A 144,179-nucleotide genomic window follows, 5' to 3' on the forward strand; every position below is an offset into this window, starting at 1 on the left:
GATTAATTTGCCACTTTTTTTTAATTTAACTTTTTTACATATACATCTTACCTACCATAAAACTCATGACTCCCTTATTAGTCCAAAAATTATAAAAAAAAACTCTTAAAATTCTAATAAATTTTAAAATATAACCAAAATATATTTATGTGTTAAAATCACTCAAGTACCCCTTAGCTTAAACCATATTTTTGGACTAAAAGGGGAGTCATGAGTTTCACAGAAGGTAGGACGTATATGTATAGAGTTTAAATTAAAAAAAAAATAAGGGCAAATTGGTCATAAAAGTGATAGTTTATCCTTAAATTGACATTTTCTATAGTACAAGTGAGGCAAATGCAAAGTCTCAATTTTTTTTGGACTAAAAATGACATAAATCAAATTTCAAGGGCAAATTGGTCAAAAAAATGATAATTTGACCTTAAATTGATTTTTTCTATAGTACAGGAGGCATATGCAAGTCTCAATTATTTTAGACTAAAAGTTACATAAACCAAATCTCGAGGGGTCATATGAAAATTACCCTTTTTTTTTTCATGTTGGCAGTTGTCAGTTATCACACATTCCAGAGATTTCGTTTGGCATGAATAAGAGGATCGTGAGCACTTCCGTTCTGTTTAAAGGATTATCTTGCAGGCTTGCAGCAACGTTTTCATCTATTTCAGGCTGATTTTAGGATTATTTGAATCGACTCAGTCCAATCCCAATCACGGATTCCTGGTTTTTAAAGATGTCATCAAAACAATGATGATGTTCTCATCATCTCTACAATTTGAAACAGGAAATTCACCTAGCACTGTAAACTGGTCCAAGAATCTGATACCCCACAATCTTAATACACATTATCACAAGCGAGATAACCCAAATGAGTCATTAAGCTCTGACTTCACTACGAGTTATATGAAACCATGGAAAACAAAGATAGCAGAGCACTCTCATACAGGCTACTCTTGAAAAAAACGACCCAAAGAGTGCTAAAGAAGGGTAAACTAGGTTGTGGAATTTGGGGTATTTTAAGTGAAACGAGTTACAAGATTCAGTTGTTCGTCTCATCACTCGTTGCCTCTGATTGTATGACATTGAAAACAAATTAGAAATGTTGGATTTCAGATATGGATTTAGGGTTTCCATAATTACTTTCAGTTGGGTAAAGCATACATCTAAAACTTTGAAAGCTTCCCCTTAGTTTCGCTGTTCATCAATGGAGGCATTTACAAAAATCCTGGAACGCATGTCACTAGAAGGCTCCTCTGTACCATCAGTTAGTCCGCAGCAAAGAATCCCTCAATGTGGACCTTTCGAGCTGCAAAATTTGCTATCCAGCACAAATTAAATTCGGAGAAAATCGCCAAGATCCTTTCAGAACTCTTCTAGTTTTTTCTCATCGGGAGGGTGCCGGTTAATAGCTGGTGTTCAACACTTGCACTGGTGGGAAATGAATTCTAACGGCCAGAGTCTAAGGAGGAAGAGGTCTGCACAGTGACTTGTGAGTTTTTTTTTTTTTTTTGGTGAAGAAACTAAATTTATTTAAAAGAAAAGCACAGTGACTTGTGAGTGAAGAGAAAAACAATGCAAGAGAAGTGACTTAGATCCTTAGAGGGGCAATAACGTAATTTCAATGGGTGAGGGGATTATTGTCATAAGACTTTAATGGAGGGTAGTAATGAAAATGTAGTAAAGAGTTGTAAGTATTTTAAGTAATTTAATAAAAAAAAATTTTAAATAAAATACTTAAATACGGAACATGAAAAAACACTCAAATATTTATTTTTTTTTAAATTTTTTTTGGTTGCTAACCCCAGTTTCCAAGACTTTGCCTTGACTAATCCGGTGTTCGACCTGGGTCGCACACCAGGCTGTGATAGGTGAGTCTCCTAGTGCGGATTTTTTGCATCCAGCGAAATTTTATCCTTTTCAATATAGGCATACACCCTCTTTCTTTTTTTTTTTTTTTTTACCAAAACCCTCTTTCTCTTTTAACCTCGATCTCCTTTAATAATTAATAATAAAGAATAGAGTTCTTTCTACTTTTTACGACCTTTTACGCACCCCAAACCAGTAGGCAACCCAACTACCAGTCTCTTAAGGTATTGCTGAACCACCTTTCTTCCCTACCCGTTGCTGGTTTATTCCTTCACACCTAAGGTTTGAGAATGATTTAAATTCTTTTCAGTATCTTCATTAATTATTTTACCTTATCTCAATCAAAGACATGAGAAAATAAGACTTCTTTGAATGGAATTTTAGTTTATTTAATGTATGACAAGTTGATCACTTTCAATTCTTCGACCGGCAATTTGACATATCTTTGGCTCTTTTTTGTATCAATTCTCATTATCTATTATGCCTGTTAATGACCAATATGGTAATTTTGTACCATTAGGTCTAGTTCATCAATACCCGGTCCGACCACTAGTCCAAAAGGAATTGGTTCGACCATCTAATATATGGACGAACCGACCACTACCTTAAGAATAACTGATCAGAGGTGAACTTCTACTATATATCAACTGTCTATTGAGAAGAGTCGGGTAAACAACTCTCATCAGAGTTATATTCCAAGTTAATCTCTAATACCTTACACTATATAAACGTCTTAGGTAAGTGTACCAAAGTATTCATATCCTTTGTGATCAATTACTTGAATTCTCTCTTGAGTAGTTGTGATCATATCTCATTGGTACTGACTTGCTCGTCGGAGACGTACCTCAACCACCCAAGGTCAAGCACGTGTTTTGCAGTAACGTGACGGGGAGGACAAGCAAGATTTCATATCAACAATGCCTATTTAAAAGAAATAAGTATAAGAATTCATTATTGGTCAATAATGAAAAATGGTTTGGTGAATTTTGTCAAAAATAAATTATGGAATGAAAAATAAGTTTGATATGTCAAAATAAAAAATTGTAAGAAAATTATTGTGAGCAAGTGTGAGAAAACAGAAAAGAAGGAAAAAAATATGGTTTTTTATAAAAGAAAATGTGTATTGACTATTTTACCCTCATCTTAACTATAAAGTTTTAAGTAAACTTTTGCATAAATGAAGAGAATGAAATTCTCACCATAATCCATAATAGACAAAAAGTCTATTATGGATTTTGAAGGTTTTTCTATCATTTTAAATAAAAACAAAACTGATAATAGATGCCAAACAATTTAAAATAATGAAAAATTCTCATAATTAAGAATGATAATTGATACAACAAAAAAAGCCTTTGTAATCTTATGTCTTGTACAACCTTATCAATATTCTAGAGAATAAAGGATATCACTATCTTGATCTCCACTCTACTATACATTTATGAGAGGGATCTAAATATTGACAAAGTGGATCCCTCTTGAATATATAATGGTGTGGTCAGAATATTGTTATCCTGAAATCAACTTTTTCCGTATATAATTTAAGCTCCCATAAGGATTAGATAAGGTACGTGTAAGGTGGTTTAGAGTTCAAACGCCTTAATTACCCAAAGAAAAAAATCATCATTGCTATGGATCTACAAATCAATAACTCCTAAAGAAGAGCAAAAAATAATGTCATCTCTAATGGCTTCAAGTTCAACTATAGTCTTGAAGAACTATGTCCACATTTGCTTTGAACTGCCACAAAACTGTCATTGTAATCCCACATGATGCGATCTCTACCTCATTTGTATGAAGTATTTCCCATGATCCATCTACAAGAATTTGAAAGAAAACAAGTTCATTGATAATGATATGACTTGACCTTGGATAACGTTCCTCACGAACTCATTGAGACTCCATTGAAGTTGTATATCTATACATGGATAAGAAAAGGTAGTCATTGTATGTATTATAGAAGCATGAACCCCTCTAGATAGAACTGCATTCCTAGTGTTCCATATGCACCAAGCTAAGGCCCTCCACATCTAATTCACTAAAGTTAAATTGTCACAACCATTGAACTTTATTTTTATATATTTCATCCAATCATATAAATTTGTCCCTAGGAAATCAGATGTATTACTATGGATAGGAGATAGTCTCTAACACTTCTTTGCACGAGAATAAAAAAACATACACATGACATATATTCTTCGAATCATGATCAGAAATTAGACAGAAATTGATAAGTGAAACATTTATTGAAAAGAGGGAGCTTCCAATTGCAATAGCCTCATATGAGGATCACCACAAAAAATGTTTAATTTTTTAGAGGGTAGGGATGTGCTGAATATATTTCCAATACTCAGATAAAGAGGAAGAAGAAACCACATTATCTTGATCAACAACCATAGTTAAACATTAATGATAAGCAAACTTCACAGTAAACTTACCATATTTTGCTTTGTCCCAAATCCGAGGGTCTAAAGTATCAGGAGACAATATAGGGATATTTAGAATAGCCTAAATTTTACCTGGAGAAAATAAAGATTGAGTAAAGATAATTTTCAAAGACAAGTATTCCAATCAATAAGCTCATGCACCCAAGTCAGGTTATGTCTCAAGTGGATACTACTAATGCAATGCAAAGGTAAGGGGGATCCATGGGTTTCTAAAATTATTCACATTAGCACAATTTCCTACTTTTTTTTCTTTGGTAAGAAAGGAATGCTTTATTGGAAAGAGAAACCTCTATTACAACCTACTCCTAACAAGTCAAACAATAAAAGCTAGTAAATAAGGGGGGGGGGGGAGTTTATAGTTAAGAATGCATCTTATGTTAAAGCGCTGTCCTTTGCTAGGGAATCCGCTACCATGTTAGCCTCACGAAGAACGTGTCTAAACGAGGCAAACTCAAAAGTCTCCTTCAGATGCAAAATATCTGCAACAATTGGATATACCTTCCATGGAGCCTGCATAATGGGATTTTGCAGAATGTTGATAATTGCTTGATTATCTGATTCTACTTTGATGTGGGACAAGTTGAAATCCCGTGCCCAGATCATTGCTTGTCTAATGGCTAATGCTTCGATTTTGAGGATGTCATGCACTTCCACACCTCGATCAAAACAAAATAGCATATGTCCTTGATGATCTCTTGCTATACCTCCATATCCTGCTACTTTTTTTATTATGGAATAATGAGCCATCCACATTTAACTTGATGTGAGGATGAATAGGAGGCTCCCTGTCACATCCACCCAGCCGGTATCCTATTTGGCATACCCGGGATGTGATCCACAGCCCGAAGATCAAGATCGAGCGGCCATGCCTCCCACATACACGATAACATAATCATGAACAATATAATCAATGTTTAAAGTAAGTAATAAACAGATCAAGTGAATAAGAAAAGATAATCAATCAGAGTGCAGAATTTATCAAGTATTAATTACATATAAAGTAATCTCAAAAGAGAAAGAGTGATCAGGAGTCACTCCTTCAAATATAGCGGAAAGTGGTTAATCAATCTCATTTACAGCCAAAATCAAGAATAAATCCATGAGAGTTAAAGACAATATATCCGGGTGTTTAACAGTAATCCAGGGAAATGGGGCACTATGCAAAGGTTTCTTCTATCCTAATGATTGTTTCTTCATAAGTGTGGATGAAGTGAACCCAGCGTGGCCGCTCCCTCACCATGGTGGGGCTAACCTTGGTACGAACCATAATCCTCCTCGGCACAGTAATCCTGACTCTCATCGTAGCCATCACCCGAAGGGTAGTATGCGGGATCATAGCTTGTGTCGTAGAGTGCGCCATCAGAGTCTTCTACACCTGCAGGATAATCTAACAAATTGCACGAAAGGAATGAGTTCAAAAGAACTCAGCAAGGCAAGTCGTTTCATAATACACAATTCATTTGATACAAGTCACGATATGATGCAAGATGATATGAGACAATGATAATATATGATTCTAACCCTAAGTATGCTAGTCTCTAAGGTAGAAATGTTTTAAGCCATAGCACCATACTTCTTTAGGTCATCTATCACTCCCCCTCAATCATACAAGATATGTCACATCCTCCCAGCCGGTACCCTAACTGGCATACCCGAGAGTGTGATCCACAGCCCCGAAGATCAAGTATCGAGGAAATCATCCTCCCACATATACAATAACATAATCATAAATAGGAAATAATCAAGGTTTAATATTATAAACAAAAGATTAAAGTCAAGAAATGAATAATCAATATAATCAGAGTGCAAAAAAATGATACCAGATGTAATCACATCAAAAGAAGTAGAGTGAGGCGGAAAGTCACTCCACAAAATACAGCGGAACGCAGTATGTAAGTCTAAAAGAAATAACAACTAAATCAAAGGAACTAAGAAAGATAAGTAAACATAAGAGTTTTCTATTCTATAGATGATGTCTTCAAAATAGTGGACTTCATCAATCCATTTGAGACGTTCCACCTCCACGTTGTCTTTAATCATAGTACACAACTTGATCAACTGAGGGATCATCAGAGTAATCTTGATTGTTGCCAACACCTTGTGTGTAGTATGCTTCATTGGCTTGCGCTTCATTGTACTGTTCGCCATAGTAATCAGTACTTGTAGAATAGTCTAACAAAACGATGTACAAAAGGAATGAGTTTCGAAGAAACTCAGTAAGGTAGTTAATCCATAACCACATAAATAACATGAAAGCAATCCATAAAAAGATGAAATGCAATATGAAACAAATAATGTATGTATGAATCTAAACTCTATGTATGCTGGTCTCTATGGCAGACATGCTTTAAGTCATAGCACCCTACTTCTTTGGGTAGGTCACGCATACGGCTCCTGTTGGTAGTGGGTCTGGCATCCCTCAAGACAAACCATGGCAGGGGGTTAAGTCAACACTCTCTCTCACAACCATTTGGCATAAGTACCGGCGCATGTCAGGGTAAAGCCTAGCCCAATGCAAGTCATCTACTCAGTTACATCAACTCAGGTCCAAATACTTCCATTCCTAGCCCCGGGCAATCCTTTTCGGTATCCTTTCCACTAGAGTCCTAATAGTCCTGGACTACGGACTCATCAACCCTATTGGTTATCCACATATGGTAAATGGGAAGCTCTCATGTCCCCTCACGGATCATTTCACCGGTCTTGAGCGCCCATGAGCCCAAGTCTAGCCATATGCAACCCTCCAATAAATGGCCCCCACAATGTGATTCCCGTCTTCTCACGGGTTGGTTACCGGTCTTGAGCGCCCGTGAATCCCCATTGTTGCCACAGGTCGTTTGATCTCAATACCCTTCCGATTTGGGTCTGATATAACGAGGATATCCTAGCCAAACACTGCTAGACAGCCCTAGGTATGACAATCAATAATTCGGGAAAGCATCGATGGACAACCCCGGAAACATCCCATACTATTTCCGATAATGTCCAAGGATAGAAGTGTCAAAAGGACACCTCTCAATCCCAAATCATACCTAATCAGATGCAATCTCAGATCAGTCATGACATACACAGTCAACAGTTCATCATATACCAAAGAGAATATAAAGTCATGATCTAATCATTAACAACATGATAATAACCAATTCATATAAGTATGAATAGTGAGAAGATAACCAAAACAAGTGCTACTGTTCTCACAGTAGTATATCAGAAGTAAAAGTATACAAACAGTAATTAAACTCATAGTTTCATAAAGATAGAAACCAGAGAGTATGTGATCTATGTAGTTAAGGAGATAACTGTCCTTACCTTCTAACTCGTAAATGAACTTAGAGAATCAAGTAAGACCTTGATTAAACCTGAGAAAAGAGTCTTAAACAAGTGTATACAATAAGTTAGGAAAGATACATAGAAGGAAAGATTACAATTCAATCAAAACAGACCAAGAATGGGGTTGTTGTACCCATTGGTCGACTGATTGGTCTACTGCCCTAGTAGACCAATAGAGACAGTAGCCTTCAAGAATCAGAATTTTTAGAATATGAATCCGAATTTGGTGGTTCAAAAGGGTACAAAATAAGGGGGAAACTTCAATGGAAGCATCCAAGTCTATAGAGGACATCAAACCATTAATCAATTCAAGTTTCCAGGTTACAACTTAGGAACCAAAAGGTTAACCTAATTAGGTTAAACATAGATCATGAAGGGAAAATAGTGTGGATCAAGGATAATGAACTAGAGGATGATAGGTTATGATTCTAGTAAAGAAAACACATTGATTGGATGTTAACAGGGTCAATAACATATATCCAAGAAATTAGGGTTTCACCCTTTTTGGCTCCCATGAAAAAGGTTGAGATCACAAGAGGGAGTGAATTAATGATAGGCCAATTACAACAAGAAGAATTATAGAATATTAAATTTAGATCAACCTAAATATTACTAATGAGGTTTCCCTCACATGGGAGGTTACCAAAGGTTCTCCTGATGACCACACAAGGTTAGGGTTTCCATGATTCAACTGGCTAGGGTTAAGATCATGATGATGTTCATAGATCTCAAAGAATCGAATGAGATCATGGAATAGATGGTTGCAAGGGTGCAGCATCATCTTCCTGATCTCAACCATGAACAGAATAAAGAAAAGAAAAATCAGAGATAGAGAGGAAAGAGATCATAAACATACCTTTGATGCATAAGGATGAAGATCACTTGAGTTCTTGCGAGATATCAACCAAAGATGCAAGGGAATTGATTAGAATAGGGTTCTAACTTGTTCCAGAGGCTTAGGAGGCAGATGAGGCGGAGTATTCCCGAGACTAAACTTAAATAGAGTAGCCACGACCTAATTTTCAAAAACAGAATCAATTGGTCAATTGATTGGTCGACTGGTCCAGTCGACCAATGAGTCGACCAATCAGAACAGCAACTTCAAAACAGGGAATTGAAGGCTCAGATCAAGTCCAAACATCAAGGGGTTTTGCACACACCTAAAGTGACATACCTAGTAGGTAGAAATGCCTTCGAACCAATACAAAGAGCACTCCAAGTCCATCAACTAATCCAATCTTCATTAGGGTGCAGTTTCCATAAATGGAACACGGACATCCACACTCAAGGATTCCAATCCAACCATCAAGTCTTCAACAGAAATGGCTCAAAGATGACTTCTTGCCTTACTTCGGTTTCTGGACCTACAAACAAGATATCTTGGGTCTGCCAGGGTAATTGGGTAAAGTCCTCATCAAAACCATGGCTGGGGGTTAAGTCACCACTCTCTCACATCACCATTGGTTTAAGTACTGGCGCATGTCACGGCGTACCTAGCCCAATGCAAGTCATCTACTCAGTCGTATCATGTCAGATCTGGATACTTTCCCTATGGCACGGACCAACTCGGTTCCGTATCCTTCACACTAGAATTAGCGTATCCTATGGCTCCCACCAACTCGAACTACGGACTCATCAACCCTATTGGTCATCCACAAATGTTAAACGGGAAGCTCTCACGTCCTCTCACGGGTTGGTTACCGGTCTTGAGCGCCCGTAAACCCAGGTCTATCCATTTGCAACACTACCAATAAATGGCCCCTTTCGGGTATCCGCAGTACGGTTTAAGTCCTCTCACGGAGTGGTTACCGGTCTTGAGCACCCATCAACCATACTCTACCATGGATCGTTCGGTCTCAATACCCTTCCGATTCAAGTCTGATACAACAAGGATAATCCTAACCATACACCTAGACAATCCTATGTATGTCATCCAATAACCTGGGAAAGTGTCGATGGACACCTTCAGAGAATATCCCATACTATTCCCTCCGATGTCCAAGGACAGAAGTGTCAGAAGGACACTTCTCAATCCCAAGTCATACGTAGTCATTCACAAGTTCAATCTCATCATATCATATCAAATCAATAATTCATCGTATAATTAAAAGCATGTCATAACATGATTAATCATATACATAATCATAAAGGATAATTAAGCATGATATTCCGAATGACATATAACATACAATTACTAATAAAAATGCATATAATAGTCATGCATGGTTAAGGAGTACACATAGGAAATATATCTACGGAGTTCTCAAAGTATAAGCATGTTTACATAATCAATGTACTTGAGTTAACGACCGTCCTTACCTTAATCGAGTCGTAAATAAAATCAATGATCGCCAAGAATAGTCCCAAAAGTCAGTGTTGGTACCCTAGACAACATACAAGTAACATCAGAGAAGAAAACAATCGAATCGGAGGTCAAACGAAGCAATTCGGCCAAGTACATGGATGTTAACATCTCTTGGTGGACTGGCTTGGTCGACTGAAGGCAGTCGACCAAAACTTGTTAACAATGGGCATAATTGAAGATTTGGCCCAAAACAGACCTTCCGATGCTCTGATCGACACGAAATTTGGAGGGTGTGATTATAACAATATGAGGACACTACACACTAAATTTCATGATGATCCAACGGTCCAATTATAAATACCCAAATCGAAGCCATATGTTCTATACGATAAATATCAAGAATCGAATTGGAATTGATTGAAATTGTAAAGAATGATGGGAAATCAATCAAGTGAATGTTAAGAATTAAGTTAGAATCATGAATTCATAATAATCTTGACCTAACATGCATCTACATATCAGTTTTGAATCAAGAATAAGTTGAAATGAAAGGAATCAAAGCAATGAAATGTCAGCAATCCTAATGGAGCATAACATAGCAAGAGTGGGGTGATAATCATGGAATTGAAAGGGGGAAACTCATGGTTAAGTGTTTGCAAGGTTGCAGCACTTCAACCATGGTCATAAGATAAATTGATAGAAAAATGAGTAGATTAGAAGAAGAATAGGAGGAATCATACCTTGAGTTGATGATTGAGGTGCAAGACTAATGATTGGAGTCAAGGATCTTCACAAACACCAAGAAAAGCCCAAGAGAGTGTCAAGCCTCATGCTCTAGAGTGCCAATGATTAGTTTAGGTCCTCATTCATGATTTCCAAAAAGGTAGGGTCAAAATGGGAAGTAATTTTGTAAATTTTCGAAATTCATTACTGCTGGTCGACTGTTAGTCGACCAAGCAGTCGACCAAGGCTTGACAGCAACTTAGAACAGGGAAATGGAGGGCCAGACAGATCCAAATTGAGATGGGTTTTCTCCTACAAGTCAATCAACAAGTTTAGTTTCAAGAAATACCTTCGGATTGAGCACGGGGGTTCAATAGGTACTTCAACTAATTCAATCTTCTTCGATGTGCAGATTTTCACTAAACACTGACAATGTGCTCAAGTAAGGGGCATCATTGTCAATGTCCATGGGCTCTGGATCAAGCATCGAATCTTCAATTACGAGGGCCTACAAGTCTTTTCTACCTCCACTTCGGGTCTTTGGACCTGTAATAGTATAAAATCCGGGTCGGGTCAGGGTTAGGATAAGGCCGGATTTTACACTCCCACTTAATGGTAATTGGATCACTTTGAGAAGTAAGTTCCTCAATAGAAGGACAATAAAATTGTAATCCTTTCCATATTTGAAAATAAACTTGTGTAGTAGATGAAGTGTCAGGTTTGTCTATCAAAGCTGTATATGCTTTCCAATATAACCAGAGTGCAGTGAAAAACCTGTCTGTGGAAGCTGAGTCATTTGTGGAAGACCTCTGTGCAATCAACTGAATAACGATGTGCTGAAGGTTCCCATTGGTGGTCATGGAAGAGTATTGAAAAGAATACCATACGTCCTGTGCAAATAAGCATTGTACGAAAATATGATCTGGAGTTGGATTGCTTTCTCTGCATCGAAGACATATGGGGGAGCAAGAGCATCCTCTTTGAAGTAAAAGAGAGGTTGTTGGAAGGCTTTTGTGCAAATGTTTCCAGATAAAGTGAGTAACTCTTGTATTTAGTAGCATTTTCCAGAGTTGGATCCAGGGAAGTGTCTGTGTTTGAGATTATGTTATATAATTGACTTTTGATTCCACCGAAAGTTTATATGAAGATTTGACTGAAAAACTCCCATTTGTATTACCATGCCAAATTAACCTATTTGAAAGTCCAAACACTGAGATGGGAAGTGTTAGAATTTGACTTATCTTTTCTGAAGGCCACCATTGGTGTAGAGCATTTCTGTCCCAAGAATGTGTGCAAGGATCAATGAAGTTTGCTACTTTGTAGGGGCCGTATGTGCAAAAGGAAAGCATCTTATGTCTTCATCTGTATTGGGAATCCAGTATTCTGCCCAAGGATGTATGTCATTTCCATTGCCAATTTGCCACATAAGACCTTTTTTGAGAAGATCCCGACCTAGTAGAAGAGATTTCCAGCCCCTAGAATCTTTTGCTTAAGGAGCTACATCTAGGAAAGAGGATTGTTGACAATATTTCTGTATCATCAACCTCCCCCACAGTGAATGGGGGGTTTTGGATAAGATCCCATGCCTTCTGAGACAGAAGGGCGAGGTTAAAATTACTAATAGATTTGAAGTTCAGGCCACCTAATGATTTAGGCAAGCAAATAGTGTCCCAGTCTATGGTGTGGACCTGCTATTTTTTGCCATTGGACTAGAAAAAATTCCTCATCTGCTTTTCAAGAATCTCCATTATAGCCGAAGGAAGGCAAAAGCAAGACATGAAGTGGGAAGGCATATTGGCAAGTGTGGATTGAATCAAAACTGCCTTTCTTGGAGAAGCCAAAAATCTGGCTTTCCATCCTTGAAGTCGAGCATTTACCCTATCAAACAGTGTACTACAATGCTTCTTTTTTAGCTTTCCTGGGAAAAGAGGAATGCCCAGATAAATATCTTCCGATGAAGTTGGGGAGATATGAAATTGTGAAGACAACTCTCTTTTGGTTGCTAATGTAGTGTTTGGATTGTAGTGAGCTCTTGTTTTGTTGATATTTAATTCTTGTCCTGATATCTCACAATATTGCTTAATGACCTGAACAAAGACTTTGGCTTCTTTTATTGTTGCCTGACCAAACAATATTAAATCATCAACCGATGCTAGATGTGATATTTTCTCCCCTCCTCTGCTTAACTGAATGCCTTTTAACTTCTTTTTTTGACTGTGCATTTCTAAATGGGAGGTCAGCAGCTCCGCACAAAGAACAAATAAGTAGGAAGATAAAGGATCCCCCTGTCTCAAACCTCTAGTTGGGGAGAATGAATTGGAAGGAGACCCATTAATCAATGGAGTATAAATGACAGTGGAGACACAGAACATGACCCATTGTATCCATTTCTCTGGTTATTAACCACTGGACGAGGGTTAGCATAGACCGGTCCAGTACCCTGACTACCTGCAACAGGACGCACTGGTGCACCACTATAACCATAGCTCGAAGCAAAGTTGAAATTGGAACTAGCTCCTCTAGGCTGAAACGAAGGGGCAGTATAAGGAGCAGGCCTAGAGAATCTCCGGTTACGGTCACCGATATGATTCTTGTTCGAGACAGAACGCTGGAGCAGATAATTCTCTCTCTCATTATCTTCTACCTTCTTTGCATTCTGTACCATCTCAGCATAATCAACAATAGGATGAATTGCCAGGTAAGCCTTCAGTGACGGCCTCAAACCTTTGAAGAACTTCTTTGCCTTCTCACGGTCACCTTTGAAAGCATCAGGGGCAAAGTAGAACAATTCTTCAAACTTCTTCTGGTATTCCGAACCAGTACTAGGTCCTTGCATGAGTGCCATGAACTCAGCTTCCTTAGCATCTCTCACAGACTCAGGAAAGTAATTCTTGCAAAATGCATCCTTGAAAACTTCCCAAGTAAGAACCGGGTGCGAAGCTTCCAAAATAGGTCTGGTAGCATTCCATCACGCATCAGCTTCTGCTGCAGTCTTTGCTCTGCACAAAGAATCTTCTGAGCTTCATTGCAACGGAGGTTGCAAAAAGCTTTCTCCATCTCTCGGATCCACTTGTTAGGGAACAATGCATCCGACGAAATACCAGTAAAAGCAGGGATCTGAAGCTTCAAGAAATGCTCCATCAACCTTGCATGCGGACCAGGGGCAAAACCGTCCACAAAAGTATCAGCTACAGAAGTACTAGCTCCATTAGGATTAAGAGTTACCTGGGCATTTTGCTGAGTAGTCGCAAAACCTTGCATCATAGTAGTAAACTGATTCTGCTGCTGATGCATCATATTTCCCAGAATGTTCATCACATTCTGAATAGAGACTACTTGAGGTGCCAGCGGAGGATTTCCACTAGTGGAAGGAATTTCAACTCGGGGAGGCTCAGTTCCAGTGTTTACTGTAGGTATCTCAACACGGTTCTAATTCCCACCACCTTCTTCTTCATCTTGACCATTAACAGCACAATTCCTTAATTGAACCATTCTGCGAAAGAATTCCAGAGATTAGCAACACTCAATGATCAAGTCCGGAAAAGATTTCACAAGTCAAAATAACTCCACAACATGGCCAACATTCACAAACAGAAGAAGCAACAAGCACAAATTCCAAAAATCAACAAAACAGAGCCAAAATCCAAAATTTCGGCAACAAGAATCGGACCGGTCGCTTGAGCCGGTCGCTCAAATCAATCGATCGCCGAGCGATCGCCCCAAAATACGCGCGACAGCAACGTTTTCAAATACGGTTTTTGGGTCTCATTTCATTTCTACTTTGTTCCAAACTCATTTTGGGCTCTGGGGATTTCGTGCAAAGGGTTAGGAAAGTATTTTGGAGACTCCGTTGGCTTCGGATCTACTTCCCACGCGACGCATACATGCTACACAGGTAATCTTCTCATGAAACCCTTCATTTCTATGGTTTGCATGATAGAACTACAATGTGTAACTATTTTTAGGTTTTCTTTTGTGCAAAAAAAGTTTCTTTTACTTCACATAACATGTCTAGGCATAGATCTACTGTTCACTATGCATTTTTACACATATAGGTAATTATTAGACATCTCATGGCTTCTCATTTTGCATCTTTTTCGCCTAAAAACAAATTTTCTCACTAGATGGCTGCCCGCGGAGGTAGGAGAGTACCCATTCGCGGCCGAGGTCGTGGTCGAGGTAGAGGTGACGCACATGACCCAGTCCATCCAGACTACTTTAGATCACTGGAGGCACAGGAGCTATACTTTGGCCACTTCAGTCATCGTACGATCGAGCATGGTCGACCAGTAGTGACTTCAGAGGTAGCACAGTTCCAGATCGAGAGTAGATTTGCGGCTGTGGGTTGGAGAAGTACCTTGTTTTTGAACGAGGATGCCTATCCCAAGCTAGTCAAGTTATTCTACAGCAACCTGACCTTCCACAGAGAGATGGATGGAGAGCACGACACTAGGCTAGTGATTGAGAGCCAGGTGAAGACTACAGACATACGCTTCACCACAGAGGAGCTGGCTCACATCCTAGACGTGCCATACATCCACGGCGACAGGAGATGGTTCAAGCCGGGGGTTGAGTCAGACGATGTCATTCACTGGGAGGAGAGAGCTCTCGTCTTCTCGAGCATTTGCCCACAGGAGTGCAGCGGGGTAGAGTCAGTGACCGAGCTGTATCCCTCATGCAGGATCATCTCCAGGATCATAGCACGGAACTTGTTGCCTAAGGCAGGTCATCAGAGTGAGATTTCACTCATGCAGGCTATGATGACCTTTTCAGTGTACACCCGTTACTAGATAGACTTGGCTTACATAATCCAAAATGCCATGATCTATCAAGTGACACATCCAGGGGGAGCAAACCTTGGATACGGGCGACTTCTGACACGGATCTTTGAGCACTTCGGGGTCGACTTCGAGGGAGAGGAGGCTGTCCCGGGGGGGGGGGGGGGGGGGGGGGGGGCCGGGGGGGCGGCCCGCCGCGCGCGCCCGGCGGGCCCCCCCCCCCCCCGGGGCGGCCGCCGGGGGCGGGGGGCGGGGGGGGGGGCGCCGCCCCCCCCCCCCCCCCCCCCCCCCCCCCCCCCCGCCGCCCCCGGGGGATCCACAGCCCGAAGATCGGGTATCGAGTGATCAACCTCCCACATAAACAATAACATAATCATGAACAATCATAACATGAGTGCGGAAGATAAATCATAGATCCAATAAAGAAAGAATGAATCATAAATGAATCGAATACTAAATATAATCGAGTATCAAACGGATAAGTAAAGCGAGGCAAAATCCCACTTTACAACCAGCGGAAAAGTAGCTCTAAAAGAATAAACTAGACAAAACCTAATCCCAGTAACAAGTACATTGGGTAACTAAATTGTTCTCCACTTTATAGACAACATCCTTGTAAGTGTAAATCTCATAAATAACACAAGGACGCTTCCACTCAATGGTCGGACTAAGCATCGTACGGAGCATAACCACTCGCGGAATCTTCGAGTAATTGTGGTAACCGCAATCACCTTCCCGGAGATATGCCTCTTCGCCTTGCGCTTCTTCATAGGGACCGTCATAGTACTCAGCACTGGCAGGATAGTCTAACAACATTGTACAATAAAGGAATGAGTTTCAAAGAAACTCAGAAGGCGCTTAAAAATCCATAATAACATAAATGGCGAATTCCGAACAAACATAAATGCAATATGATATGAGACAAGCAATGAATGAATGAATCTAACTCTATGTATGTTGGTCTCTATTGGCAAACATGCTTTAAGTCATAGCACCGTACTTCTTTAGGAAAGTCCACTCACATCCTCAACCATTTAAGATATCTTGGATTCTCTCACGGATCATTTCACCGGTCTTGAGCAGCCGATTGGTAATGGGTCCTTCATCCCTCGGGACAAACCATGGCAGGGGGTTAAGTCAACACACTCTCTCACAACCATTTGGTATAAGTACGGCGCATGTCGGGGTAAAACCTAGCCAAATGCAAGTCTTCTACTTAGTTACATCAAGTCGGATCCGGATACTTCCATTCCTCGTCCCCGACGATCCTTTCCGGTATCCTTCACACTAGAGTCAGCGTATCCTATGGCACCGACCAACTCGGACTACGGACTCATCAACCCTATTGATCATCCACATATGGTAAACGGGAAGCTCTCACGTCCTCTCACGGGTTGGTTACCGGTCTTAAGCGCCCGTGAGCCCAAGTCTAATCATATGCAACCCTACCAATAAATGGCCCCCACAATGTGATTCCCTGTCCTCTCACGGGTTGGTTACCGGTCTTGAGCGCCCATGAATCCCCATTGCTACCACGGGTCGTTCGGTCTCAATACCCCTTCGATTAGGGTCTGACATAACAGGACATCCTAGCCAAACACTACTAGACAATCCTAGATATGTCATCCAACAGTTTAGGAAGGTGTCCAGAGGGCATCTCCGGAAACATCCCATAATATTCCCGTAGTAGTCCAAGGACAGAAGTGTCGAAAGGACACCTCTCCTTTCCAAACCATACTTAAGCATACACATGCATCAATTCATATCATCACATATATGGTAACTTCATATATGGAAAGAAATCAATAAGTACAATCACTTGTATATAATTGGTAAGTAAATCATACATGAATCAATTCAACATGAATAAATAATGCTACTGTAATCAAAGTTATGCAACAGTAGTATATCATTGTAAGAATCTAATTTAGGAATCATATCAATGATATTCAAATATAGAAACTAGATTCATGCTATCTATGTAATTAAGGAAATAACCATCCTTACCTTTTATAACTCGCAAAGGAATCCTAAGAAATCAAGTAAGATCTTGGCAAACTTGAGAAGAAGGTCCTAAACAAGTATATACAACATATTAGGAAAGATCCCTACCGTAAAAGATATCAAAACATCCGAAACAGACCAAACTGGAGTTGCTGTACTCATTGGTTGAGTGGATTGGTCGAGTGGTCCAGTGACCGACCAATCAGTCGACCAATGCAGACAGTAGCCTATAAAATCAGAGTTTTAAGATATGAAATCCGAATTTGGTGGTTCAAAAGGGTACTAATCAAGGGGTAGACTACATCAGTAGTATTCTAACAAATAGGGGACCTCAAAACACTAATCCAATCAAGGTATCAAGATCCAAATTAGGAAACAAAAAGTTACCATAATTAAATCAACCATGGATCTTGATGAATTTGAAATAGAAAACAAAGACAAGAACAATAGGAGGATGGATCATTGCTTTCGGTAATGGTATCATGAAAACATACATAGATCTTCATGGAATAAGGCTTAGAAGTATAAATCTAGATAAGGAAATAAAACCTACCATATATGTAACTACCATGCATCATGAAGAACACATAGTATGGTAGAAGAGAACAACTAGAAATCTATAGATTATGGATCATGGAAAGAAAACACAGTAATTAACTACTAACATGATCAACATAGAAGATCCAAAGAGATCAGAATTCAGATTAGAAGTTTAACAGAGATTAGATCATGGTTTGATCATGATTCCTTCAAAAGCTTGCAATGATCATGGTTAAGATCATTGTTCTAGCCTCAAATCCTTAGGATGATCATGAGAACATGTTCAGAGATGTTTGCAACAGAGAATGCAGCATCTCTTCACGTCTCAACTCAAAAAGGAAAGAAAAACAAAGATGGAGGAGAAGAAGAGAGAGTAGACATACCTTTCGATGCAAAAAGAAGAGTTTCGACGAAGATCCGTCAAGAAAACACCAAGGATGCAAGAGAGATGACTTGCAGAGGTCTTTGGTTCGTTCCAGAGAGTTTGGAGGCAGCAAATACGAAGTGGACTCGAGATTGGACTTAAATAGAGCAAGAACAAACTAATTGCCAAAGACAGACTCATTGGTCGAGTGGATTGGTCGATGGCCCAGTCGACCAATCACGACCAATGCCGAAAAGAAGACCAAAACAGGGAATTGAAGGTCCAGATCAAATCCAATCTTAAAGGGGTTTTGCACACAAGTCAAGTGACTTACCTAATAGGTAGAAATGCCTTCAAACCAAGATAGAGAGCACTCCAAGTCCATCAACTAATTAGATCTTCATCGAGATTCAGTTTCCATAAATAGAACCCATCATCAACTTTCATGGATTCAAAGCCAGACACCAAGTCCTCTACTGGGATGGCCCAAAGCTGACTTCTTACTTTACTTCAGGTCATCGGACCTACAAATAACAAGGTTTCCGGGTCAAGGTTAGGGCTGGGTTTTACAGTTGATGAGGATCATGCAGACTCGCCACCACCTTCCCAGTTCGAGAGAGGAGGCACATCCGGGACTCAGGATACTTCGGAGGTATCACCACCTTGGGTTAGGGGTCTGTTCACTCGGATGGACCAGTTCGAGCAGGGGCAGGTAGAGATGAGGGGCCAGATAGCAGAGTGCCTTGACATACTTCGCCAGATGAGACTAGCTCCACCACCACCACCACAGTAGTAGATAGGTTTAGGTTTTGATTCACTTTGATTCAGTACTGACTTTAGGATTTAGATATGCTTATTGTAGTTTTTATTCAGCACATATTCATTTCCTAACATTTTGTAAAGCGTAGAGTACGCTCCAAGTTATGTAAAGCTTTATCTTATTAATGGAATACGGTTATGTTTATTGCACTTGTATTATTGTCTCTTATGCATTTTCTTGATAATTACAATGTGAGAATGTATTTCACTTGACTTATTGTAAGTTATTCAAAAGAAGATTCACTTACTTTCTCAGTTTGTTTCTAACGAAAGATGTTCTATTATTCACTCTAATTCTTTTGAGTCACTTCTTGATCTATGACTCAGATTGCTCATCTAACACTTGTATTAATTATTATTGACTTCATAAAATCATGGCTCTGATACCACTCTGTCACACCCCACCTGTCGGTCTCGGTTACCCGCCCGACAACCCGTGGGTGCGATCCATCACAAGATCCAAGGTTTTAGTCTATCAACAATAATTGAGACAAATACAGATAATCAAGAGCAAAGAATATTCAATAACTGAATTAAATGAATTATAGGAGTCCAAAATACTCCAATATCAAAGGAAAAAAATAAAGAATAAAGGAATAAAACAAAAATGAGGGCAGCGGAATAATTCAAAAGTGTTTAAATCAATTTCTTTCCAGTTTGCTTTTCTAAGTCAATGAACTTAGACTCAAGTTTAATAACGTGAGGGGTCCTCCAATTCTTCTCCAGTCTCTGTGCGAACTGCCTGACCACCTTTCGCCTCTGACCATCAACCGGTGCGATAAGCGCACTCCATGCACTCGCAGGAACTCCCGCACATGCTATTTCCATCTCCCACTGGCGGTGCCACATCTTCTTCATACGGGATGGTTCCTTCATAGGAAACCAGCCCATCTTCAGATATAAATCCTTCTTCTGTAGGCTAAAAACATACAAAGAATAAAGGAATGAGTTCTAAAGAACTCAGTAAGAAACAATCATAAATCTCATCCATCATCCAATAATGCCATGATACAAACGTAATATGAATGAATGCAAAATATGAATTATGCTATGATTTCTAACTATGCAAGTCTTTAACAGTTGACATGCTTTAAGAATAAACACCAGCCCTCCTCTGGGTAAGTCTCATCACTCTGATTCGGCAAGGACTGGTTACCTCTGTAGGGATCCCAGGAAAAAGGGAAAGTCCACACCTGGCTCACAAACCATGGTTAGGGGTTAAGTCCACACTCTCTCACCTCGACCATTGGTAATGAGTACTGGCGCATGTCAGGGTTTCTAATCCAATGCAAGGTCATAATGGTTACATGTCTACATGAAGTCAAGATACATCTCCTATGGCACCAACCAACTCGGTTCAGTATCCTTCGCAACCTAGGAGTAAGAATCATCATGGACTGGCTACCTCTGTTGGACTCCACTCCTTAACCCTATGGTCATCCACATATTATTGGGGCGGATGCTCTCATGATTCCTCACGACACCTGGTCCGGTCCTTGGACATCCATGAGCCCAACCCTAACATATGCAACCCTACCATTTATATGACTAACAGTGGACCACCAAGTCACATCACTGTCATCACGGGTCACTCGGTTTCAATCCCCCTACCGAAAGGGTAGTAGCATGTGGGGTACCTAGCCATACAATCTAGACTCATCCTAATAATGTCATCAATTAATCATGATAGTGCTGAAGATATCAGCAGGCATGTGTCCCATTCCACAGCCTTCTGATATCACCAGCCAAGATATCCCAAAAGGAACACCCCAACTATCATAACCATATACCAATTACCATAATCATATAACATTCACAATTCACCAGGTAATTATGAAATCAAGGCAAACAGCAGTAGTATATCAGAATTAAATACAACTACAACAGCATATAACAATAGAAATTAAGACTAACAACTATCAGATTAACATGTTCAAGTATATGTAGATAGATAAGATAGATTGTCCTTACTTGCATATAATTGAAATGTCCGCAAAATGGAATCTAGTAACTATTAGTAGACTTTTCTTTAAACAGTAAACACCTAAACACAGGGTTATTAGAATATATAAGTCACATGAATCAATTTGAATCAGAACCAAAATCCAATTGGTCACTGTTTACCAGCCGGTCGCTTGTGCCGGTCGCTTAGGTTGAGCGACCGCCACTAGTGACCGCCCCAAATTAGTGAGTTTCAATCCGAAACTCAGGCTTCTGATTACTCAATTTCAATCCGAATTTCGAGTAATCTTGACCTAAGTCTCGAATTAAACACTCCCTAAGCCAAAAGGGTGAGAGAAAATTAACCATTACCATCAATAGATTACCCATAACCCTCCCCTTGATTGGATTAACCATCTCACGGAAACAGGGTTTCATTTACGGTTATTCCATCTCAAGTAGATTAAAAAGAGAGTTAAAATATCCAAGGGGGTAATCACAAAGACGAGGGGAAAAGGGTAAAACTAATTTAACGGACAAAGAGAGTAAAGAACGAAGGGTTAATTCAATACCTCACGCCAAGAGAGTCAGAGAAGGAAAGAACTGATCTTCCAAGTCACTGTCAGTACTCCAGAGACTCTTTCGGATCTTCCCCGCAACCGTCTAACCTCCCAAATAAGCAACCACGAATAAAGTATTCGTTAATTAGACAGAGGTTGCCTTTTATAGAAGTCAGGGGGCAAAATAGGGCAAAATCCCCGAAAACTGTGAAACCCAGCCCTAACCTTGACCCGGAAACTTTGTTATTTGTAGGTCCAGTGACCCGAAGTAAAGCAAGAAGTCAGCTTTGGGCCATCCCAGTGGAGGACTTGGTGTCTGGCTTTGAATCCATGAGTGTTGATGATGAGGTTCTATTTATGGAAACTGAATCTTGATGAAGATCGGATTAGTTGATGGACTTGGAGTGCTCTCTATCATGGTTTGAAGGCATTTCTGCCTATTAGGTAAGTCACTTGGTATGTGTGCAAAACCCCTTTAGGGTTGGACTTGATATGGGCCTTCAATTCCCTGTTTAGAAGTTGTTGAACTGATTGGTCGACTGGACCAGTCGACCAATCCACTCAACCAATGGGTTCTGTCTTTGGTAATTAGGTCTTGCTTGCTCTATTTAAGTCCAATCTCGAGTCTACTTCGTATTTTCTGCCTCCAAACTCTTTGGAACGAACCAAAGACCTCTGCAAGTCATCTCCCTTGCGTCCTTGGTGTTTATCTTGAGGGATCTTCATCAAAACTCTTGTTCTTACACAAAAAGGTATGTTTACACTCTCTTCTTCTTCTTTATCCTTGTTTTCTTTCCTTTTTGAGTTGAGACAGTAGAGGAGATGCTGCATTCTCTGTTGCAAACATCTCTGAACTTGTCTCTCATGATCTTCCTAAGGATTAATGGCTAATGCGATGATCTTAACCATGATCATTGCAAGCTTTTGAAGGAATCATGATCAAATCATGATCTTGTCTTTGTTCATCTTTTGATTTAAATTCTGATCTTCTTAGATCTATTATATTGATCATATTAGTAGTCAATCGCTGTGTTTTCTTTACATAATCCATGATCTATCAATCTCTAGTTGTTTCTCTTCTACCATACCATGCTTTCTTCAAGAATCATGACTGATACATCTATGGTAGGTTTTGTTTCCTTATTTAGATTTATGTTCTTAGATCTATTTTGTTGAAGATCTAAGTATGCCTTCCATGATATCTTTATCAAAATCAATGATTCATTCTCCTATTGTTCTTGTCTATGATTTGTATCTTGAATTCTTCAAGAACCATGATTGATCTAATGATGGTAACTTTTTGTTTCCTAATTTGTAACTTGAAAACTTGATTCGATTAGTGTTTTGAGGTCCTCTATATGTTAGGATACTACCAATGTAGTTTACCCCTTGTTTAGTACCCTTTTGAACCACCAAATTCGGTTCTTTATTCTTAAAACTCTGATTTTGTAGGCCACTGTCTCCATTGGTCGACTGATTGGTCAATGGGACGATGAGACCAATCCAATCGACCAATGAGTACAACAACTCCAGATTTGGTCTGTTTTGGATGTTTTGATATCTTTTCTGTTAGGGATCTTTCCTAATATATTGTATACACTTGTTTAGGACCTTCTTCTCAAGTTTGTCAAGATCTTACTTGATTTCTTAAGATTCCTTTGCAAGTTATAAAAGGTAAGGATGGTTACTTCTATAATAGCATAGATTGTGTGATTTTAGTTTCTATATTAGAATCTTTCAGATTTGTTACCATAATTAGATTCTTTTATGAATATATTACTGCTGTATTTACTTCAATTACAATAGCATTATTTACTTGTTTTCTTTAGTTTATGAAAGTCTTTATTTGTCAACTATATATGAGATGAATCTTATTATGGTATATTTTCTATATACTGTAAATGTGTATGATATGATTGATTTGTGAATGTGATTGATTAAGTATGGTTCGGGAAGGAGAGGTGTCCTTTTGACACTTCTGTCCTAGGACTACTACGGGAATATTATGGGATGTTTCCGGAGATGCCCTCTGGACACCTTCCTAAACTGTTGGATGACATATTTAGGACTGTCTAGTAGTGTTTGGCTAGGATGTCCCGTTATGTCAGACCCTAATCCGAGGGGTATTGAGACCGAACGACCCGTGGTAGCAATGGGGATTCATGGGCGCTCAAGACCGGTAACCAACCCGTGAGAGGACAGGAATCACATTGTGGGGGCCATTTATCGGTAGGGTTGCATATGGATAGACTTGGGCTCACGGGCGCTCAAGACCGGTAACCAACCCGTGAGAGGACGTGAGAGCTTCCCGTTTACCATATGTGGATGACCAATAGGGTTGATGAGTCCGTAGTTAGGGACTATGAGGACTCTAGTGTGAAGGATACCGGAAAGGATCGCCGGGGCGAGGAATGGACGTATCTGGATCGACTTGATGTAACTAAGTAGAAGACTTGCATTTGGCTAGGTTTTACCCCGACATGCGCCGGTACTTAGACCAATGGTGATGTGAGAGAGTGGTGACCTATACCCCAGCCATGGAATATCCCGAGGGATGAAGGACCCATTACCAACCGATGATGAGTGAATGAGACTTTCCTAAAGAAGTACGGTGCTATGACTTAAAGCATGTCTCGCCATTAGAGACCAAGCATACATAGAGTTAGATTCATACATTCATTGTTTGTATCATACCATATTGCATTTATGTTTGTTTTGTAATCCTGCCATTTATGTTATTATGGATTTAACTGCTTTACTGAGTTTCTTTGAAACTCATTCCTTTTGTACAATGTTTGTTAGACTACTCTACAGGGTTCCGAGTATCATGACTGCTCGTATGAAGAAGCGCAAGGAGAAGAGGCATATCTCCAGGAAAGTGATTGCGGTTACGACAATTACACTGAAGATTCCGCGAGTGGTTATGCTCCGTACGATGCTTAGTCCGACCATAGAGTGGAAGCGCCCTTGTGCCATTTATGAGATTTATGTTTATAGGGATATTGTCTATAAGATTGAGAACAATTTAGTTACCTATTGTACCTGCTATTGGGATTAGATTCTATTCTGTTTCTTCTCTTTTAGAACTACATTTCCGCTGGTTGTAGAGTGGGATTTCGCCTCACTTTACTTATTTGATTTAGACACTCTGATTATAATTAGTACTCTGATTTATATATGATTCATTCTTTCCTTATTTGGATCTATGGTTTATCTTTCGCACATCGATTATTATTGTTCATGATTATGTTATTGTTTATGTGGGAGGTTGATTACTCGATACCTGATTTTCGGGCTGTGGATCACACTCTCGGGTATGCCAGTTAGGGTACCGGCTGGGAGGATGTGATAGATAGACCGGGCGGTCGCTTGGGCCGGTCGCTTAGGTTGAGTGACTGCCACTAGTAACCGCCCCCATGTAATTTGCCATACAAGGATGCTTTTACTAGGGGCTTGATACCCAAGGCCAACCTAGCCCTAAATAAGAGAAGGGGGAGATCTTACCTTCATTCCGGACATCTCTGAACAACACCTGACTTCCAGAATTCCAAGTTCCAGCCAAGGCAGGCTCTTCAGATAAAGGATCCAGATCCATGGGTCCTGGGTATGGATCATGGGCTTCAATCCGGATACTCCACAAGTTCACCCGACTAGACCTTTGGGTTCTCGGACCTGGAATATGGATCTCGGGTTAGAAATATGGGGGGTGTTACAAAAGTACCAAATATTAGATGCATCTTCACACGTGATATGAACACATCAAGAAGAAGACCAAATAACATCTACTTTGAGGGAATCCACCAACAAAAGATCAAACCTCCCGCTCTTCCCTCCGGCCGGGACAAACACATACTGACTACAACCCCATACAAAACACAATCTACGAATATCAACAGAGACTGATTTCACTTCGAAAAGAAAAACAAAGTTGGGTCTATGCTTGTTGAATAAGAGTTTCAGTTCTTTTTGTATAGAGGATCGACCCAATCCTCTACAGTTGAGAAATATAGCCTTCATTTCTCCCTTGATGGTTCTTCAAGGCTAACCATCAAAGCCTCAGAACAGAACAGGTTTGTTCCATATTGATCAAGTTTCAATTTCTTTTGTTGATTCGTTTCGAAAACTGTCGAGATATCCTAATTGACTTCTTGAATCACTAGCTTTCTTTTGCACGGAAGGATGTTAGAATTCTCATTGACGGGCGTCTTTCCTTTGTTGTTGGCATATGATAGTTGCTGGAGATTGGCTGTCTAGAAAGCTATAAGATCAAGATCAACATTTATCGAACTCGAAGGGATACTTGAGCTAACTGGGGTGTTTGGAGGAGCTGCTGGAGGAGAATATGTAGAAATGATATCCAGAGAGGAGTTCGGTGAGGTGTTGTGTACATATTCCAAGAGGGTGTTGGGTTGGGTCAAATGATGAATAACACAATGTATTTCTTCATCACGAACTCCTAAAGGTACAATTGTAGAAGAAGATAGGTGAGAGGCATATGCTACCTGTTGACTGGGATGTTGCTACATGAGAGGGGGCTGACATCATAGATGATTGCTAGTTTTGAGAAACTACTTTTGATCGCTTCCTCAAATGCTTGCAGAACAGGGCTTTCATAAATAGATCTATCATTTGAATTAATGGTGGGAATAGCTGCATCATAGAGCTCAATGATTCAATTCAAGTGGTTATTTCTCTTTGCTGGTATTGCTGCAAGTGGAAGACGATGCTGTACTTCTACCATCGAATTTGTAATGTTTGCTGTAGATGAACTCTGATGTCGATACCTACAATCAGTGCTCTTATGTCCTATCCTAAGCAAGAAGAACACATAATATTAGGTTGCATTTCGTAAGCAAATTTTACCAGGATTTCTTAATTTTCAGCCACTTGAACAAGAACTGACGGAACCAAGTCTTGGCAAAGAGGTATTACAACTCTAGCAACAGGAACGTAAGGGTGAGATCCATCTCCTTTCGGGACTTCGATCTCCAACACATAGCCTACTTTGCTGAAAATCATATTGAGGATATCGTGATCGTAGCATCTCTAGTGAAGCTTGATAATTTCCACCCACATGATTGCATATTGCATAGGTAAGATAGTAGCGGGGATATAGTGATCCCATGGCTGAAAAATAAGGAGATGATTCTTGTACGCCCATGGTTGAGCGAACAGAATCAGATTCCTTGTCTAACAATGTCTTGTCTCAAGATATCCATCATTGACAGAATACTTCCCCAATTCCATGAACAATTATTTGGGACATGACATTCAAAAAAATGAATATCCTTAATGTATTTTTCATGTATTAAATGGATCCATAATGAATTTGGATTGGTCAAGAGTTTCTAATTTTGTTTGGTAAAAGAGAGCTTTGTTGAAACAATGTACATTCCTAAACTCCATGCCTCCATCTCTTTTATCTTTGCACAAGGTTTTCCATTTAATCTAATGAATTTCTCTACGCTGGTCATTTTTCTACCAAAATTGTCGAATATTTTAATTCATTTGATTGCAGAGTTCATTGGGTATGAGAAAACATGTCATAACACAGATATGAAGAGTAAATGTCACTGCTTTGATTACAATCTTCTTCCTAGCTAGGAATAATAATTTTTTTTTCACCTAGATAATTTAGAATCTAAACGTTCTAGAACAAAAGAAAAGATCTGATATACGTAGCTCTACCTTGATAGGTAGAAGATCAGACTCACTAGTTCACCCCAACCTTGCTTCAGTCATACACATTTAATGCACAGGACGATCAAGTTATACATCTCGGTCCGTCAGATCGAGATCTTGTCAAGATTTTGATCTCGACCACTGAGATTTAACAGTCGGAGTCGAAATCTCAAACGAAATTTTGGATCTGACGGTCTGACTGTCATGCACATTTTTTTCTTCTTCAAATTAAGAACTTCTAATATACTAGGATGTGACTGAGAATACTAATGCCGCCGAATGGGTGTGAACCCCAGACCTCCTCGTGGAAGATTGAGCCTTTAACAGCTTTACTAACTCACATTGACAAAATGTCTTGCACATTTTTTTTTTAGTACTGATGTTTTTTTTATTACTGGAAATGTAATGCCGTGCAAAGGTCGAATCCAAGACCTTTCCATTGAAAAGTATGGATTTTTACCACTCCTCCAACCTTGCATTGGCAAGTCATGCACATTTTTACTTAAGCAATTTCGGTTCACCCCAGATTTAGAAGCCACGTGGACGTCTTGCTTCCTGTCAGCTGATCATATATAGCTGTAACCCTCGGGCTGGTAGCCAAATTCAGACACGCATAATTTGAAAGTCAGAAATGAAAAAAAGTCCTTACAGATTTAACTGGTCGCACGTGCTTACCTATAACTCCTTCAAAAACATTTTACTAAATTATAACCAACTCATCATCAACGGTCTCTCCCTCTGCCTCCCTCCCTATGTTCTGTGCTGTCTACTGTCTGACCTGAGTCACCTGACATACTCTCCTCGGCCCCTCAAAATTTCTGTCTCCCCCTTTCCTTAAAAAGAAATATTATTATTAATACCAATTCTCCATCTCCAATCCGGTTATGTGCAGGGCTACCTGCACTGCACTCCAGAGTACAAAGATCTTGGCGTCTTCGTTGTTTCCTCTTCTTCCTTTTTTTTCCTTTATCCTTTTCCAGTAATGGCGATTTGACGATGTAGAACGGAAAAGGAGAAAAGGAAAAAAAGGAAAAAAAATATCATCTATAGCTGAATTGTAGGGCGTTGTGATCCAAGAAATCTACCCTGACATAGTGAAGCTTTACAATGGCGGCATTTGGAGCTCTTGGTTCGTTTTTCTTAGCTGCTAGTAGGGCTTGTTGTAGTCCTCTTGCCGTTTTCATTCAGATCCAGGTTCGCGGGCGCTATTTGCTTTGCTTTATATTTTCCTTTGCGAATGAACGTAATTTTTGAAGATTTCTTTTCTTCCTCTAGTTGTTTTTGGATCTGAGGGTGGATGTACTGAGGGAGTGTTGTTGTCGTCGTTCAATTTCTGTTTGATTAGTTGGTTTTTCCGTTGTGAAGCTTACGCGGTGAAGTCTTGCATTTGAATGGAAGAAATTACGGCTCTTTTCTCCTCCCCGAAGATAAGAAATGGAATGCTCAAAAAACAATGAGTACTCCGAATATTCTTGGGTGGTGCCACACTGGTTGTTAAAACTGATTGTCACGATGATAATGTGATGGGTATTAACTTTGGTCAGCTCGCGTAACCAGTTTCTCCATCCTGTGTTGGAATATTATCCTCATCCCAACTGTTGATACTGCACATCAGAGAAAATCACTATTATTATTTAACGAGTTCCATGCCCCTTTCTTTTGTTTTTTTTGAAGTTAATCCATTTTCCAGTTAATAATTAAAGGAAAGATATCTTATTGATTGAGTCTGCTTGGTGATTGGTTAGGAAAATCATGTAATACATGTTATGTTGGTATTCTGAAGTCTATTCTTAGTTTTTGGATTTGGAAGAGTAAAGTTGAAGGAATCTTTTGTGCTTCTTTTCTTGGTTTGTCCTCTGATAGCAGCATTACATGGGGACCTGCCATTTTGCTATGAAACAAGATGTCAAAATGGTGTATGGATTCTTATCTAGAACTTGTGGATTCTTTTATTATTTTCCTTCCCTTTTTCTTAGGTGTAGGGGGTTGGTTCTCCTCATTATCTGTCCTTAAACCCAAAATTTTTAGTTGTCTACTGTGAAATAAATTTGCAGGTTGTGAGTATGTTGTATAATTATATCTTTGGATAGGGGTTGAACATCAGATTGATGTCCTGATCCTAGGAGAGTGTAACATGTAAGAATATTTGTATTTGCATTTTTAATTAATTTTCTTCAGTCTATAACTTGATAGTGACATTTTCTATTATATCATCTTTTTTGTTGTCCTTTATTATTGCATTTCAACCGAGTTCTTCATCTGTTTTATCTTTACCAGAAAGCCAAAATTAAGGTGTGGGGGAGTACATGTCCTTGGATGGTGGATACTGTAGTGAAGCATCTCTCTGTTTTTTTGGGGTAAAGCATGTCTTACACGACTAACCCTTTTTCCTCTCCCCTCCATCTATTTAGGGGTGTGCAATCTGCTTGATTCTTGCTGTTGGATGGGCTTTTGCTGCATATGTCAGGTATGCTATTCAAGAGTAAACCTAATATTGCACCAGTAGCAATTAACTGAGTTAGTGTTGTCACTTAAATTGGAAATCTCATGTTTAATAGTACTTTATGCAATGGATCTTATAATTCCCACAGGAACAGAGAGATCAGACGTATTGAGGATAGCAAAAAACGTGGCAATGACTTTGCATTTCTGTGCCAAGATATCAATGAACTTGAACACTCTAATCAGATCCACTTGCCAAGAGTGTCAGTTGTGATGCCTTTGAAGGGTTTTGGAGAACACAATCTACAAAACTGGAGAAGTCAGGTCAGGATGCAAGTTCTTTTAAACAAATTCTCTTTAGTAAAAATGGAAAAGAAAAATTTATTCTGATTCACTGGTTAATAGTAGTTTCCTGGACTACTCTTGTACATGATATTTTGGTTACTTTTTTCCTTTTTTCTAATAGATACATGTTTGTACTACTAATCTCTAAGGTAAAACAATCCAATGTTACACGAGTTCATCTTAAAAAGAAAAAAAAAAAAAAAAAGAAGGGGGGAAAAAAAAGAGAGGATGCTAATTCATTGGCATTAGTAATTTCTAGGGTCCTTTTTTTTTTGGGTGAATATTGGTTAGCTTCCTTGTTTTTCTAATTATATATTTTCGTATTACTGTCCTCTAGGTGTAAACAATTCCATATGTAAAGAGGATAATTAGATCTCGTCTCATGGCTTACTTTTATGTCTTTGTTATATTATTAATACATCTGGACCTGTAAATTATTTTTCTTAAAATATTCTTTGGGTTAAATCCTGATTCTTTTTGACAAGTTACAAATATGCTAATTGCTAATTAAATCATAGAAACAAGATTGATGAATTTGATGCAGATTACATCCCTTTATGGTGGTCCTCTGGAATTCATTTTTGTGGTGGAAAGTACAGAAGATCCTGCTTATCATGCTGTGTCTTTGTTGGTCTCTGAGTTTAAGGTAAAGATGTCATTTCCACTTCACTATTTTGATCATTTGCTATGTTTTGTAATATAGTTTAAGTATTTCATGGAAGTCAGGAACACCTTAAAGAAGAATAGGAAAAAACTTTCAATCCTAATGAACTATTTTTTGTGTTAATAGAGGCTCAAGATTGTTTTCGTGTCTCAGTTTCTTGGTATGACAGGATGTCAGGATGTTGATGGCATTGGTTTATCATTAGCACAGAGAATTAGCTTTAAGCTATTTGTTATTAACTTAATGTCTTGACCTTGATTTCAGAGGGTTCTGGTGATAGTTATTATACACTAACCAAGTTAAACATGGAAGTGAGTGCGGAGGAGATCTATGTTTTGTGTGGTCACTGTGGTGATGTCATTTGGTTAAGTCGGTTAGGCTAACGCTAATGCCTTGATTGATTTAGCCCAATAATATTGCAGTTTTGCATCTGATATCCTTTAAGTTGTAGGTATATGATCTACTGCCCTGTTTCCTTGGCTAGCTAAGAATAAAAGGTTGTAAACTGGATAATGTTTTGTTCCAGACTTCAAGTACAGCCTGGCTAAAGAATCAGTAATTGGTTTCCAAGAGAATGAAAAGTGCAGGTCACTGGAAAGAATTGCTTCTACCCTACTAAGGATGCCTTTATTATTTACCTCTTGAAGTCATGTGAGATATGTGTGAGAACATGTTCATATTATTTTTCCTGTCACATTGAAAGCTGACCTAGGTTTTCTAAAAATATCTTGATTTTCTTTTTCATTTGTACTATTGCTCCCGTTTGGTAAATCTTAATTTAGCCACATTCTGGATTTATTCTCTTTTAGATTTTTTCTTCTTCTTTTGGTTCTTGATATTTTTCTTGCAAATGGTTACAGGACAGCATTGAAGTGAAGATTGTCGTTGCTGGTTTGTCAACAACATGCAGCCAGAAAATTCATAATCAGTTAGTATGTTAAATTTTCAATTTTATTCCCTTCATTACACGTGAGAACTTATATTATTTACTCTATTAGATGTGCTCTGATTTTTATTCTGTGAATTTGTATCATTAAATTTCAACCGCTCACTGAAAAAAGCAGTCTATTTAAATTTCATGTTACTTCCAATGCTGTATGTGCTTGGGCCTTATACAGTTTCAGCACCAATAAACATTTATTTTTCTAAGGAACGATTGATGCAGATAAATCAAAGAAGTGAGCTTATTTAGTGGAAAGTAACCCTGGGCTGGTCCATTAAAAATTATAAAGAAAATTCTGTTTTGAGGGGGATGGGGTAATTAGAGATATTTTTTCCCACCACCAAGATCTTTCATGTAAATAGAAAGAAGAAACAGAGGGAGGTTCTCCAATTACTAATCCTTTATTTATAGAGTTCTTATAGGTGCTGTGTTCCAACTAGGAAACCCGAAAAATAAAACAGTGTAGTAAGTCATAAGTTGAGTCAGGGAGTAGTTTAGTCTATTAGAGAGTCTTTATTGTTTATGTTTTTAGTCCCACATCAGGTATCATCATATTTTCTCAATCATAACTATTATTATAAATAAAACCCTACTATGTCACATTGACATATGTCAGGATTCATCCAAGATTTCAACATGGTATTGGAGCCATGACCTAGGGCACCACCATCTCATTGCAAGTCATAGCAGCCATCAATCATCATCATCGCAGGCCTCAGAGAGACCAGAATAGCTTCCTACCATCACCATTCACCTTTGCTAGCACCATCACCAACCTCAACGGCCCTTAATCCTCCTCCTCCTCCTCCATTTCGTAACCCTACACAAGCATCCTAGACTTGATTGAAACAACACTGATGCAAAAACTGTAGAAAGAGCGGATGGAGAACTAGAACCGTCCAATAGGTAGAGCCCCTCCTTCTGTTTACCACGGCTAATCTTACGCCTAGGTCTTGAAAAACATTGCGAGATGGAAAGAATATTATTTTGCAATTCATATCACGGGTTAGGCTATTGATGAATAATAAATTAGCTGAAAATTTAGGAACATGCAAAATAGAGGAAAGGGAGAGGTTAGTGAACAGATAATAAAGCCCTTTCCAGAAATAGGGGGCAGGGATCCATCAGCTGTTCGAACATTCTAAGCAAGTGGAATAAAAGAATAAGTGTGGAATAAAGAAGATGAGTCTGTCATGTGGTCGGTTGCCCCAGAGTCAATTATTCAAAAGGGATAAATATAATTAATGCTGTGACAATCGAAGATACTTGTAGGAGGTTGGGAACTAGAGGTAAAGGCAACGATAAATGCAATACTCTTGCTGGGAGTTGACCCAGAAGAGGACCCATCATGTTTCAACATCCGCTAACGAAAGAAATTTTGGATTTCGTCTGCGAAAATAGTGCTAAAGTACTTTGGATGTCTGGAATAGCCTGATTTGTAAATGCAGGATTGTTAATTCCACTCTTTCCTCCTCCATAGGAACTGGCTGGACGTCCATGTAATTTCAACATTTATCATTTGTATGATGTTCCTTCCTACAATACTCGCACTTCACAGTAGGCCGGGAGTCACCAAAACTAGGCTTAGGATTACTAGAACTAGCAGCCAATGCAGACCTATCAGAAGTCTGTGTATGTACCATAGCTATCTATTGATTGTCCTTTGTATCCACTATGGCATATGCTTGTTCTAGAGAGGGAAAAAGGCTCATGGGAAAGGATTTGTGCACGAATCTGATCATACTCTATATTCAATCTTTACAGAAAGTCATAAACTCGAAGTTTGTACTCCCATTTTGGATAACAATGACATCTTCAGCATTCTTGGGTATAAATTTCCTAGAAATCAAAGTCTTGATAGTATCCTCGAAGTGTATTATAATATTGAGTGAGAGTAAGATCTTTCTGTTCTAATTGATGTATCTTCTGTCTAATTTAGCATTGTGCATAATTGTCTTGGCCACCTTCCTTTGTTAGTTTTGTTTAGACTATTTTTTGATTTGGTTAAAAGGTGTAACTTGAATGATTTTTGTTGTGATGCTTGTATTTTGGCCAAGTAAACAAGACATATTTATCCCATTTCAAATGATAGAAGTAAAGTTCCATTTTCCATTTTGATGTGTGGGGTCCTTCTCAAACCGTGTCTATATCTGGCTATTGTTCGTTTGTTACATTCATTGGTTGTTGCACCCGAACTACTTGGGTCTATCTCTTATATAAAAAAAGTGACGTGTTTTCCTGTTTCTGGAATTTCCACAATATGGTTTAGGCCCAATTCGGGGCTGTAATTAAAATCCTTAGGATAGACAATGAGACTAAATATTTAGGTGGTAGCTTTCCCTCTTACTATTTAGACCATGGGATTATCCATTAAACCAATTGAGTAGATATTCCTTCTCAAACTGGGGTCGTAGAGCAGAAGAATATGCATCTTTTGTAGATGGCACGGTCCCTTATATTTACTATGCATGTGCCACCTTGATTCTGGGGTGATGCGGTTCAAACCGCCACCTATCTCAATAATAGGATGCCTTTCCGTGCCTTAGACAAGCGTTGTCCTCTTCAAGTTCTCTTAGGTACAGTCAATTTTACTATACCCCCTAAGGTCTATGGATGTGTAGCATTTGTTCACAACCATTAAAGTCATAGTAAGCTTGATCCTACAGGGTTACAGTGTATATTCTTGGGGTATCCCCTTACACAAAAAGGTTATAAATGTTACCATCTGGATCTTGTAGATTTTTGTGTCTATGGATGTTGTTTTTCAGGAATAGGTTGCCTTTTTTTCTCCTTCTCTTCTTCAGTGGGAGAGTCTTAGTGAAGAAGCTCCGGTGTTCCTTAAGATTCCTCTTGAGGTTCGTATTGTTGAGTCTCCTTTAGCAGATTTTCCATTGGAAGATGGAGTGACTAGATAGGAACGACTGGTGGATGATGTGCAGGGGAGTCTAGACCTCCTCTGAAGTCCTACCAAAGGAAGCAGAAGGCCCCCTCTGAGCCATGACAATTGGAAGTATCACATCCTGGTCTTAAAGCAACCTAATGTAGGTGCCGTATTTGATTGAACAAAAACAGTAGCCAAATGAAGTAGATACCGAATTTGATAAATCAAAACAGTACCCAAATAGGACCTTTCATAGGGAGTCAATTTCAGATTTGATGGACTTAAGGTGAAACAGAGTTTAGATGGGAAAGAGGGCTGAAACTATATTGGTATTATAAGGATAATAACATATAACAAAACGGGCTGAATCGATCTTCAAAACAAGGGGCAGAATTACGATGAGAACTTGACAATAACAATGAACGTGTAACACTCGGGCTTCACACCGCAAGGTGGATTGATTGGATTGAACACCAACCTACCTTGATCAAACACAAGGAGTCTTAATTGCAAGATGGATCGATTGGATCAAACACAAGGAGTCTTCACACTCGGGCTTCACACCGCAGGGTGGATCGATTGGATCGAACACCAACCTTCCTTGATCAAACACAAGGAGTCTTCACACCGGGCTTCACACCGCAAGGTGGATCGGTTGGATCGAACACCAACCTACCTTGATCAAACACAAGGGTTCTCCAAAGAAGAGGAATGCTAGCAAGCAATTGGATTTCAATTCATCAATTCTTTTTCTCCCTTCTTACATTAGTCTCTTATATAGCACTCTAAAGAGATCAAAACAATAGTGGAAACATCCAACCACTACACTCCACCACTAACCAAAACACTAATGGAAACATCCACCTACTACACTCCACCACTAACCAAAACACTAATGGAAACATCCACTTACTACACAACATTACCTACTACAAGCATTAATGGAAACATCCACCTACCACACCACTAACCAACACCACCTACTAGTTCCCTTTGTTGACTTTTCAAAGCTAGATTTGGGATTAGTTCAAAATAGGTGGGCTGCTCTTCTTCCACTAAAGTGTTCCAAGCCCATGAAACCATGGGCTCATTTTAACCCACTCCAATAGTCCTAGCCCATGCAAGCCATGGGCTGTTTTGGGTCATGTCCTTAGGCTTTGATGGGCTTGAGCATTGGGCTTTTCTCTCTTTTGTATTTGCTGCTAATCTGCATCACAAACATTTTTCTTGGTGAGTCTATTTTTGATCTTGATTTACCCATTGCATTAAGAAAACAACCACGTACTTGCACCAAACACCTTATTTCTAACCATGTGTCATATTATTCCCTATCCCCATAATTTCAAAGCTTTATTTCCTCTTTTTCGTCACCTCTATCCCTAACTCATGGCAAGAGATAGTGTCTCACCCAGACTGGAAGAAAGCTATGGATGAGGAAATGTAAACCCTAGAAAAAAAAAAAAGACATGAGATCTGGTATCCTTGCCTGCAGGGAAGAAGATTGTTAGATGCAAATGGATGTTTGTAATAAAACACAAAACAGATGTGACCATTAAGAGAATGGTATCCAAGGGCTTTACTTAAGCCATGGCCTTGACTACCAAGAGACGTTTGCCCCTGTTGCTAAGATGAATATTGTTTGGGCTGTCTCTCATGTGCTGTAAACCAAGGGTGGAGTCTTCAACAATTGGATGTGAATAATGTGTTCTTACGTGGAGAGCTGTTGGAAGAAGGATACATTGATGTGCCCCATGGTTATTCTAGTTCGGAGACCTATGGGAAGGTGTGCAGGTTAAGAAGAGCTCTATATAGTCTAAATCAGTCCCCTAGGGCATGATTTGGAAGATTTCACAAGGCAATGATCTCCTATGGCTACAGGCAAATAATGCAGACCATACCTTATTTATTAAGTGGGATGGATCTCATACTACAATACTTCTTGTATATTTGAATGATATTGTCATCCCAAGAAGCAGTGAGGCGGAAATTACAGCTTTGAATACTTTCTTAGGGATAGAGTTTGAGATAAAAGATATGGGGAGACTCAGGTACTTTCTCGGGTTAGAGTTGGTCTACTCTACTAATGGTGTTTCACTCAGAGAAAGTACACCTTAGACCTATTAAAAGGGAAAAAAAACTAGTTAACAAAACAAGCTACCAAAAATTAGTTGGGAAGTTGATTTACTTGTCACATACTAGGTGATGCAGAATTGGCAGCAAATACAAAAGAGAGAAAAGCCCAATGCTCAAGCCCATCAAAGCCTAAGGACATGACCCAAAACAGCCCATGGCTTGCATGGGCTAGGACTATTGGAGTGGGTTAAAATGAGCCCATGGTTTCATGGGCTTGGAACACTTTAGTGGAAGAAGAACAACCCACCTATTTTGAACTAAGCCCAAGTCTAGCTTTGAAAAGTCAACAAAAGGAGCTAGTAGGTGGTGTTGGTTAGTGGTGTGATAGGTGGATGTTTCCATTAATGCTTGTAGTAGGTAATGTTGTGTAGTAAGTGGATGTTTCCATTAGTGTTTTGGTTAGTGGTGGAGTGTAGTAGGTGGATGTTTCCATTAGTGTTTTGGTTAGTGGTGGAGTGTAGTGGTTGGATGTTTACACTATTGTTTTGATCTCTTTAGAGTGCTATATAAGAGACTCATGTAAGAAGGGAGAAAAAGAACTGATGAATCGAAATCCAATTGTTTGCTAGCATTCCTCTTATTTGGAGAACCCTTGTGTTTGATCAAGGTAGGTTGGTGTTCGATCCAATCGATCCACCTTGCGGTGTGAAGCCCGGGTGTGAAGACTCCTTGTGTTTGATCAAGGAAGGTTGGTGTTCGATCCAATCGATCCACCCTGCGGTGTGAAGCCCGGGTGTGAAGACTCCTTGTGTTTGATCAAGGAAGGTTGGTGTTTGATCCAATCGATCCATCTTGCGGTTAAGACTCCTTGTGTTTGATCAAGGTAGGTTGGTGTTCGATCCAATCGATCCACCTTGCGGTGTGAAGCCCGGGTGTTACATGTTCATTGTAATTCTGCCCCTTGTTTTGAAGATCGATTCAGCCCGTTTTGTTATATGTTATTATCCTTATAATACCATTATAGTTTCAGCCCTCTTTCCCATCTAAACTCTGTTTCACCTTAAGTCCATCAACTCTGCAATTGACTCCCTGTGAAAGGTCCTATTTTGTTCAATCAAATACGGCACCTACATTACTAGGCCATATATCACCTTTGCAGCCACCCTTGTTAGTCAGTACATGCATGATCCTTATTCTTCACATCTTAATGTAGTGTACCGTTTGAGGTATTTGAAAGCATCTCCAGGGAAAGGTATCTTAATCTCTTCTTAGGGACACCTTAGAGTTGAAGCATACACAGATGCAAATTGGGCTAGATGTCCGGATGACAGGAGGTCTACCTCTGGCTATTATGCTTATGTGGGTGGTAACTTGGTATCCTGGAGGAGCAAAAAACAGGTTGTAGTGGCTTGGTTGAGTTTTGAACCAGAGTTTAGAGCTTTAGTTCAAGGTATTTTTGAAGTGTTATGGTTGAAGGGTCTTCTTCAAGAACTTGGAGCAGACCTCGAAGGTCCTATAAGGCTGTATTCCAACAGCAAATCAGCCATCAACATTGCCCATAATCCAGTTCAGCATGACAGGATCAAACATGTGGAAATAGATAGGCATTTCATTAAAGAAAAGGTTGAGTTTGGACTGGTTCAGATTTCTTTTGTTATCTCTAACAACTAGCGTGCTGATGTATTCACAAAAAAACTAGAGTGTCAAGATTTTTAGTAGTATTGTTAGCAAGTTGGGCATGATAATTATCTATGGACCAACTTGAGGGGGAGTGTTGTAATTCATAAGTTGAGTCAAGGGGTAGTTTGGTCTACTAAAGAGTCTTTATTGTTTGTGTTTTTAGTCACACATTGGGTATCATCATATTTGCTCATTCATAACTATTATTATAAATAAAACCCTGCTATATCACACTGACATATGTCAGGATTCATCCAAGATTTCAACAAACAGTTTTCAAAATAAATTGGGAAACCTAGTCTCAACTTAGCAGTTTAAACATGCTTTCTAACTTCCACTCAAGTTGGAGCATAGAGGTTAAACATGCCCAGCTTGTTACAAATATAATCAACTCTTGCAGCCCCTAAAGATTTTGTGAACAAATTAGCCTATTGCTCTCCAGTACAAACATTTTTTGGGGAATTAATGGCAGCTTCTCATGAAGGAAGTGGAAGTCAACTTCAATATGCTTTGTATGCTTATGAAACACGTGATTTGTTGCTATGTGAATAGATGCCTGATTATCACACCACACTGGCTTAGATGAATCATCACCAAAGCTAAGCTCATTCATTACTTGCCCAATCCACATCAACTCAAAAGTGACCTATGCCATAGCCTTATACTCCGAGTCTTATGTTTGATCTAGCCACAACGATTGTTTCTTCCTCTTCCACGATACAAGGGTACCGCCGATAAGAGTACAATAAGCTCATGGTTGACCTTCTACCAATCAGTGATCAAATCCAATCTGTATCAGAAAAACCTTCAACTCTTCTATGACCATGATCTTTGTAATGTAGTCCACAACAAGAAGCCTTCTTGAATACCTCAATATTCATAGACTAGCATTCTAATGAGATGTCCAAGGAGCAGACAAAAGCAACTCACAACATTGACGAAAAAAGCAATATTAGTTTTAGTTACAGTACAACAACAACAACAACAACAACAACAACAACAACAAGCCTTGTCCCAACTAAATGGGGTTGGCTACATGGATTCTTGCCCTCCAATCAGTTTTGTTCGAGGCCATGCTAGATACAAGGCCTAAGCTATACATATCCTTTCTCACCACTTCTCCTAAGGTTATCTTAGGTCTACCCCTAGCTTTTCTAGTTCCTTCAATATGGATTATATCACTTCTCCGTATAGGGGCATTTATAGGTCTCCGTTGAATGTGGCCGTGCCACCTCAAACGACTTTCTCAAAGCTTATCACTTATGGGAGCAACTCCCATACCAACTCTAATATAATCATTTCTTATCTTATCCATCCTAGTTTTGCCACTCATCCATCTTAGCATCTTCATTTCTGCTACACTGAGTTTATCTATATGATTATTTTTAATAGCCCAACACTCTGCACCGTACATCATAGCTGGTCGAACAACGGTCCTATAAAAATTTCCTTTAAGCTTTAATGGAATATGCTGATCACAAGACCCCGGATGCACCTCTCCACTTCATCCACCCTCTTTTAATTCTTTGAGAAACCTCATCCTCTAAATCACCTCTTTTACTTATGATTGAACCTAGGTACCTAAAACAATCACTCTGAGGAATCTCTTTATCGTCAAGTATCACCACCTCATCATCTGCCCGATCATGACTAAAGTTACAAATTAGATATTCTGTTTTCGATCTACTAAGTTTAAAGCCTTTTGATTCCAAAGCTACTCTCCATGATTCTAATTTGGTATTAGGTTTAGTTACAGTAAGATAGTTTAATTCGCCAGCAAGCCTTAGATACTTCTTTAGATCATTAGGAACAACTCCATTACCAGACATAAGCTTCACATTTGGTTCCATAGGTTGAGAACTAAGCATCCTAGTTTCAGACAACAAATCAATCACATAATTGAGCTACTTCTACAATAAAAAAGGTACTTAAAAGTCTTTAATTTGAAATCGTTGTTGCTAATGTAACTTCTACTTTTGTTCATTTTGTAGAGTCATCTGCAATAATAACAATATCATCGAAGTAGACAATAGGGTGAAACCAGTGCCAAAGGCTTCCGCACAAGTAGAGTCCATCCCCCAACAATTTCTGGCATTAGGTCAATAATAAAAATCCGAATGGTCACTGTCACAATGAGTAAGTTAAAAGTCGATCACAACAGAAGTAAAGAAACCAAACCACGTGTGAGGCGATTGCTTCAGCCTGTACAAAGACTTCTTAAGTCAGCAAACCATAGCACTCTCCCCTTGAGCAACAAACGAGGAGGTTGCTCAATATAAGCCTCCTTATGGAGATCATCATTGAGGAAAGCATTCTTCACATCAAGTAGATACACAGGCTGATGAAAAACTACAACCAAGGAATTCAAAACAGGGTTGGAAGTAAGTTTAGCAACATGGGAAATAGCATCTAAGCATCCCCCCCCAAAAAAAAAAAAAAAAAAAAAAAAAAAAGAAAAAAAGAAGAAAAACTTGGCTATATCTCTTCGCCACAAGTTTGGCCTTCAAACAAGCAAGACTACCATCAAGGTTAACTTTAATAGCAAACATCCACCGACACCCAATGGCCTTTTTAACAGGACGTAAAGGCACTGGATCCCAAGTACGGTTGTCATGTAAGGCGAACAACTTTTCATTTATAGCAGTTGTCCACTTTGAACTAGAAAAAGACTTTGCAACAATCTTTGGAATAGGTAATTTTCAATGGTAGTTAAACGAGAATGGAAGGTGGATGAAAGGTTAGCATATGAAATGAAGTTAGAAACATGAAATTGAAAACAACTCCAGGTGCCTTTTAGGAGGATAATCAGAACATCAAGGTCAGATGGAGAACGACTTACCACTGCATCTGAAGATGAAGACAGGAGTAAGAAGGGTAGCAACCGGTTGTGGATGTCTCTGATGTAGTGGCTATATTGGCAACTTGACGAGGCTTGCCATGTCATTTCCAACGGAACATTTGAATTTGACTAGGCTGACCACAGTGATGGCAGGTCTTATCTACTCCTGGAGAATCCATAAACTCCTGAAAACTGGATGTAGGTTTTTCCGAGAAGCAATCCCACGTCCACGAGCACCTCCAGAATTATATCCACTGTCCACGATTGTTAGTGAAAGATGCATAGCTGGGCGTCACTAGGTGCAGTATCATGGAAATTCTCTCTAGGAACATGGAAAAGTTGTGAAAAAGTGTCAGTGAATGTGGGCATTTATCTCCACCAAGGATTTGGGATCTTACTGAGCCAAACTCTTTCCCAAACCCTCCTGAAAAGCTCATAACAGCAAGGTGCTCAACACAGTTTCTGCATATCAATAACATTTGAAATGATAAGAGGAGTATGGAATTAAGTTCCTCATACATCTGGTTGAAGTCTTTCCCAATCCCTCCTGAAAAGCTCATAACAGCAAGGTGCTCAAACAGTTTCTGCGTATCAATAACATCTGAAATGATAAGAAGAGTATGGAATTAAGTTCCTCATACATTTGGTTGAAGTCAGCAAAGTATTGGGTCAAAGGACGACCCTTCCGGTCAACCCTATAGAGATCTTGGGATAACTCATAATGTGGAAAAGTTTGTTTGTCCAGAATGCAAGATATTGAAATATTCCCACAATTCTTTGAGAGTATCAATATGAGTGACAAGGTCGACAATTAATTTTTCCATAGAATCCAGCATCTATCCTAAAATATGAGCATCAACTATTTACCTGGTAGCTTTAGTGGCAACAAATGTCTTGATCAATTGATCTTGTGCCCTCTTTAAATGATCACCATTCTGACAATTTTCTTCCATTGGTGGAAGTTGGTATAGCTTCTTCAAGTTTGTGTTCAGTAAGACGATCAAAGGAAGAGGATAGAATCTCTGTCATAGTGGTTTCATTCTCAATTTTGTTCTGTGTCATATATTTTGTTATAAAAGGTCGAGCCAGAGATTTTTAGAGAAACATATTCAGCAGTTCTAACTTCAACTGAAGTAGATTCAAACACCACAAGACTTCTGGTCTTCTGTGCTTCTAATCAGCAGGAATTAAGCACATATCTTTCAAAAAAATAGGACAGAGATTTCACAGACAAGCCGGGCAGAATCTTCTCAGGATTCTACCAATCTAAAAAGATTTAGAAGAAAAGGATGACTAACCTTCAACAGAAAGGACCAGAAGTTGTGGAGATAGTTCTTCAACAACAAGAGAAGTTTTAATAACTTCTTATCCTGCCAAAACATTCAAACAGGAATACAGTATAAGGGGTTGCCTCCCCTAACTGAAAAATGAGAAGAACGTCAAAACAGATTCAAGAGATCTTCAAGTGTTGTAGATGACTTCTAAGAAATAATGCCACGACTCATTAGATTTGTTGGAGCTTTTATCACTGTTAGTTATGGCCTAAATTTAGAGAAAGACAGCCAGAGTTGAAGGAGAGTTGCAGAGTACAGAGAAAGAAGAGGAGAAGATTTGAGTTTAAGAGGAGCCTCAATCGATTAAGGAACTTCACACAATTACCTCTATATTTATAGAATAGTTACCCAATTACAATCAAGCCATGTCCCAACTAAATGGAGCCGGCTACATGGATTCTTGCCTTCCAATCAATTCTAGTTATCCTTCTCACCATTTCTCTTAAGCTATGCATATCCTTCTCACCATTTCTCTTAAGGTTATCTTTGGTCTACCCCTAGCTCTTTTAGTCCCTTCAATTTGGATTATATCACTTCTCCGTAAAGGGGCATTTATAGGTCTTTGTTGAATGTGGTTGTGCCACCTCAAATAACTTTCTCGAAGCTTATCACTTATGGGAGCAACTCCTAAACCAACTATAGTATGATCATTCCTTATCTTATCCTTTTTAGTTTTGCCACTCATCCATCTTAGCATATTCTCATTTCTGCTACACTGAGTTTATCTATATGATTATTTTTAACAGCCCAACACTTTTCACTGTACATCATAGTTGATCGAATAACGGTCCAATAAAATTTTCCTTTAAGCTTTAATGGAATACGCCGATCACACAAGACCCCGGATGCACCTCTCCACTTCATCCACCCTATTTTAATTCTTTGGGAAACATCATCCTCTACATCACCTCTTTTATTTATGATTGAATCTAGGTACCTAAAACAATTACTCTGAGGAATCTCCTTATCGTCAAGTATTACCACCTCATCATTTGCTCGATCATGACTAAAGTTACAAACTAGATATTCTGTTACCCAATTACAATCAACTTCAAAAAAAGCAAAGAAGATTCCAATATGGACTCAAAATAGCAGTACGTTGCTCGAGATCTGGCGCTTGGCACAATATCTCGAGCCCTACTTTTGTTTTCCAAAATGCCTTCTAACACTCCCCCTCAAGCTGGAGAATAAATGTCAAACATTCTCAGCTTGTTATAGACATACCTCACCCTTTCTGCCCCTAGAGACTTCGTAAATGAGTCAGCCAACTGTTCTCTAATTCGAGTATGACAAGTGGAAATCAGTCCCTGTTGAAGCTTCTCCCAAACAAAATGACAAAAGAATTTCTATATGCTTTGTATGGTCTTGAGAAATAGGATTTGATGCTATGTGAATCATTGCCTCATTTTCACACCATAAAGACATAAGAAGCTCATGACTAAAGCCATGTTCACATAAAAATTGTTTGATCCACATCAACTCACAAGTGATAAGTGCAATGGCTCGATACTCTGACTCTACGCTGGATCGAGAAACTATTGTCTACTTCTTGCTCTTCTGTGACATAAGATTTCCTTTTACAAAGGTACAATAGCTTGTGGTAGACCTTCTACCAATTAGTGAACTAGCCCATTTTGCATAAGAAAATCCTTCAACTCTCCTGTGATCATGATCTATGCAGAGGAGCTCACATCTAGGAGCTCTCTTAAGGTACCTCAATATGTGCACAAGTGCATTCCAATGAGTGGTAGAAGGGCTAGATAAGAACTGACTCACAACACTGACTAGAAAAGCAATGTTAGGTCGAGTCACAACCAAATAGTTTAATTTTCCAACCAACCTTCGATTCTTCTTTGGATCATCAAAGACATCTCCATCTTTAGGCATAAGTTTTATATTTGGATCCATCAGAGTATCCAAAGGCTTTGAGCCAATCATTCCTATTTTAGATAATAAGTCAATCACATATTTGCATTAGAATAGAAAGATTTTCGTCTTAGACTGGGCCACTTCAATCCCCAAGAAATATGCAAGTTTTCCCTAATTGTTAGTCTGAAACTATTTCTTTAGATAAGTTTTTATTGCATCAATACCACCTGAATCATCTCCAATAATAATTATATCATCCACTTACACAATTAAGAATATCCTCCTTGTACTAGACTGACGGTAGAATACTGAGTGATCAGTTTTGCATCGAGTCAAACCAAACTCTGTCACAACTCAAGTAAATTGGCCAAGCCACGCACGTGGGGACTGTTTCAGCCCATATAATGACTTCTTCAAATGACACACCAAACCATTCTCCCCCTCAACAACAAACCCTAGAGGTTGCTCCATGTAAACTTCTTCATGGGGATCTCCATTGGGGAACGCATTCGTCACATCCAATTGAAACAAGGGCCAATGATATGTAGTAGCTAAGGATATCAGAATCTAAATAGAGGTGAGTTTTGCAACGGGAGAAAAAGTATCCAAATAGTCCACTTCATACACTTGAGCATATCCTTTTGCTACAAGTCTAGCCTTTAAGCTAGCAAGTGTGCCATCAGGATTTACTTTCATTGCAAACACCCAACAACATCCAATAGTAACCTTCCCAGGAGGCAAAGGATCAAGGTCCCAAGTATGATTTTCTTCTAGGGCTACCAACTCCTTAGTCATTGTTGCTATCCACCCAAGACTTGATTAGGCTTTAGTCAAAACCCTAGGAAGTGGGTGAGTCTCAATGGTAGATAAACAAGCATGGAAAGTAGGAGAAATATTAGCGTATGAAACAAAATTAATGACGGGATACTAAACACAACTCTAAATGCCTTTGTAAAGAGCAATCAAAACATCATGGTTAGAAATAGGGGGACTTACCACAAGATCCACGGGTGGAGGAGCCGTAGGAGTAGGAGGGTCTGTAGATGTCTGTGGATGTCGCTGATACACAATAGTGATTTTTGTCTGAATGGGCGGAAGTGGTGTCCGCACTACTACAAGATCCATATCCATAGAAGAAACATGCATAGTGTCAGAAGAATAAGGGACCGTCTTAAAAAATGAAACATCAACTATAATAAAATATTTTTGAAGTTCAAATGAATAACAATGATACCCTTTTAAGTATGAGAGTACATGACAAACATATGCTTAAGGGCTTTTGGATCAAGCTTAGATAGTCCAGTTCGGTGATCCCAAATTAAACAAACACTCCCAAAGACACGGGGAGGCAACTCATGCAAAGGTCTACTAGGAAACAATAAGGAATATGGGATACCACCTTTCAACACAAACGAGAGCATTTGGTTAATAAGGTGACAAGCAGTCAGAACAACATCAGCCCAAAAAGGTTTGGGCACCCGCATTTCAAACAGGAAAGAGCGAGTGACTTCCATTAGGAGAGTGGATGCATCCAAGGTGCTTGCCTAGGTGACCAAGGTGCCTTGGTTCACTGCCTTGACAATGATGCTTTCAATTCAACTACACAGGAATTCCTAGTTGAGTTTCTCTTGCATCTCAATCCAGGTTGTGAAGGCTCTTGTTTAGACTCTTTTCCTGATATTCTGAACTCTGAACTCTGTCCTAAAGTCTTGTGTGAGCTTCATCTCAGAATCTCAAAGCAAAGCTTTACAGACATTTCCTAGAAGTCAAAGTACCTTACCATTTATTTAATCCATTCTCAAAGGGCTTTAACTATCTTCTTTATATCCCAAGCTCTACCAAAATGATCAAAGCTGTCGCCTTTTCCAAAAGAAGTGTCCTTTGTTCATTATCCTCTACCTCGGTCATGTCCATTGCCTAGGAAGTTATCTACCATTCTGACATAACTATTGAAGTGGTTGTGACATTTACAATTGATATGATTTTCCAAATTGGGGATTTCTAATGTATGTCGAATATCACGAATATTGCAGCCTTGCTTCCCTTTAGGATAGATGTCTCTATGGCAGCAAGCCTTGCTGTAATGGCTTGGAGGCTATCAGTTTGTGGTCACTATGTCTGATAGCAGCTAGCTTTACCCGAGTAACTCTAACAGTTCCTGATTAGCTTGGAGGATTTCAAGGTCCCTTCATTTTGTTGAAGCTACCATGCCAGCAGCTCAGGTGACATTGGTAGTCATATCCACTTGCGGAATGCAACAGTGACCAGGCTTAGGGGTAAAACATATACCAGCTGCAATCAAGACACTGGAGCTGAGCTCCAGTACCAAATTCGATATAGGATTAAACCTAGAAACTAAGTTTTCATGTGAGGATAATAATGCTAACTTACAGTGGGCACCAATTATACCTACAGGCTGTCTAGTTGGCGGAGGCAACAACATACATAAGGCACATTGCAAATCCATGTAGGGGACAATGATAACAATGAGCAGTGGACAATAGAAATCATAGGCTACATCTCTGAACTGAAAATATTCAATTGAATGCTATACAGGTCAGAAATTAGGCAACTGTTAGTCAAGTACTAGCATGGAGGAGCTTTCAGGAATCCTGAAATTATAAAGACAAAGCTATAGAGAAAGTTGTAGCCGACACCCATGTCAAAGTTTTAACTAACATCCTTGCGTGAATAACAACAAATTCTATGTAAAACGCACTATAGCACAATCAGTAAAAGGAATACTTGAGGGAAAGAAAGTAGTAGTGTTGAGGGTGTTTTAGTCAATAGAGGTGTCTTGGTATTAGAACAGCTAGGAGATGTTGTTTTGTCTATTTATTAGTTGATTTATTATAAGTTAGTCGTCAACAATAGGTGCAGAATTATCCTGTGTTAAGTACCATCCTGATGACTGTTTTGTGACTGTCATTTTGTTTGTGATGCTGTTTCACAGAAGCTGATTAGAACTCTGTCTGTTACAATGTTACCTTGACAGCTTAGTTGGGGGACTTGTTTACTGAAGTCTTGTTGATATTTGATAGCACATCAAATATGAGCCACTAACCAGGATTATAAAAGGCAATTCAAATAGGTCATAATAGGTTTTAGGTCAAAATTAGGGTTAGGGTTGAATGATTGGGTTATGTAAATTGAATGTTGGAGAATCTATCAGTGAATGTTGATAAACTTTTGATGGTGGAAAGTAATCTGAACTGAAGTTGCAGTCATTAGGGTTTAGGTTTTGGTTCCCAAAAAAAGAGATGAGTGAAAATTTAGGGTTTGGCTGATTAAAATTTGCTGAAACTCAATTTTGCTAAGGCTTTTTTTGGTATCAATTCTCATCCTCTATTATGCCTATTTAAAAGAAATGAGTACAAGAATTCATTCTTAGTCAAAAATGAAAAATGGTTTGGTGACTTTTGTTGAGAATAGATTATGGAATAAAAAAATAAGTTTGATAGGTCAAAATGAATTTTTTTAGAAAATGATAATGAAAATAGATACTAAAAAAACCATATTAATCAAAATATTAATGATTAATCTTTTTTGCTAATAAAATATTAACAATTCATTAATTATAAGAAAAATGCATCAAACAAAAGCATTGCAGCTGTAGCAGCCTTAATTCATCTAGAAGATCAGATCCAAGCCAAAACTTGAGATTCAAAATCTTGAATTGTCGATTTCTTAGACGTTCTTGCCGGAACGAGAATCGAAGTCATTTGCCCCACAATGTTGACAGTAGATGCAGGCGATGGGCGTCCGCTGTTCATCATTCTTTGCCAACTTAGGAAGGTATCTCGTGCCACATCAACCACTCCAAGCTTTTTTAAACATTTTCACCTAACCTCCATTGATGGCAAATGTGTCTGGCTATTGATGAATGTATCATTATGAACAATTGTGTCTTCAGAGTTCAAAATTGAAGCTCGGTGTCTCCAAAGCTTCGGCACATGAGAAGAGGAAAGGTCAATAGCTAAATTGATTTAAAGCTGCAATCCCCTATTGACGCCTTCACTACAAGGCATCTCAGAGTGAACTATACCCCTACCAGTAGTCATCCACTGAAGAACAGAACACCAAATAATCATGAAGAATACAAAATGTATCAAATAAGGAGAGCTCTAATTGGTATTTGAACAAAATTCATATTTGTACATCACCATTTCTAATTGTGCCTTTATTTCCTCCAAAATCTTGATGAGTGAAAGCTCCCTACAATCATGAACCACCACAAATTCAGTTAGTCAAAACACCAAACTCCACCAAAACAGCTATTTTCAGATAATTATACCAAGAAATTATACCTCATCAATAAATAGCACCCCAGGGACAGGCTCTGCGACTCCTTCCTCAATATAGCAATTAACAACCTGTTATTGACAAAGCTTACAGTTAAACTCTATCACAATTGCACTTTCCTGATAAGTTGGGATAACTATTTTAGAGAAATACAAAGGATGTTATATGTCATGAAGTTGTAGAACATAACCTTGTTTATCTCTTGCCGTAGCTTATTAGTGATTTCAGTGTTCCTTGGTTTCATCATCTGGCTCATTAATGATAATATATCTTGGCCACCTTGTGGTCGGGCATTTGCAGCATCCAGATCATGCAGTGTTACATGCTGTAATGCGTGAGGGAGACCCCTAGAGGATGAGAGCAACAGCTAACCATCAGAAAGGCAAATACCTCCGTATAGCAGCATGCACCAATGAAAATGCAATCATAAATATGGAACTAAATTGCCTCCTACAGAAGCTGCACAACACCAGATCATAGCAATGTAAAAAAGCTAGACTTGAACAAAAAAATCCTAACCGCCACCTGAAATTAAAGCACTGCAATTTGTGGCTTAAAGACACATTTGTTGGTGTAAACCAACTGCTAAGCATATCTTTCTAGATATTTTCAGTACAATCAGCAACAAGAGTAATTTCGTTATCAATGTCAGTCCCGATACACTTAGAAAGATGGATACTGGATTAACTAGTTGTTCCATTGCAGCTCCTGACCAAAATGGAATGAATAAAAATAAATCTCTACACCAGTTTTCTGCATTCTGCCTTCAGTGATGGTCACAATACCGATGCTATCAACGTGCAAGAACATTACAATTCATATGCAAACAAAGTTCTATCATAAAAGACTCTAATGCAGAATGCATTACTTGAAACCAAACAAAGAAATGGGCCAAATAATGGCAACTCTAAACTTCATTTCGTATAACCAAAAGAAAATAAATACTACTTCGTAGACCACAGTTATAAGAATGTCTGTCCAAGAACCAAAGTGAATATATATATTTTTTTTTTTTTTGCAGGGAAAATGTGTTTTACTAATTCAGTTTCAACTATCACTAATTGATAATATGCATTCCATGATGAGTAGCTAGGATGAGAGTAGGAGTTCCCCTATTAGTTGAAAATGGAGTCAAGGTCTGGTGTAATGTTGAGCCTCTGAAAAGAAGTTTTAGTGATTGACATCACTTGGATAGACACAATGGTTCAACAGAAGAGTGGATGAGATATTACTCCTCTTACAAGGAAGTCCAAGGGGTTCATCGGCCTAAAACAGAGCAAATGCAACTACGGGGACTTTACTTTTACTGGTTATTCAGAAAACCAGACTGTAGCAAAGGGAGAGCAATCAGTTAGAAGGGATAGTAATACAACTGCAAGTGCTTGGGAATTGGCAAGATGAATAAGCCTATCAAAATTAGACATTGGTCCTTGCAAGGGACAACAGGAGTTTTAACATTATGTGACCTGGTGGTGTTGTGTGGAGAAGCCAAACAAATGATAAAAGTGCCAATGGAAACACCAAAGCAAAGTAAGCAGCATACACAATCAGAGTTGTACTGCAATCTGGTGATAACCACGAGTGAAAATGAAATAAGCAACATTCAGAAGTGTTGCAACTTGGTGTAAACACTTTCAGGAGTAAATGAAAACAGAAAATATAAGATAGCATCTCAGATCTGACAGCAAAGCCATAGAAGAGGGTACCATAACGGAACTCTCTTTTTTTTTTTTTAAGTCACTTCTTGATATTGAGAGTATGGTAACTGCAAAAGCAGGAGATAATACCAGGTTAATTACAGCCAGTACGAACACATTCGAGAAAGTAAAGTTGAGTTCTTAGAAATACTTTCGAAATGACATATATCAATCAACATACACCTCTAGTACAAATATTCAAGCTCTCTCATTCAGTAAGACTTGCGGCTGCTGTTATCAAGTCTTAAGATCAAATCGTGCCTTCACCTGACTTGTATAAGTGTTCCCTGTCCTGGTTATATGCACGATAAGCACTTCCTCCTCCTCTTCTGCACAGAGTCATTAGTAGATAGATAATTTTCTACTGGGAAGAAAGCAGAGTAACAACAAACTATAGCGAGATGCTTTCAGTAGTACAAGGTCCAGCAGCCGAATAGGTTGGTATACTGCAGTAACACGTTTATGTCTACCTTGCACAAGAAACTAAAGGAAATGGAATAGGCCTTACCTTTTCCTTAATCAATGCATCATAAATAGTTGGGTCCAACTTCAGTTGACAGTACTAAAGGAAATGGAATAGGCCTTACCTTTTCCTTAATCAACGCATCATAAATAGTTGGGTCCAACTTCAGTTGACAGTTTTCAGCCCAATGATCACATGAGTAATGCTTTTACCATAGCCACCTGTTGTGGTCTCCATCCCCACCAGTTACAGAACATCACATGGAAATGGGTAGCAATGAAACAGAACAAACAGAAACAGAAAGTTTGAAATTATCTGCCACATTAGTTGTTACCTTAAACCCTAAAAACAACCAAGCAACAATGTTTAGGTATGCACCATTAACAGGAGATAAACTAAAATGCAGGTAGCTCGAGTGGACTCAAAACCTATAATCGATGAAAAACAAAATGCAAACATCACATAAACTAGAAATTAGTACCAGAACCTCACATCCAATATGCAACACCAAGGAGAAAGATTCGATTTATAAACACCACACAACCTTACTGGAAACTCAAATAAACTCAAACACTAGGATAGTTCGAAAAAAAAATTCAGTGTGAAGACATGGATCTAATATAAATATTTCAAATATTAAAATATATCAAATTGGACTACCACTGCAGTAGGAAACAAATGAAAAGGCAAAAGTTCCTGCAACTACTGACCTGAAAGTAGAAGCTCAACAAGAAATAAAACTGTAGCGCAAACACCTACTCTGTTTTGGTATCTTCTGATTGCTCTTCTTGCTCTTCTTGCTCGTCTCCAAAATACAACAGAGAGCAAGAGAGAGAAGAAATACTTCTCTTACTCAAGATTTGCTGGAGAGAGAGAATGATGAATCAGTTGCTACTCCAGCCACCAAGTGGAGTTCGTTCTTGCGTTATGTCTCAGAGTGGGAAGTGAGAAAAGAAGAAAAAAACATGGTTTTCATAAAAGAATGTGCATTGACCATTTAATCCTCACTTTAACTTGAAAATTTTAAGTGAACATGCGCATAAATGAGAAGAATGAAATTTTCACCCACAATCCATAATGGACAAAAAGTCTATCATGGATTATGGGGGTATCATTTAATAACAATAAAACTGATAATAGATAAACACGTTAAAATAATGAAAAATTCCCATAATTGAAAATGATAATAAATATAAAAAAGAGCTTGAGAGGGTATGGTGAGTTACATTCAAGATTTGTAGATGATTCTGATGGTGAAACCAGCTACCCAGCCTTCTAAGCTATGACTGACTCTCTAGCTAGGACACTGACTGATAACAAGGAAACTAAAATAATTAGAAGCCAAATATCCTATGAATCTAACTTATAAATAAACGAACAAACTAAAAGACATCATTTCCCAAATTATCGTAAGTTCCTAGAATTCTACTTGACCCATAACTCAAATTAGGCCTGGTTCATCTTGGTCTGGAAACCTAGTTTGTTTTAGGTTGGTTTGATAAAGTGTATCTGCATCACATGTATTTAAGAGAAATAACAAATATCCTATTTAAAGTATGAAAATTAAAATTTAAGTGCAATTCAGATACTAACTCTACTTTGTATGTAGGACCCTGCCCCCCCCCCCCCCCCAAAAAAAAAAAAAAAAAAATCTAAAATAACAAATAATTATACATTGATTAATTCCAACCCTTATTGTACCATAACCTATTGAACCGGTTCCTTTTGGGTTTGGGCTTCTAAAGCCTGGCATGCCGGCCCAACCAATCAAGTTATACTGCACTAAACATGCTCACAAATCTAACGAACTGACTAGTAAAAGCGGTCAATGATCTGTGGCACCCAAGTCAATTATCTAGGATGAAGCTTTAGAAAAACTACAATGGCCAATAAATGATATACGTGAGTGGGCAAAGTTAGAAGCAGAAGCGATTGAGCCAGAAGTACCAGAAGCACTAGGAGATTGAGCAACTGAGGAGCTGGACACATTAGCCTGAGACATCATGAAGCATAAGTACATGGCCCAAATTTGATCCTTGACATTCTTGCCCCCAACCATGTTCATGAGACGGATTCAAGTGAGAAGATCATGTAGGTCCCCACATAAATACTTTGTGTCACATTCTTTCCCATAGTACATACATCACTGGATCATGATCATTTGAAAGTTAGGCAATGAGGAGAATAACAGGTGCATTTATGGGCTGAAATCTGGGCCCATACAGAGAACATATCATTCAGGAACAAGCAGCTGAAGCATAGCTGGCCACTGACTCTCCTCAAGGTAGAAAAGAGCATAAGACTGCTCCAGATTGGCAGATTGATCTCAACTGAGCACCAGGGATTGAACCTGATTGTACTCCAGATTCTTGCTCCAGAATGTGCATTCTGCATGGTTTTTGAGAGGGCTAGCTCACGTTGAGCGGTGCTATGAATGTGCTTGTGCTATTGATGAAGGCTTAGTTGTCAACTCAGGAGTAAGTTTCCTTTGCTATCCTCCGGCTCTTCATAGTGGAGCCCAAAAGAAGGTAACCAGGGTTAACATTGTACTGAATAGAGTTGACTAGGAATGTGATTACAGGGGCATCCTCAGAGAGCCACTTTTCTAAAGTGCACCAGCCATTGTTGGCTTTGCTGATGTACCCAGCAAATATCCTGTAAAATCACCGGGAAAATCAAAATATAACAATAATGAGACCACAATAAGGAAGGGAAGACTCCTGGTTAGACAAGCTTTTGTGGGTGTAAAAGAAAGAGAGAAAATGTTGGAGATGAAGATAGAAGAAGTTGAGAGGATGAAAGATGAAATCAAGAGGAGAGAGTGGTGGTGGTAACTAGATTCTAGCTTTAGGGAAAGAATACTGTGAACGGTTCTTGCTCCGATGCCATAGCCGGGGAAAACAGTGACTTGCATCTCAAGGGAGCACAGCCATGTTCTATTTATAATTAGAGAATGAAACTAGTTACAAGTACACACCCAAGCCCCAAAACAACATGAAATTACAAATATCCAGAATTCCCTAAAGCGCAGATTTTAACAATTGGGAATCTTTATTTCTCTGTCCTGGAATATGGTGTTTGAACTCTCTCTTAGATCTTGACATCACTTTTAAATGTTAATTTATTGTTATTTCTAAAATCGGCTGTTTCTGCTCATATCATAGCGTTCTAATTCCTATCTGATTTCTTTATTCTCTCTGTTTGAATTGAATTCTGAATTCATTTCAAATTGGTGTTTTTATTGTCAACTGCTGACTCTTGCTGTAGTCTTGTCATCTTTGGTTGCTAAACGAATTCTTCTAACATCTGCTCTTGATTTGTTGTCCTTAGATTCTGTTTATAGAATCTATTCTCGGCAGAATTGCTCCTTAGTATCAGACTAACCAACAGATCCAAATCAAATTTGAGAAGTTTGGCTGCCCTATAAACTGACATTTGCCTTATGAACTCTTTGATTTTTGGTATTTGAATTCTCTCAAGTGTGGTTTCTTCCTTTTCCTGTGATCCTGTTACAAGTGAACCTCCACTGGATCTCAGTGGCACAGAGTTAGAAGTGCATTAGGAATTCTGCATTATGGCATGATCAGGGTAGAAAGTGGATTTTCATTCAGATACTAAGTTTTGTCCGATTCCACTTGATGTTGAATAGGATTGTCTATGTACATGCTGCATACTGTTTTGGAAGAAAAATGTTCATTACCCTAAGGCAGTAAGGTTGACTCTGCATTGAGAATTGATTGATGTGGAAACGGATCAAGGTACAAAATTTGAGGTGTCTACTTTGAAACAGGGTGTTTGGTTTATTTTTTATGTTTATTTATTTATATCTAATATTATGTCTGGTAATGGAGTCTGTAAGGCTATTTTAGTCTTTTTAAGTTTTGCTATAGGTTAATATGCATGTGAAGAGCAAGTGAATCTTATTCACTCATTCTCTTTCCCATGAATGTCAAACTTCCTATCTTACTTTAAAGAAGCTGTTTGTCCTTTATATTTTATTATCTATTTTGTGTCTAAATTGCAGGTTGGAGTGGAGAGGATGCACAAAGACAGCAAGTACGTATTATTTCTTGACGATGATGTTAGGCTGCATCCTGGGTCCATAGGAGCCCTTACTGCAGAGATGGTGAAAAATCCTGAGGTAAGGTTTTTTTATCTTTTTATTATGCATCCACAGAGCCTATTTCCCTTTTGGTGTAAACCTTGTAATAATCACTTTTATAATTCAGAAATTAAGTACCAATAAATCTGCCTTCCAGGTTTTTGTGTTCTGCACATAACATAAAGTGGGGGGAGAGGGGACTATACTTTACTCTTTTGGTACTTGTCTGCAGATATTTATTCAAACTGGATACCCCCTTGATTTGCCTTCTGGAAGTTTAGGGAGCTACTGCATTTATGAATATCATATGGTATGGGATCATCTAAACTTCAAATTAATGCTTTGGTTCTGTTTTTGATGTCTTTAACTTGTGATTTGGCATATAATTGTTTTCACTTGTTGCATTTTCTCATTATAGGATAAGTGCACAATGTAAGTTCTGTCGTTACAACTTCAATTGGCAAAGATCATAAAAAAAAGTTTGGTTTTTGGTTGTTTATTGCTGGTCTATTGAACCTATGAGAATCATTTACTGAGTAGGATTATATATTTTAGGGAAAAATCATGGATTAATCTTCCAAAACACACCTGACAGAAAATTTCCCTTTTCTAGGATGATGTTATCAATTTTCATCATTGGCTATACAGGTCAAGGTTGGAAGTGGCCGTCGGTCAAATTTAATAATCAAATTGAGCCGTATAACCTCCCTTGTAATAGAACACTCTCCATCCAAAACTATGTCCGTACACTGCTCTGAGCCCTCCTGTAGATTTTTTATTGCTTGTCTTGCCCAGCTTCAAACTTCTTCTTTTTTGGGGGGGGGGGGGGGGGGGGTGTTGTTAATACCACCTTCCAAATTAGATTGGCTTTATCTTGAGATGTAAGTAGGGGACCTAGAGGTTAACCTGTCCACGAAATTTTGGCTGTGTAGGAACTACCACATGGCAGATATTTAATATCCAGTGTGATTCTGAAGGGTCACAGTCTCAAGTCAGTGACACATTAATGATGTAAAAAGAGTAACTTATGTTAAGCAGTCCTAATGAACCCTCAGCATAATTTCACTACCACCTTCACAATTGTAAAAATGCTGCAGCACCTGGCACTAGCAGCATTTGCCATGAGAACAACAATTTCTGGTTTTGAGCAATTAATATAAGAAGATCTTAGAGCAATTTAGCCTGCCCCAAAAAACTCAAATGAAACTAGGACAGAGTTCAAAGGTTAGGGTTCTAAAGAAACCATGTCTGTAAAACCTGATCAAGCTGGAACCAAGTGAAGCTCACTGCTGCAAGTGTCATATGATTCCATGACTCAAACAGGACCTGGTTCATCTTCATCTGTAAACCCAGTTGGGTTTGGGTCAGTCCAAGGCTCTGTTTTTGCATCACCATCAAGCACCAAATTAGTAAGTCAGGTGCTGCAGACCAAAATAGCACCGAGCTGAGCTTCAAATTTAGACTCAATGTAGGCCCTGGTGATGATGAACCTTTTCTGCAGATTGCGTTGAATTCTGAAGGTCACAATAGCAACTACGATTGAGGAATGAAATTAGAAACTACAGACTCCAAGGGATTTTAATAGATGAATGAATGGGTGGATGGATGATTGAAGGAAGGTGAGAAAGGAAGGTACTTTTGAAAATGCTGCATGGTTTAGTGAGTAGAAGAATTTAGATTAGGAATTGGAAATTGCACTGATCAACCAAATTCCAGCCAGCAACCACTTCTGGATTGCATTTAAAGATCAGCAACACTGTCGACACATCAATTGGTGGTCCGGAGATGAACAACAGCATGTTCAGTGGCCTTTTCCAGCAGTAGCAGTAGCAGCAGCAGATTCAATCTTAGATAAGCAAAATTCTAAGAGGGAAGAGAAAAAGAAAATATAAAGTGTGGGGATAGATGGATTTAGCACTCAACAGGAAGGCCCTAACCCTTCTTATCACCTACCATGGGCAAGAGAATAGCAGCAACAGAGCAAAGTTTCTGTTCATTGTATCAAAAATAGAAATTTAGTAGTTTCCTAATTCCCCCATTACATAGAAAAAGTTGTCCGTTTTAAAAAAAGTCTCCACAATGAGCTGGTTTTGGGCCCCAAAAGATTTTCTTGTATCATTCATACAGAGGCAAATTAAGAGGTTGTGACACTGTCTATGTGAACAATGCTTTGGGCTTCTTTCTTCATTTTTTGTCCTACATCAGATTCTAATTCCAGTTTCCCTTTGATCATGTTTCTCTGTTCCGTTTCTGTCCTGTTATGAGTTGTTTTGTTTTATTATAATGAGTCCTAAGTGGTTTATAACTCACAAAAACAGCTGAAGGTTCTAGAGCCAGTCAGTTGTCTCAGGTCTTCATTGGTCAATTAGGTGGCCAGTTTAATCACTTGTGTTGGCAGATCAAGCACAACCAGTAATCCAAAAGGCTGACTTTGTAGAGAAGGGACAACTCTATTTCATTTTGCACACTCAGGGGTGTGGATCCCCATCGTAAGTCAAGATTTTACTCAAGTGACCTTGTTAAGAACAGGTTGGCTTAGGTTATATCAAGTCAGGTTATGTGTTTTTCAGAGTAGAGTTGTTAGATGCAATGCAACACTTAAAGACGCTAATGTAGGATTGCTGGGATTCCAATCTAACTCTGGGTGAGATGTTTGGTCCATATCCTTTATCCATCCATCAGATCTGATCAGTATTTAGAAGCTTTCTATTTTTACTCATTTGTAGATTGTTGAATTTTAATGCTCTTTTAAGTATTTGCATCTGCTGAATTTTTTTCTTTCTTTCATCTGACAAGTATTTTTTTGTACTAGAAAAAGATAAGAAACATGATAGGTGTCACACCCCACTTGGTAGTATCGGGCCAACCCGACCATCGGCAATGTGATCCACAAACACAGGTTGGCCACTCATGAATCCACAACCATAAGATTAAATGCAACACAATAATCAAGGGCAAAAAGAATAAAGGCATTCATTAATAGATCTAAAGAATCTCAAAGGATTTGCGGAAGCTAAGTCAAAATGTTAATTACAACCTTAGTAATTCAATAATTAAATCTCCATCGTAAAATAAGTGTCTCAATCCCAAAATGAAATAATAATCCTATATACTATCACTAGGGTCCATATTCACAGTCATGGCACACATAGGATTTGTCATGCAGCTGCTCGTAGGATACTATGGTCCCCACGTTATACGTTTCTGCTTGAGGATGTGCCTATAGCTCAACAGGTCCATCATAACATGCATAATCATTTGAAGAGATGTCCCCAAGAAACGTGAGTTCCAATCTACTGAACTCGTGAGGAAAAACATGTATATAAATATGCAAGATGCAATGAGGTCCTGGAGTGCATACTAATATGCTAACCGTGATGGTCTTTATCTGGGGAAACACACTTTAAGACTCACCAACCTCCTCTGGGTAGGTCCACTCTCATATCGATATCATCATCATCACGACTGGAGGTCAAGGGTAGGTCACCACTCTCTCACCACAACCGTGGTAAGAGGTGTTTGGTTCATCTCATCAAAATACAAATGCACTACCATTGGTTTGAGGCTAGCTTGTGTTCGGGAAAATATCAAAGGTCCTCTACTTGTCAAGTTACTCATGGTAACGATACCTTTCCTCAAGTCCACCGCTCCTATTGTTCTGGTATCCTTCCCATTCTAGGAATGTTGATCCTCATGGCTCCCAACTATCTTATTAATGAACATCCCGCAACCTTGTGGTCTCTCCATATATAACACAGCGATGGCACTCCTTGTTTTGGGTGCCCATGAGCCCAATCCCATACCATATGCAACCTGGCCACAAATTATACATTGGTAATACTATGTTTCTCTCACAACTGCCAACCATCTTTTGAACATGCACAAGTCACCTAACACTACAACCGGTTGTTTGACTTCAATTCCCTTGTTTAAAGGTTAGTAATATGTTGGGTTATCCTAACCATGAATTTAATAACACACATACATGCATAATTATGGCTATATGAGATGCATCAGGTGTCACGAGTAATGGCTTGGGCCACAACCCCTGATATATCATAATATGGATGCAATATGTCATTAGCCAGCCCAACATGCTCTTAGACAAGTATTAAGAGATACAGATAATGAAACGATAAAATAAACGTCCACCTTTCATGATCCTGATGCATGCATGTCCTAAACAGCATTCCAAAACATATCAGCATATCATATTTATGAATTTGAAAGCAATGGAAAAGTAAGAACAGTAAACCCTAAGTCTAGCAAATAGTCTCCTCACATAAACTGCATTCCAAAACCATGAATTTAAACCAAACTTCATAAACAAGATATCAACAATCTCATAAGAACTCCTATAAACATGTTGGTAAGTGAAAACAAGGGGAAGGCCAGATCCAGACCAGAGAAGTCAGAAGAAACCAAAACCCAACAAACCAAGACCAAAGAACAACACCCCCCCAGGAGGCAGGAACCACAGCCAACGACCAAAAGAAAAACACACCGGAAACAGCAAGACCAAACATAGATGCGGCCAAGACAGATGCCCACTCGCAACATGTCAAGGAAGCCGAAAAAGAGAACCAAAGGGAAGACAAAGCACAAGGGGGAAAAAATTTGGGGAACAAAGCTAGGGAAACAGCCAGGAAAGGAGAGCAATGTTAGACAAAGGGAAGGCCAGGGGCAACCCAAGGTGGGGAAAAGAGAAAGTGACAACCCAAGGTAAAGAGACAAGGAAAGGTCACGACAAGCGCAAGGAGACCGAAGGGAAGAGCAGTAAGGGGCAAACCCGGGAAGAGCAGGCAAAGAAGATCAGCAAGGACCCAAGTGGAGGAGGTAGGGACAAACAGGTAACAAGACAACGCAGAAGACAGAAGGCGAAGGACACCAACCCCCCCGGGCGCGGGGAAGATAAACAAGGAAATCAATGGGAAAACGGAAAGGAAGAAATGAATGGAAGATAAAAGTACAGAAAACAAACGAGAAAATGACAAAAGAAAGGGGGACCAAGCCAGGGCCACAGAAGGCGATATACCGAAGGACCGGATGAAGATGCGTCAAAGCAAAAGTAGATCAGACCGACAAGAAGGCGCAATCACCGAAGAGAATGAAAAGTGGAAAATATGGATCCGAGAGTATCATCAATAGTGTCATGTTGACAAACGGCGGGGGAGAAAGCAAACAACCAATAGATACCTTTTTTTTTTTTTTTTCGAATGACAAATATGTCCTGAAAAAGGAATGAAAAAAAAAAAAAAAGGAAAAAAAAAAAAAAAAAAAAAAAAAAAAGAAAAAAAAGAAAAAAAAAAAAGAGGAAAGAAAAAAAAAAAAAGGGAGAAAAAGGAGAAGAAAAAAAGGAGGGGAAGGAGGAAGAGAGAGAGGGAGGGAAAAAGGAGAGGGGGGGGGGGGGGGGGGTTAAGTTAGAATTGAGATTGGAAACTAAACTGACCCAAGTCAGGTCATAGTTCCTTCACACCATGCAAGGCGGTCGGTTGCTTGGGAACTAGGCTGTCGCTTGGCAATCGACTGCCCTTGATCGACCGCCCATGTTGCTAAACAACAACCCAGTCCGAAATTTACACCTTTGATCCACGAAACTGCAGGGGTTTTTGGGCTATTGACAGGCATGAATTTTGATTCTAAGACATGCCTCAACTCCCATAAATCAGCCAAGCAACAAACACAACCCTTAACTAAGAATTATGACATTGATTACCAGGAGACATTTGCCCCTATGGTCAAGAGGAACACAGTTCGGACTATTCTTTCATGTGCAATGAATAAAGGGTGGAGTGTACAATAGTTAGATGTGAAAAATGCTTTTCTATATGGAGAACTCCAAGAAGAGGTGTATATGGATGTGCCACTTGGATATACTACTGCCATGACTCATGGTAAAGTGGGCAAGTTGAAGAGGGCATTATATGGGCTGAAGCAATCTCTAAGAGTGTGGTTTGGAAGGTTCCATAGGACTATGATCATAATGGCTATAAGTAGAGGATTGCAAACCCACACTTTGTTCATCAAGAGAGATGGTTCCCATACTATTGTACTTTTAGTATATGTAAATGATATTGTGATGACAGGCAGCAGTGAGGATGGGATTTCAGCATTGAAGACCGTTTTGGGAACAAAATTTGAGATTAAAGATATGGGGAAGCTCAGATGTTTCTTAGGGCTGGAGTTGGCATGTTCTAATAGTGGTGTATCTCTTTCTCAGAGGAAGTATACTTTGGGTCTTTTCAAGGAAATTGAGATGCTAGGGTGTAAGCCTGCTGAGACTTCTATTGAGCCTAACCTACACTTAAAAGGCAAGAGAGGGAGAACCGGTTGACAAGACGAGGTATCAAAAGTTGGTGGGAAAGTTGATCTATTTACTCATATCAGGCTATACATCACATTTGCATTCTTGTGAGCTAGTATATGCATGATCCCTACTCCTCACACTTAGATGCACTTTATCGTATCTTGAGGTACTTGAAAGCCACTCCAGTAAAAGGGATTGAGGCATATATAAATGCAAACTGGGCAGGATGTTCAATTGATAGGATGTTCAATTGATAGGAGGTCTATCTCTAGGTATTGTGTGTAAATGGGAGGTAACTTGGTGACTTAGAGAAGCGAGAAACAAGCTCTAGTTGCAAGGTCTCGTGCCAGGGCCGAGATTAGGGCAATTGCTCAGGGCATTTGTGAGGTACTATGGCTAAGAGGGCTACTTTAGGAGATTGGGTCAGATTCAGAGGTTCCTATATAGTTGTACTCGGATAGTTAGTCAGCAATCAACATAGCTCACAATCTAGTACAATATGACAAGACCAAGGCGTCGCTTAGATGCCAAGCAGGTATTTTCTTGGCTTAAAACAAATAGAGTCGCTTTGTTCTAAAAAAACTGCTTTGTTGCACCTTGGCGGCACTTTGACTACTAGAGAAATAGATAGTGTAATGGGTTTTCTTAGAGACACTGATGCTTTTGAAGAGTCATGCACTGTTTGTGTATGATTCTTGGAATTATAAGGTAACTTGGTTTTGAATTAAATGTCAACTTACCGCTTTTTGCCTGAATGTAGAGTTGTTCTGTGAATGGTGATATTTACACATTTCACATAATATATTTTGATTCTAACGAACTTTGCATTTTTCTTGCAACGGAACTCCAAAAACGTATTTTTTGTATTTCCTTTACAATTAAAAGGATCATAAAAGATAAAACGATTGCCTCCGTGTTTGCAACTTGAGGAGGCTGCAAATTAGAAAAAGTTGTTAAAAGCCTTGGAAGTATTCTTTAACTCTAATACTTTCAACCTTCACAACCCCTCTAGAAAAAGAAGTTTAGAGGAGAAAATAAGAAATAAAAGCTATTGTAGTGCGATGTTTTATGTACAACTATTTGCATCAGGTTTTAGGCTCATTGTTAACAGAAAGTAGTGAATTCTACAATGAAGCATGTCAAACGAAGATGTTTCTTGCTTACAAGAGCAATAGAACATAGATGTCATATTCCAACACAAGTTGCAGAAAATGATGCTGCTACTTATAACACTAACTCCTTTTCAGTCATAGTTACCTGAAAATGACCAGCTAGAGCCTATATTGTCCAAAGAGGTAACCCATCTCATCTCCTGAGGACCAACACCCATATCCCTCCACCGAGCTGATAGCAATGCAGCACTTTCAAATGGTCATAGAAAAAGGACAAACTACAACTGATGCATCATTGACTCCTCTAGATGACACAGATCACACTTATACAGAAAGGAGAAAATGCGCTTCTTATTTCTTAGGTCAACTAGAATTCTATCAAGAAAAAAAATCTCCAACCAAACATCGATTGTCATGTTCTAAGGCCTGATTTCCAGTGCATATGGAGATTGACAGATAATTCATCAAAGGGAAGATTGAGGCTAGGTTGATTCATATCACTTTTGTTACTTCAGACAAACAGTGGGCTGATGTGCTTACAAAGAGCTTGAGTATCAAGGTGTTTAGTAGTATCATTGGCAAGTTGGGTATGGTAAATATCTATGCTCCAACTTGAGGAGGAGTGTTGAAAGACCTGGGTAGATTTAACTATAGTACTTTCCTTTTCTGTTATTTCCTTATTGGGAGTAGATTCACTAGGATTTTATTTTTCATGTAAGATTCCCACACTGGGAAGATTTGGTTTGTTCTATATTTGGTAAATCTTCTGTATAAATAAAGCTCATGCTATGTCCTTTAGACACAAGCCAGAATTTCTTCAATTCTTACAACATTCACACGTGAACAAAATTATAATAGCATAGTACAAAATACCTTTGTCACACTAACACTTATTATGTGTTGGGATTAAGGTTCAAAATTTCGACCAGCCTCGAAATCGAGTTGGTGTTGAAATTTCAACCAACTCGGTCGAAACCTAGGAATTTTTCCAGGAAATTTAGATGGTTGGTTTCAGCCATAAGTTGATAGGGTTTTGACTTGGATTTTTGAATACACCCTATTTAAAACATAAATGACACAATGGACGAGGCATTTTGCATTAAATACGAATAAAAGTATTCATTCATATACTACCACTTGTAAGACATATGTTTGTTCTGACAAATACAAAGACTTGTAAATTGAAATAGAATTACTTTTAAATATTTCATACAATTAAACAATATTAAATAACATGATAGCCACAAACTAAAGACTCGAAGAGAAACTTGTAATGACATCTCCTCTCAAATCTAGAATGAGTTTCTTAGTGGAACCATCCCACGAGCTGTATACCACTACAATTGTCTAATCCTCTCCTCTAAATGGTGGACAAAAACATCCCATGTCATGGTGTCGGACCATCTATTTTGGTAGTCCAATATATTGCAGATCTATAGATCTCCTCGTTAGCATGAGCTTAACCACTTTAAGAGGATGATGGATAAACTGGATGTGATGGATATCCAAAGATGGAGTCCACAAATGATGCTCCTGATCCTAATCCATTCCCATACCCTGTAGACATACTAGTAGATGATGACCCCCCATATCCACTCTCATGTCTATATGCTGTGGTGCTTTCGAAGGAAGGGCCACCAACAACTCCACTATGTGGTTCAGAAGGTCAACAACCATAACCCCCTATGGTGTTGATCCAATGCTCTCCATAGTAGTGTCCTCTGAGGTATCAATGAATGATGGTGCTCGTCAGCATTTGGATCCTCTACCTCTAGGTGCCTCTTGGAAAAAGGGATTCGAGAGCTAAAATGAGTTAAAAAATAAAAAATAAAAAAGGTCCTAGATGTGTGAAATCTCCTTGGGTGACACTTGTGAGTTTTGCGAAACACTATAGATCTCGATTGAAACATGGGCATTTCATATGGTCCATTTCGGTTAGTAAAATGTGAGATGGATCATCTCAATCAAAATTTCGACCAGGATGTACCAAAACCTAGGAAATATTTCGCTCCCAAGGTTTTGTCTCGGTTTTCTTTGGGACCAAAATTTCAGGGAAATTATGATTGCTAAGAATGGAAATTTGAGCCATGGCGGGAATGCACCTGACAATCAAGACAAGATATGTTAAATTTTGATGTAACATGCTTCTTTTAGTGGAAAATCCGTAGAATGCTAAAAATATAGAAATGAGCAGAAGTAAACGGAGTGTCAAAAGAAAAGGTTAATGAATTTATGACTGCAATTTTCCATTTGGCCATAGATATTAAGCATCAATAGAAAATCATTAGCACAGCATTCCTTGCTTTCCATGCAGCAGAATCTGAGCTTCTTCTTCTTCTTTTTATTTATTTATTATTATTTTTTTATTGCTAGCAAAGTATTGGGAGGATGGGGTGAATAATTCCAAGTTCTCTAATGCATGTGTTTGTGTTTCTGCTGCCCTTTTGTTCATTTCCTTGTTACTCATTAAATTTTATGTTTTCCTGATCTTGAATTTAGCCCTGCTCAATGGGATTTGCTACTGGTGGAAGAACATTCTTTTTGTGGGGAGGTTGTATGATGGTAATCACTTTTTTCACTCATTTTTTTTCTTGTGTCCATTTGAGGTTAAACTCCATCCGTCTCAACTTTGTAGTTCATATTCAGATGCATGCAGAAGATTTTCGACTTGACCTACATGGTGTGGTTAGTGGACTACGAGATGGTGGCTACTCTGATGACATGACCCTTGCAGCAATAGCTGGTAGTATACTTCACTGTTTACAAAATCAAGTTTGGTACACATTGAAAACTACCTATAGTTTTACAGCCTAGATAATTCTTCCATCTACTGATGCCTTGATATGTAGGCGGCTGCTTTGACACAATGCAATATTAATAGGTTTTGAGTTGCTGCGTGAGTTCAGTACTTCTTTATTATTGTACTACTGACATTTATATTGATCTTGTTTTTTTGTCAACCATGTTGACTAAAACAATGATGACGCAACTGGCTTTGCTTTTTTTGCATGTATGAAACTGTAATCATTAATGCACGTATTGAGGTAACCACTGGATGACTGGATGTGATTCTTCTTCTCTCTGCTTGTTTGATGTTATATGTGTCTGGGGTACCTATTGACTATTGTGCACTTCCTGGTCAATTGGTTGTGCTAAGACATTTGGTAATAAAGAATCTATAGTATTGTGTTTATATAGTGGTGGAACCTTGCCACTGTTCCAATCATGGATTTAGGGGTTGTTTTCATAGAAAAACAAATAGGTTAGAAAAAGAGTGAGGAAGAGAGAAGAAGGGACGATGCTCGCCCAAGCACGATATGCTAATAAGGGGAAAGCTGGATTTCTAGCGTGCACTTCCGTTTTCTTTGCTGGCCTTTTTGCTTCTTCCCCTTTAGATAACAACAATGTCTACCCCATAGGTCACCAAACTTCAAAAAGAGTTTTGCCTTTCGAAGCGCCAGTGGCTTAGGGTAATTGGACCAGGCCGAGTCAGAAAGGAGTCAGAAAGGCTTTGATGACTCAAGGTTCATGTTAGGGAAAGAAGAGTGACGGTGCCAGCGTGGGAGGAGACCCATGCTTATATGTCTATGGAAGCCTGCTGGTTGTTATCAGCACATCCTAATGCACAACACCTATATATTCCATTCTTAGCGCTTACCTGTTGCTTGTTCCTTTAGCCTGATCATCCAAGTCAACCCCAACAGATAGGCATGGTTCAGTTGCCAAAGCAACCTGGGGAGAGAAAAGATGCTGCAAGCCATCTGGGGAGAGTACCTGCGACAGATTGGAATAGTCTTATCAAAGGCAGCATCCTTTTATAAATAGAAGTTTCCTTGATTAACAAGATAGGCTGGTTAGGGCTTCATGATATTACTCCTAGTTCCCCTAACTTACTAGCAATTACAAGTTTACAACTAATGATACAAAGGATAGAAAATAGCAGAAAAATTCAAGAAACAGAATAATAAGAACCTGCTATTCACTGTGGAATTCAATGGCCAAACAGTAGAAATTTGCAAGATAGAACTGGTTTTACTGGTGCCAGTCACCCCCAATACCTCCCGGTGTCCTTCAGCCTAGGGCTGCCCAAAACTCACTCACCAAACCAATCCCTCCCCTCTCTATTCCATTTCCCCTCTATTTATTACCCCTCAACTAACCATAATTCTCTCTCTCCTCCACATGGCATCATCCTAGGGCCCTAACACTACTTTTTATTTATTTATTTCTGATTTATGTATCCATGATATATGGGCTTGAACTTAATATATGTGAGACACCATCATTTGATCTAGTTGGTTATTGTATTTCGTTGACTTGTTGTATATGTAACCATTCTATCAAACAATTCATGTATGCTGATGATTCTATGCCTGTATGTTATATTGTTTTTACTTGTTGGAACCAAGTATTTGTTAATATACTAGAATGATAACTTTTTAGTAGTTTTTTTTTGCAAATACTAGTTCTATTGTGTTTATTATACTTTAAATAGGTAAGAGGCAAGAAATCAAATGAAATGGAGGTCATAAAGGCCCAAAACCTACAGTTAAAATAAAAAACAAAACAACAAAATAAAAAAAAACCAGGTTTCAACTGAAATTTTGGTTGAACCCTGGAGATTTCGGTTTTTGCGAAATTTGCACCATGGGGAGTTAGGTGCTTAAAATCCTAGTTCCTTTTTTGGCTTTGGTCTTGTAGAATCAACATTTGAAGGTGATTTGCTATACAAGTTGCTGTTTTGAGAAGACTATTAATTGTTATGGAGATCCGTCCATCCTTTCCCCTTGTTTTCATTTGTGAAAACCCTATTTTCCAAGACCTACCCACCATCCAAATTCTCCAATAAAATCCATCTAGTTTCAACTGATGGCCTCATATATTATTGCCTCACATTCTTCAAGATGCAGCTACATTAGACCCTTAAAATCTTAATTGTCAACCCTTTCTTTATTTTTTGAAATTCCCCCAAAAACCCAAATTTCATACTCAGGTCTACTTCAATCCAACAGTCAGATCCGTCCATAATTTGGAGCACTTTATAAACCATCCCCTAGGTTTGAACCAAGTTTCAGGTCAATCTTGATAAAGATCCAATGAACATGATTGTCTAAATCTTACTTCTTTGGGCATTATACATTTAGGTTGAATTGGCTAGCTCTACTATAACTAATTCGTTGTCATTTGATATTTTATGGCCTAGTCGGTGAGCCTTGGTGCAACATTTAAGTTGCCCTATTGCAATCATTGGGTTGTAGGCAAAGTTCGAAATATCGGTTGGTGTCGCCGTGTTAGTGGCTGGCGACACCAACCGATATTTTGGGCCACTTTTTGAGGGGGTTTGATTTTCAAGGGAATTTGGGGTCATTTTGGCCTGAATTTTTACATATAGCCTAATTTGAGGCCAATAAACACATTGGGAATATTATTTTGACTTAAAACAACACCTAAACTAATGTTCCTAATTGACACATGTCTGACTGTATGCAGGTGAAAGCTGCGAAACTAGAAGTTTGGAAACTCATATAAACCAAATCATCTAAAGTTTACAAGTCATTATACAAGTACATAGAATCATTCAATCATCTCAAATCTCCAACTCTAAATTCCAAGTATTGTGCCTTGGTGGATCCAACTCCCATTGACTGTGCTCTCTCCAACCCATCCTCGCCCCCAACCAATTTACATATTGATCCCATCTCATTTGATATTGATAGTTCTCTTGATAGTCCTGAATTGCAACTTTATAGCGGTCTCTTCTGCCATCAAGAGAACTCTCCTATGAGGGAATTGAGAATAGGGCCAAGGAAGGTGTTGCATGCGTGATGATGCTACTGCTGGTGCCAATGATTGTGAAGTTATGGACTCCTCAATAGACATTGGCCTTGTGAGACTAAGCTCATAATAATTATCGTCCTGCAAGTTCCCATAATACGAAGTACTAAAGGGGATACCCATATCCATACCAGATTGTCCATGAGAAAGAGGGACACCATAAATACCGGTAGGCCCATAATCAGATGTGGAGCCTACAGACTCATCGAAGCTCATTGACCCCATCGCTCTATTAAGTTGTCCACCGGATTCAAAGGATTTATATAAGAATCGTAGGATCCATTACTGTAAGATCCATCATCATTTCCACCTTTGTGCAATTGTTGCTTCCCATGGCCCTTCTCCTTTTGATGGTGGCTCGTATCAGGATATTCACGACCACGTTGCTGCTCATCACCATGATTATAATCCTGGGTGGCATGTGTGAAATGAGGCTCCCCAGTGTATCTAAGTGGGGGCTGCTGTGTTTCTGGTAGTGGAACATGCAAACGCTCTTCAAGGCCTCTACCACCACCATCACCATCACCACCATCATCATCATCATCCTCATCCTTTGCAGTCTGACTGGGAGTGAGTGTGTCATCTGAATCATTGTCTTGCCGCTCTTGTGTGCCTAGTGCCACCATCCAATTCTTATCAACAGTATCAGCTACCTCTATATGTGCCTGCCCATCTTGAGAGGCCATAAACTCATCCACATCAACCCTTGCAGCTTGAGCTAGCTTTGGGTCAGGCCTCCCTCCAGGTTGGTCCAACATTGGCTCACCCCTATCCAACATCCACTGAGTGAGGGGATCTTGCTCATCTGTGCCCACCTCAAATATATCATCGAGATCGATGTATTGCCGACTATTCTCAGTCTGCTCCCTGACATGTTGTATCTTCAACCTGATGTTGTATTGACAAAACACTAGATCATTTAGGCGCTGGCTTCCTAACTGGTTCCTCCATTTGGAGTGAATCATGTTAAATGTACTCCAATTCCTCTCACACCCCGAGGAAGAGCAAGTCTAAGATAGGATCCTGATCGCCAATCTCCAAAGGTTGGATGCACTATTCCCATAGAGATACCACTACTCAGCTGGATTATTACAAAAACATTTAGTTAGAACTTTAATACTTAACATCAAATCAACTTATCTATAAATTATAATAATTGTTGGGAAATGCCATATACTGATGTACTCATATGTAATTGCACTCAATTATACACACATTATGTCATTAGACTAACCTAGGACATGTTAGGAGAGTGTAAGAGGCTTAGGGTTTGCTAGAAAACCCTAAAAACCTAATCAAGTCCTTGAATGCACATTACTGTAATGTGCATTTTGTGCTACAGACGAACGTCCGTTTGATCTTGACAGTCGTCTGTTTGGTCACAGAGAGCCAGACGAAATTTCCGTCTGGTAATTGAAAAGCCAGATGGACGACCGTTTGGTTTAAATAAGTGCCTCAACAACTATTTTTTCCTCTAGGTTGCACCACCACCACCAATAATAATAATAATAATAATAATAATAATAATAATAATAATAATAATAATAATAATAATAATAATAATAATAATAATAATGCATTTATGCATCTAAGGATATAAGTATCTAACCTGGATCACTGGTTTCTCTGCCTTGTACAACATCTCCACTAAAGGACCCAAATGCATCTCTAAACAACTTGATCTGCAATAGTACAATCATTTGTATTGATTGGTTAGCTAAATTATTTATACAATAAATACAAGTTCAAATCGTTTGAAATCCTGATGTCTCACACTCTCATCTCGTTGTGGCAAAATGATTGGAGCATTGGATTTGGCTCCAACCCCGAAATCACCTGTAACAGGGCATCCAACAGGTTTTTGTCCAACTCTAAATGTTCACTATATTGATATATAGGGTTTAGAAAGTAGGCTGCACAATTAAAAAAGCTTACAGTTAGAAGTTAGAGTTAGGATTGAATGAATTACCAATACCTACAACTACAAGTCAACAACACACAATATTTACTTATCGGCCCTATACAAGGGATGCATCAGATGAGCAGTCCATTGTGCATACACAATGTCCAAGAAAACCCGATGCCCTTTAGGGTTTGTTGCCTCTATAGCAACCTTCGTATGCTTAAGGGCTGCATATAAGTGGGGCATAGTGGGTCCCCTCAAGGAAGAGTCCACTATATGCAAGACCTTTATAATAGGCTCTAAGGTCTGCAACACCAGAATAACATTTCTCCAAAACTCATCAGATGATATTGTGTTCTGTGCCTCGTGCCTGTTGGTCATGCTGAATTATCATAAACTTATTAAGTCAATAGACAGTAGATAGCTAGATATACAAGATAATCATAGACTCATAGTATAATAATTTGTAAGATGAAATAATAGATAGTTATCTTACTTGGATCCAACACAATCAAACCACTCCTAGGATGCAAGCATGGATCTAAAGCCCGACTTCTTCTCTTGCATACTGCTCTAGGTGACAAAATTTGTCCCGAATCTTGTTAGACCAGGTTGCACCAACTCACCTCCATATGATCTCCTCATTATAGACAAAGCAGTGTTATGATTGTAGATGAAGTTGGTTACTTGTCTAGCCCTTTCAACTATTTTGTGGATAATTTTCCAATGTCCTTTAGTATTAGGTCGATAGAATGAGTTGCACAAGGTGTCCAAAAAAGATGATAGTCTGGTGAACTCATCAACACTTCATCGGCCTTATTGAAGTTAGAGCCATTGTTAGTGACAATTTGCACCACATTCTTCCTCCTAACCTCATCTATCACATCCTGTAAGAGACCCATGATATATTTGTGGTCTTTTGTATGACTAGTAGCATCCACTGATTTCAAGAAAATGGTTCTCCTGTCACAGTACACCATAAAGTTGATGATGGACTTTCTCGTTGGACCGGTCCATCCATATGTATCCTAGAGGGGTTTCATATTTTTTATATACTGCTGTAGCTCTTCCTGCTCCTCCTGAAGGAGAGTGGTCATCAACTCTGTAGGGGTGGGACCCTCATATCCAGGCCTACCTCTGCAGTAGTATCAATCATGTGCCTATAGTATGGACCTTATGCTATGTTTGCTAGAATTTGAACTATAATACATCCACTTTGATACTACCTTTTTAACCTTCTTGGCCATACATTTCTATTCGCCAGAAATCTTGGGCTGCTTGGCCCCCTTCCTTTTGAAAATTTCAGGATCCTGCTCCATAATCAGGTCCCCATGGCGTGGATAATCAGATGATGTTGGACCTGATTTACAAGGGGCCCTTTGACTCTGTGATCTGCTAAACATGCCAAATACACCACCCCTCCCCAAATTTAAATGGTCTGGCCCTTGTAGCCCTAGAGGGACCAGCTCCTGAAGCTTTAACTCTAGCCATATCCTGCTCTTGATAGTGCAATTGCCTGCTCTCTACCATGGCCTGCCGCATGTCCCTCTCCTCTTGATCTCTCTCCACATCGACAGGATCAACATCTTGATCATCAGGTGAATCATCTTTGTATGATGACAATCCCCGCACTGCATCATCTAGTGCTTTGCTCAGTCTCCTTTGATCATCTTTTTTCTTCCCCTTCGCTTTTTATAAATCCCTAAGTGCCTTCACTACATCTGGATGGGCCTTTGTGCATGTGTTCACATCCTTCGAACTCCCGGTGATGTGACCCTTAAACCTTGTGATGCCACGTAAGTTGATTCTCTTCCCACAAAAATTACATTGTGTTTTATTTTTATCTCCATCAATAGCCACACAGTATTGCCATACTGGGTTAGTCCTCCCTCTTGCTATTGGTCTCTCAGGCTCTCCTTGTGGCTGTGGCTATCCCCGTCCACCCTATGAAGAACCAACTCCCCTCTAACTCCCACTGGAAGACATGATGGTTGTTGCATTCATAATGATTGCACAAGTCATTGAACATCACCAAAATAATTTTCTCTACACAAATTAGCAATCATGTATGATGTAATAATGTACTTAAGTATAAGTGTATACTACTAACTAGCAATTCCTCATATTATTTTTTAATATAAAATGAATTTTTACAAATTTTTGGCAAAAAAATAGGCTGCCCATATCAAAACTAGTGATGAAATCACATGGGCAACACTTCAGAAATACTTACATAATTATTCCATAATTTTCAAAACCTTTTCCCCCCATTTTCCCGTATTTTCTCCATTTTTTCATAATTATTGATATTTTTATTAATATGTTAATAATTTTATTATTTATTGGGTTGGAAAAATATTTCAACTTCTTGAGTCCCTAGATCGGCTCATGGAGTTCCACATATGTTTTTTCTATCATCATACAACAGATATATCACAGAAGAAGTAATGATTTTCAATGTAAAAAATATAATTTTTAACTCCCAAAAATAAAAAATAAATTACTTCACGAAAAAAAAATATATTTCTGACTATGTGAGCTCATAAATCGGCTCACGGTATTCAACATACTTTAATTTCATAACCATCCAACAACATTATAGCATGCATTTTGTCAAAAATTAGTTGGAGAAGAATGATTACATGTGAGACGAAAAACTCACATATCTGTGCGAAATCCCTCTTGATCAACAAAAACAATGTGATATCCGGCAATAATGAAGCAAGATGTACTCGTAGATGTTGAAGATTGGACCAAAATATGGTGAAAAGTGCAAGAAATAAGAGAGAGGCTCTAGAGAAGTTTGGAGAAGATAGAGAAAATATAAAAAAATCAGAGTGAAAATTGGTCGAAAATTCGATCTACATTCACTTGAATCTTTGACTTGTGACGATATATTGCTGATTTCTCGGCGATATATCGTCGACATTTACAGTGTCGTGTCACTAAGGGGACTAGTGTCGCCCCCCAGCGACAAGGTGGTATATCTCCAACACATTGTACCGTGGTTGTAGGTTCAAAACAATGGAAAGTCTCTCCATGAAGCAGTGGTAAAGCTGTGTATGGTTGTCTCCACTGGAAGCTACAGTGGCATGAGTGTCATAAATTGGGACACTTCCCCCCCCCCCCCCTGGGGCAATATTTCATGGGCTTCTTGAGACCCTGAATAGTTTACATGTTCATGAATGTAGAAAATTGGTATGGGAATTCGTCATAGTGCCATGTCTCTTTGATCCTGGAGATTTTTACTGTTAAATGTAGAATCAGTAATTAGAAGGGACACTGGAAATATTCCAATCAGTTCCAGGAGGGAGAAGAAGAAGAGGATACTCCACATCCTAATTAAATGTCTGTGCAGTTCATCAACTTGGGAGTTCTTCACATTGCCAGATCACTCATGGAGATTATGACTGTTAAAAATTCATTCAATCCTTAGAAAGAGTGCTGGAAACATTGCAGTCAGTTCCAGGAGGGGAAGAAGAAGAAGATACACTATTTCTTAATTAGATGTCTATGTAGGCGTATTTGCATATCAAATTTTCTGCAATCAACAAGGCATACGGCTAGGTTCCAAGCCCTATGCCATACATCATTTCCTTATTATGCTGATTAAATCTCAAGTCTTGCTAAAATTTGGACTCGGCCATCATGTATTAGGTGGTCGGAGTTCAGTTGGAGCTACAATCTTCCATGTGTCCCACTCATGCTAATAGGCTTCAGATCTATCTTTCTTGTTGTTTCTCACGAACCCTTACTCCAGAAGACCTTGTAGTTGTTGGAGGACTAAGAAATTGAAGAAAATGGGAACAAAGGAAGGAGAAACTATTTGGTTGAATTTTGGTAGCTAGGATAATGCTTTACTGCCTCTTATTTTATATCCCTTCCTGATTCCTATTTTCTTTCTTTTATTCCTTCTCTTTTAAATTGAAACTGTGTAGGCCATTTTATCAAAAAGAACTGCCGGGGGGGGGGGGGGAGAGTATCTTTATGTAAAGAAGTTGCAACACTGATGTTTCTAGCCTCTCCTTTATTCCAGTGCTTTCTTAACTCTCAAAAATTGGTGATAATAAATTTAAATAAATTGTTTCCATATTTATTTCAAGTCAAAATGGTGCTAAGTGGAACTTTCTTGTTTTGGTTTAGGTGCACATAAGCTGCTTATTACATCACCACCAGTTGCTGTATTTCCTCATCCTCTTGCAAGTGATCTTAGTTTCTCAAGGTTTGTGGTGGCATTTTCTTTCATCTTTCTCCTTAGTGTTGAGTCTGGGTTAATTCTGTCTATTATTTCACTTGAGGTAAAATGCTGATACCAATGGTGGTGAGACACAGATGTTACCACTGCTTGCAGTGCAAGATTTCAGATTTGCACAATTACATTGTTATAATGCATAATGTACCTGCAGAACTGAATAGATGATAACATTGTGCAGTGTTGATGCAAGTTGATACAGTGTGGTTTGTGTCTTCTGCACTGTTGGTAGCTCTATCTCACTCTGTGAAGTTTAGTCCTGTTACTTTTATGCCCCTGTTTCTTGTAGGTACTGGAATTACTTGAGGAAGCAAACATTTGTACTAGAATCTTACACTACACAAGTTAACTGGATAATGAACCGCGCACTGTTTTCTTCTCATTGCTATCTGTCCTGGGGATTTGTTGCACCATACTTCATGGCAATGCTTCATATTGCAGCTGCAGCATCAGCAGTATACTTAAAGGAGTACCCACTCAATGATACATCCTTTACTTGTGGCGGTAAGCACACACCTCTCTTTTTTAGTTGAAAATCTTTCTGCAGGGGCAGCAGGACAAGATTATGTGCCTGGTTTGCTTTGTAACTACAGAGTAAATGCAAGATATATGCTCCCTAAACCTTTTAAACACTTGAGCCCATTGTTGATGGTTTCTGAAGAAGAGGGGAGAAAAAAGCAATGAAGTAGGAAAAACACTGTATGCTAATATCATGATTTTTGACTTCCATAATTCCATTTGATCATTCTTTTTTCTCTTTAATTTTTACTTAAGCAGTATATATTGCTTTTGCCTAGGTTTGACACTTGCAGGTTGCTTGGCTGTGTGCACTACTATAGAACTGCTTTCAATGTGGAACTTGACTAAGGTGGAAATTCAGCTCTGTAACATGTTGTCTCCCGAGGGGCCTCCAGTCTCGCTGGGTTCCTATAACTGGGCTCTTGTAAGTATCTTCAGTAATTTACATTAAAAAACGTATTGTGGGAATTTGTATTGATCTTCTTTGTATCATAATTATGTGTAGCTGACAATTTGATAAAATTTTAACTAAAATATATATTCAACTGAGCAGGTATTTCTTGCCATGTTGGTTGACAATTTCTTATATCCTATTTCTGCAATGCGATCACATTTTTCTCAGTCTATCAACTGGTCTGGTGTCCGGTACCACTTGAAGAATGGGAAAATAAGCAAGGTATGCTGACTGCAGTGAGTATTTGTCTATCATTTTGATTTGTGTCTTGAATTTGTAGACAACCAGCTTTTAATTATGTTAGCGTCACCATAACTGGGAAATATGCATGTACAATAGAACTTGAGGTTCAGCACAATTGTAGCCAATTTTGATGGTTTAGGATGCTGGTGCTGTTTTCCCATTGTCTCGGGTGTCTATCTTTGTCTTGGTTTCTCATTAATATGAGGATAGTGCAAGATAACAAATAGAAAATGAACTCATCTACCTCTCACTACCAATGCAGATCGACAGAAGTAAGGATTCAGGTTCAGTATATTCAGATCTGGGGGGAAAGCATCTGTACGGGAAGAGGGGAGCTCCTAGAAGCACAGTCGTCGGTTCTTTGGAAAGAAGTTGGGCACAATGGCGCCAACCCAAGAAATTTGATGTCTAGCAATGCCCATGAATTTGATCTATGGTTACTCAGTTTGCACTGTCCTCAGTGCAGGTAATTCTTTCAGATTTTTTTTGGGGGGGTTTCTGTTTTAGGTTATCCTTATTCAACTAATTCAATTCTTAGTCCTTAACCCTTTGTCGGCAAGGTTAATTTCATACTGTCATTGTTTGTGAAATCTCAATATGTATAATGAACTTTTTAATTTTTGATACAGACTAAAGTTGTTTTCAGAAGCTAAAACGTTTTCAACATGTGGAGATAATGATGTTTCAGATCACATTGAACTAGTGCACACCACTGTTGGTTATTCGTCACCACACTGCTGCTGCTGCTGCTGGTGGTGGGGTCACCAAGTGCTACATCGATGTCTGGCATAAGAAATTCTACTAATGGAAGGAGAAAGAATATCCAAGACCTTAGACTCTCTTTGTTCCTTAGCTGCTAGAAAATGGTAAAACATGTACAGTAAAAGTGATTCAAGGAAAAAGAGTTATGTGATTTTTTGGTGACTTGCAGTGTATGAAACTGATTAAAGTCACACCTGTATCAGATTGGACCATGGCGGCCATTTCCTCCTTCCACAATTCTTGGCCTTTATATATTTATTTATTAATTTTTCCAGGGGAAGTGAATGGTGGATTGTCAAACGTCAATGGTGGTGATAGACCTTAAAAGGTATTTTTAACTGTTGGGTCACATTCCAATGGAGGAAAAAGCTCCGACAAGGAAATGACCAAAACCCTCCACTGCACACAAACACAAACACAAACCAAAGCAGATAATCTGGTGAGCAGTGAGAAAAGGAGGAAAATTCTTTTCGTACTGAACCTGAACAACTCTTGCTGGTCCCTATTTATGGGTTGGTGAGTTAGGCAAGTTTCGATGACAATGACCCTTCTTTCCTCTCCCTCCATTGTTCTATTCCCACTTTCCTTCTAATATATTATTTTTCTATACTACCAAGACCTTTAAAATAATATATTTTAACCAAGTTTATCGCCAACAAAAAAGCAATTAGGAGGAATCAGAATTTTTAAATTTTTTTAATAATACTAAGTGGAGATAAGGGTTGATGGACACCGAGCTTCTAGATCTCCTTCTATGTATAAATTTATATAGATAATAAGGCCATATGGGAAGTCTCAACACTTTCTAGGGTTTCTCAGCTTCCCTTTCTTCTCTGTTAAGGTGTTTTGAGCAAACCAAAACGTGCCAAATGCTAAGTGTTAAAAAGGGAAAAGTAGCACGAATTCCAAGGGTGGTATATTATCTCTCTCATTATTCCCCTCTTCACAACTAAAGCCAAAAATGGTGGGAGTGTGAGAGGCAGAGGCTAATAGTTTAGTGCAGTAGCACTGTACCTGTACCATGTTGATTGGTTCTATTGTAAAAGACAACCACAGGAATAGAGATGTGATAAAAAGAAAGAGAGGTACAAAGCTTTACAGCCCATCATCTGCTTCCAAGTTTTGAACCTTTCTCAGTTCTGATTCCTCAGGGAAATGAGTGAGAGATGGCTGTTTCAAACACTGAACGAACAGAACAGAAAATGTAGACTCCACCTTATTCCTAGAATATTTAAAGTTTGCAAGGGAACAATTACTACCCAAAAAAGATGTTGCTTCAGTTATACACATTAGCTGTCAAGCTAAACATTTTTGGCCCTTGAACTGAAATTTCGATCTTGACCATTGATATTCTACAGTCGAAATGGAAATCTTGACCAAAATTTTGGATCCAATGATCCGAAATTTGAATCCGATGATTGAAAATTAGTGCACAGAACTGCAGCAATTTCTCCCAGGAACCCCTTCCAGAGTTTTGGAGCATGGTTCCGGAGAGTTGGAAATTGGGTACTAAATGAATAGAAAATACAGTCCCAAATTCTAGAAGGATTTCATGTCATTTTCTTTGTAACACTGATACAGTTGAGAATGGATTAGATCAAATCAATTTGATAGGAGTATCAGCAGCAAAAAACTAGGTTTTGAGGTAATTTGGACTAGGCATTCGGCTCTTGTTTGGGTCTTGCACATTAAATGCGCAGGACTTTCAAGCCACACACCATGAGCTGTCAGAATGAAATTTCAATCTCGATCGTTGAAATTCAACCGTCAAGATCCAATTTCGACCGCTATTTCAAATCTAAGTGTCCTAAATCTCGACTTGACAAATGCGCATGACCCAAACAATTTTGTGTTCCATGATGCATTTCTTGATGCCTTTTGAGCAAGCATCACAAAAACCAAGCAAATAAATGAAAAACATTTGATTTCTGGTTTGAGGGGTGGAGGGCAGGAAAAAAAGATATAGCAAAAAAGCCACTCAGTTCCAATTAATCCAATTTCCGGTTGATATTTTACAAAAGTGCCTGCGACAAGGGAAGCCCCATAGACCTCTAGAGAAAAATTGGAACAAAATAAATTACTTGCTAATTCGACAGCAGCCATGTTTACCCAGTTTGAGAAACATTTTGAAAAAAACCATCTGGTCTATTTGGATTTTCTTTCTACAAGGGATGCTGAAACAGACCACCCAGAAATTAAAGAACAAAAAGAGGGGAAAAAAAAGCTGTTGATCACTCTAAAAATGATGTAAGCCATATCTTAAGTTACAAAACCAGATCACTTTGTCATGAAGATTCCCTAATGACAAATTCCTCATCATCCCACTCTGTTCTCTGGTTTAGTATTACAGCTCGCCACTGCAACACAATTAAGATTCAACCCAAATCAGAAACACTTGTGGTTGTTAACCATCATTATCACCAGGGAGTTAAGGTCATGTATCTAACTTACTGTGAAATTTTGGAAGGTCCAAAGTCTTCATTACACGAAGCCTCTTCACACTTGATGCAAACATTCTGCAACAAATGTAGTATAAGAATCTAAATTATTGACAAAAGATTATAACTAAGTATACATTTGTCTCCAAAATCTTCACTTGATATTACAATTCCTGTACAGTTAGCTACATGAAATAATATAAATGCTGAGAAAAGATTTAACAAATGAAGAATGGAATAAACAAAGATTTGATGAACAGAAGTTACAGAACAGATATCTTGGCTAATCTAAATAAGCATCTACATAAATTATACTAATACCCACCATCTTCAAAACCCCTCCCCCGAGACACAAACACAATAAAATACAAATCTTTAAAATTCAAGACTTCGAAACTTACTGCCATGGGACATCTCCAACAAGCATCCTGTCTCCCTCATTGTCCTCATACACCAGAGTATATTCCCCTTTTCCATCTAATAAACCTGTAATTGGCTTGGGTTCTGCTTTGTTCTGATCTCCAGTAGCAGAAGAATCTCCTTGAGCTAAACAAAAGAAACAAAAAGACAAACCACACATTATAAAAGCTTCATCTTTGTTCTTTTGTTTGTTTTTCTTCTCCATGAATTGCGCCAGAAAGTCTGTGTAAAGCAACAGCCCGGCCACCCAAATAAACAAACAACACAGGAAACTAAGCCCTCCCCATTATTGAGTTTTACAAATATGAATGTTTTAATAATAAATCAATCAAATAAATAAAAGCTATTTTAGTTTACCTGCAAGAAGGCATCTGAAGAGCTCATCAACTGCTGAACAGAGTTTTTCATAGCTGTTGTAAGCATTGAGATCCACTTTCCTTCCTATAGGGACTCCATCCATGTTAATCTTTACAAACAAGCCCTTCCTGAGAGCTTCAGGTTTTTCAACCTTCACATCTGCTGGTGGTGGAAGATGAATCTCAGATGCTGCTGGCTTGGAAGAGCTGCTGCTTGCAATATTCTTCCTGAATGAACGGATTGGAGGCCAACCCACAACTGGAGCAGGAGTTCTGATATTTTGTTCCAAGAGCAGCAAGAACAGACAAACCCATCATCACAAGAACTTAAAATACCAATGGCGGGTTTACAGTTCTATTTTTTTAATAGACAGGGAAACTTTTAACATAAGCAAAAACTATTCTGAAAAGGAAGAAAGGATCAAACTGAATGTTTAGAGCAGTTGAGAGACATCATAACAGTAACAAGAGTTCACAGTAATGAAAAGCTGAGACTTTTAGTCAAGAGAAACTAAGATATTCAAAAGGAACCCAGAATCTGAAAAGAGAGAAGAGGCTTTTTTTTTAATTTTTTTTTTACCCTGGGTTTGTGAAATCATAAAATAGTGATATTAACGAAACCCAACAAGGCATTCAGAGAAGGGAAGGAAAAGAAGAAAGCCGAAGTACCTTTTCTTGGAGCTGTTGAGCACATCTGTATTTGCAGGAACTGAAGCACAAGCTGGGGAACATGCCTGCTTCTCAGGGTTTTGCAGTTCTGTGACTTTTGTGCTACATGTAGTAAGTGGTGATTCTTCTGAGATTATAGGTAATTTCTGAGGAACACAGGGGAAATGATGAAACTGCGGCTTTGACTGTTGTTGCTGAGGCTGGGTTTCCGTTTGGAAAGCTGAAGGAGACGAAGAAGGTGTTGAAGACCATGGAGAAGAGAAAGTAATCCCAACTTTTCGTTCTGTAGATGAAAATATTTGGTTCCCCATCCTCGTTTGGTATCCTTTTAAGTCCTCTACGGTGTCTAAGAAGCCTCTCTTTGCACCAGCAGAAACACCATTGCTGCTACCGCTGTTGTGGTTGTTGGTGATTATGTAAGGTTTGGGAGAAAAACACCCAAGAGAAAGAATCGATTCATCTCTATGTTTGGAATCCTTTTTGCTAGTTTCTTGGTCAACCCATTCTTCTCCAGGAGGTCCCAATCTTAGCTCCAACTTTTTATCCTCTGAAACTCCAAATCTGGCTTCATCTCTTCTCACAAAATGAGGATACAGCTCTCGGTTCCCAGAAGAATCCTCCATTTCTTTTCTTAGTAAAAGAAACAAAACGGAAGAAATCTAGATGGAAAATAGAAGGCCCACTTTCAAATTTCACTCAGAAAGAAATTTGAGTGACTGAAATCGGAAAATGACAAACAAACCAGTCACCAATCAGCTATAAACATTCGAACAGAAAATAACATGTAACAACCAAATGAAAGTAGAAGCAGAAGATAAAGCTGAGAAACCACAACAGATCAACACCACTTACCGAGTTACCTTCTTCTTCTTCTTCAGCAAAGCTCCAAAACATCTAAGCCCACTTTAAGTCTCCTGTCTCTCTCCCCAAAACAAACTCTAGGAGAAGAAAACCCAGTCAAGGATAACCAACAGCCAACAAGCCCAAAAAGACAACTGGTTTTATGCTAAGGGTCTTATTTCTTTCTTGTAAGTTGTAACCAACTCATGATTCATTTTTATTGAGGTTTCTCATGTAAACCTCAAGAATAACACCCCTTTTTAAAGGTCTGCTAGAGGACTTAAGGGTCAGGGAACAAATAAAAAGATGCAACAAAGGAGAAACCCAGAAAGATTCCTTCACCCAAAACCAAAACACAAAACGGAAGTAGAGGATTTAGCACGTAACCATGTCTGTGACGCGCACAGAACCAAAGCAAAGAAGCCAACGTTGCTGCCGTTGTTGTTGTTGGTGTTCTTCTATTCAGGACGCAAACGGGGCTCACTTATCGATGAGGCTGTTCCAAACATCCAGTCTTATTAGCACACGAACCCAAACATATTCTTCCTCTCACTATCTCTCTCTCTTTGTTTATTTATTTATATAGTTTAAACACAGGAGACTTTTTGGGCTTGAAGGGCTTTGATTTATTGTTTAAGAGCCAAGGTTGAAGGTAAAACTAAACCCCAGTTAAAACATAAGAACAAATCATTTTTGGCTAAAAGATAATGCAAGATTAGAGAATCCCATGTGTTAATCCTTAATTTGATGTGGGTATCTGGGTATCTTTTTGAAAAGAAAGAAAAGATGGGGAGAGAGAGCGAGAGAAAGGGTGTGGCAGGAGTCAGGAGATGCTGTCTGCCATGCCATGGACCGAAGTCTACTCATGCTCATAATTTTTTATTTTCATTTCCATGTTGGAATAGAGTAAGGAAAGTAAGGAGAGAGGAAGTATGAAAAGAATCTGAGACAATGAGATGCGTGAAAGAGAGAGAGAGAGAGAAGGGAGAGAAGGGAGAGAAGGAAGAAGATCTGCGTGATCCATATGTGCAGGCTTACACCCTGCAATTTAAACATTTCTGGTCCAATGATCTTGTCTGAACAGTGGATACTCTCTGTCTCTTTCTCAGAGCTCTGTGGTTCTGTGGTAGTGCCGTAGTGGTATAATTGCATAATGCCGTCCAGATCCCTATACTGACTGACCTACTGTTACTCACTCAAGTCCGTACATTGGCTCTGGATTTACCAGACAACCCCTCGTTCCTCATTCTCCGACAGCTGGTTTTGTTGCTACCCTTTTGATTTGTTAGAGCCTCCCCTGGTGGCTAGGAGTCTTAATTTTGCAGAGATAAGAAGACCATTTCAAAACCTACTGATATTCTTTATTCAGATTGCCATGGTAATGCCTTGGGTTGATCTGGTTCAGGTCTTAATTAACGAATTGGTTTGGTTCAGTTTCAATGATTTGCTTCAGGTTTACTTGCTTCCTTTGCTTGATTGGATGATCCCTCAAAAATATTCTTTTTCTTGTTTCTTACCTTAACTGCAAATCCCATCTCACCCCTAACACCATATCCCCTTTTGTTCTTCCTAATATTAAATCCAATAGGCAACTTTGAATAGAAAGAAAGAAAGAAAATTAAATCAGCGTAGTTTACTACATCAAAAACAAAACAAACCAAACCAAGAAATCCTAAATCATAATTGTTAATGACTAAAATAGTCATTCTATACAAATCCAGCCTGGACTCAAGTTTATACGGTCCGACCAGTGGTTCTGTGGAGCGGGATTCGACCATATGGTATATGGTATGACCGACCATATCATTAAGAAGGTTCAAAAAGACCCAATCGGAATAGAGTATTACTGGACATCAACTTTCCAGAATAGCATGTTAGGTAAATAACTCTACTTAGAGTTATATTTTGAATACAACTCTTTTTTGAATTATGTTCCGACTTCGAGTCTAATTCTAATATCTTACACTATATAAACGCCTTAGACAAGCATAACAAAAGGGGGATTCATTAACTGTGTAATCAATTACTTGAATTCTCTAGTGAGTAGTTGTGATCATATCTCATTGGTACTAATTTGCTCGTCGAAGACGCACCTCGACCACCCAAGGTCAAACATGTGTTTTGCAAGAACCTGACAAAAAAGGACGAGCAGGATTCCGTATCAATAATAATATTTCAAGAAAGAAAATATGAATAAAACAAGGGAAGAGTAGAGAATAACACCAAAGATAGGCAATGTATCACCTCCTCCTCCTTTCATCATCAAAAGGTGTTAGCCATTGCAAGGAGTATCATGATGCCACAAAGGTGTACATTCATGAATATATCAGTCATCTTTGTTAGTAATCTTGTGGAGAGCTCTTACGCTTGAAATTTGGGGTATGTAAAGTTGATTTAGGATAAAAATAGGATAAAAAGCAGGGTATGTAAAGTTGGTTTAGGCAAAATAAAATATAGGATAAAAAGCATAATCATTGGCATCAATGCATTTTACTATTGCAGTTGTGTGAGAAGAATATATTGTAGGGATTCTTAGTGAGGAAATATATACGATTCCGGTAGAATATCATTTATTAAGCTTATCATATAAATCCAAAAGCTTCTCGAAAACTGTTTCTATTTCTTTATACTCCATTTCTCATTGTAGGAGCTGGAAAAGGGTGCAACCATGGAGTAAATAGAAGTTTATTTTCTAGTGCAAATGGTACCTCTCAGAATTGACTTCACTTTCTTCACTCTTAAGGCTTCAAGAGCTCTTATACATAATACCTTAGTGCTATTGATCTTTCACCTTTTATAGGCCATGAAGGACTTCAAATCCCTATTTTAACAACACTAATCAAAGGAGACAGCGACAAAGTATATTCATGGAGAACCTTGAATGTGTTATAGTTCCTGGATTCTTTTTTTCAATAAAATCTTTGGTTGGATTCTTACTCCCCAAACAAAAAAAAAAAAAAAGTGGACAAATTTACTAGGAGGTTGGCTAACAAGTGTGGTCACCTTTTGGAAAATAAAGCTAGCGTTAATTACTCAAGCAGCATTACACCATTTTAGTAACTCACAAGTTGAGTTTCTCCATGTAAATGCATGCGAGAAAATTTTATTGCTCTTTTCCAACCACAATGAGGAATGGTTTCATAGCATGTGATTTTCTTTGATTTTATGATTCATTTTTAAAGGCCCCCATGAGGATGATAAGTCCCTTAAGGCGTAGAGCTGGTCATTGTATTCATATGGATATACAACAAATGTGTATTCAATTAGTCCACCTTAGCCCTTCCAACTCATTTTTCCCTTGGTAGACCTAGACTTTCCTAAATCCATTAAAAAATGCTTGCCCTAATACCTCCCATTTGATCCTAATATCTCCCATTTGGTCCTAACTAGCAAATTCCATCTCTTTCCCCCCCCCCCCAAGAAAAAAAATAAATAAAATAAAATGCTATTACCTTTTTTCACTGTTGGAAAGTTTCTTCTCACTATTAATATGTTGGGTTTGATTAAAAACAAAGAATGAAGAGTTTTTTCTTATCCCACATAAAAAAGGTGAAAAAAGAAGGCAAAGAAAAAATCTATATAAAAAGGTCCAAGCCTTTGGTTCTATCAATACACGTTAAGCACTATATTTGTCTCTGATCATATTCATTTTTTTCTTCTATTGTTTAGGAGATGTAAGGCAAGTCATTGTGTGCTAAAACTTGGTATATTGGGGTTGTGGGTTGTGAGAGAATTGTATGTGTGATTGTAACAATTTTTCACACAACAATATTTTCTTTGGTTGTCTTTTGACCACAGCCGTGGTTCTTCCCTAGTTCAGGGTTTTTTTTGTAAATTTAAGCTTGGTTATTGTTTTATTTTTTAATTCATTTTTGGGGAATTTTCTACAAGAGGCAGTTCCGAAGGAAGGTTTTGGGAACATAATTTTTCCAATAGTGGTATCACAACTAGGTATCTTTTAATATGGGTATGCTATTGGTCTCCAAGCTTAGTCAATCCTGGCTATTGGCAAAAAACTTACTACCTTATGGGCTCCCCTAGGAGCTTTGCAAGTGTTTTATGCTAGAATTGACTCACTTAAAGCTACCTTTGTCTCAAAAGAGAGGAGGAACCAAGTATTCTCTCTATCCCCATGGTGGCTGGGAACTTCACTTTTGCCTTTATCTTTCAAGCCCATACCTAAATTTAGATCAAATTATACTCTTCCACCTATATCAATGTGGATTCAATTGAGGGGAATAAGCTCTGACCATCTCTCTTACCCTCTGATCCACAAAGTTGCTGTTGCTATTGGTAGAGTGATAGAAATTTATCTCAACCCTATTGACCTTGGTCTCCTTTGCAACTCTGCTAGGTCAAGATCATGTTGGATATCAATAACAAAGTTGTTGGCTTCAAAACTAGGATTTTTAGTTCTGGTGGAGTTTGGATACTTGTGCAATTACTATATGAGGTAGGAACTCTTTGTTTTGAATGTGGTAAGATTTGCGACCTCATAAAAAATTGCACAGAGGAATTTGGTTTTAACCCTGCCACTGGAGGCCAAGCTCAAAGAGGAAACTTGGGGATTAATGACTTCTTCAAGGGGCTACAAACTGAACCTATTCAAGGGGAGCTCTCTAGATTCCACACTACTAGAGACCTCGAAAAGATGATGTCTTCACAACATAGGATCTTATCTATAATTTTGATGAGATCCCTACTTCATCTACTAATCCTCTTGGAGGCATTGATACCCTGGGGGGGGGGGGTGAGGGTATTGATCTCTTAACTTTGAACTTCAATACCTCACCTCCAATGAATTTGGAAGATGTGTTCCCCTTCCCTTGCTCAGGCACTGCCCCCCTATTGGCTTTGCAACCCAAAAGCTGTTGAGAGTGACAACCCTCCCTATAATTCTTCTACTTATGACAAGGGAATCAATGATTGTTTGAATCTACATCTTGATACACTGGCTATCTGTCACATCCACCTAGTCGGTACCCTACCTGGCATACCTGAGTGTGTGATCCATAGCCCCGAAGATCAAGTAATCGAGAAAACCAACCTCTCACATATACAATAACATAATCATGAACAAGATATAATCAAAGTAATATTATATAAACTAAGAGATCAATATAAGAAGAAGAGAAAGATAACATAATTAGTGTGGAAAGAAATGATACCAATATAATAATCAATGTTGAACAAACATATATAGAGTGTTCGGAAAATCAATCCACATAACACAATGGAATGTAGCTCGAAACTAAAAAGGAAAGATTACAACTGTTTCCCAAAAGAAAGGGAAAAAAAAGAATAAATCAAACTAAATTAAGGTCTCTTCCATCTTATAAAGAACGTCTTCATTAGCATAATCTAGAGAAACTAAACACGGCCGCTTCCATTCCAAAATAAGGCTAATCCTGATATGCAACATGATCACAGGAGGGATCTTCACCGTAATCTTCGTAACCGCTAGCACCTTGAGAGTAGTATGCATCATCGGCTTGCACTTCATAGTACTGGTCGTCATACTCGTCAATACCTGTAAAATAATCTAACAAAGATATTTGCAAAAAGGAGTGAGTTCAAAAGGATTCAACAAGGCAAGTTATTCCATAACAACACAAATAACATGATGGCAGAACATAGCAAATGCAATATGATATGAAACGGACAATGCATGTATGTGAAACCCAGCCCTAACCTTTACCCGGAAACCCTGTTGTTTGTAGGTCCGACAACTCGAAGTAAAGCAAGAAGTCAGCTATGGGCCATCCCAGTGGAAGACTTGGTGGCTGGCTTTGAATCCATGAGTGTTGATGTCAGTGTTCCATTTATGGAAACTGCATCCTGATGAAGATCAAGTTAGTTGATGGACTTGGAGTGCTCTCTGTCATGGTTCGAAGGCATTTCTACCTACTAGGTAAGTCACTTGGTGTGTGTGCAAAACCCCTTGATGTTTGGATTTGATCTGAGCCTTCATTTCCCTGTTTTGGTCTTGTTTGTTCGATTGGTCGACTCATTGGTCAACTGGACCAGTCGACCAATCCAATCGACCAATGGGTTCTATTTTGCTAATTAGGTCTTTGCTTGCTCTATTTAAGTCCAATCTCGAGTCTGCTTCGTATTTTCTGCCTCCAAACTCTTTGGAACGTACTAGAGACCTTTGCAAGTCATCTCCCTTGCATCCTTGGTGATTATCTTGACGGATCTTCGTCAAAACTCGTGCTTCTACACAAAAAGGTATGTGATCATCCTCTTTTGTGTTTCATCTTTGATTCTTCGTTGTTTTCCTTTCCTTTTCTGATTGAGGACAGTAGTAGTGATGTTGTATCTCTGTTGCAAACATCACTATACTCTTTCCCTCTCTTTTCCTAAGGATCTAAAGCTTGGTGGATGATCTTCATCATGATCATCACTCGCTTTTGAAGGAAAACTTGTATTCATTCACTTTCCTTATTTAGATTATTGTTATTCAGTCTTAGATCCAATTTTCTTGAAGATCTATGCATGCTTTTCATGATTTCTTATTCACAAACAGTGATCCATCATCTTATTGTTCTTGTCCATGATTTGTACTATGAATTCTTCAAGAACCATGATTGATCTAATTATGGTAACTTTTGTTTCCTAATTTGTAACTTGAAGACTTGATTTGATTAGTGTTTTGGAGTCCTCTATATACTAGTATATTGCCATTGTAGTTTACCCCTTGTTTAGTACCCTTTTGAACCACCAAATTCGGTTTCATATTCTAAAAACTCTGATTTTTTAAGGCCACTATCTCTGTGTTGGTCGACTCATTGGTCGACTGAGGCAGTAGACCAAGTCAATCGACCAATGAGTTCAGTAACCTCATATATTTGGTCTGTTTTGGATGTTTTGATATCTTTCCTTCTAGGTATCTTTCCTAATATGTTGTATACACTTGTTTAGGACTTTCTTCTCAAGTTTAGTCAAGGTCTTACTTGATTCCCTAAGATTCCTTTGCGAGTTATATAAGGTAAGGATGGTTATTTCCTTAATTACATAGATGGTATGAATCTAGTTTCTATATTTGAATCTTGTTAGTTTATTTCTTTAATTAGATTCTTACAATGTTATACTACTGTTGTACTATCTTGATTTCAGTAGCATTACTTGTTTATGATTCATGTATGATTTACTTACCAATTATATGCAAGTGATATGTTATTATTGATTTCTTTCCATATATGAAGTTACCATATATGTGATGTTATGGAATTCTGTTTGTGTATGATTAAGTATGGTTTGGAAAAGAGAGGTGTCCTTTTGACACTTCTGTCCTTGGACTACTACGGGAATATTATGGGATGTTTCCGGAGATGCCCTTTGGACACCTTCCTAAATTGTTGGATGACATATTTAGGACTGTCTAGTAGTGTTTGGCTAGGATGTCCCGTTATGTCAGACCCTAATCGGAGGGGTATTGAGACCGAACGACCCGTGGTAGCAATGGGGATTCATGGGCGCTCAAGACCGGTAACCAATCCGTGAGAGGACAGGAATCACATTGTGGGGACCATTTATCAGTAGGGTTGCATATGGATAGACTTGGGCTCACAGGCGCTCAAGACCGGTAACCAACCCGTGAGAGGACGTGAGAGCTTCCCGTTTACCATATGTGGATGACCTATAGGGTTGATGAGTCCGTAGTCAGGGACTATGAGGACTCTAGTGTGAAGGATACCGGAAAGGATTGCCAGGGGCGAGGAATGGACGTATCTGGATCTGACTTGATGTAACTAAGTAGGAGACTTGCATTTGGCTAGGCTTTGACCCTGACACGCGCCAGTACTTAGACCAATGGTGATGTGAGAGAGTGGTGACTTAACCCCAAGCCATGGAATGTCCCGAGGGATGCCGGACTCACTACCAAAAGGCGTTGTGTGATGAGACCTTCCTAAAGAAGTACGGTGCTATGACTTAAAGCATGTCTGCCAATTGAGACCAACATACATAGAGTTAGAATCATATTGCAGCATGTGTCTCATATCATATAGCATTTTACATTGCTTTGAAATCCTGTCATTTATGTTGTTATGGATTGACTACCTTACTGAGTTTCTTTGAAACTCATTCCTTTTGTACAATGTATTGTTAGATTTCTCTACAGGTTCTGAGTATCATGATTGCTTGTATGAAGAAGCGCAAGGAGAAGAGGCATATCTCCAGGAAGGTGATTGCGGTTACGACAATTATACTGAAGATTCCGCGGGTGGTTATGCTGCGTACGATGCTTAGTCCGACCATAGAGTGGAAGCGCCCTTGTGCCATTTTTGAGATTTATACTTATAGAGATGTTGTCTATAAGATTGAGAACAATTTAGTTACTTATTGTACCTGCTATTGGGATTAGTTTTCATTCCTTTTCCTTTTCCTTTTCTTTTAGTACTACTTTCCGCTGGTTGTAAAGTGGGATTCCGCCTCACTTTACTTTATTGATTTAGACATTCTGATTGTCTTTCGTACTCTGATTATATATGATTTACTCTTTCCTTATTTGGATCTTTTGTTTATCTTTTGCACGTTGATTATTTATGTTCATGATTATATTATTGTCTAGGTGGGAGGTTGATTACCTCGATACTTGATCTTCGGGGCTGTGGATCACACACTCGGGTATGCCAGGTAGGGTACCGGCTGGGTGGATGTGATAGTGTATGATTCTAACTCTATGTATGTTGGTCTCTATAGGCAAACATGCTTTAGTCATAGCACCATACTTCTTTGGGTAGGTCTCAAATTACTCTCCCTCAACCATCTTGGTATCTTGGGTTCTACTAGTGGTAATTGGGTCTTGCATCCCTCGGGGCATTCGATGGCTGGGGTTTAGGTCACCGCTCTCACACATCACCATTGGTCTAAGTATTGGTGCATGTCAAGGTAAAGCCTAGCCAAATGCAAGTCATCTACTTAGTTATATCAAGTCAGAGTTAGATACTTCCATTCCTTGCCCAGGGCGATCTTTTCCGGTATCATTCTCACTAGAGTCAGCGTATCCTATGGCTACAACCAATTCGAACTACGGACTCATCAACCCTATTGGTCATTCACAAATAATAGATGAGAAGCTCTCATGTCCTCTCATGGGTTGGCTACCGGTCTTGAGCGCCCATGAGCCCAAGTCTACTAGATGCGACCCTACCAATGAATGGCCCCCACAATGTGACCCGTGTCCTCTCACGGGTTGGTTACCGGTCTTGAGAGCCCACAAACCCACATTGCTACCACGGGTTACTCGGTCTCAATACCCTTCCGAATCAGGTTTGATATAACAGGGACATCCTAGCCAAACACTGCTAGACAAGCCCTAGGAATGACATACAACAATCCAAGAAAGCGTCAAAGGGCACCATCGAAAATGTCCCATACCATTCCCACTGATGTCCAAGGACAAAAATGTCAAAAGGACATTCCCCAATCCCAAATCATACCTAATCAATCACATTCCAATTTAGTCATAACATACACAACTGATATCTAATCATATAGAAGAATACATATAAACATGACCATTTGAATATGTAAATGACAAGAATAAGTATTCATACATGATTCAAGTAATAAAGAAATACATGAACAAGACACTACTGTACTTGAAGTACTTACAACAGTAATATCATACTAAGAAAATATAAGAATGGCAGTAAATCTAAGAGATTCCCAAATTAGAAACGAAGATTCACGCAATTGATGTTAATATGTAACAACTGTCATTACCTTAATTCGATTCGAAGAAAATCTGGAGGAACAAGAGATCAAGTCCAAAGTTAGCAAATAAACCCTAGACAAACATAGATACAACATTAGGAAAAAGCCCTAGAAGATCGAAGGTCAAACGGATCAAATCGAACGAAGGAATCAATGCTGTCCATGCCTGGTAGCCTAGCTTTGCAATCAACTAGGTGAACAATACCCATAGCCAAAAGCTGAATTTTGATCCGGAACTTAACTTCCGGGATTCGAAACACTCCGAAATTTCAAAGGAATCTTAGGAATAGTAACCTAAGACTAACTAGCATAGATTACACACCAAACAATGATCAAATCCATGTCTTTCTATTTTGAAAACTTGACTTTCTAACTTGATAAAAAAACATGGTCTTCAATGAAAACACCCATGGATGCAAAGGAGAATTAAGGCTTCACTCAAGAGGATCATTAGCAATAGATCAGAGATGAATACTAACATGAAATCAGATCTAATATGCTAGAGAAATCAGATTAGAGGAATGATCATGGCTTCATGAAGAAATCATATAATCATGGCTAAGAATCAAGTATGAAAATCATAAAATTAATGGAACGAATAGAGATTCATTCTCATCATAAGAGATTGTAGAAGAGGTGTTTGCAAGGTTGCAATACCTTCTTCATAATTACAACAAAGAGATTAGATCAGTACTAGAGTAAATCAATGAGAAACATAGAGTTAACTAACCTTGAAGATGAACAAGATAAGAGGAACTTTAGATCTTGCAAGAGTTTTTCAAAAATACCAAGGAGAGGCTTTGAGAGAGGCTTTCCATGTTCACAAAAGGTTATAGCAACAAGAGAGGCTAAGGAACACAAAGCCTACTTAAATAGAGCATAAAAAACCCTAAATATAAGATATTCACAGATTTTGTTAGCAGCTGGAAGCCTAGCTTGTCAACTGGCCAGCCGACCAGGCTACAACAACAAGGAAGAGATAGGGAAATGAAAGCCTAAATCAACTCAAATTCAAGTGGGCTTCTCCCAACTCAAAAAATGACTTACCTAGCATAGAGGAATGCCTTTAAACCATGTCCAAGTAGGCTTTAGGTCCATCAACTAAGCTCTCCTTCATAAGGTGTAGTCTCTTCTCAAACACAGCCAAAACTTCCAAGTATTGAGCACCATCATCAATCTCCATGGGTTCGGGGTCAAACACCATGTCTTCCACTGAGATGGCCCATAGTTGTCTTCTTCCTTCACTTCGGGTCTTCGGTCCTACAACAATAGGGTTTTCGGGTCAAGGTTAGGGCTGGGTTTCACACTATTAACTATCCCAAAAGCTTATCTATTGGAGTTCTTGAAATTTTCACCAATCAATAGCACTGTCTCCAAGTGCAAAGAGATCTCTCCCCCACTGTTAAGTCATCTCTTGTGCAACCTGATATAAGCACGAGTAAGATTCACAAACAGGGGGTGATTATGCTGCAAAATCCCCCACCCCTCGTAGGCCTAATGATATGGCTAGCTCTGATGGTGGGGATGATGGTGTAAGGACCCTAGGTACAAAAGACTTGTTCACAAACTCTTGTGAAATTGCAGATGCTGATGCGACAAAGTGATCTAAAATAAGATATGAAGAAGCAAGAGTAGGATCACAAGAACCTACAAACAAAGAGAAGGCAGAGAGAGGAAACATATACTACAAAACTTCTAGAGCAACAAAAGAAACAAAAGACAGAGAAGCACTAACAAATCAAGTTCACAGTGCAGCCAAATCTGCAGAAGCTGCAAAAATTGAAGAAATTGGATAAGATCGACCAAAGGAGAATCCTACTTACTGCATCACAGTAGCTACAACAGCAAAAATAGAGGGAAAAAGGAAAGAAGTAGCTGAACATGAAGAACAAATTGAGAGAGAAAAAGAAAAAGAAAAAATAGAAACAACAATTGACATAGAGGTAGCAGAGTTTGAGGAAGAAGATGATGAAGAAGAGACAGAAGAGAAGAAGAAGAAGAAGAAGAAGAAGCAAATTCAGCTACGAAAGAAGACTCAGAGAGAAAAGGGGAAAGAAGAATCAAGAACAACTCTTTTCAAAAGAAGAGAAAAAATTCAAGTGAAAGGAGCAGAGAAGAAGCAACAAGACTTGATTCATGTTACAACAAAAACTCAATAAGGTGCAAAGGAAAACATAGAAGAAAACAATACTGGAAGATAACAAGAAAAGCTGAAGGGGAGGGGAACTACATCAAAACAACAATAGTAGATAAAAGAAACAAATCTGATCCACAATGAAGAACAAGCCAGGGGAGGCAATTCTCCGGAAATTTCTGAGAAAGTTTGAGAAGAGTGGAGGGATCTTCAACAATTTTGTTACTGCACATGATATCAATTTTTATTGTTCATGTGTGGATCCTATCAAATCTGATCCACAAAATCGATTGCCCTCAGCCGGGGGGGGGGGGGGAACCTACTTCCTACAAACCTTGACAACCATTAGAACCGAAAGAGAAGAAGACTGACTAAATCCCTACCTGCACCAGACCCTGTTGACATCCTCAACAACAATCTTGATTTTGTGCTAGCCACCTGCTCACAACCCTAGGACATCTTTCAACACTACAAGATGGGAATTGAGGCTTGTTTCAACAATTTCATTCTGCAGAATAACCTGATGTAGTTAGTAATGAACAATAATCAAGAGACAGTCTCAGAATGCAAGCCAAGACAAGTTGCCAAAGACCCCAGGTCTTTATTCCTTATCATCTCTATAGTGATTTCTTTGATAGTTGTATTACCCAATTTATCTGTCTCTTTAGTATTCTCTTTTCTTGGTTTAACAATATCAAATTCATTAGGTGGAATAGGTACCATGCTTAACCTTGATGCATCTGCACCTTACTTTACTTGTCTTTTGTGAAAGTTTTTCTTTAATCTTTATCTTGTATGCAATTTACTTACTCTATCAAGTGTGATATTTCACTTTAATCTAGCACTTTTTGGGTTGTCTTTCCTTTTGGTTTATATTTGTATTCTCTTTGCTATCTTGTCTCTATTGTCTGTTTCTATACACTTGCTTTAGGATTTCAAGAGAAGAAATTTTATTACTTCCACTTCAGTGATCCCGAGAATCTTTGCTTGCTCTGATCACAATGAAAATCCTTTCATGGAATGTAAGAGGCTTAAATGGAACTTTCACCACCCAATGTCTATCCAAAATCATCAAGAAAGAGGTTGTTGATTTAGTCTTCTTATGTGAAACTAAATGCCAAAACCATGAAAAACTTTTTATCCAAAAGAAGAAGTTTTTCAAAAAATCTAGAACCTATAGCTTTCTCTAATAGTTATGGGAAAAGAGGACTTAAAGGAGGACTGTACATTATTAAGAATCCAAACATTGAAACCTCTATCCTTCAGATACATCAGTCTTTCATAGCTGTCATGTGCTCTTTTAACAAACTTAATTAAATAATTATTACCATCTATACTCCACCCCATTACTCAGAAAGAAAACTTTTTTGGGAGCAACTTCATAGTTTTATTGAGAAGCACTCTCATCCCTTCCTTATCATAGGAGATTTTAATGAGGTCCTAAAATCTAAAGATAAGATAGGAAGACCATACAAAACATCACCCTCTTTGCATCTACTTTCCCAAATCCCAAACTCTTCTCCTAACCAACTCTCGGGATTTGAGAACCCATTCACTTGGTCAAATATGCGACAACCACCTAACCTAGTAAAAGAAAAACTAGACCATGCTTTTGCAAGCCCTAGTTAGATTTCTCTATTCCCCAATGCTTCACTCCAAACTCTACCTAGAATTAGATATGATCACAACCCTCTGCTTCTTAATATTGAACCCCCCAACCACTCGAGAAGGAAATTATTCCACTTCCAAAATGCATGGTATCAACATTCCGAATTTTTGGGTACCATCAAAAGAGCTTGGGCCATTGATACTGTCCAAAGATTACACATCAAGCTGGCAAATCTATCCAGAAACCTCCAAAATTGGAACAGGTCAGTCTTTGGGAATATTGACAATCTTTTTTGCACTAATCTCCACTGAAATTGCAGCAAGTATTCAAACAATTAGAATCACACAAACCAACTACCCCCCTCTTTTATCACAGTCAATTCGTTCAATTAACCCATCCCCAACACTAGACTCATGGCTGTACCTTTTATCGACAATAGTAAAATTCTCTGCAAAACTGATAGGAATTGCATTGTCAAAGATGAATAGCCATGATCTAATGCCAACATCCACTCAATGGTGGAGGTTCCTTTGGAAGTTACCAATACATCCAAAATTTAAAATATTTTTTTGGTGTTTATTAATGCAAAACTACCAACGAAGAAGACCCTCTCCAAATGGATGGAAACCAATCAGACTTGTGCCTTATGCAGCAACTCAAAAGAATCGACTTGGCATATTTTCATCTCATGTGATTGGACAAAGAGAATATGGATGGTAGGAGATCTTGGGTTGTGAACATAATTCATTAACAACAACTCCTTTCTTGACTTGTGCATTTCTTTTATAGATGAGCATAACCTAGATAAACACATTTAAATATGATATTTCTTTAATTTTATAATCACATGCTACTTCATCTGGTTCGAAAGAAATGCAAAACTTATTAATAATAAAGATCCTAATCCATCTTAACTCCTAAATAACATAAATAGATGGTTTAGGGACTTAAAAAATTTCCAAAAACATACTTGACAAATAATGGAATAACAACCTCAACTAATTGTTTCAAATGTTTGCTCTTAGAAAACAATTTTGGAAACTCACCAACACTTAATGTGTGCGGTGTATCTGTTGAACCAACTAGAGACAGGTGTAGTGTAGGACTACTTCAAAATGGAATCATTATGGAATTACAACAAGGAAGGGGCCTAGCAGGACAACTTTTGAAGCACTTATTAGAAACTATATGGATAGTGATACAAAATGCCCAAAAAAATGATGTACATCTATGGTACATTTGGTGTGACCAAACTCTAGAGAAATATCTAACCATAGACAGGGAGATAAACCAACTATCTCCCACCCTTTTTCCTATTTTGGCAATGATGATACCAATCACATCCAAGCTAGAAGTTTGTAATTTAAACAAGATACAACAAGCGACTAGTTACTTAGTTTGACAATAGGACATATAGGGTCTATTTGCAATGAGATTGTCTTATACTAGTTGTAGCCACTACTTATAATGTCTATCTAAATTTTTCTTTATCATAAAAAAAAAAAGGAGTTATAAATAAAGAAAGAGAAAATAAATAACAATAATAATGATAATAACAATAACAATAAAATAAAAAGTGAGATAGGAAAAGAAAAAAGTAACGAATAAAGAAAGACAACTTAGAGAGAGAGAGAGAGAGAGAGAGAGAGAGAGAGAGAGAGAGAGAGAGAGAGAGAGAGAGAGAGAGAGAGAGAGAGAGAGAAAAGTAATTAAGAAAGTACATAAAATCTCATAAAACAAATATTTTAGGGCCTGTTTGGTTACATGAATTCAGAGATTTCAAATCTCTGGCTTCATGAATGTGAGATTTATACCCGTTTGGTTGTGAAAATCTTTGGATTCATGAAATCTAGTGATTCATATTTTTGCACTAAAACGTTAATCCGTAGGTTTATGGGTATGGGGTGAAATCAAGAAATTTCACCTCTACTATAAAAGCATTAAACATTTGCGCATTCATAAAAATTACGTCGATCAAACAGTTTTTCATAATGAAATTTCCACAAATTTAAGTTAACCGAACTGTTAATTTTATGAATTATGACTCCATAAATTTGAAATTCATAGATTTAAAATCTCTAGATATTTGAAATCTAAATAATCATGTAACCAAACATAAAATCTATGGAAAAATTAGAAGAATTGGAAGATCTTAATCTTTGATTACTAATGAGTCCCATACATACATTAATATTTTTTACAAGAAAAATAAAATAAAGTAAAATTCTAACTATTCCTAGTCATTGATCAAAATTGGTTTCTTTTATTTTGAAGATATTCTTGGAGTTGGCCCATAATCGCATCTCAATCTTCACCTAGCCCATCATGCATAGAATCAAATCATCTTCACAATTGAGAATTTGAATTGGACCTATTTACGTGTATCATACCCGAAAACTCCAAATTTTTGCTTATATCCTAAAAAATCATAAAATTTGTAAAACAACATGAAACCCAAGATAACTCCACTCTAAGTATGTAAAATGTATGCTTTATGCCCTATAATTTCACATATAAATATGCTCATCACACACCTATAAAAATCTCTAAGTACAATATCTCATACCTTGAGTAGGTATTATGCTACAATTACTTTAAGTTATATCCTTAGCAAGCGCTTGGTGCTGAGTTCCACTAGAATTTAAGCTTTAGAATTCTATGTTTAAAAAAGAATAAAAGATTTCACATACACTTTTTGAGAAGGAAATGATCTTACCATTGCCATTATCTCTGACATCTTCTACACATGAGTTACATATGGAAGGAGCTCCAATCTTCTATATTTTAGTTTCTTCAACTTGGAGAGTGCCTTATTCTATTGAATAAGTAAACAGTAGTTTGAAAAGCCACAGTCTAGAAAATTTGAGGAAGATTAGCTTGAAATAATAATGCCAAACTAGACTCAATTATGTGTCTATGCTTCCTCTCAGCTGTACCATTTTAAGAGGGAGTATATGGATATGAAATCCTATGAGAAATCCCATTAGTATCTAGAAACTTAATCAAACTTTGAAACTCTATCCCACCATCAGTTTGAAGAGAACACAACTTTACCTTAAAGTAATTCACAACCATGACTTTAAATCTTTGATAAAGAGCTAGCATATCAGACTTGTATTATAAAGGATATATCCATGTATACTTTGTAAACTGATCAACAAACACAAACACTACATAGTAACGAAAGCCATCAAAACTAACAAAAGGGGATGGACCCCACAAGTCACTATGAACAATATCCAAAGGTCCACGACTAACAGAATCTGAAATTTGAAAAGGCAAACGATGACTTTTAGAACAATTACAAGCATCATAAAAAGGAAGAACAGCAAAACTCTTAACTCCAATAGTTCTAAGTATGTCAATAGTTCTTGAAGAAGTTCGATGTCCAAGTCTTCTATGCCAGTCAACAGCAGTAGCAGAAAATGTAGAAATGGTTTTGTGACTACTAGAACTTGTAGGAGCACTCTTGACAACAGAACTAACATCACCACCATGAACCAAGAAATAAATTCCATAAAGTCCATTAAAAATCTTGCCTTGCAGCACAACTTGATGACTCTGGTGATCCTTAACAACAAAGCAATGGGAATAAAAGACAAAGTAAACACCATTTTCTTAAGAGAACTTAGAAACATACAACATATTATATTTGATATTAGGCACTAAAAGAACCTTAGACATCTTGAACATAGAAGCACTATGATGAACATATAACAAGCCAATGTGAGAAATAGCTAAGGCATTTCCATTACCTACTACCACATTTTGAGACCCTGTATATGGTTCTTGAAAGGAAAAATGAGCTAAGTCTGTAATAACATGGCAATTAGAGCCAGAATCCAAGATCCAAAAAGAATTTGAAGAAGACTTAGAAGAAGACAGTACAGACGAGCACACAATCTTACCCACATATGCATGATTAAACCTTTGAGGGCATTGAGCACACACATGACCCTCAGTGCAACACAATTGATAGATTACTCTTGGTTCATTCATAAAGGAAGGTGTAGAAGAGAACATACCAGACATACTTGCAGAACCATTACTCATATGATTCATTGAATTAACAGCTAGCTTTCGATTTTGAGAACCATTGCCATAATTGTAGCCACCTCTACCTCCAAAATACTTTCGATTCCATGGCCTTCAATTACCAAAACAACCTCGATAGCTCATGATGAACCGGTAGTATTTGAATAACAATATGAGCAATTAGAATGGGATTCACAGAGGCGGAAACTGAAGCTTTCATCCGAACTCCTTGAGCAAGAAGTAACCTCTGAAGATCATCAAAAGAGATAGGTTCAATAAGAAGTAAAATAGAGGTTCCAAAATCTTGATACTGATCTCCAAGTCCTCGTAGAGTGATCAACACAAGATCCTCATCTGAAATCAGCACACGAGCAAGAAGAAGAGTATCAGTAATTCCAAGAATTTCAACAAGATAATCACTGATAGACATAGAACCCCTCTGTATCTGAAATAACTAATTCTTAAGCTCCAAGATGCGACTTCTTGAGCCAGATGCAAACACGCGATGGAGTTTTACCCAAGCTTCGTGAGATGTTGTTGCTACAACGATATGTGGAAGTATTCTTTCAGAGACCGAAGCCACAAGCCAACTCAGGATCAACTAATCCTGACGATCCCAAAGAGCCACAGACTAAATAGAGGAAGCCCCATCTTCAGAAATAGGGGAAGAATATGATGAAGGTCTTGATATAGAACCATCCAAATAACCATAAAGATCATACCCACGAAGTAACGGAGTGAACTGCACTTTCCAGAGCAGGAAATTTGAAGAAGAAAGTTTGAGAGTTAAGGCAGCAGCAACATTGATGGAGACGAGAGAAGAAGGAAGAGTAGCAGACATCACAGCACTAGAGGCGAAAGCCAACACAAGAAGCTTCACAAACGCAAGATCAGTTGCTTCTCAAACACAGAATCTGAAATTTGAAGAAGAAAGATCAGCAGCCATGGCAGCTCTAAAGGCGGAAGCCAACCCAGGAAAAGTTAGGGCAAATGCCTTAAATAAAACCTGATACCATATTAGTAAGTAAGAAGTATTTCAATTGATTTATAAAAGTACAATACATAGAGTATTTATAGATGTTATACAATGTAAAAGTGATTGTAGGTAACTAACTTTGTTTATCTATACATTATAATTTGTTGTTGTTGTTGTTGTTGTTGTTGTTGTTGTTTTTTCTACTTTTTTTTTTTTTTTGGCTAAAAAATTATTTGTATTAAAGTAAAAAAGATATACAATCGCAAGAAAACTACATAAGTTTAAGAAAACCTAAATACTCAACTTTATAACATCAGTTGTCCAAATACAATCAACTTCACTTAGATATAGAACCCAAGCAAGCACTCAAGATAATAGACGACCAGGTTCCCCCTAATCTAACATACTAACCTTGGTCTTAGCAGTCTTCTTTGGACATGCTCTCCTTGGACGAGCATAACCAGTGTCACCTTGCATCTTGGAACCATCAAGCATCGCTCTTCCTTCATCTTGTTGAAAGTAGACTTGTAAATGGATAGCCGAAATCCGCCTCCGAATTCGCATTCATATCCGTTTAAGAGTGTGTGTATCCGAAATTTTCTTACAGAAAAATATTTGTATCCATCATTAAGCAACCGGATTCGGATTCGAATAATTGCTTATCAGATCGGATAATATCCGGATAGAGTAAAGTATTCAACATCTTTTTACTTTGAAAATGGGTGATGATCTGATTTGGAAACCGGTAATAAAATAATCAAAAATAAAAAATTATCTGGTTAGAGGAAAGTATTAAACATTTTTCACAAAAAAGAGCTGATAATTGGATTCGGATACGGGTAATCAGTAACTAGAAATTGCAAATCGAAAATAAAAAAATAAAAAAATAAAAAAAATGACAATCCCCAATCAATAATCGGATAGTTTATCGGATCGGATTATTATCGGATATTTGATAAAGTTTCGGATTCGAATTTGGATGCCTTCTCAAAATTTTGATTCGGATTTGGATTCGGATAGCGGTATTGCTAATGTGATTCGAATTAGGATACTGGTGTATCCGAGCCGAATCTGATCCATTTACACATCTAGTTGAAAGGGTTCCGATTGTGATAGAGCCCCCAAACTAGCATGGATTCTAACCGAGTCAACCTCAATTTCCTCCAAATCCTTGTGGGCCCCATGCTGCCCACGTCAGCCAAATTCATAATAAGAATTGCTTCCTCCACTTCCTCATCTTGCTCTACCAAACACTCCCTGTTGTTGAGCCCCACTTCTTCCACCAAGTGAAAGAATATGATTGCCATCAAAACTCTTTTCTCTTGCAACTGAATCATAAAATCCTGGACTCCCATTGTGCCGCAACTCCTCCACTGAATTTAATATTGCATTTGAATTGGAATTCAAATTCTCCTTTGCTGAATTTAATATTATATTTTAATTCCATCCAAATAAATATCTTTTCAAAGAAAAATAAATACACGAGAGGAAGCAGGTTTTAGACCTTTTTTTTTATTTGTGGTACAAAGGCGCTTTTTATATATAGGGATAGGAATATTACATATGCTGCTGGTAGGAGTTGAACCCATGACCTCTCCATTGAGAAGTCAGGTTCCTAACCATCCTACGACTCCTCCATTGGCAGGTTTTAGACGTTAAATATGCACTTCACCAACTCTAGCAGCATCGCCATCCAATTTTGCAAGAATTCTTGTATGACGGCTAACAAAACCAAGCATTGTTCTCATATTCAGGGACATTGGCCTACAAACAGTCTTAGCAATCGACAACAAAACCTTCTTGTGCTAGTATTCCAAAGGAAGATTTGGAAAACGAATGCGAACAAGTTTGGACATTGATTGAGGGGAATGAATGTTAAAATCTAGATGCCACCTCTGGAAGTGGATTACCTAGTTTCCAACCTCCCACCACTCACACCGCAAGACCTCAACCATGTCTCCTTCACTTTTGAGCTGAAAAACTATAATACCAAGACCAAGAGAATGAAGAACCACCCCTTGACTTAGTTTCCAAGTAGATCGAGCATGTTCTATTATCACATCCATGGTAATAAGGAGAAAATTTGCCCTCCTAATTAGTGCAAGCCGAAATTGATTGTTTGCCTTATCACATCCATGTCTCCTTATAATTTGTTGTTTCATTAATTATCTTGGCAGTCATATATAGACTCCATGCAAATGTCATTGGTCTCCTTGTATTTGTATTTTTCACATTATACATGTCACAACCCACCCAGCTGGTATCAAACTCACCCAAATACCCGTGGATGTGAACAGTTGCAAAATTAGGTTTACATTCAATCCCATAAACAATCCATGCAACAACATAATCACTGAGCAAGAGTATAAACAAGAAAAAAATGTACATAAAGTCAACATAAGTCATCTATGCCAATATATCAAAGAAGGAAAGGAAATGATGTGAAATCCAACCCTATCCTAACCCTGACCTTGACCGGAAACCCTGTTGTTTGTAGGTCCAAAGACCCGGAGTAAAGGAAGAAGCCAACTATGGGCCATCTCAGTGGAAAGACATGGTGTTTGACCTAGAACCCATGGAAGTTGATGATGGTGTTCCATACTTGGAAGCTTGTTCAGAACTAGAAAGGAAACTACACCTTGTTGAAGATGAGTCTAGTTGATGGACTTGAAGTATAGTTAGACATGATTCGAAGGTATTTCTCTATACTAGGTAAGTCATATGTTGTGTTGGGAGAAGCTCCTTAGGTTTGGACTTGAGTTGGGCCTTCAATTCCCTGTCTTGGCCTTGCTGACTGGCTTGGTCGACTAAGTGGTCGATTGGGCCAATAGGGACCAATAGGGCCAGAATCTTATGTTAGGTCTATTGATGCTCTATTTAATAGGAGTATGAGTTTCATAGCCTCCTTTGTTTCTAAAACCATCAGAGAAAGTGGGAAGACTCTCTCAAAGCCTCTCCTTGGAGTTTGTGAAGAACATTGCAAGACTTCAAGCTTCTCATCTTTGATTCTTCAATCAATGGTTAGTAATCGCTCTTATGCTGTATTGATATACTCCTACTATATCTTATTCTTGTGATTGAGACTAAGAAAAAGATGATGCATCCTTGCAACCATCTCTTCTACAACAACTACCAATCTTATATTAATATTTCCTTGGTAATAAACCTGAAAGAAAAGTCATTGTTTACACACATAAAATGAGGTGGGACAAACCACCAAAACCTAGAAAGAGCAAATAGATTTGCTCCATGAGCAATACTATCTGCAGCAAAGTTTGAAGATCTGCTAATAAACCTGAATTAAACAAAGAAGAAATTTTTCAGCATGTTGCTGAATTTCTCTAATAATACTCATACTCACCCAGTCAATGGGTTGATTACTACAATTTAAAACAAAAATAATAGACTAACAATCTGAGAATAAAATAACTCTATCAACATAAGAGTTTAAAGCTAAATGAAATCCATCTCTAATAGCTTTAGCCTCCACAGTAATGGCTGATGAGCTATGGCAAATCTTAGCTTGTGGCAGCTATAAAACATCCATCCGAATCCCATAAGATAGCTCCACGACTTCCCTACATAGTAGTTTTGTTTCAAGCCCCATTTGTATAAACATGATGTATATTAAGAAAAGATAAAGAATGAGGCTGATTGTTGTTTTGAAAATAAAAGTTTCTTGGTGTAGAGGAAACACTATTGTGTTGACATTCACCAATTTCATTAACATGAGAAGAGAACCAATTCATAATATGTGGAATTGAAATGCCTTTACCATAAAAAAATAAATTTGTTTCTAGTATTCCAAATACACCAAGACAAAGTGGTCCAAAGAACATCTATGATATACATCTCCTTGTAAGCATGAAACTTGGTATGGATAAAATTGATTCAATCAATCATAGAAGAACCATGAAAATCAATGGTATCAATTCTAAGGGGGGACAGGCACCAGCATTCTTTTGCATAAGGATATGAAAATAAAGCATGGCATATAGTTTCATTGGAAGAAGCACATACAAGGCACATTGGGGATGGGGAGCACTTTTTATGAAATATAGTATCACACACCAACATAGCTTCATGAGATGCTTTCCATATGAAATGTTTTATTTTTGGAAGAGTGGGGATGTTCCATATTAATTTCCAATGAGAAGTTATTGAAGATGATGATGCAATGTTGCCTTAATAATCAACAAGGGAGAGGCATAGAAAGTAAGCAGACTTAATATTAAATGTCCCATTTAAGGATTTACTCACAATCCACTTGTCAGGTGTGTTCAGGGAGATGATATGTAAAGTTTTTATTTGGTCCACTTCATTGTTGGAGAAGAGGGATAGAAGAGAGGAAGGTTCCATTGCAAATATTGCCAGTCAATTAATTCATTGACTTTTGTTGGATCATTGGAAAATGGAGTGGAAATGATTTTATGGAAAGGGGAGCTGGGTAACCATGGATCCTTATAAATAAGTGTATCAGAGCCATTGCCCACTTTCTTGAGAATACCACGGATAAAAATCTCTTTGCCTGCTAAACCGCTTTGCCATCCCCATGAGTAGTTCCTAAGACATTCGAATTCAAGGATGGATTTATGACGAAGGTATTTTGCAGAAATTACTTGTGCCCATAAACAGTTAGGATTAGTTAGTAAACGCTAGCTTTGTTTTGCTAATAATGTTTTATTAAAACATTGAACATCACGAAATCCCAACCCCCTTCAATTTCCTCATGCATAGGGTTTCCCATCTAACCCAATGAATACCCTAGCCTTTGAAATTTTCCCACCAAAAGGTGCGGATCAATTGCTCAATTTTTTTGCATATCTCTTTGGGAAGTTGAAAGCATGACATAGCATAGATTGGAAGAGCATATGTCACTGCTTTGATAAGAACCTCTTTTCAGGCCGAGGAAATGAGTTTTTTCATGCCAGCCCGAAAGCTTTCTTCTTAACCTATCAATGATGAAAGCAAAAATTTGTGTTTTTGATCTCCCAACTGAAGAGGGTAAGCCAAGATAAATGCTATGGGATGGAGCTTCACAAATATCCAGGGTGGAGATGATATCAGTGCAAAGATCTCAGGGGGTTCTATGATAGAAAACTACAGCTGATTTTGAAGGATTAATGTGTAGGCCAGATACTATTTCATAATCCCGGAGAAGCACATTGATTAATGACGCATTTTCAATTGAAGCTGGGGAGAATTACATACTATCATCAGCAAAGAAGAGATGATTGATCAGTGGAGCCTGGGGAGCTAACTTAATGCTCGAAAGACAAGGAATTTCTTGATTGGATATAAGTCTCTGGGTGAAGGTTTCCTGACATAGAGTGAAAATATATGGGCTAATGGGGCATCCCTGATGAATTCCCCGTTGGGGGGGGGGTGACACATTGAGTTGATCTCCATTAACTTTGATTTGGTATTCCACGATGGTTATACATTGCATGATCCATTGTATCCATTAATCAGCAAATCCAAAATTTTCCATGGTATGCTTAATAAATGTCCATTCAAGCTTATCATAGGTTTTGCATAAATCTAACTTGATAGCCATATACCCAAATCTTGATTGAGATTTCTTAATGAAGTGGAGGTATTCATGAGCTAGGTATATGTTATCGCAGATTGCGCGGCCCGTACAAAAGCGATTTTAGTTTGACTAATGATGGACCTTAAAATGGGTTTAAGACGATTAGTCAAGCACTTTGCAATAATCTTGTATGGTATTGTGCATAAACTAATAGGTCGGAGATGTGAGACCTCTTGTGGATTTGCTTTTTTGGGAATCAAGGTGATGATGGTTTTGTTTAGATTTCGGAGCATGCAGCCTCCAGAGAAGAAATGTTGAATGCCTCTAATTAAGTCTTGACCAACCGTATCCCAATTTTTTTTGAAAAAATCTGGCAGGTAATCCATCAAAACCAGGTGCCTTATCACCCTTCATTTGGAAGAGAGCATTTTAAATCTCTTTAGAAGTGAAGGGATGACATAGGGTGGTATTTTTCGTGTCATTAATTAGAATAGGAGTATTGGTTAGGAATTCCTGAGGCGGTGTGGGAGAAGAGGTGGAAAAAAGTGAAGTGAAGTGAGAGTGGATTTCATTTCTAATCTGATCAGGTTCATGAAGTTAGATTCCATTGGATTTTAGTTTGTGGATCGAGTTTTTCTGCCTCCTGTGGGCTGTTGATGCATTAAAAAACTAGTGTTCCTATCCCCTTCCTTGATCCATTGGATTTGGGATCTTTGTTACCAATGTTTTTCCTCCGCAATGAGTTGGCTCTCAAGGTGTTTTCGAATGTTTGCCTCTTCTTGAGCTGTTTTAATGGTGGGAGGTTGTAGTTGGAATTGTTCAAAAAGGTAGGTCGGCTTATCTATTTTTTTGGATGTATCCTGGAAGGTTTGTTTGCTCTTGTGAAACCCAGCCCTAAACTTGACCCGGAAACCCTGTTGTTTGTAGGTCCGAAGACCCGAAGTAAAGGAAGAAGCCAACTATGGGCCATCTCAGTGGAAGACATGGTGTTTGACCAACTACCCATGGAAGTTGATGATGGTGTTTCATACTTGGAAGCTTGTTCAGAACCTGGAAAGGAAACGCACCTTGTTGAAGATGAGTCTAATTGATGGACTTGAAGTATAGTTAGACATGATTCAAAGGCATTTCTCTATACTAGGTAAGTCATATGTTGTGTTCGGAGAAGCTCATTAGGTTTGGACTTGATTTGGACCTTCAATTCCCTATCTTGGCCTTGTTGATTGGCTTGGTCGATTGGGTGGTCGATTGGGCCAATCAACCAACAGGGTCAGAATTTGCCAAGATCTTCTGTTTAGGTCTGTTGGTGCTCTATATAATAGAAGTATGAGTTTCTTAGCCTCCTTTGTTTCTAAAACCCTCAGAGAACGTGGGAAGACTCTCTCAAAGCCTCTCCTTGGTGTTTGTGAAGAACTTTGCAAGACTTCAAGCTTCTCATCTCCTATTCTTCAATCAAAGGTTAGTAATCTCTCTTGTGTTGTATTGATCTACTCTTACTATGTTTTATTCTTTGTGATTGAGACTATGAAGAAGATGCTGCATCCTTGCAACCATCTCTTCTACAATCTCTTTTCATTCTTAAGGTTTTATGATCTTCATATTGATCTTTGCCATGATCCTTGTGAAATCTTCATGAAGCCATGATCATTCTTTCAATTTGATTTCTTAGCATGTTAGATCTGTTTTGCATGATAGTTTCATGTATAATCTCTTGCTTATCTTCTACTAGAATGAGATCTTATCATCTCTAGTTTTTCCTTTGAATCCATAACATGTTTTCATCGAAAACTATGAATTTTACCAAATTAGAAAGTCATGTTTCCAAATTAGTAAGTAGTGATTTTAATCATTGTTAGTGTCTAATCTATGCTATTTTAGTGTTAGATTACTGTTCTAGAGGTTTTCTTCCAAGTTTCATAGTGTTTCGGATAAAAAACCAGAATTCTGCTTCATATTGTTTCAGGTGATCGATTGTTTGGTCGATTGGACCAAGCTACCACCCAATCGACCAAGCAAGACAGTAGCTGTGTTCTTCGTCCGATTTGATTCGTTTGATCTTCAATCTTTTAGGCCTCTTTCCTAATGATGTATCAATGCTTGTTTAGGGTTTATTTGCTAAGTTTGGAACCACTCTCTTTGATCTTTGGATATTCATTGAAGTTATTTAAGGTAAGGACAATTATTTCCATAATTACATAGATTGCGTGAATCTTAGTTTCTATTTTTGGATTCTCTTAGATTCACTATCATAAATGTATTTTTTTATTATTATAATACTGATGCAAGTATAGTAGTATCATGTTCATGTATTCTTTTGATTATGAATACTTATTCTTGTCAGTTATATATGCGATTGATCATGTTTATGTGAATCTTTCTATATGATGAGATATTGGTTGTGTATGTTATGACTGAATTGAGAATGTGATTGAATAGGTATGATTTGGGATTGGGAAGTGTCCTTTTGACATTTATGTCCTTGGACATCAATGGGAATAGTATGGGATATTTCGGATGGTGAACTTTGACATTTTTCCGGATTATTGATTTTCATACCTAGGGCTTGTCTAGTAGTGTTCGGCTAGGATGTCCCTGTTATATCAGACCCGATTTGGAAGGGTATTGAGACCGAATGACCCGTGGTAGCAATGGGAATTTGTGGGCGCTCAAGACCAGTAACCAACCTGTGAGGGGACATGAATCACATTGTGGGGGCCATTTATTGGTAGGGTTGCAAATAGTAGACTTGGGCTCATGGGCGCTCAAGACCGGTGAGTTACATCCGTGAGAGGACATGAGAGCTTCTCGTCTATTATTTGTGGATGACCAATAGGGTTGATGAGTCAGTAGTCCGGGGCTATGCTAACTCTAGTGTGAAGGATATCGGAAAGGATAGCTCGGGCAAGGAACAGACGTATTTGGACCTGAGTTGATATGACTAAGTAGATAACTTGCATTTGGCTAGGTTTTACCTTGACATGCACCAATACTTAGACCAAACGGTGATGTGAGAGAGTGGTGACTTATACCCCAGCCATGGATTATCCGAGAGGGATGAAGGACCCTTTACCAACCGAGGATGAGTGAATTGAGACCTACCCAAAGAAGTATGGTGCTATAACTTAAAGCATGTCTACCTATAGAGATTCATACATACATTGTCTATTTCATCATATTGCATCATGCTATGTTCTAAAATCACATTATTTATGTTGTTGTGGATTAACTTGCCTTGCTGAGTTCTTTTGAACTCACTCCTTTTTGTGCAAATATCTTTTGTTATATTATTCTACAGGTACTGAGTATTATGACGGCCAATATGAGGAAGCGCAAGCTGAGGAAGCATACTTCATGCAAGGTGTTGGCGGTTACAAAGATCTCGGTGATGATCCCTCGTGTGATCATGTTACATACCATGATTCGCCCAACCGTGGAGTGGAAGCGACCATGCCTAATATCTGAAGTTTATACTTATAAGGATGTTCTTTACAAAGTAGAAAACACTTTAGTTTAGTTTGTTTATCATTTCCTTACTTTCCTTTAAGAACAGTTGTAATTTCTCTTTTGACTTATGAGCTACATTCCGCTGTAACTGTGGAGTGAGATTCCTCCTCACTCTACCCCTTTTGATTATATACATATTTGGTATCATTTTCTGCACTCTGATTATATGGTCATTCTCTTTACTGATCTTGATTTCTTGTTTATATTATTACACGTTGATATATTATGTTCATGATTATGTTATTGTACATATGGGAGGATGATTTCCTCGATACTTGTTATTTGGGGCTGTGGATCACACACTCGGGTATGCCAGGTAGGGTATCGACTGGGTGGATGTGACAGCTCCAATATTTGAGAGATCGGGTGCAATTTTGAATTTTTTGTTGAAGTTGATATGCAGGAGACCCAAATCTAGAATTGAACCAGCTTGATTGAAGGATGGTCTTCCCATTTTATTTCATAGTGGAATCGGACCGCTCTATTCCTCGGAGGTTCTAGGGTTGCTTCAATGGGGGTATGATCAGATCCAATCATGGCATGTCTATGTCCATCAATGTTTCCAAAGAGCTTAAAGAACTCCATGTTAATGAAAATTCAGTCAAGACATTCCTCTATTTGATCAGCTCCCTACCATTTGTTCAACCAAGAAAATTTATTTATGGTGCATTTAACCTCATGTAAGTGACAATTGTTTAGAGCATCTCTAAATCTAGCCATTTGACCCTGAGGTTTGGGTCGACCGCCTATTTTTCAGTGTTGCTATGGATTTCATTAAAGTCTCTTAATACAATCCATGGTGAGTTACTATTGGCACCTAGTTGAGTAAATTCATTTCAAATCAGATGTCTACATTCAGCTTGCGGGTGACCATAAAACAAAGTCATTCTAAAATCAATTACAAAATTATTCACATGTATATTCATATCAACAAAATGTGTAGATGTATAATGAAAAGAAATGTTAACATTACCATCATTCTAGAAAATTGTTGTACCTCTAGATTTGCCAATAGTATCAAGACAGTAATAATCCACAAAGCCTAAATATATTTCAAGAGATCTTATTTCCTCTTCCATTTGTTTAGTTTCCAATAAAAGTACCATGGTTGGCCTTGTTTTTCTACATAATTTTTGTAGAAAAGATTTTGTCAAAGGTTGGCAACACTCTTGACAATTCCAGCATAATATGTTCATGGCTCCCGTGGGGGCTGAATCAGGGCAGCCTACCTCACCCTTTCAGTTGAAGAGAAACCATACCTCTTGGGCATTTCTCTAACTCGCATGATTGATTTGAAACTCTTATGTGAGTATGCACCAATTTTTTTAGCAAGGACATTAATGCCATTTCCCATCATCCGATTATGCGTAAGGTGTTGGTCAATGTCTGAGTTTCATCATCCAGCTTCCTTTTTTTATATTTTTTTTTTTTATTTCAAGGTTACCTGATAAGGGGATGAGGGATTCCTCTTATGGTCAGAAATGCCACACGACACAAAATATATAGCAGAAAAGTAAGAGTAAACAGAGGATATTCTAGTTGGAAAAGGGGTTACTGAAGAAGACAGAACTTGAGAATATATATACATGATAATCCACAAACCAGAAAGTAAAATATACTACCTGAATCGATGATGAAAGCTAACACAGAGAAAATGGGGGGGGGGGAGAGAGAGAGAGAACAACAACGAGATCACAAAGGAAAAATATAAAAACGCAGTAAAACTCAAATGCATTTCAGAGGGAGGAAAAGAGAAGAGACTAAACCTTCTATAGTTAAAGTAGCCTGCCACTTAGGAAGTTTTGAAAAAAGCTGAAACCAGAAAATAGCTCGATGGATTTCTAAGAAAAAATAGAAGTGAAATTATGGGGAACGGAGAAGTAGAAGAGGGGTTACTGCAGAAAACAGAGAGAAATGGTTAATGAGATAAAAGATTGATCACATATATACACATGATAATCCACAAAAACCAGAGAGTAAGATTATACTATTTGACTTGATGATGAAAGCAAACACAGATAGAATAGGGGTGGGAGAACAACGATCTAAAAGAAAAATTATAGAAGCACAATCAAACTCAAGCGATTCAAATGAACATACAAAGCCATAATTTTGGGATGGTAAGGAAGAAAAAGAAAAGAAAAGAAAGGAGAAGAAACCTTCTCGGTTTAAGCAGCTTGCAACTTAGGAAGTTTTTCTCTCTTTTTTTAATTTTTTATTTTTTAGACTACATTGAAAAAGAAAAAACAAAAAATCTACTACTCTGAAGACTTCAAGGCTCGCAACCCCGCCCCGAACCCTCCGCCGGATCAGCGGTTGAGGCGGAGAGACCGCCCGAGAGCCCCGCCCCCCCCGCCCCGCTTCCCCGCTCCAGCCTCTCTCCCGCTCTCCCTCTCCTCCAGCTCTCTTCTTGCTCTCCCCCTGTCCCTCTTCCGGTTCCGGTCCCCCCTCCCGCTCTCCCTCCCCCGCCGCTCTTTCCTTCACTCTGTTCTCTCTTCCATTCTCCTCCCGTCCCTCTCTCGGCTTCTCTATCTCTCTCCCGTCACTCGTCTCTCCCGTCTCGTCTCCTCCGTGGCTCTATTCTCCGCTCCCCTCCGCCTACCTTCCCTACTCCTCTTTCCGTCCTCTTTCCCTTCTCCGCTCCCCTTTTCCCTCCCCGTTCGCTCTCCGAACAACCAGATCTAGGGTTTCCCCTCAGACTGCGGTGCGACGTGTTTTTGTTTTGTTTTGTTTCTTTTTTTTCATAACGCTCCTTTGGTTCGGCGTCTTGGTGCACACCGGAACAACTCCGGCTTTGGGTACAAGTCCCCGCGTCGAGCTGATAGGCACGCCCCGAGCCGGATGGCAGTCCGACCGCACGCGCACCACGGACAACCGAGGAGAGTGCCGCCCTGAGGCGGTTGATGCCCCATATGGGTGTTGTTTGGTGTTGTATGTCCCCCTATGTGGGTGTTGTTTGTCTGTCTCCTATGTGGGTGTTCTAAGGGTTTTGTGGACGTGATCCATTTTGGGCTTGACCCAACCCACCGCCCGCATGCATGACGGTTGGCCTGTCCGCTCCTTGGTTCGCTTCAAACCTTGTGTACTCATGCGCCTGTTTGTACTTTTTAATTATATGAATGAAGTCTACAAAAAAAAAAAAAAACTTAGGAAGTTTAAAAAAAAAAAAAAAGAAATCATAAAATAGTTCAATGAATTTCAAAATAAAAATAGAATTGAGATTATGGTGAAGGGAGAAGTAGAAGAGTAGAGAAAAATTTGTAAAGAAGTGGAAATCAGCAACTGCGCAAAATAGATGTGAAAAAAAAAAGTTCCGTCAAGTAACAAAAAAATCACTGGAGAAAACAAGAGAAGGAGGAGAAGATCTTAGATAATGTACCGATTTAAACCGAAGAGGGAAAGATTGGGATGGGAGAAAGAGAAACAAGGAAAACCCCTCACGGGAGGGAATACCCCGAAATAGTTGGGAGATCTAAACCATTACGGGGGAAGCAATTAACAACAACACTTACTTAAGAGCAAGGTTTAAAGTATTCCACGATACCATATGATACTAGCCGAAACATATCCATATTTGACCCAACCGATACAATACATCTCGATACGTCTCTCCATTTAATTACACTAAAATACATTAGTAGAGCAATACAATACTCGATACAAGACGATACGTCTCTTAAAATCACTTGACCGATACAATACTCGATACCGATACTTTAAACATTGCCTGAGAGAATCCGGTGACCTCCATCAAGGACAGACGGGGGAGTATGTTGCTCCAGCATTGTTGGATAAAGCCCTAACTTAGGAGGGAATAAACCCTATTAAAGGATAACCCTATTGGCAGGATAATTTTTGGTCGACCCTATTTGCGGGGTACTCCATTAAGATGTCATTGAAATAAACTATGGCGATGGGTCTTCTTAGACAAGAAATTGCAAGTGAGTATATGATGGATGGTTAAGATATTATGAAAATTGATGGTACTCATGCTTCTTTCGTCGTTTCCCATTGTATGGTGGTGTTGATTCTATAACAGGAGAGAGAAATCATTTTTAATGTTGCCTTTTTCTTTAGGGTTTTCATATAAGGAAAAAGAAAAAAAATTGAATAATGTATGTTTTGATTTTATCCTATTAAATTTAAGCCTATCCAGTTTGATGACTTTATCTGGTTGACGTACATGATGACCTGATTGATGTGGATGGACATGGACCATTGCTCGAGAGGTTCTATTCATGACATTGGGTGGAGCCCACCTGCCTATGGCATGCTTACCCAAGAAAATCCAGTGAAATTTATATATTAAAAACATAAATGCAGTGTGAATGAAGACTATGGTTTTAAGAAATTATACTAAAATTAATGAAGTCTTGGTGATACTTACTTCCATCGCTATCTGATGGAACAAGTAAAATCAAGTCCCTTTACCAAAAAAAAAAAATAATAATAAATAAAATCAAGTCTATTAATTTATCTCACATTAGGATGAATGAATATAATATAAAGACATTAGGTCTAATTTTATTAATTATAGCATCGTTTAGGAATTTCAAAGGTTCAATTCGAGTCAGTTTTAGTTTGGTTTGACTTTTCAGTTTCGGATTGAAAACACCAAATACAAACGCTAGTGGATAGGAAAATTTCGGTTTCAATTATGTTTAGATTGGTGCGATTTGGATTAACAGTTTGAGTACATGTTTGATCGATTTTGAGACCATTACGAATTCTATCATTAAGCTCTTTTAGCTTATTTCTAAATAAAAATTATAGTTAAGCATCAGATCTAAGCTCTTGGGTTAAGGCTCAGATGAACCAATCTTTTAACATCTTTAAATCGAGTTGTATACTGGTTTTTTTTAATGGTTTGCTTCGGTTAGTGACTTGGGCAAATGATCTACTGACACGTTAGACCAAATCAATTCGAAGGGTTGATTGTTGATAACCAACAAAGCGAAAAGAAAAAAATTAGTTTCATATAATCCGATTAGGGTCTTAGTGAACTTATTAGATATTGAATCAAAGTGAAAGGATGTTTTTTCTTTGTTTTAGGGAACCCACTTTATTTATTTATTTTTAGATATTGAATCAAAGTGAAAAGATGTTTTTTCTATGTTTTTGGGAATCCATTATATTTATTTATTTTATATTTTTTTGGGTGGTGGGGGGGAGAAGTGGACCAATTTGGAACATGAAACATGTCGTCAACTGAAAAGCCAAGATTCCTGGGTGGGGTTTCAAATCAGTATCGATCTGGACTCTCTAACTACAAATCCAAAATAATTACGTGTCATGTGGGCCCCATGGTCTCTGTTGTCCCTACATGTATATTATACAAGGCAATTATTGACATTGATTCGATCCACATCCACATGCGTCATTTTCATGGTCTGAGGACAAAAAAATTCGACAAAATGCCAACATAAGATTGTTCGGTTGGTAAGATCAATATTTTTTAGTGAAGATGTCATGGATTCGACCTTGCTAAAAGCATACGTAATATTCTTATTTCCTATATATAAAGAATTCCCTTAAACCTCAAAAAAGAAAAGGATAAATTAATAATTAGAGCCATGATTTGTTGTGAAGATCGTTGTTAAGTTGGGTCTAGTGGTGCAAGTTTGGCATTGGGAGCTCTAACACTTCCTGAGCTAAACCAAGGCATAGGCTCAAGATTTTTGATTTTTAAGGCATGTTAGGACTAAAATATTCAGACCTTAAATTAGGGCCAACGGCTAGCTTGGGATTATGTTTAGCCTTGGTGGCTTTGACCTGTCCTGAGCCCAAATAGGGCCTGAGCTTAAGATTTTGGCTTTGAGGGTGTGACATGACCAAAATATTTGGCCCTAACAAGGACAAAGGTGGGCCTGAGAGTATTATTTGTCCCATTTTGGCTATTGACTTTGTCCCTCATTTTGACCATGATTCTAATCCTAATTCTAACATTGATTTTGATTATGATCCTGACCCTCTCCCTTATTATGACATTGATTTTGGACTTGATCCTAATCCTAACTTTCATCCTAATATTGGTCTTCATACTAATCTTGATCCAAGCCTTGAATTTGTCCCTAAGGCACTCTAATCCAATGAATCCACTTAGTTTATATATATATATATATATATATATATATATATATATATATATATATATATATATATATATATATATATATATATATATATATATATATATATATATATATATATATATATATATATATATATATAATTTATTTATTTGTTATCATTATGTAAAAATAAATGATATAATTTTTTTTAATATGTTACAAATCTTATGATAAAAACAGGCTAAGTCATTTGTCACATCCTGTATTCTTATTAAATACATTTATGTAAATAATTGTTGACTTGCTTAGAATCAAAATTCTAATCCAATTTAATTATGATTTTTAAAATCAAAATTCTAATTGAGCAAGGTTAATTTTAAAGGCCATAAATTTAAGGTAACAAATCATTACTCTTAACTTAAGGCATTCTACCAAAAAAAAAAAAAACTTGAGACATTCTAGATTAAAATTCCATTTAAACTATTCTAGGTGTTTTTTTATGACTATTACATAAAATAAGTTTAACTGAATGTAAATATGTGTACTAGCCTCACTATAAATAATAATTGAAACCAATTCAAGTTATTCCTCCCACTTAAGTAAAATTTAGAAATAAATGGTTCTTAAGAGAAATTTGAATGATAAAATATGTAGAATAATTTTTTATATGACATAATGTATTAAAAAAAATTTTTAACCATATTAATTGTTGATAAAAGATGATGTCTTGGTCTCCAGTGATATGAACTATCTAATATCTATTGTATGTGTATATTATATATATTAAATCAATCAAATGAAGATGAAATCAATTTGCAAAGAGATTCACAAGTAAATCATAGTTATTTACAAGAATCTTATTTTTCAATTTGGAAATTGGAATTGACCAAATCCCTCTGGTCAGACCGAAATATACTGCTTTGTATTTTCTTTATCACTTCCTCTTCTTTTCTTTTCTAACTTGCAATATTTTCCTTATAATTGCATACTGATTGCAGCAAGTCGTTAGTTCAGCTATGTCTTTTGGTCTATGCATGATTATAGGTTCCAACAGTTGTTCATTTATTCCCTTGTACATAACACATATGATACCGTTTCATTCAAATCTTTGATTTAAATTGATTCTTGATTAAACATCTGCATTTAACTCTCGACTGATGACCCTGGTTTTTGAAAAAATTGCAAGCAAATTTTTTGCTGTTTTTGGTGCTCTTAATACTAATCTGGAATCTCGATACGAATGCCTTTGGTCAACTTTTCAAAGCTCCAGATTGAGTTTGGCTCTAAACTGAAGAACCATCCTCCTCTATTTGCGACCCCTTCTACTTTCAGGAGTTATAGTTTGATTTCAATTACTGTCAGTCATTCTCTTAGTCCTCTGAGTTGAGTCACTGTCTTCAAAATCACCCAGTAGAGGATCTGCCTGACTCAGATCATGATTCTGTCCATGACCTTCTCGCCTTGAATTCACCTCTATAGAATGCCTTCTTGATCCCTGCATCTGAGGAGTCTAGTTCTAAATCAGCTCAACTCGGGAAGGGAGGTCTTGGCGAACTGTAGCTGCTACTACTGGAGGGACTTCAAGCTGATGGATATAAGATCTGAACAGATTCTGAGGTTTAAGGATCTGGTGTAGCACAGAAGCAAGTCATGCAAAGACTTGTTGTGGATATAAAGTTTGTGTTGAAGTTCCGGCCATCATTAGTGCCATTGGTGGTGCCGAAGGAGGTGGCATTGTGTTCTTATTAGTCTTCTTCGCAGCTCTAGATCGCAAATTAGTCTCTCTACTTTGTCACACCTCACCTAGCTGGTATCATATTTACCCAAATACCTGTAGAGGTGATCGAGAACTATATGATCTAAGTTCACGGCCATTCCATAGCCACAAAATATACAATGGCAAAATCAAATGTGCAAGCAATTAAAAGGTATCAAATATAAGTTATTACAATTATCAAAAGTTAATCTTAAGGTTATAATCAAAGTTAAATTAAAATTAGAGTTTTCACAGCAGAAGTCCCAAAGTATTATCTATTATCATAAATTGTTTAAAAGGGTAATCCTTCAATTTCTCGAATCATGGTAATGCAATCCCAATCAAACTCCACGATATCCAAAGAATACCATACGACGATCAAAACATTTAAACACCGTAAGAACAATCCAAGCATGGACACGCATCGCCGTGGGTCTCCATCTCCTTGCTTGCCAGTACATCGTATGGGTCCAATGGCACAGGGTTTTCCGAGATGATGGTGTCCTCAACCTATATAAGAGTCTAAAAGAAACAAACTCATTAAACTCAACAATATCATATGTATCACACCCCACCTAGCTAGAGCCGGTCATACCCGAATATCCTGTGGGAGTGATACACTACAGGATCTAGGCTCACGGCCAAATCCATAACACAACACAATATAGTATAATCAAATAGCAAGAAAAGATTAAAGTGAAAAGTATCAATCAAGTATCAAAATGTTATTACAGTTATCCAAAATCACAATCATTATCCCAAATCAGTCAAATCAAATCAATTATCAGAGTTTAAGAAAAGATTGTATATCAGTCGAAGTCTACGTTCTCAAGAGGCTCAAAATACTAATTAACTCACTCATCTATCGGTTTGCTAAGAAGAATATAGCACATGGTCACAAGGGCAGATACTATGTCATAAGTTATCTCCATGGCCTCAATAGTACTCGGCTGTGTAGGAGCATTTTAAACATGGGCACGAGTCTCCATGAATTTCCGCCTCCTCGCCAATTAGTCCCTCATAGTATTCTAGTAGCGGCGAACTCTCCACTTGATTGGAGTCCTCATAACCTATAATAAGATCTACAAAGGCATATAATAAATAAAGAAATGAGTTCAATAGAACCCAGTGAGGTCAACATGACCGTACATCATGTATCCAATACACATTTCAATAATTAATCAATGTTATATGTATAATGAGATGAATAGATGAATGAGTATGCAAGTATGCTCCTAACTCTAACCATGAGGTCTCTATGGTAGATACGCATTAGGGTACACACCAGCCTCCTCTGGGTGGTCTCGTCACTCGTTCCTTAACATGAGATGTCTCTTGGGATTCTTTGAGATAGTTGGGATAAGTCACATCAAACCGTGGCTGGGGATTAGGTCACTACTCTCTCACATCACCATTGGTCTGAGAATTAGCGGGTGTTAAGGATAACCCTAGGCTAAATGCAAAGTCATAAAGTCTCATACTACATATGGTCTGGATATCTTTCCTCATGCCTAGTGTGCCATGTTGGTCCAACATCCTTCTTCACCTAGGAATGGTATCCTCAACAAGAAGCATCTGTTGGACCTCATTCCTCAAGCCTATGGTCATCCACATATATTGTGGCGGATGCCTGTCACGTCTCCTCACGACACTCAAGCTGTCTGTTGGACGCCCTATGAGCCAACCCTAAAATATGTAACCCTACCATTACATGACGACAATGGCCTACTTGTTGCTCACATGACCCAGGCACTACCACCATAGGTCACTTGGCTTTTCAATACTCCTACTGAAAGGGAAGTAGTACTCAAGGGTTCCCTATCCAACATATCTAGACACTTATCTACCATGCACCTAGTAGGTCTAAGTGAATATAAAGTCACCTGTGTAATGGATGAACCCACAACCCTAGTAGGTATATAAATATATGTGGACAATGTCACAATCATCATTCAACAAATTTTCAATAGTAAATAAACATAACAACACATTACCTTCCGTTTGTGCAAAGTCCCACACAATTCATAATAAATATACGATATTAATGTAAATGAGAATTTAAACAAAAAACAACAAATACACAAGATATGGCAATGTCTTCCCTCCACCTATTAAAGACAATAATAATCTTTAAAGTCCAATGGAATCTACAAAAGAGAGTGCAAGTGACCCAAAATGACCCTATAAACATGAGAAATCAAATGGTTATTAATCGAGAATCGACCAGGGGTCTAAAGGGCCAAAACACGCAACCAAGACTAGGGGGCCGGTTGAATGAGTCTCCTAGGGCTGATCGACCGCCCACCCTAGGGCTGAACCAAAACTCTCCGATTTTGGCTTCGTTTCAAAACCAACTCAAAAGGGGATTTTTGGTCTTCAATAGAACAGTAAGAGGGTCCCAAAAACACCTTTCAATCACCCCAATTAGTTCCCAAATGAAAAACCCCAATTTGGGTCCTCCGAGTCTACCTGCAGGCGTCTCAAAGATGTTGAATCAGTGTCAAATGCAATGGGTTGCATGAACCAACATTCAATGGGGTTGGGAGACATAAACAAGAGACAATATTGAGCATTCATTACTACCCAACATCAACAACCACCACCATATAGCATTCAATATCCATAAATACCTTCAAAGTAGTTGGAAAAGAAGGGTTTCATGAATGTCTTACCTTTACACGTGTTTATTGTGATGAATCGTGCTTCGGCACTTCACCATGTGCAAGAAACCCACCAAACTCCAAGGCTTTCTCTGCTCCCAAGCTCTCAACCTCTCTCTAGCATAAACAAATGCATTTATGAGGAGAAAGAATCATAAAATAGGGTTTTAAACCCGAAATCCCGAATCTACCTTGCACCTAGGTAGGGGGTGGTTGATCCAGCCATGCAACCGACCCCAATCTACTAGCCCTCTAGAAGGACGATTCCGACGGGCTTCAAAGGGTAGAAAGCTCATTTCAAGGCCTAACCAATGGTATAGTTTACCTTTACATTTGAGTCCTCTAGCATCGATTTTTGGGCATGCCAAAATCACATTTTTATGCCTTCTGGGCCGACTTTCTCTCTCCTCCTAAACTCCATAAGGGTGGGTGTGTGTCACGCCCTCCCAGCCGGTACCCTATCTGGCATACCCGAGAGTGTGATCCACAGCCCGAAGATCAGGTATCGAGTGATCAACCTCCCACATAAACAATAACATAATCATGAACAACCATAACAAGAGTGCGGAAGATAAATCATAGATCCAATAATGAAAGAATGAATCATAAACGAAACGGAATAATAGATATAATCAGAGTGTCAAACAGATAAGTAAAGTGAAGCAAAAATCCCACTTTACATCCAGCGGAAAAGTAGCTCTAAAGAATAAACTAGATAAAATCTAATCCCAGTAGCAAGTACATTGGGTAACTAAATTATTCTCCACTTTGTAGACGACATCCTTGTAGGTGTAGATCTCATAAATAGCACAAGGACGCTTCCACTCAATGGTCGGACTAAGCATCGTACGGAGCATAACCACCCGTGGGATCTTCGAGTAATTGTGGTAACCGCAATCACCTTCCCGGAGATATGTCTCTTCGCCTTGCGCTTCCTCATAGGGACCGTCATAGTATTCCGTACCTGCAGGATAGTCTAACAACATTGTACAATAAAGGAATGAGTTTCAAAGAAACTCAGAAGGCGATTAAAATCCATAATAACATAAATGGCGGGATTCCGAACAATCATAAATGCAATATGATATGAGACAAACAATGAATGAATGAATCTAACTCTATGTATGCTGGTCTCTATTGCGGACATGCTTTAAGTCATAGCACCGTACTTCTTTAGGAAAGTCCACTCACATCCTCAACCATTTAAGATATCTTGGATTCTCTCACGGATCATTTCACCGGTCTTGAGCAGCCGATTGGTAATGGGTCCTTCATCCCTCGGGACAAACCTTGGCAGGGGGTTAAGTCAACACTCTCTCTCACAACCATTTGGTATAAGTACCGGCGCATGTCGGGGTAATACCTAGCCAAATGCAAGTCTTCTACTTGGTTACATCAAGTCGATCCAGATACTTCCATTCCTCGTCCCCGACGATCCTTTCCGGTATCCTTCACACTAGAGTCGGCGTATCCTATGGCACCGACCAACTCGGACTACGGACTCATCAACCCTATTGGTTATCCACATATGGTAAACGGGAAGCTCTCACGTCCTCTCACCGGTTGGTTACCGGTCTTAAGCGCCCGTGAGCCCAAGTCTAACCATATGCAACCCTACCAACAAATGGCCCCCACAATGTGATTCCGCCTCTCACGGGTTGGTTACCGGTCTTGAGCGCCCATGAATCCCCATTGCTACCACGGGTCGTTCGGTCTCAATACCCCTCCGATTAGGGTCCACATAACAGACATCCTAGCCAAACACTACTAGACAATCCATATATGTCATCCAACAGCTTTAGGAAGGTGTCCAGAGGGCATCTCCGGAAACATCCCATAATATTCCCGTAGTAGTCCAAGGACAGAAGTGTCGGAAGGACACCTCTCCTTTCCAAACCATACGTAAGCATACACATGCATCAATTCATATCATCACATATATGGTAACTCCATATATGGAAAGAAATCAATATTTACAATCACTTGTATAACATTGGTAAGTAAATCATTCATGAATCAATTCAATATGAATAAGTAATGCTACTGTAATCAAAGTTATGCAACAGTAGTATATCATTGTAAGAATCTAATTTAGGAAACATATTAATGATATTCAAATATAGAAACTAGATTCATGCTATCCATGTAATTAAGGAAATAACCATCCTTACCTTTTATAACTCGCAAAGAATCCTAAGAAATCAAGTAAGATCTTGGCAAACTTGAGAAGAAGGTCCTAAACAAGTATATACAACATATTAGGAAAGATCCCTAACAGAATATATATCAAAACATCCGAACAGACCAACGGAGTTGCCGACTCATTGGTCGAGTGGATTGGTCGAGTGGTCCAGCGACCAATCATCGACCAATGCAGACGAAGCTTAGAAAATCAGAGTTTTAAGATATGAAATCCGAATTTGGTGGTTCAAAAGGGTACTAATCAAGGAGTAGACTATATCAGTAGTATCCTAACATAAAGGGGACCTCAAAACACTAATCAAATCAAGGTATCAAGATCCAAATTAGGAAACAAAAAGTTACCATAAATAAATCAAACATGGATCTTGATGGATTTTGAAATAGAAAACAGGGACAAGAACTATAGGAGGATGGATCATTGCTTTCGGTAATGAAAACATGAAAACATGCATAGGTCTTCATGGAATAAGGCTTAGAAGCATAAATCTAAATAAGGAAATAAAACCTACCATATATGTAACTATCATGCATCATGAAGAACACATAGTAAGGTAGAAGAGAACAACTAGAATTCTATGGATTATGAATCATGGAAAGAAAACACAACCATTAACCACTAACATGATCACTGAAAGAAGATCCAAAGAGATCAGAATTCAGATTAGGAAATTAACAGAGATTAAATCATGGTTTGATCATGAATCCTTCAAAAGCTTGCAATGATCATGGTTAAGATCATTGTTCTAGCCTTAAATCCTTAGGATGATCATGAGAACATGTTCAGAGATGTTTGCAACAGAGGATGCAGCATCTCTTCCACTGCCTCAACTCAAAAAGGAAAGAAAAACAAAGATGTAGGAGAAGAAGAGAGAGTAGACATACCTTTTGATGCAAAAAGAAGAGTTCCGACGAAGATCCGCCAAGAAAACTCCAAGGATGCAAGAGAGATGACTTGCGAGAGGTCTTTGGCCGTCAGAGGGTTTGGAGGCAGCAAATACGAAGTGGACTCGAGGTTAGACTTAAATAGAGCAAGAATCAACCTAATTGCCAAAGACAGACCCATTGGTCGAGTGGATTGGTCGACGGCCCACGACCAATCGCCGACCAATGCAACAAAGAAGGCCAAAACAGGAATTGAAGGCCCAGATCAAATCCAAACCTAAAGGGGTTTTGTACACAAGTCAAGTGACTTACCTAGTAGGTAGAAATGCCTTCAAACCAAGATAGAGAGCACTCCAAGTCCATCAACTAATTAGATCTTCATCAGGATTCTGTTTCCATAAATAGAACCTCATCATCAACCTTCATGGATTCAAAGCCAGACACCAAGTCCTCTACTGGGATGGCCCAAAGCTGACTTCTTACTTTACTTCGGGTCATCGGACCTACAAATAACAAGGTTTCCGGGTCAAGGTTAGGGCTGGGTTTCACAGTGTGTCTTCATCGCGGTCTTGAAATCAATGGGTTAATAGGTTAGGATTCTACAGGATTTACGATATGCTAAGCATTTAACTCATGTATGTACTTTAATGTAAATGAAATGTAAAGTTGTAATGTAAATGTGAGTATGGTCCTATGAGTCTAACCATGCCAATTTCTATAGGTAGACACACATTAAGACATAGCACCAACATCCTCTGGGAAGTCTCACATAGACCCCAACAACTCCAACCGAACTAGGCTTCAGGACCTAGGTATGAGGATAATAGTTCAATCATTGATCATGGTTGGGGAATATGGCCACACTGTCTCACCACGACCATTGGCATGAGATCTAGAGCATGTCACATAACTTCCTAATCCAATGCGAAAAGTCATCTACATAGTCATGACGTACTGGGTTCGGATATCCTTCTTATGGTACCAACCAACAAGGTCCGACATCCTCGCATATGTTGGAAAGGTTGCATCCTGTAGCACTAACTAGATCGGACTACCTCCCTTAACCCTATGGTCTTAATCCTATGGTCATCAACATACCATGGGTCAGGCTATATCCTATGGCAACCAACTCATACTACGCCTCCCTTGTACATATGCTACCCTACCATGAATGACACGTGGTCTATTGTGTCCCCTCACCTACTCTAGTAGGCTGTCAGGCGACCACACCAAGTACCATTGCCATGGGTCACTGGGCTTCAATACCGTTGCTGAAAGAGTGATGGCATGATATGGGTTTCTAGCCATGCATCTAGACCTCTATAAGATTGTCTTCCTCACCTTTCATGACATTAATACTCTCCAAGAGAACCAAAACTTGAGCAATTAGAATGTCAAAACATCACCCAAGACCTAGAAAAATCACTTAAAGTAGTTTAATTACAAATTAGAACCAATTAACCAAATCGAACAAAGACCAAACATCGAACGATGCCATGATTGGACCTGTGGAGTGCCGGTCAGTCAAGTTGACCAAGACCGGTTGACCGCCCTATGACTATGAACAGATTTTATCTCTCCTTGCTCATTTTGAAACCCAAACTCTTGGGGGCTTTTGGGGATTCAATGGAACAATAACAATGTGCCAAAAACACCTTCCAAATTCCCAACCAAGTCTCTAATGGGTTCATCAAGAATTTCCCACAGGCGCTAAGATGTCTGACCGGTCTCAAATGGAGGAAATGACACCAATTAAAACACAATGGGGTTTGGAAACATGTTAGGAAACTTCAACAAGCATTCAATTGCATTCAACTAACTCAACCACTGTCATTTAGCATCATTAATAACAGCCATCATCTTAAATAAGTCAAAAGAAATGATGAAAGAGGGTTTCCTTACCTTCACACACGATTATCTTCGCAGTTCACACTTCAGCATGCTCAAATCCCCAATGATTTGACACAATACCATTCTCTTCTCTTCTCCCAAGATCTCAGCCTCCAAAGAACATAAAATATCCATGTAAGAGACAAAAGAATAATAAAATAGGTTTTCAAAACCCAAAATCCTAAAATTGCCGTTTTCTAGGCAGGGGGCAGGTAATGATTTGGAACAAGCACCCTTGGGAGATTGCCCCTATAACTTCTTCATTAGAATGTGGTTTCCATCAGCTTTGAAGGGTAGATACCTCTAAACATGCTTGACTTAAAATCAAGATGCTTCTTCAAAAGTATGATTTTTCCATCGAATCTTCACCAATGGTATGGTCCAATTCCAAAGTTGCTTGTCCTTGCAGTCCAAAATTTCAGCAAGTTCTTCTTCATAGGTCAATTCCACATTCAAACCTATGGGCTCTTGCGTTAGGAGGTGTTTTGGGTTCTCTATGCATTGCCGAAGCATGGAATCGTGGAACACATCATGCATGCCAAATAAAGAGGAAGTGCTAATCGATATGCCACTAATCCACCTTCTCTATCATCTCAAATGGGCCGATATATCTTGGACTGAGCATCCCCTTGATGTTGAACCTCATCACACCCTTCATTGGCAATAACTTTAAGAAAGCTCACTCACCTACTAGAAATTTCAGATCTGTCATTCTTTTGTTAGTATAGGATTTTTGTCTAGACTGAGCTATCTTAATTCTCTCTTTGATCAAATCAACCATAGCTTCTGCAACTTTTATCAACTTAGGGCCCAAAATTCTATGCTCTCTGGCTTCATCCCAATACAAAGAAGTCCTACATGTCCGTCCATACAAAGCCTTGAATGGTGCCATGCCAGTGGTGGAATGATAATTGTTATTGTAGGTGAACTCTACCAAAGCTAGGTGCTTGTCTCAATTTCCACCCATATCCACCACACATGCATGAAGCATATCTTCCAAAATCCGAATTGTTCTCTTAGATTGTCCATCAATTTGTGGATGATGAAAAGTGCTCAAATTCAACTAAGTACCCAAAGCATTCTGTAAACTGTTCCAAAATGTAGAAGTAACCTTAGATCTCTATCCGATAGAATGCTCACTAGCACACCATGTAGTCTCACTACATTTTCCGCATATAATCTTGCCAATTTATCCATGGTGAAGGTAATATTTATTGGTATGAATGCACCGACTTCATCAATCTATCCACGATTACCCACACTACATCGTTTTCTTTGTTAGTTTGAGGCAAACTTGTGACAAAGTCCAATGTGATGTCTTCCCACTTCGAACTAGGCACAAGGAGCGGTTGCAAAAGACCTCTGGATTTTTATCTTGTAGCTTTCACCTATTGACAAGTTCCACACTTGGCTACAAAATCTCCAACATTGCTCTTCAATTGGATCCACTAATAATGTTCCTTCAAATCCTTGTACATCTTGGTGTTACTAGGATGTACGGTGAATATGGAGTGATATGCCTCACCCAAAATCTCCTTCCTAAGCTGGCACACAAAATCTTTCCCTATGCATCAAAGCATTATCTAGTAAACAAAGAAAAGTCTGGTGCCTCTAGTGGGTTTGAAGAAATCTTCTCAATCTTCTCCTTCAAAACTAGATCCGAAGACTGCAAGGTGATGATTCTGTCTCTCATTGTCAGTCTCATTGACAAGGCTGCAAGAATCAAATCCGAACCTTCTGGCAGAATCTCCAACTCCAACTCCATGATGGAGTTCAACGTAGGTTGCAAGATTAATCACTTCATGGTTTCTCTCTCTACTTAGTGCATCAGCAACCACATTTGTTTTCCTTGGATGATACTGCATGTCATAGTCATTTCATTGACTTCAACCACCGATGTTTTCTCATATTCAACTCCTTATGGGAGAAGAAGTACTTCAAGTTTTTGTGGTCGGTGAATATGGCTATCCTTTCTCCATAAAGGTAATGTTGCCATATCTTCAAAGCAAAGACTATGGCCGCCAACTTAAGGTCAAGAGTAGGGTAATTATGCTCATACTCCTTAAGTTGTCATGACGCATCAGTAACCACCTTTCCATGTTGCATTAACACACACCCGAGACCAATCTTCAATGCATCAGTGTACACCGTCAATTCTCCAAAGTTACCAGGTAATGTCAGTCATGGGAGCTGACAATTTAGAGAAATTCTCAATGAATCTCTAGTAGTAACCTGCCATTCCAAGAAAGCTTATAATCTTTGTGACCGTCTTGGGTTGGTCCCAGTTCTCCACTGCCTTGACCTTATCCAGATCAACTCTAATTCCTTTAGTAGAAACTATATGGCCCGAAAATACCACTTATACTAACCAAAACTCGCACTTAGAGAACTTCGCATACAACCTCTTCTCTCTCAATATTTGCAATACAAACCTGACATATTTGCGTGCTCTTTCTCATCCTTCAAATATATCAAGATATTAGCAATGAAGGCTATCACAAATTTATCTAAAACATCTTGAAACATCCAATTCATCAAATCCATGAAAACATTGGGTGCATTTGTGAGACCGAATGGCATTACATTGAATTCATAATGCCCATATCGAATCCTAAAGGCCGTCTTACATGCGTCACTTGCCTTCACTCTTAACTGATGGTAACCCGATCTCAAGTCAATTTTGGAGAATATCATTGCTCCTTTTAGTTGATTGAACAAATCATCAATTCTTGGCAAATGATACTTGTTTTTGATCGTGAGCTTGTTCAACTCTTTATAGTCGATACACAATCTCATGCTTCCATCCTTCTTCTTCTTTATGAACAAGACTGGTGCACCCCAAGGAGACACACTAGGTTGGATGAAACCTTTCCCTAGTAGCTCGCTCAACTAACTTGGTAACTCTTTCAATTCCATAGGTGCCATCCTATACGGAACTTTAGACATAAGAGCCGCTCCAGGGATCAAATCAATAGCAAACTCCAACTCTCTCTTCGGAGATAACCCAAGCAATTTTTCAAGAAAGACATCCTTGAAGTTCTTCACTACCTCAAGGTCTTCAATACACTTCTCTTCCTTTTTATCTTCTATGGAGGACAAAGTCTAGCACCATCAATCAATTCCCTAACTTATAGTGCCACTGCTATGGTTTTCTCACCTTGCTTCCCTTGATCACCTTGAAATTCAAGAACAGGGGCACCTTGGAGATGACATTGTACCTTCTTCTCCGAATAAGAGATGACAACCTTGTGAGCTATCAACCAATCCATACCTAGGATCACATCAAAATCTCTTATATCTAGCTTCACAAGTTGCGCATCCAAAATCTTTGCTTCCATTGACACCAAACAAGGTCCAACTACCTCATCAAGTACCAGTATGGATTGAGTAGGTGTACTGATCACTAATTCATGATTCAGTTTCCCAGGTACCAATGAGATATCCCTCACAAAAGATGATGCAATAAAGGAATGCGATGCTCTAGTGTCAAACAACACAAATGTTGGAACTAAAGTTAAAAGTAGCATACTTGTTATCACATCATAACTCTAATTTAACTCAGTTCTTGTGAGATTGTACACCTTCCTTGCTGGGGAGCCGGAGCTGGTCTCATTGCTATAGCTGGCTACTGGTTCCCTTACTGAGGGCATTATTCTAGGAATAATGCCTTGCTTTACCACAAGTATAACATGTGATTTCTTTTTGACCGAGTGCTACTACTATCAATGCTGTTAGCCTAAAAGCCGGACATGGGATGGTATAGACTGGCCCTGCAAACTAAGGAGCACTAGCTAGGTGAACTGCACCACCAATATTTCTATGACCAAACCCTACACCTCTAGGGTGGTATTGTGGTTTGGGATAAGGTGTTGGTTTGTTAAACTACCTTGGTTCCAGTTCACAAACTGATTGTTCCCTTTGTTGGCCAACTTCCTTTGCAGCTAATAGGTTTCCCTCTCTGCTTCCTCTATCTTCTTTGAAGACTGAACTACTTGTGCATAGCTCTCAATGGGCTGAACAAACATATAAGCTCAAATGGAGGGTCGCAATCCTTTATAGAACTTCTAGCTTTTTCCATGTCAACCTTCATGAAAGCAAGAGTAAAGAAAAAGTACTCCTCAAATCTTTGCTGATAATCCTGAATTGTTAGGGATCCTTACTGAATAAACTCCATCTCTTTCACATCCTTTATGGACTCGACAAAAAGCATCTTTAAACACTTCCCAAGTCACCTTTGGATGTTGGGCCACCAAAATGGATTGTGTGGCGTTCCACCATGCATCCGCTTCATGTTGGAGCTTTTGTTCCATGCATAAGATCTTTTGAGCTTTGGTACACTGTAAGTACCTAACGCCTTTTCCATTTCTCTTAACCACTTGACGTTGCAATGAATCCTTAGTCACGCCAAAAAAAGAAGGGACTTGGAGCTTGAGGAAGTACTCCATGAGTTTAGTGTGAGGTCCCAAACCAATGTACCCTACATTTGCTACATGAGTGGAGGTTCCAGCTTAGTTATTGTGTTTGTTGTGGTCCCGGTTTGCTTGATTTGTTGAATTGGGCTTATTATTACTGCATCATGTTGCCCATTATATTCAACACATATTGGGTGGTGGCCACCGGTGGAGCAGTTGGAAGATTCCCACCTTGAGGAGGAGGTGGTGGTAATCCCGCTTGGGGTGGTGGAATCTCATTTCCATTCACATGGCTAAAACTGCTCATATTCCCATTTCCAACATTTCGGTTCCTTAGATAACCATCCTGGCAAAATTCACAAAAATTCCATCATTTCATTTCAACAAGCATAATCTTGATCATCCTTTTAATGTGCATCAATCCAATTAAACACATCCAATTGATCCATTTATGCATCAGAAAAGACAGCTAATGCATCAAAAAGTCAAAGTTCACCCTTACAGGGGCCGGCTAGTCACGATCAACCACCACTTCACCGGAGTCGGCTTCTAATTTTTAAAACACACGACCGGTTAGGACCAATTGGTTGACTTGGTTGATTGCCTATTTTGTGCAACTTTGTCTAGATTGGTTCGAGTCTGCCTGATTTGAACTGAGTCCTACAAGGACCGGTTAGTTAGCCCCAAAAAGTGGTCGGTAGACCACGGGGGACCCACCCTGGTCGACCAGTACCCTTAGGCAGTGTGCACTTATTACGCAACTGCCCCATTTTTGCTCTGTTTTTCTCACTTCTCTTTGGTCCTTGGCTCTGGTAAGAAGTTCTACTTCACTCCTTAGTTTGATGACGTTTTATCTACAAAACCATAGGTAAATGTTTCATTTATCTTTGTTCCTCATGATTTTACTTAAGATCCATGCTAACCTATTTTCTTTTCATCTCTTAACTGGGATACTTAGATCTTTGAGTAGCACCATTCATTGTCTCTTAATCATTTTTCCATGCATTTTAGCTCAAATCTACATTCCATTTATTCCATCTGCAAAATTCTTCCAAAACTCTAATTTTTCATCAAATTTCTAATTTTCTCTTTCCATCTTTCATATTTTTAGATAGGTCACCACATTGGTAGACACACACTTATAGGTGGCCACGAAGGGGGGTGAGGGTCGCGGACATGGGTTCCAACACCCTAACTTATTTGGCAAAAGTAGGCCTAATGAGTATGGTAGATTTGTAAACATTAGTGCTGTCGCATAGTTCAAGGTCTATGAGGTTCAAGGCACTGGGATGGAGTTGTATGCTTACCATAAACGGAGCAGATTATCCAGATCTTATAAGGTACTTCTATAGTAACTTGACTTTCATTGAGGAGGATATTGGCAATAACGATACATGGCTCTCCATTTCTTCTCGGGAACAGAGTACTTCTATCCACTTCTCCACAAAGACTCTTTCTCATATCCTTGATATATCGTATGTCCTAAATGAGTAGAGATGATTCTATCTGGCAGTGATGACGATTCCATCCACTATGATGAGTGTGTCTTGATATACTCTATGCTCTACAACTGGGAGTGCGATCGTGTTCATCGAGGTAGGCACATGCTTCCTTCTCCTAGATTCATTTCTTGAACAGTGAGTCTTAATATTGTGCCCAAAGGAGGGCACCAAGATGAGATCTCACTCATGATGGCCTTCATCACCTTCGCTTTGCACATGGCATATCGCATAGATTTGTCTTACATCATACAAAAGGCTATGATTTATCGAGTTAAAAACCCTAGCATGGCTAACCTGATATTTGGGCATCTCTTGACTTGAATCTTCTAGTATTTTGGGGGTAGACTTCAACAACATCAAGGAGCTTACTAAAGGCATGGGAAATCACATTGGGAGGTGACTTATCTCTCAAATGAGCCTTTAGGTGGAACACATTCGCCCAAGTTTCCAAAGGAGGGAGACGAGGGTCAAGCACATGAGGAGGTTCCGCCTAAGCACCACATGGAGGAGGGTGAGTTTTCTCGTGCTTGAGAGGATCTAGAGGCACTAGTTGCACATGCGGCAGATCCTTTGCAATGGGCAACTCTCTTTGCTACTTTGGGGAGGATAGAGGACAAGCAATGCCATGTGGTGGATATTGAGGCTTGGCAATGAGACATGTATTAGCGAATGCTAGAGAAAAGTCGGGTCATCCTCTAGGAGGACTTTCTTAGATAGCACTTGCCTCCATCACCGCCACCACGTGATTTTTGATGTCCTTATTTGTCCAATGGCAGTTCCCTTGTTATTATTATCTTGACTCAGTTGTATTTGATTATGGACATGGTTGTGTACTTATTATGCACAATTAATCACGCTCTTACACTTATCTTTGGGTTTGTAAGTGAAATCCAGCCCAAACCTAGCTAGGGCACCCTATCTGTTTTGGGTAAAGAAGGGTAGTTAAAGTTACACCAAAGTTGGACTTGATTTGATCATATTTTTGCTGAGACCCTTGGTGATGATTGGGGGAACCCAAGCCCATGGACAGCGATGATGCCCCTCACTGAGAGCATGCGGGTAGTTTGAACGCACACCGAAGAGGGGGAAGGAAAAACAAAACCCGGCCCAATATGAATATAATTCCCGAAATTAGACTCTTGATGGACTGAGGAGAAAACCCCACCAAGACCCCAATAACCCTCCAAACGCGAAGTTGTTGAACAGCGGCAAATCCGCGGCATCGAGAAGGTGAGACTAGTTGGGGACCTAATGAACTCCCAGCGACGAAAGACTGGAAACTAGACTGATTGACTCGGAAGAAAACCTCACCAATTTGACCGAAGCCCGGAATCCCGTTGAACCTTGTTGTCGATTGGGACCATGGGAGGACCAGAGACCAACAAGACCAAGGGAATTACCAAGGCGCTCCTCTATTTAAGTCCAAACAGGATTACTGCCTCCTATGCCTCCTAAGCCCGGACGGGAGAACCCTAATCTAACCCATCCCTGATCTTGGGATCTCTGCAAAGACGAAGAATTATTCATCCTCCTCAGAAAGGAGATTTCACCACCTTCTTCTATCTCTGATTTCTTAATCTGCGGAGATCGGGAAGAAGATGATGCACTCTTGCAACCATCTATCAGATCTCACAGTCAAGATCAGATCATCATCATGATCTAACCCCGAGGAATCTGAAACCCTAACCTGAAACCCTAACTGTGTGGTCATCATGAGAACCTGGAACCCCAATGAGGGAAACCCAGAGTAAGTGGAGGTTGGTCTAAAAAATCTAATCCTGGTAATGGCATCACAATCCCCCCCGGATTCAACCTTCCGAAGCCAAAAAAGGGAAACCCTAACCTTGGATCAAACCAAGAACCCTAGTTGATCTGTTAACCCCAACAAGGTTCCACTAGATCGAACCTTCATATCCTAGTTATATCCTAACCATACATATTTTCTCATGATCCATGTTTAACCTAATTAGGATTTCTAAATTATTCTTCTCGTCTGTTCTGATTGAGATTAGGAAAAGATGAGCATCCTGCAACCACTATCAGATTCACATCGAAATCTATGATCAGAGATCTCAACCCTAGCCAAAAGGGAGAGATTTGAGGGGAAATCTGGGAACCCTCAGAGAGGTTAACCAATGGGAACCCTATCGAATCATTGGACCCTCCCCAAAACTGATTGTAAATCTTTGCCCTAGGGTGAACATCTCCTAGTCTTCCAGGGATACACGGATTGTAGTAAACCCTAATGTATGATTAGAATATCATTTACAATTGAGAACATTCTAGGAGACCCTTCCTAATCCATCGATTGAAATACTAATGAGATGTCCTATCTACCGGGTGTTGTGAGAGTAATTATAGGTAACCAACCAGAGAAGAACCAACGAGATTCTAATGTTTACTGGGAAACCCCAACACCGATTGTGATCTGTTTCTCTTCCAGGGGAAGATACCCCAGCCTCAGAGAGCAGGAGAGATGAAACCCAACCCCGATAGACCGAGATTGATTGGACTAAGATCTCCCCATGTCTCATTAGGGTTAGGTGTACGGTCACAACCCAGGGAAGTTATTAACCTAAACTAGATTCCTATGATTCTGATTTCTGATAACAACATCCTCTCTTCCGGATCATAACCTTATAGGGAACCATAAGGGAAACCTAGTTGAGCAAACAAGGACCCATATTACCAGACTGATGATTTATCTCCCAAGATTCTAAACACAGGAAGTCTCCAATGGATCAATCGACTCAAATGAAGAAGTAGGAAAAAGCACATGAGATCAATGGGAGCGGGAGGGTCGAAGACAAGGCACGACCAAGAAGGAGCCAAGGGATGGCTCCGATCTAGGCATCTTCCTAATGTTATATCTAGATTGTTAGGGGTATTGCAAGTTGGAGCCTCTCTCTCGATCTTGGATTATCTGGGATAATCAAGGAAGGAAGAACCAACTACAAGAGCTGGGGTTCTACTAGAAACATGAAATTACCAGGTGTAATAATCGATCTCCACGTGGGAATAGTAGCACGATATGTCTATATTCATGATATAGAATACGAAGCTAATGATTGTTGCTTTACATTCTCTGATAGATGAACGCGGTGTGTATGTCAGACCTGCGAGAATGTGTTTGCTAAGTTTGGTTTGGGATTGGGGAGTATCCTGATGCTCGCCTGGACATCGGAGGGAATAGTATGGGATGTTCTCCGAAGATGCCCATCAACACTTCCCGAATCATTGGTTGTCATACCAAGGGCTGAGCAGGTTGGTTAGGTGTACCGTATATCGGACCCGATTCGGAAGGGTATTGAGACCGAACGACCCGTGGCAGCAATGGGGATTCACGGGCGCCAAGACCGGTGAGTTATATCCGTGAGAGGACGGGAATCACATTGTGGGGGCCATTTATTGGAGGGTTGCATATGGCTAGACTTGGGCTCATGGGCGCTCAAGACCAGTGAGTTATATCCGGAGAGGACAGAGAGCTTCCCATACCAAGTGGATAACCAAAGGGTTGATGAGTCCGGGAGTAATATCCGTGACTCAGTGGAAAGGATACCGGAAAGGATGCGGGCGAGGAAGGAAGACGGACTGAGTTGATGTAACCGACTAGATGACTTGCAGGGAGGCCGACGTGCGACAGCCAAAGGGGAGAGAGGGGACAACCCCGAGGGCCGAGGGAGAACCAACAACCGGCGCCCAAGAACAAAGGGAGGGAACCCAAGAACAAAGGGAGGGGGAGCGGACCTCCCAAAGAAGAGGGAGACAAAGCAGGAAGAGACAAACATAGAGTAGAGCAAAAAAGAAGAGACGAGGTGCAGAAGGAGGAAAGAGAGAAACACCGAAAGGAGACGAAGGGGAAGACCGACGAGGAACGCAAGGAAGAAGAAAGACGAAGAGCAAGAAGAGGAAGCCAGACAACACGAAGCAGAGCATAGACGACACCCCGCAGGTTAGGGTATATAACACAATGGATTGGTACTGTTATCCGCACCGATATTTAAGGATCGAGATCCTTTACTTATAAAATTACTGAATATATGATTTGTTTGCTTTGATATGTTATTGTGCGAAATGGATATGATCGTCTAAACTTGATCTTTAGGGGTGGATACACTTCGGTATGCGTTAGGTCCGGGGGAGGATGTGACGTAAGACTTATAACTTATGCACTTGTTTATGTCATTTCATATACATTATTGTGTTTTATGCTTTGCTTAGTTATTAACACTGTGTGACTTTGGGTTTCACACCATTATTGTATATTATTTAGATAAGATCCATTGTGCTTCAATTATTTAATTGAGATACTTATGGATCGGTGACTCAAGATGTGAAATCCCCCATAATCCTAACTTGGAAATCTGTATTGTAGGTCTGATAACCCGAGATGCAAGCATGAGACAACTATTGGCTAACCAAGAAGAGGCCATTGAATTGGAGTCCGAACCCATGGAAGTGGATGATGATGATGCTGAGTTGGAAGTTCTGTCAAAGTTTGGAAGGAGATCTAACCCAGACATTGATGTATTTGGTAGATGGATCAAGTGTTCCTTGATGACATGTGTGGAAGGTCCTAAAAATTAGGTAAGACTCTTCTTAAGTGTGGAGTAGGAGCTAGGGGAAGAGCCAAGGGCTTTCAGAGCCTTGAAATATGCTCTTGGAACTAAGTTCCAAAGGTGGGTCGATTGGCCTGGTCACCCCACCTAGTTCCGAGAGAAAAAGGGCAAAAATGGAAATTTGGTTTTGAGGCCCTATTTAATGTGTTTTTGTTCTAAAGCGTGTCATTATGATCCATAACCATCGGAGGATGTCAGGACGTGTCAAAGAGTGCTTCGCGGAGGTGAAGGATAGTGTGCAGATCTTTTGATAAGCTTTCTATGCAGCAATTGACCTTTTTCTAAGGTTAGTACTCATCTCTGTTCATTCAAATAATTTTCTGTGATTATTTTCTCTACTGCCCATACCTTGTAAAAGGCTTCTAAATACTATAATAGCATAGTTCTTCTATTCTCTTTACCCTAGAGTAAATCCCCATTCACTCTAGTTCATCTGTGTTCTTTCGGAATGATTTAAGAAAAAAAAAAAACCTAACTTCTAATTCGCTAGGTTTTCGATTCTTTTGCGTTGTTGAATGCCTAAATAATGTTAGTTCATGTTCTAGTATTATTTTAGAAATTTTATATGTACTTTAGAAGTAGTTTGGAACCCAATCCAGAAGATAGTTGACGATCTAACTCAATTATGTCCGTACTTGGACATGGGCTGATTGGCTTGGTCGCCTCGGGTGACCAGCCTGAGCAACCCATAACCCCTGTTCGACTGCTCTGGTCGTCCCAAGCAACCCATTCGATCAACCACTCCCAACATTTTTGGTTTTTGATTCTCAGTTCGACGTAGGACTTATGGGGTTGTTTCTAACCTTGAACCAACATATAATTAGAACTTTTTGGGAAGCATGAACATACCTTTTGATTGTCTTTGCGGAGTTGCAAATCGATTGTCAAGGTGAGGGCATTCACTTGTATTTAGTCATCATTGTCTTCTTAAATTATATGAATTTTGCATATTGATATTCATGTTGTTGTTCTAAGACTTGGTATTGTCACATTCCCCCAGCCAGTAGCCTATGTACAATACCAGGAGGTGTGATCCCCCCAGCCCCGAAGATCGAGTTTAGGGCAATCATATCCCACATAACACAATAATATAATCAAGAGCAAGAACAAAGCATTGTATTAAAGTAAATTAAGAAACAATCAAGTATGGATTTCAGAAAAATCACAAAAGAAGATCAAAGTGTGGAATAAAAGATACCAATCAAAAAGATAACTGAAGAGTAATAGCAAAAAATAACTCTACAAACCAAAGCGAAAGGTAGATCGAATCTAAGGTCTTACAATAGAATAAACTAAGGAAAGTAAAGAAACAAAGAAATCTAAGAGCCAAATCAAGTCTTCCATCTATTCTTCTTCTTCTTCTTCTTCTTCTTCTTCATCTTCTTCACCTTGGGCTTATGCATTTGCATCTTTGGATCTTCGTCTAACTCTCGATCCCGACGGCGAACAAGACGGTGTCTACTACTATCAATAAGAGCCGTCAAAATGGTCCATACCGGTGTATAGGTCGTACCACTGGCCGCTAATTTCTCCCACTATGTCCGCAATTGTAATATATGAGGAAGGGTCCTCCATACTGGTGCACGAGATCTCTTCCAAACTTGCAAAGTCATCTAAACACATATTACCCAAAGGGTGAGCTCAAAAGAACTTAGCAAGTAGTTCAAACACAAGTAACATTTACAACAATCACAATCGGAAGTAGAAGATCAAGGCATGAATGCAAGTGATATGAAACTATATCCAAGTATGCTTCTAACTCATGCATCTCGCATTCTTGGGAGCCCACAAACCTAGGTTTATTATATGCAACCCTACCAATTAATCGCCCTCACAATGTGATTTGTGTGGTCTCACGGGATTGGTTACCGGTCTTGAGCGCCCACAAATCCCCATTGTTGCTACGGGTCACTCGACCTCAATACCCCTTCCAATAGGGTCGAAAATGACAGGGTTTCTCCTAGCCAAACATTTCTAGACATATCCTAAGTATGTCAACGAGTAATCAGGGAAAGCACTAAGGGGCACCGTAGGAAAGCGTCCCATACCACCTCCACTGGTGTCCAATGATAGAAATGCCAAAAGGGCATTCCTCATTCCCCAATCACAACTTAGGCAATCACATGCAATCATGATTCCATAATTATCATAGCACGGTCCAACTCACAATCCCATCATTCATATTCAATACAAGCATGTAATTCACATCATGACAAGCATATTGTAATTACAAAAGTAAACAATATAGAAAATGATCTAAGATAGTAGCTATCATATACAAACAAGATCTAACAACATATAGAATGCAATAATGTCAATTATGAGTGAACGTACTCACCTTGTATTCAATCCATAAACTTCGAGAAAAGGATCAAAGGGCAAGTCCAAAATCACCAAAATAACCCTAAACAAATATGTATAGAACATAAGGAACATACCCTAACGATCGGAGACAAAACGGAAGCAAAACAGAGCAAATTTTGTTGTCACTGACCCTATTAGCAGCTTGACCTTTGGCAGCTTGGAGCAACCAAAGCTATGTTGTACAGATAGAAACTTCCAAAATTGGTCGGAAACTCTTCGTTTGAAGTCTGATTACCCCAAAATTCGAAGGGAGTTCCACAATAACATACTAAGACTATCTTTGATGATGTAAGCATCAAACATGGTTAATGGAATAGAAATTCAATAGAATCATGAAATAGGGTTAAATCGAAATCGATTTGTGGATTTCACGAAGAGACTAGAATGAATGGGGAATCATTCTAGAGATAAGAAAATAGTAGATGATGCTTAGAAAACAACCTAGGGATAGATCTAAAAGAGACTAGAAATCAAACAACTCATATTAGAATAAGATCATGGTCATCATCTAGGTTAAACACCGAAATCACACCGTATTGTCTACGGAGAGAATAAAGTGAATGGGAATTCACTCTAAGACTATAAGGATATGAGATTAGGTCATTACAATAGCATAAGACCTTCCTCACACTCATGAAATTTGGTAGAAACAGAATAGAGAGAAGATCTAGCGATAAATAGATCGATTACTAACCTTGTAGAAGAAGATTCGATGGAGAAACACCGACGGATGCTTGCGGATCTTCCTTGGCTTCAAAAAGGAGGCTCTAAGGTTCTTCCCACATTCTCCATAGGCATTAGAATGGAAAAACACTTAAATAGGGCTTAAAAAACCTAATTTCCAAGGAATTGATCAAACTGCCCCTGTCATCTTTGGTTGCTTGGTGTGTTGGTCACTCCAAGCGGCCAAGGCTCAATTGACCAAAGTGAACAGTAAGGTCAAAAATAGGTTTTGGTCTCTGAAAGCCTCAAGCTCCACTGGGTCCATATCCAAACTACCAAAGACCAGGCATTGCAGGACCTTTCCAAGAGTGTCAACACCGAAATCTTTGTCCGCCTTTCTAGTCAAACTTCATTCTAATTATATCGTCATCCAAACTCACTCAGGGTTTCCATACTAAGATCTTCATAATCTACCTCCAAGGGTTCTAGGTCAAACCTAAAGGGTTCAAATTGGGATGGCCCATAACTATCTTCTACCTTGACTTCGTGTCTTCGGATCTACACTATGGATTTTCGGATTAGGGTTAGGTGGGATTTCACAGGTATGATATTAATGCTCTGAAATTATAGAATGTAATTACTTGAATATGATACTTGTGAGTTGGATAGTCTTATGTGAATTTGAACTTGAATTGGGATTGTGACTTACGAATAATGTTTAGTGCCTTTTATTTCTTTTGTGGGAGGTGGCTGTTTGGTATGATTGTGAATTGAGGATACCTAGCTTGGTACTCTTGGCTTGGGATATCAGGGGGTGTGGTATGAGACACTATCCTCTGATGCCTCTAGCACTTTTCATAGTTGCTCTTTCATGACTAGGAGGTCTAGAAGAACATGGTTAGGCACCCCGTCATGTCACACCTTATCGGCGGGGGTATTGATGTCAAGTGACTTGTGGCAGTAGTGTGGGGGTGGTGTGTGCTCAAGACCAGTAACCAACCCGTGAGGGGACACAACCACGTTGTGGGGGTCATTCATTGGTAGGATTGCAAATAATAGGCTTGGGCTCATGAGTGCTCAAGACTAGTAACCAACCCGTGAGAGGACATGAGAGCTTCTCACCCATTATATGTGGATGGCCAATAGAGTTAAGAGGAGGCATAATCCGAGTTGGTTGGAGCCATACAATACGTTAACTCGTAGATAGGGGAGGATACTGAACTAAGAATGTGAGATGCATGAGGGGTGGTATCTGAACTTAGGGTTAAGAGGAGGCGTAACCCGAGTTGGTTGGAACCATACGATACATTAACTCTAGATAGGGGATGATACTGAACCAAGAATGTGAGATGCATATCCCCACCACTCACTAGTACTCATGCCAATGGTGTGGTGAGAGAGCAGTGACCTAAACCCTAGCCATGGTGATGATCCGAGACTTTACCCATTACTCGAGATCTCAAGGCCGATAACCAACTCATAAGAGATCAGAGTGACAAGACCTACCTAGAGGAGGCTGGTGTCACATCTTAATATGTGTCTACCATATAGAGACTTGCATCAGTTAGAGTATAGTAGCATTGCATTTCATATCATCACATTAAATGATATCTTTGGACTACTTGTTGATTTCTTTTGAGCTCACCCCTCAAGGATTTGTTGTTTTAGATTTTATTGTAGAATCTGGTGTCGCGTATCATGATTACAAAGTTCCAGCAACCGATCCGTATGATGTACTGAATTATAGGGATTACGACATACACAGTGACGAGTGTGCATGTCACGACTTTGCATACCAGAATTAGTGTGACTCATGAGTTGGTCAATAGTATTTGTGATACAGAAACTTTTGAGATTCATATTTATCATTTAACTAAGGAAACTTACCTGATGTAAACTTAGTAGTTAGACTACATTTTCTTTCCAGTTTGATTATGTCAGTTTTGACATCACTTCCGCACTCTGATTTAGTTTTGAGATCCTTCTGAGATCTTTGTTATTTGATAAACCTCTTAGTTATTATATATGACATTGATTTATTATTTGCTCATGAAATTGGTCTAATATGTGGAATGGTTTGTGATTGTCTGAGACCTAATCTTGTGATTTGAGACTTGATCTTGTGATTGTGGATCACTCCCTCGGGTATTCGGGTGGATGGATACTAGCTGGGTGGATGTGACACAAGATGCTCTTCTATATGGTATTAAGGATAGCATTATAGATAAACATAGGCTCTAGTACCAACTTCTGTCACACCCCACCCAGCCAGTATCGTACTTACCTGAATACCTGTGGGGGTGATCCGTAATTACAAATCTAGGGTCAAGTCAATCCATAAGCACACAATACACAATAGCATAATCAAAGAAGTAAACAATTAAAAGGTATCAAATATAAGTTATTACAATTATCCAAAGTTAGTCTTAAAGTTATAATTATAGTTAAATCAGAAATATAGTTATCACAACGAAAGTCTCAAAGTATTATCATGAATTATTCAAAAGGGTAACCCTTCAATTTCCCGAATCATGGTAATGCAATACCAATCAAACTCCACAATATCCATAAAGAATACCACACGGCGATAAAAACAGTTAAACACCATAAGAATAGTCCAAGCATGGACACGCATTGCCACCGGTCTCCATCTCCTCGCTCACCGGTGTATCATAAGTGTCACACCCCACCCAGCCGGATCCGGTCATTACCCGAATGCCCGTGGGGGTGATACACCGCAAGATCTAGGTTCAGTGACAAATCCATACAAAACATGATATAGCATAATTAAATGGACAAGAATAAATCAAGTTCAAGTAATAAATTATCAAAATAGAAATAATGGTTACAGTCATCCATTACTTCAAAATAAAAATATAACATCAGAGTTTTGAAAAGAAAAGAGAGTAGTTTTCAACGCAGCGAAAAACTAAACTAGACTAGTTTTCTAATGGAATCCCACCCAAAAGAATAGTCTTGATACTGGCATGAAGCTCCATGTGCGTCCACTTCTTCTTCGATCACTCCTTCAAGAAGACATATTGGTAACGCATCATCCATTTGGAAGAAGTCCTCATAACCTGCAGCATAATCTAATAGAAAAAGACATATAAAAGGAATGAGTTCAACAGAACTCAGTGAGGTCAACTCAACATCATATCACACATTCATTCTAAAGATTCCACACCACACATATAACATGAATATCAATAATGTAATTAATGACAATGATATGATATGTGAATGATTATGCTCCTAACTCTATCATGAAGTCTCTATGGTAGACACGCATTAAGTCATACACCAGTCTTCTTTGGGCGGTCTCATCACTCTTCCCTCACGGCACTCAAGCACGTCTGTTGGGTTCTCCGCGGTTGTTGTGTAAAGTCTTGTCAAGCCATGGTTGGGGATTAGGTCACCACTCTCTCACATCACCATTGGTATAAGATCTGGCGCGTGTCAAGGATAATCTTAGGCCCAATGCAAAGTCATATAGTCTCGTACTACATATGGTCCGGATATTTCCCCTCACGCCTAGTGCTCTGTTGGTTCAATACCTTCCCACCTATGAATGGAATCCTCAATGGAGGCATCTGTTGGACCCCATTCATTAACCCAGTGGTCATCCACATATAATGGACAGGATGATCTCCATGTCCTCACGGGTCATTTCACCGGTCTTGAGTGTCCATGAGCCCTTATCTATTATATGCAACCCTACCTCTCTATGATGATAGTGGGCCTGCTTGACATACGGGACCCAGCCACTAACATCACGGGTTAACCGGCTTCAATACCCCCCGCCGAAAGGGTAGTAGTACTCATGAGGTCACCTAACCAAACACTTCTAGACATGCCCTTAATATGTAAATTAGTAATCGGGAAAGAGCCAAGGGCACCATAGGAATGCGTCCCATACCGCCTCCTTTGGTATCCTATGGCAGAAATGCCCAAAGGGCATTCCCCATTCCCAACCACAATATAAGCAATCATATAATATCACTAGGGCAATGGGTGAACCCACAACCCTAGTAGAAAATACAAGGTAGAAGAAATAATAATATTTCTCCTCTCATACAATCACATTCCATTTCATAACAACAATAATAGATTTCAAAGCAAGGAGCAACATCAGAAGTAATAATAAACATAAATCATAGCAATTCATATTTAACAAAAGACATAAAATAACCACAAGATAATACTAAAGCAATATAAGATATCAATAATGAAAAGTAACTGACATCATTACACATGTAATATAAAGTTAAGTATATTCCTCACCTTTTACTTTATTCTTCCTCCAATGATCAATAATTCCTTCTCACAAATTAGTGACTAAAGATATATTAACCTATTCATGCAAAAGAAATAATTGTCACAAATTAGAGCCAATTTGGGTTTCAAGTGATATCTTAAAATCTTCCCACAAAAACCCAAATCTGAAAACTAGGTTAAAAAGGGTAATTCTCAACCTCACTAGTGAATGGTCACTAATTTGCCACCAACTCGAAGTTTATAATGAAACAAAACTTTGGGAAAATCTAATTGGAAACAAAAGGATCCTACGGGTACCTTCAATTTTATTAAATTTGACCAAAATCAAAATGCCCCAAATTTGGCTCTCATAAATCACCCGTGGGTGACCTAGAGAATCAAAATTCTAAAATCTTTTGCAAGGAGATAAACCAATACTCCCAAACTCAAGGGAAACATTAATATAAGAAAATATAAGCATCTAGGGTACCTATCATTATTCCCTTTCACAGATCCCTCAATAGAAGAGAAAAGATATCACTCCCACAAACTAGGAAGGGACATTAATACAATAAAGGAAAGCAACCAAGATACCTAACGACCTTCCCTTTCAAGATTCCTCAAAAAGAAAGGAGAGAAAATACTCACAAAATTGTGAGTAAGAGAAGCATTAAAGAAAAATTAACCTTTCGTAATGATTCTGCAAAGATTCGGATCACAGACACCTTCGGAAGAATGGAAATCGCTCCTCTCTTTCGTTTCTCCTTTTCTCCAAAGCCTCCGCCTCTTTCTAGCCTCCAAAAATGCGTTTACGGATGAGATAAAACATAAATAGGGTTTTAAAATCCGAATTTCCAATTTTGCCCCTAAATAGAAAATAGGGTGGGGGTTGGTTCACCTAAACGGCTCAAACTTCTGGCTCATGGTTGGACCCCCAAACGAACTCCGATTTTGATGATCTTTGGCTTGTTGGAAAGGTCTTTCGACGATCTTTGATTTGATATCTTATTTGCGTCAATCGGATTCTCCATTACTGATCTACAGATATTCCAAAATTACCCTTTTTACACTATCGAGACTAAACTTCTCTCTTCACTTAAACTCTAAGAGAGTTTTTGAGTCATTATAAGGGTCATCTACCAACATTTGTTTAATTTCCAATCCTTCGGGCTCGAATTGAATGGTCCACAATTGTCGCCGAATCAAGTCCCAGGTTCTCGGTCTTAAAACCACGGGTTAAAGGGGTAGAAATCTGGGGGATTTCACAATAAGGCTCTGACGGCATAGAGTATTTTGAGATGACAGTGTCCTTATAATTTGTATAAGAATCTAAAAGAAATATTTTGCACACGGGATGAGTTCCAACAAACTCAATGAACTCAACAATATCATATGCCAAGCAATTAACTCATGTTTGTATTTTTAAAAGAGTGTTTTACATGTGGGTCCCCATAGTGGACCTAAACTAATTTTGAGCCCCCTTAGTGCAATATATTATGTGTTGGTCTCAACCAGACTAACATTATTGCCGCCGTTAAATGTATTCAAATCTCGAACTTAGAGGGGCCAAAACACCCCTCAAATTATATAATACAATGTGTTATGACTAAATTATATATATATATGAATTAAATAATTCAACATAGAACATATCTAGAAATTGTAGGATCCCCCTATTCTAATTGTATGGTTGTGATTAGCTCTTTGGTTTGCTTGTCTAGCCAATGCTTGGTTCAATGGTTGGGTGGGCTTGAACTGGTGGTTGGGTGATTTACTCATAACAAGTCCTAGTAACAAAAAACACTCAATCCTATCAAAGCCACCCTGCCCTGCTCTAAGGGCCAAAGTTTTGAATTCAAACACTACTTGAATTTTGGAAAGGCCATGATAAATTCGAGCCATTAGGACCTATCGAGATCATCAATGTGGATGAGTCAATATTTATTCCTTAAACCATGAATGGGTATTCCTTATTTACAAATAATGATGGTAAAGTAATGGTTGTCTAGTTTGTTTCTTTTGAAGGATATGGAAAAAAAGAACTCTCTAGAAGTAAGACTTATGAGAACATTCCTACCCGTCTATTTTCCTTTTCAAAATAAAAAATCATAGATTGGTCTGGTAGAATTTTAAAATTTTCTTTTAGAAAAAAAAAATCTGCAAATCACTATTTTGACCAACCACTCTAGGGTTTTTTTTTTTGCCCTTTTGAATCCTCCTTAGGCTCTTTTTGGTATCAATTATCATTGTCAATTATGAGAAATTTTCATTATTTTAAATTGTTTGGCAT

General features: G+C 38.8%; 2 protein-coding genes across 4 annotated transcripts; one reads left to right on the forward strand and one right to left on the reverse strand.

Annotated features, from left to right (window-relative positions):
• Window positions 1-28,109: 28,109 nt before the first annotated feature.
• Window positions 28,110-77,092, forward strand: LOC149011322 (uncharacterized). Of its 3 annotated transcripts, none has more exons than XM_089160792.1 (15): window positions 28,110-28,547; window positions 29,765-29,820; window positions 29,945-30,119; window positions 30,685-30,786; window positions 31,665-31,736; window positions 54,910-55,026; window positions 55,220-55,297; window positions 64,906-64,968; window positions 65,053-65,149; window positions 74,288-74,366; window positions 74,686-74,900; window positions 75,194-75,339; window positions 75,469-75,591; window positions 75,875-76,078; window positions 76,259-77,092. In XM_089160792.1, exons 1-14 carry the CDS (start codon window positions 28,461-28,463, stop codon window positions 76,022-76,024), a joined length of 1,560 nt encoding a protein of 519 aa, XP_089016918.1. In that variant the 5' UTR covers window positions 28,110-28,460; the 3' UTR covers window positions 76,025-76,078; window positions 76,259-77,092. The 3 variants fall into 3 exon arrangements, with proteins under 3 accessions (XP_089016918.1, XP_089016916.1, XP_089016919.1); XM_089160790.1 differs by having other exon boundaries at window positions 76,242-77,091; XM_089160793.1 differs by having other exon boundaries at window positions 76,301-77,091.
• Window positions 77,093-78,193: 1,101 nt separating this feature from the next.
• Window positions 78,194-81,676, reverse strand: LOC149011323 (auxin-responsive protein IAA26-like). Its single transcript, XM_089164063.1, has 6 exons — window positions 81,110-81,676; window positions 80,258-80,973; window positions 79,590-79,861; window positions 79,214-79,358; window positions 78,826-78,890; window positions 78,194-78,731 (listed from the first exon to the last, which is right to left on the reverse strand). The coding sequence occupies exons 2-6, from the start codon at window positions 80,878-80,880 to the stop codon at window positions 78,691-78,693; spliced, it is 1,146 nt and encodes a 381-aa protein (XP_089020189.1). The 5' UTR covers window positions 80,881-80,973; window positions 81,110-81,676; the 3' UTR covers window positions 78,194-78,690.
• Between the last annotated feature and the right edge of the window lie 62,503 nt (window positions 81,677-144,179).

The sequence above is a fragment of the Hakea prostrata genome, chromosome 7 (genome assembly GCF_041222555.1).
Source record: "Hakea prostrata isolate BN-2017 chromosome 7, UWA_Hpros_2, whole genome shotgun sequence".
Classification (NCBI taxonomy): Eukaryota; Viridiplantae; Streptophyta; class Magnoliopsida; order Proteales; family Proteaceae; genus Hakea; species Hakea prostrata.

Coding starts and splice junctions, on each gene's coding strand:
- LOC149011322 (XM_089160792.1), top strand. CDS start 28,461: ATGGCGGCATTTGGAGCTCTTGGTTCGTTTTTCTTAGCTGCTAGTAGG. Junction 65,150..74,287: donor GACCCTTGCAGCAATAGCTG/GTAGTATACTTC, acceptor GTTTTGGTTTAG/GTGCACATAAGCTGCTTATT. Junction 75,592..75,874: donor AGAATGGGAAAATAAGCAAG/GTATGCTGACTG, acceptor CTACCAATGCAG/ATCGACAGAAGTAAGGATTC.
- LOC149011323 (XM_089164063.1), bottom strand. CDS start 80,880: ATGGAGGATTCTTCTGGGAACCGAGAGCTGTATCCTCATTTTGTGAGA. Junction 79,862..80,257: donor CTCAACAGCTCCAAGAAAAG/GTACTTCGGCTT, acceptor ACAAAATATCAG/AACTCCTGCTCCAGTTGTGG. Junction 78,891..79,213: donor GTTGGAGATGTCCCATGGCA/GTAAGTTTCGAA, acceptor CATTTGTTGCAG/AATGTTTGCATCAAGTGTGA.